Below are 144,179 nucleotides of genomic sequence, written 5' to 3'. Positions count from 1 at the left end.
TACTAGAATATTGTATAGTTTGTACACTGGGTTACTAGTTATTGTGAGCAGTGTTGCAGGGATTTATTTCCGGTCTCTCATTACTGTTCCCCTCATGCCCGTCCCCCTATCCATCTCCCTGTATTTCATCTCTGGCCAGGGACATACGTTCAGGACTAGGACTGCCTGGAGGTGGTATAGTGGTGCCCCATCCGCTTGCAGTCTATACTAAGACATGACTCAGCAGCACCCACACCATGGACTGGCAGTCCCATAGCAAGAAAGCACTTCCCGTGGGGCATAGGGAGGGCGGAGCTCGAGCTCCGGGCGCACGCTCCCCCAATTCCTCCCCTGCCCGCTCCTGCTCTGCCTGGCTTTGCTGAGCCCTGTCTGCCAATAGACGCTTGAGGTCCAGCATCCAATCAGAAGCAGCATTGATGGCGTCTGGACCGCCTGCGCCTATTGGCTAGCAGTCCAGGGCAGACTTAATTGAAAATAGCTGCGAAAAGGGCGGGCAGCTCAGCGGGGCAGAGCAGGGAGCGGGCAGCCGGGGAGGGGGGAGGGAGTCTCCCTTGGCAATGAGCAATAATAGGGTACTTGTGGAGTATCACGGCTCCCACGACCTGCATCGTATGCAGATCGTATGCTAAAAATCGCATCGCATGTGGCATACGATGGCATACGATGCGATGTTTTACCGATTTTGACCATTTTTGCTCAAAAATCGTATGCCATCGCATAACACCGTATGCCATATGTAGTGGCATACGATGCGATACGATGTTTTACCGATTTTTGCGCATTTTAGCTAAAAAATCGTATGCGATCGCATCGGATGCCATAAGATGGCATGCGATGCGATGCAATCGTACCCGATTTTGCACTGAAATGCATCAGAATGCATTGAAATGTGTATTAAACTTGTGAAATGCCCCCAAATGCCATTTTTCATAGTGCACCACCCCCACTATCAACGTCATCCCGAAGCGTGGCGAGCGCAGCGAGCCCGCGAGGGGCGGCGGTATGCGTCCTACGACCTTTTCATACCCCCACTATCCACGTCGGCGTGGAGTTGAGAATAGAATAGTGTGGCGAGCGCAGCGAGCCACCGAGCCCGAAGCGTGGCAAGCGGACACGGATACCTTCACAGCTATACGCGTCCCCTCGCGGGCTTCACAGGTATCCGCGTCCCCTCGCGGGGCTCGCTGCGCTCACCACGCTTCGGGCTCGGTGGCTCGCTGCGCTCGCCGCACTATTCTATTCTCAACTCCACGCCGACGTGGATAGTGGGGGTATGAAAAGGTCGTAGGACGCGTACCGCCGCCCCTCGCGGGCTCGCTGCGCTCGCCACGCTTCGGGTTGACGTTGATAGTGGGGGTGGTGCACTATGAAAAATGGCATTTGGGGGCATTTCACTACTTTAATACACATTTCAATGCATTCTGATGCATTTCAGTGCAAAATCGGGTGCCATCGCATCGCATCGGATGCCATCGTATGGCATCCGATGCGATTGCATACAATTTTTGAGCTAAAATGCTCAAAAATCGGTAAAACATCGTATCGCATCGTATGACATCGTATGCCACTACATATGGCATACGATGCCATGCGATGGCATACGATTTTTGATCAAAAATCGGTAAAGCATCGCATCGTATGCCATCGTATGCCACTACATATGGCATACGATCCCATACGATGGGAGCCGTGATACTCCACAAGTACCAATAATAGTCCCCCTTGGCAACGAGCAATAATAGTCCCCCTTGGCAACGAGCAATAATATTCCCACTTGGCAACAAGCAATAATATTCCCCCTTGGCAACGAGCAATAATAGTCCCCCTTGGCAACGAGCAAGATTAGTCCCCCTTGGAAACAAGCTATTTCAGTCCCCCTTGGCAATGAGCTATTTCAGTCCCCCCTTGGCATTGATCATGAAGCCCCTGGCATCGAGCATGTAGGTAAGTAGCACTTATGTGTCAGATGTGTAATGGGCATTACGGTGTGTTATATAGTATGTAATGGGCATTACGGTGTGTTATATAGTATGTGATGGGCATTACGGTGTGTTATATAATATGTAACGGGCATTACGGTGTGTTATATAGTATGTAATGGGCACTACTGTGTTATATAGTATGTAATGGGCATTACGGTGTGTTATATAGTATGTAATGGGCATTACGGTGTGTTATATAGTATGTGATGGGCATTACGGTGTGTTATATAGTATGTGATGGGCACTACTGTGTTATATAGTATGTAATGGGCATTACGGTGTGTTATATAGTATGTAATGGGCATTACGGTGTGTTATATAGTATGTAATGGGCATTACGGTGTGTTATATAGTATGTAATGGGCACTACTGTGTTATATAGTATGTAATGGGCATTACGGTGTGTTATATAGTATGTAATGGGCATTACGGTGTGTTATATAGTATGTGATGGGCATTACGGTGTGTTATATAGTATGTAATGGGCACTACTGTGTTAAATTGTATGTAATGGGCATTACGGTGTGTTATATAGTATGTAATGGGCACTACTGTGTTATATAGTATGTAATGGGCATTACGGTGTTATATAGTATGTAATGGGCATTACGGTGTGTTATATAGTATGTAATGGGCACTACTGTGTTATATAGTATGTAATGGGCATTACGGTGTGTTATATAGTATGTAATGGGCATTACGGTGTGTTATATAGTATGTCATGGGCATTACGGTGTTATATAGTATGTCATGGGCATTACGGTGTGTTATATAGTATGTGATGGGCATTACGGTGTGTTATATAATATGTAACGGGCATTACGGTGTGTTATATAGTATGTAATGGGCACTACTGTGTTATATAGTATGTAATGGGCATTACGGTGTGTTATATAGTATGTAATGGGCATTACTGTGTGTTATATAGTATGTAATGGGCATTACGGTGTGTTCTATAGTATGTGATGGGCATTACGGTGTTATATAGTATGTAATGGGCACTACTGTGTTATATAGTATGTAATGGGCATTACGGTGTGTTATATAGTATGTAATGGGCATTACTGTGTGTTATATAGTATGTAATGGGCATTACGGTGTGTTCTATAGTATGTGATGGGCACTACTGTGTTATATAGTATGTAATGGGCATTACGGTGTGTTATATAGTATGTAATGGGCACTACTGTGTTATATAGTATGTAATGGGCATTACGGTGTGTTATATAGTATGTAATGGGCATTACTGTGTGTTATATAGTATGTAATGGGCATTACGGTGTGTTCTATAGTATGTGATGGGCATTACGGTGTTATATAGTATGTAATGGGCATTACGGTGTGTTATATAGTATGTAATGGGCACTACTGTGTTATATAGTATGTAATGGGCATTACGGTGTGTTATATAGTATGTAATGGGCACTACTGTGTTATATAGTATGTAATGGGCATTACGGTGTGTTATATAGTATGTAATGGGCACTACTGTGTTATATAGTATGTAATGGGCACTACTGTGTTATATAGTATGTAATGGGCATTACGGTGTGTTATATAGTATGTAATGGGCATTACGGTGTGTTATATAGTATGTAATGGACATTACGGTGTGTTATATAATATGTAATGGGCATTACTGTGTTATATAGTATGTAATGGGCATTACGGTGTGTTATACAGTATGTAATGGGCATTACGGTGTGTTATACAGTATGTAATGGGCACTACTGTGTTATATAGTATGTAATGGGCATTACGGTGTGTTATATAGTATGTAATGGGCACTACTGTGTTATATAGTATGTAATGGGCACTACTGTGTTATATAGTATGTAATGGGCATTACGGTGTGTTATATAGTATGTAATGGGCATTACGGTGTGTTATATAGTATGTAATGGGCACTACTGTGTTATATAGTATGTAATGGGCATTACGGTGTTATATAGTATGTAATGGGCATTACGGTGTGTTATATAGTATGTAATGGGCACTACTGTGTTATATAGTATGTAATGGGCATTACGGTGTGTTATATAGTATGTAATGGGCATTACGGTGTGTTATATAGTATGTCATGGGCATTACGGTGTTATATAGTATGTCATGGGCATTACGGTGTGTTATATAGTATGTGATGGGCATTACGGTGTGTTATATAATATGTAACGGGCATTACGGTGTGTTATATAGTATGTAATGGGCACTACTGTGTTATATAGTATGTAATGGGCATTACGGTGTGTTATATAGTATGTAATGGGCATTACTGTGTGTTATATAGTATGTAATGGGCATTACGGTGTGTTCTATAGTATGTGATGGGCATTACGGTGTTATATAGTATGTAATGGGCACTACTGTGTTATATAGTATGTAATGGGCATTACGGTGTGTTATATAGTATGTAATGGGCATTACTGTGTGTTATATAGTATGTAATGGGCATTACGGTGTGTTCTATAGTATGTGATGGGCACTACTGTGTTATATAGTATGTAATGGGCATTACGGTGTGTTATATAGTATGTAATGGGCTCTACTGTGTTATATAGTATGTAATGGGCATTACGGTGTGTTATATAGTATGTAATGGGCATTACTGTGTGTTATATAGTATGTAATGGGCATTACGGTGTGTTCTATAGTATGTGATGGGCATTACGGTGTTATATAGTATGTAATGGGCATTACGGTGTGTTATATAGTATGTAATGGGCACTACTGTGTTATATAGTATGTAATGGGCATTACGGTGTGTTATATAGTATGTAATGGGCATTACGGTGTGTTATACAGTATGCAATGGGCATTACGGTGTGTTATATAGTATGTAATGGGCACTACTGTGTTATATAGTATGTAATGGGCATTACGGTGTGTTATATAGTATGTAATGGGCATTACGGTGTGTTATATAGTATGTAATGGGCATTACGGTGTGTTATATAGTATGTAATGGGCACTACTGTGTTATATAGTATGTAATGGGCATTACGGTGTGTTATATAGTATGTAATGGGCACTACTGTGTTATATAGTATGTAATGGGCACTACTGTGTTATATAGTATGTAATGGGCATTACGGTGTGTTATATAGTATGTAATGGGCATTACGGTGTGTTATATAGTATGTAATGGACATTACGGTGTGTTATATAATATGTAATGGGCATTACTGTGTTATATAGTATGTAATGGGCATTACGGTGTGTTATACAGTATGTAATGGGCATTATGGTGTGTTATACAGTATGTAATGGGCACTACTGTGTTATATAGTATGTAATGGGCACTACTGTGTTATATAGTATGTAATGGGCACTACTGTGTTATATAGTATGTAATGGGCATTACGGTGTGTTATATAGTATGTAATGGGCATTACAGTGTGTTATATAGTATGTAATGGGCACTACTGTGTTATATAGTATGTAATGGGCACTACTGTGTTATATAGTATGTAATGGGCATTACGGTGTGTTATATAGTATGTAATGGGCACTACTGTGTTATATAGTATGTAATGGGCACTACTGTGTTATATAGTATGTAATGGGCATTACGGTGTGTTATATAGTATGTAATGGGCATTACGGTGTGTTATTGTCACAACATTCAGTTATTGATTGTTTCTTACCTGGTTTGTGGCTTCTCCTGTCTGTTCAGCCTGCTCCATGCTGCAAGGAAAGTCTGTGTGGCCTGAGCTTTGCTAATTACAGCACCTGGAGGAGTCCTTGCTGCTGACAGCTCTGTATAGTTGAACTGTGCTGTAAAGGTGCGTACCCACGGTACGATTCATGTTTCGTCCGATATCGTATGCGATGTCACGGGAACGCACTATAGGCTAAAAACCATCAGATTTGGACTGAAAATAATGTACGATCTGCAAACGATATGGTATACGATCTGACGTCACAGCTACTTGGCTAGATCCTGGAGGATCACAGTGTTTGCATAATGGGCAGGGATTTCAAAAAAATAACAAACCCCTCATTGGCAGGCTGTAGAAGTGGGTGTTTGCAGGGTTGTATAAAGGCTCAGCAGCCATTTTAAAATTATTGCATTTGTGCAGAGTGACTAGTTTGTATTCCCTCATCAGGTTATTGCAGCTAGTGTGCTAATCAACCTTTTCCAAGGTCAATAATGGATACTTTTCATTGCAATATGCTGGCAGCATATGCAGGAGCTGCTGTGATAGCAGAAAGGGAGAGCTCTAATGATGAGAGAGGAAAAGGCCCCAATAGGGCAAGGCGATCCTGCTGGACCAAGCATTGGCTTTTACAGAGGGAAACTCTCTCTCATATGCCACTACTTGTCCAGATTCGTGAAAACAACCCAGTAGACTACCGTAACTACCTGCGGATGGATGACAGTACATTCCAGGAACTGCTGGGACTGGTGAGGCCCTATATCCAAAGACAGGATACCACCATGCGGAGGGCAATACCTGCAGAGGACAGGCTGATCGTCACTCTGCGTTTCCTGGCAACAGGTAGATCCCTAGCGGATCTGAAGTTTGGGTCCTTGATTTCTCCTCAGGCTTTGGGCTGTATAATTCCTGAAACCTGCAGGGCCCTATATGCTGTCCTCAAGCCACAATACTTGAAGGTAAGGACAATTTAAAAGTCACATTAGTTGTAAATATGTATTCACAGCATCCTCCGTAGAGTATATGCTAATGCACATGGTCCCATTGTGTTCCCACTTAATTGCTTTATTTGAAGTGTCCTTTGTTCTCTATGTGTGCTCCCCGCATGCTCTGAAAGCAGCAGCAGACATATACCTAGAGAAATGAGCACACACCAAATACATTGTTTAATGTTGTAAAATCTGAATTAAACCAGACACCGCTTAAGATTGCTGACCACCCCAGCAGCAAGGCTTACGGAGACGAGGAGGGGGAGAGTTGGGGTGGGGTGGCCCGTAACTCTGTGGTGGCTTTTTTATGGGGCAGGAGAAATCTGCCCAGGTTGGTTTGTTGTAACCCAGTAAAACACAACAAGCATGGGCTTAATACAGGCCTGGCCAACCGCTGCCTCTCAAGATGTTGTGCAACTACAAATCACATCATGCCTTGCCACAGTTCAGCAATAAAGAAAGGTAGTGTTTAAACTGTGGCAAGGCATGGTCGCATTTGTAGTTTGGCAACATCTGTCCATCCTTAATATATATCATACATGGTTTGCAAAGTATAATTATGTGTAGAAGTGTGTACTGCCAATCAATTGTCCTCCTTGGGAAGGCTCAATTGTGAGCATCAACAATGAAATATGGTATAAAGTGATGTAAATATAAACCTCAAATGAAAATCATTTTTCTTCAACCTTTTTTTCTAGTTTCCTACTACCCGTGAGGAATGGCAGGGTATTGCGGCCGATTTTGAGACCAGATGGAACTTTCCAAACTGCGGAGGGGCCATCGATGGGAAGCATGTCCGCATTACACAGCCACCCAAATCGGGTTCCTTGTACTATAACTATAAGGGTTTTTTAGTGTAGTACTGCTGGCGATAGTGGACGCCAATTATGAATTTGTTTATGTGGATGTGGGTAAAAATGGCAGGGCATCAGATGGAGGTTCCCTGAAAGACACTCTTTTTTACCAGCACCTTGCCACAAAGCGCCTCAACCTCCCTTCTAGTGATGATTGCCAAAATGGACTAAATTTTGTTTTCCTAGCTGACGAGGCATTCGCACTCCATGAGCACATCATGCGGCCCTATCCTCAGAGAGTGCTTAATCAGGAGCGTCGTATTTTTAATTACAGGCTTTGCAGGGCGCGACGCACTGTGGAAAATGCCTTCGGCATAATGAGCAACAAGTTCAGGATTTTCCACAGTGCAATCAATATGCGCATCGACAAAATCCAATGGATAGTGCTTGCATGTTGTGCGCTGCATAATTTTTTGAGGCGCAAATCAAGACACGAAATACCAGTAGTGTCAGAACCGGAACCAGCACAGCAGTCTCAGGACATCGATGGGTGGACCTCCCTTAATGCAAACCCACTGGCACATGGGTCATCACAGCGTGCAAAGCAGGTCAGAGACCAATACCTGGCCTACTTCAATGGAGAGGGTGCATTGGACTGGCAGCTTCAAGCAATTGCCTGATACTGAACCTGCTATTTGTACATATTTGTTTAAGATACATTACTTTGACTGCAATGTCCAAAAAATTTGCATGTGTTGTATTTTTGGAACAAATGCTATGTTTCAAGTATTAAATAAGTTCATTGTATGTTACCCAAATGTATATTGTTTTTATTGAAAACCCAACTGTGATAGCTGAATGGTAGTGTACACAGATTGTGACGTACTTATCAATACCTTTGGGGAAAGCAGTAATTTATGAGAACAACAAAGTTTTGCAGAAAACAATATTTATTGCCCTTTCCACAAAAAATTGCAACCAGGCAATGTAGATTTTTTCTTTACAAAATAAAATGTGGTCCTTTCCACAAAAAATTGCAACCAGGCAATGTAGATTTTTTCTTTACCAAAAAAAATGAGGTATGATTTGTTTTCGGATCATAAAAACTATACTTCAAAGTAATGTGTTACAAGAACTTTACATCAAGCCACATATCACTACTTCCTAACGGCTCAGCATTAACTTCTAGATATCAGGAACAGAGATATCTTAACTACCCAAAGGGACTGCATATATTATAACATTTACAACTTGAACAGATCAGGCTCACAAAGGAGAGTGGCCTGTGCACCCACCCATACAGAGGGGGTACCACTCGGGCCGGGAGTGGAAGTTTGATATTGGGGCTGTGATGAGGTAGCACTTGGGCTACAATACAAGGGTGGGCTTGTATGTTCAGTAAAACTTGGTGGTGGGTATGATGTGCGAGATGGGTATTGGTTAGGGGGAGGACGTTGGCCTTGCTGCGTTGTATATGATGCTGATGATGCCAGGTTAATATCACGCCTTAATTCGCCACTGCGCCCCCGTATCATCAGATCATATACAATCCTCTTGAAATGGATGCGCTGGTCTGGTACCATTGCCTCCAATTCCTGTGCAACATGTGTACCAAAAGCATTGAATTCATTGGGTAACTTATGCAGAACCTCCTCTGCACTTTGGAGAAACCGCTCGGCACGGTTTGGTGCTGAACTTGAGGAAGCTCTAGACTTGATTGTGGTGAGGGTCCTCTTGGGTCTTGACGGAGGTGTGCTTTCCAACACCACAGCAGTCTGCTCGGCTTCGGTTTGTTGGGTGTTGGGTGGCTCTGTCTCCGCATCCGAAAGAGTGACCTTGAATGTGCACAAAAATAAACTGTCAATAACAAATTACATGAAGCTAAATAACACAGTAAATAATATTATGTATACACTCACCACGTTGCTATTATCTGTTTCCTCCTCTGGCAATAGCCCTGGAGAGACTTCCATCATTGAACACTGTGACTGACTTAGGGGGTCTTGATCCTGTAGGAAATGGAGCTGATCATAGTACCATAAAGATGGTTTTTCAATCTCCTCTACCCCGGCTCCAGAGCGTTTGGAATCCTCATATTTCTTGCGTTCTTTTAAGTATACTGTACGGAAATTTTGAATCTTCTTTTTCACAAACTTTATGTCGGCAGAAGCATTTATGCCTTTGACGTATGTCAGCATTTCCTGCAGTGCCTTGTTGCGTTTCTCCTTATTAGCATAATTTTTGTCCTTGACCCGCCACAGACACTCATTCGCCTCATACATGTCCAGAAATCCTGTCCAAAATTCCTGGTTTGGGGTTGCCATTTCTTAAAAAAAAAAAAATAATAATTTAATATCAACACAACACTGACATCACATATACTGTAATAAAGCACTTTCTTCACGCAGCTCTCCATCCCCTGTGATAATGCAGCCTCACCCTCCATCCCCTGTGATAATGCAGCCTCAGCCTCCATCCCCTGTGATAATGCAGCCTCCCCCTCCATCCCCTGTGATAATGCAGCATCACCAGTGGCGTAACTATAAATTTTGCTCCCCCCTGCTAAAAAATTTGTGGCGCCCCCCCCCCCCCCGCCCCTCCCACACACAAATATATATATATATATATATATATATATATATACATACATATACATATACATATATATATATATATATATATATATATATATATATATATATATATATATATATATATATATATATATATAGCCAGGATGCATGTTCTCACTAAGAGAGTGGAGAGAGACAAAAGGACAACAGAAAGAGAAAAGACATTTGAGAGAGGGAAGCAGAAAGAGCGGAGAGAGAGAAAGAGAGAGGACAGCAGAGAGAGGACAGCGGAGAGAGAGATAAGGACAGCAGAGAGAGAGAGAGAGATAAGGACAGCAGAGAGAGAGAGAGATAAGGACAGCAGAGAGAGAGAGAGATAAGGACAGCAGAGAGAGATAAGGACAGCAGAGAGAGATAAGGACAGCAGAGAGAGATAAGGACAGCAGAGAGAGATATGGACAGCAGAGAGAGATAAAGACAGCAGAGAGAGATAAAGACAGAAGAGAGAGATGAGGACAGCAGAGAGAGAGATGAGGACAGCAGAGAGAGAGATGAGGACATCAGAGAGAGATAAGGACATCAGAGAGAGATAAGGACATCAGAGAGAGATAAGGACAGCAGAGAGAGATAATGACAGCAGAGAGAGATAATGACAGCAGAAAGAGAGATAAGGACAGCAGAGAGAGATAAGGACAGCAGAGAGAGAGAGAGATAAAGACAGCAGAGAGAGATAAAGACAGTAGAGATAGAGATAAGGACAGCAATCATCATTTAGACAATCAGTGTACCGTAGAGGCAGCGGCCATTGTCCCGTGGAGGCTGCAGTGGGAAGCAGGGCATCACATTAGGGAGTGCAGGGCAGCAGCGACGGTGGGTCATGTGGACAGTGGAGGCAGGCATCACGGAGGCTGCAGCGGCAGGTCCAGAGAAGGCTATGGCTGCAGAGCCCGTGGCAGGACTCAGGAACGCTGGGCAGTAGAGCGTCATAACACTGCGGGCGTCCTGTGTTTCATTTCTCGCGCCGGGGCAGTCACCAGAGCGTGACATCAAGCCCCGGCAGACTGGAGGGGGAGGGTCCACACAGGGCTGCTCTGTACCTCACTCAGTACAGTCACCGGGCAGATAAGTGGTAATTGCCGGGGGAAGGGGAGGTTGTTGGGCGTCGGGCCGGCAGCGCAGTGTGCACCGGCGATGCGGGGTGGGCAGCGGCAGGCAAGTATATAGAAAGTGCTGGATGCCGGCGCCCACACAGACAGCGCTGCCACTCGCTCCCCCAAGCGGTGGCGGTGGCTGCCTTAGTGTAGTTACGCCAGTGAGCGTCACCCTCCATCCCCTTCATGCAGCCAGGTCTCCCATCCCCAACCAAGCACCATTTTCATGCAGGCTCCCCCACCTTAATACCCCTTGATGTATGCAGGCGACCCCTCCCAACCAAGCACCATTTTCATGCAGGCTCCCCCACCTACCCCTTGATGTATGCAGGCGACCCCTCCCAACCAAGCACCATTTTCATGCAGGCTCCCCCACCTACCCCTTGATGTATGCAGGCGACCCCTCCCAACCAAGCACCATTTTCATGCAGGCTCCCCCACCTACCCCTTGATGTATGCAGGCGACCCCTCCCAACCAAGCACCATTTTCATGCAGGCTCCCCCACCTACCCCTTGATGTATGCAGGCGACCCCTCCCTACCAAGCACCATTTTCTTGCAGGCTCCCCCACCTACCCCTTGATGTATGCAGGCGACCCCTCCCAACCAAGCACCATTTTCATGCAGGCTCCCCCATCTACCCCTTGATGTATGCAGGCGACCCCTCCCTACCAAGCACCATTTTCTTGCAGGCTCCCCCACCTACCCCTTGATGTATGCAGGCGACCCCTCCCTACCAAGCACCATTTTCTTGCAGGCTCCCCCATCTACCCCTTGATGTATGCAGGCGACCCCTCCCAACCAAGCACCATTTTCATGCAGGCTCCCCCACCTACCCCTTGATGTATGCAGGCGACCCCTCCCAACCAAGCACCATTTTCATGCAGGCTCCCCCACCTACCCCTTGATGTATGCAGGCGACCCCTCCCAACCAAGCACCATTTTCATGCAGGCTCCCCCACCTACCCCTTGATGTATGCAGGCGACCCCTCCCAACCAAGCACCATTTTCATGCAGGCTCCCCCACCTACCCCTTGATGTATGCAGGCGACCCCTCCCAACCAAGCACCATTTTCATGCAGGCACCCCCACCTACCCCTTGATGTATGCAGGCGACCCCTCCCAACCAAGCACCATTTTCATGCAGGCTCCCCCACCTACCCCTTGATGTATGCAGGCGACCCCTCCCAACCAAGCACCATTTTCATGCAGGCTCCCCCACCTACCCCTTGATGTATGCAGGCGACCCCTCCCTACCAAGCACCATTTTCATGCAGGCACCCCCACCTACCCCTTGATGTATGCAGGCGACCCCTCCCAACCAAGCACCATTTTCTTGCAGGCTCCCCCATCTACCCCTTGATGTATGCAGGCGACCCCTCCCAACCAAGCACCATTTTCATGCAGGCTCCCCCACCTACCCCTTGATGTATGCAGGCGACCCCTCCCTACCAAGCACCATTTTCTTGCAGGCTCCCCCATCTACCCCTTGATGTATGCAGGCGACCCCTCCCAACCAAGCACCATTTTCATGCAGGCTCCCCCATCTACCCCTTGATGTATGCAGGCGACCCCTCCCTACCAAGCACCATTTTCATGCAGGCTCCCCCACCTACCCCTTGATGTATGCAGGCGACCCCTCCCAACCAAGCACCATTTTCATGCAGGCTCCCCCACCTACCCCTTGATGTATGCAGGCGACCCCTCCCTACCAAGCACCATTTTCTTGCAGGCTCCCCCACCTACCCCTTGATGTATGCAGGCGACCCCTCCCTACCAAGCACCATTTTCATGCAGGCTCCCCCACCTACCCCTTGATGTATGCAGGCGACCCCTCCCAACCAAGCACCATTTTCATGCAGGCTCCCCCACCTACCCCTTGATGTATGCAGGCGACCCCTCCCTACCAAGCACCATTTTCTTGCAGGCTCCCCCACCTACCCCTTGATGTATGCAGGCGACCCCTCCCTACCAAGCACCATTTTCTTGCAGGCTCCCCCATCTACCCCTTGATGTATGCAGGCGACCCCTCCCAACCAAGCACCATTTTCATGCAGGCTCCCCCACCTACCCCTTGATGTATGCAGGCGACCCCTCCCAACCAAGCACCATTTTCATGCAGGCACCCCCACCTACCCCTTGATGTATGCAGGCGACCCCTCCCAACCAAGCACCATTTTCATGCAGGCTCCCCCATCTACCCCTTGATGTATGCAGGCGACCCCTCCCTACCAAGCACCATTTTCTTGCAGGCTCCCCCACCTACCCCTTGATGTATGCAGGCGACCCCTCCCTACCAAGCACCATTTTCTTGCAGGCTCCCCCATCTACCCCTTGATGTATGCAGGCGACCCCTCCCAACCAAGCACCATTTTCATGCAGGCTCCCCCACCTACCCCTTGATGTATGCAGGCGACCCCTCCCAACCAAGCACCATTTTCATGCAGGCTCCCCCACCTGCCCCTTGATGTATGCAGGCGACCCCTCCCAACCAAGCACCATTTTCATGCAGGCACCCCCACCTACCCCTTGATGTATGCAGGCGACCCCTCCCAACCAAGCACCATTTTCATGCAGGCACCCCCACCTACCCCTTGATGTATGCAGGCGACCCCTCCCTACCAAGCACCATTTTCTTGCAGGCTCCCCCACCTACCCCTTGATGTATGCAGGCGACCCCTCCCAACCAAGCACCATTTTCATGCAGGCACCCCCACCTACCCCTTGATGTATGCAGGCGACCCCTCCCAACCAAGCACCATTTTCATGCACGCACCCCCACCTACCCCTTGATGTATGCAGGCGACCCCTCCCAACCAAGCACCATTTTCATGCAGGCACCCCCACCTACCCCTTGATGTATGCAGGCGACCCCTCCCAACCAAGCACCATTTTCATGCAGGCACCCACACCTACCCCTTGATGTATGCAGGCGACCCCTCCCAACCAAGCACCATTTTCATGCAGGCACCCCCACCTACCCCTTGATGTATGCAGGCGACCCCTCCCTACCAAGCACCATTTTCTTGCAGGCTCCCCCACCTACCCCTTGATGTATGCAGGCGACCCCTCCCAACCAAGCACCATTTTCATGCAGGCACCCCCACCTACCCCTTGATGTATGCAGGCGACCCCTCCCAACCAAGCACCATTTTCATGCACGCACCCCCACCTACCCCTTGATGTATGCAGGCGACCCCTCCCAACCAAGCACCATTTTCATGCAGGCACCCACACCTACCCCTTGATGTATGCAGGCGACCCCTCCCAACCAAGCACCATTTTCATGCAGGCACCCACACCTACCCCTTGATGTATGCAGGCGACCCCTCCCAACCAAGCACCATTTTCATGCAGGCACCCCCACCTACCCCTTGATGTATGCAGGCGACCCCTCCCAACCAAGCACCATTTTCATGCACGCACCCACACCTACCCCTTGATGTATGCAGGCGACCCCTCCCAACCAAGCACCATTTTCATGCAGGCACCCCCACCTACCCCTTGATGTATGCAGGCGACCCCTCCCTACCAAGCACCATTTTCATGCACGCACCCCCACCTGCCCCTTGATGTATGCAGGCGACCCCTCCCTACCAAGCACCATTTTCATGCAGGCACCCCCACCTACCCCTTGATGTATGCAGGCGACCCCTCCCAACCAAGCACCATTTTCATGCACGCACCCACACCTACCCCTTGATGTATGCAGGCGACCCCTCCCAACCAAGCACCATTTTCATGCACGCACCCACACCTACCCCTTGATGTATGCAGGCGACCCCTCCCAACCAAGCACCATTTTCATGCAGGCACCCCCACCTACCCCTTGATGTATGCAGGCGACCCCTCCCAACCAAGCACCATTTTCATGCACGCACCCCCACCTACCCCTTGATGTATGCAGGCGACCCCTCCCAACCAAGCACCATTTTCATGCAGGCTCCCCCACCTACCCCTTGATGTATGCAGGCGACCCCTCCCAACCAAGCACCATTTTCATGCAGGCTCCCCCACCTACCCCTTGATGTATGCAGGCGACCCCTCCCAACCAAGCACCATTTTCATGCAGGCACCCCCACCTACCCCTTGATGTATGCAGGCGACCCCTCCCAACCAAGCACCATTTTCATGCAGGCTCCCCCACCTACCCCTTGATGTATGCAGGCGACCCCTCCCAACCAAGCACCATTTTCATGCAGGCACCCCCACCTACCCCTTGATGTATGCAGGCGACCCCTCCCAACCAAGCACCATTTTCATGCAGGCTCCCCCACCTACCCCTTGATGTATGCAGGCGACCCCTCCCAACCAAGCACCATTTTCATGCAGGCTCCCCCACCTACCCCTTGATGTATGCAGGCGACCCCTCCCAACCAAGCACCATTTTCATGCAGGCTCCCCCATCTACCCCTTGATGTATGCAGGCGACCCCTCCCTACCAAGCACCATTTTCATGCAGGCACCCACACCTACCCCTTGATGTATGCAGGCGACCCCTCCCAACCAAGCACCATTTTCATGCAGGCTCCCCCACCTACCCCTTGATGTATGCAGGCGACCCCTCCCAACCAAGCACCATTTTCATGCAGGCACCCCCACCTACCCCTTGATGTATGCAGGCGACCCCTCCCAACCAAGCACCATTTTCATGCAGGCTCCCCCATCTACCCCTTGATGTATGCAGGCGACCCCTCCCAACCAAGCACCATTTTCATGCAGGCTCCCCCATCTACCCCTTGATGTATGCAGGCGACCCCTCCCTACCAAGCACCATTTTCATGCAGGCTCCCCCACCTACCCCTTGATGTATGCAGGCGACCCCTCCCAACCAAGCACCATTTTCATGCAGGCTCCCCCACCTACCCCTTGATGTATGCAGGCGACCCCTCCCTACCAAGCACCATTTTCTTGCAGGCTCCCCCATCTACCCCTTGATGTATGCAGGCGACCCCTCCCAACCAAGCACCATTTTCATGCAGGCTCCCCCACCTACCCCTTGATGTATGCAGGCGACCCCTCCCAACCAAGCACCATTTTCATGCAGGCACCCCCACCTACCCCTTGATGTATGCAGGCGACCCCTCCCAACCAAGCACCATTTTCATGCAGGCTCCCCCATCTACCCCTTGATGTATGCAGGCGACCCCTCCCTACCAAGCACCATTTTCTTGCAGGCTCCCCCACCTACCCCTTGATGTATGCAGGCGACCCCTCCCTACCAAGCACCATTTTCTTGCAGGCTCCCCCATCTACCCCTTGATGTATGCAGGCGACCCCTCCCAACCAAGCACCATTTTCATGCAGGCTCCCCCACCTACCCCTTGATGTATGCAGGCGACCCCTCCCAACCAAGCACCATTTTCATGCAGGCACCCCCACCTACCCCTTGATGTATGCAGGCGACCCCTCCCAACCAAGCACCATTTTCATGCAGGCTCCCCCACCTGCCCCTTGATGTATGCAGGCGACCCCTCCCTACCAAGCACCATTTTCATGCAGGCACCCCCACCTACCCCTTGATGTATGCAGGCGACCCCTCCCAACCAAGCACCATTTTCATGCAGGCACCCCCACCTACCCCTTGATGTATGCAGGCGACCCCTCCCAACCAAGCACCATTTTCATGCAGGCACCCCCACCTACCCCTTGATGTATGCAGGCGACCCCTCCCTACCAAGCACCATTTTCTTGCAGGCTCCCCCACCTACCCCTTGATGTATGCAGGCGACCCCTCCCAACCAAGCACCATTTTCATGCAGGCACCCCCACCTACCCCTTGATGTATGCAGGCGACCCCTCCCAACCAAGCACCATTTTCATGCACGCACCCCCACCTACCCCTTGATGTATGCAGGCGACCCCTCCCAACCAAGCACCATTTTCATGCAGGCACCCACACCTACCCCTTGATGTATGCAGGCGACCCCTCCCAACCAAGCACCATTTTCATGCAGGCACCCACACCTACCCCTTGATGTATGCAGGCGACCCCTCCCAACCAAGCACCATTTTCATGCAGGCACCCCCACCTACCCCTTGATGTATGCAGGCGACCCCTCCCTACCAAGCACCATTTTCATGCAGGCACCCCCACCTACCCCTTGATGTATGCAGGCGACCCCTCCCAACCAAGCACCATTTTCATGCACGCACCCACACCTACCCCTTGATGTATGCAGGCGACCCCTCCCAACCAAGCACCATTTTCATGCAGGCACCCCCACCTACCCCTTGATGTATGCAGGCGACCCCTCCCTACCAAGCACCATTTTCATGCACGCACCCCCACCTACCCCTTGATGTATGCAGGCGACCCCTCCCTACCAAGCACCATTTTCATGCAGGCACCCCCACCTACCCCTTGATGTATGCAGGCGACCCCTCCCAACCAAGCACCATTTTCATGCACGCACCCACACCTACCCCTTGATGTATGCAGGCGACCCCTCCCAACCAAGCACCATTTTCATGCACGCACCCACACCTACCCCTTGATGTATGCAGGCGACCCCTCCCAACCAAGCACCATTTTCATGCAGGCACCCCCACCTACCCCTTGATGTATGCAGGCGACCCCTCCCAACCAAGCACCATTTTCATGCACGCACCCCCACCTACCCCTTGATGTATGCAGGCGACCCCTCCCTACCAAGCACCATTTTCATGCAGGCACCCCCACCTACCCCTTGATGTATGCAGGCGACCCCTCCCAACCAAGCACCATTTTCATGCACGCACCCACACCTACCCCTTGATGTATGCAGGCGACCCCTCCCAAACGACCACCATTTTCTTGCACGCACCCACACCGCAGCTGAAACACCCATGACAAAATGTACTTGCTTTTTGTGCCTGTCTCCAGCTCCTCGTGCCTCCTCTGGGTGTGTGCGTGCGTCGTGGTTTTTTTCCCTTGCTCCAGCTCCTCGGGCCTCCTCTGGGTGCGTGTGCGCCGCGGAATGGCTGATGGGGAGTGTCTGGGCAGTGTCCAGGAAGTGGCCAGGGCGTGCCGCTGATGACGCGCATTGCTTGCTAGAAAGCATACGATACAGTGTGCCGTACGATATGCACTGTATCTTATGCTTTCTAGCCAAAATTCAGTTGCATGCTCACCCGACCAGCTGCCTCCCAGACGACCGGCGGGAGCGCGCATCGTACGTCGGATAGTGCGTACACACGGTAAGATATAGTGCACTATCTAGCATGCTATTCGAAACCAGCTAGATAGTGTGCTAGATTTTGCACTATATCTTACCGTGGGTACGCACCTTTAGATCTGAGCTCAGCTAATTAGTTACACCTGGGTAACTCTCCTGCAGGAGAGTTCAGTGTAAACTGAGCATGCTCAGCCCATTGATTAGTCCACCTGTGGGTTCCCTGTGCTTCCTATAAAGGGCAGCCTCTGGGAGACAGAAGCTGCCAGAGTATAGGTTCACACCAGCTCCAGCGTTCCAGTGCCTTGTACTATTCCAGACTTCTGATTATTGCATCTGACCTCGGCTTGTTCCTGACCATTCTCCTGCCTGATCCTCGTGTACCGTACCCAGTGTTTACCAGTGTATGATTCCGGCTATTCTCCTGACTATTCTCCTGCCTGCTCCTTGTGTACTACATCCGTGACATCCAGTGTATGACCTTGGCTAGTTCTGTTACCATTCTCCTGCCTGCTCCCTGTGTGCTGCATTCCTTGGTACCGTATCTGCTCATCTGTTACTGATCCGGCTTGACGACCACGCTCCATATTCCACAAGCTACCACCACTCATACGGGGAACCTGACCAGGGGGCCGCGACCGACGTGTCGGGTGCCGCAGAAGCCCATATCCCGCTTGGAGGGGTCACTGGCAGAAAACCCCCGGCACGGTTAGACTCCGCGCCCCTGTGTCAGGTCTAGCCAATCCCCGAGTGGTAGTGCACCCCTAGTTTGTGACAGAATACTCTGGCCCAACTGGAATATGGATGCTGTTAGTGGCATGTCTCATAAAGAACTCCTGGAACACCTGCTGGTCCGGGTTGACAAGCAAGGACAGCACCAAGCTCTGATTATGCAAAGCTTGCAAACTCTGCAGCAGCAATTGGACCTCGCTCTACCCTCTCCAACACCAGTGATTTCTGATCCAGAGTCCATTAGGGTGCCTCGCCTGCTAATACAATAACGTCCTCACCCTTGTCACCAAACTGCTCAGCGAGTCTACTGTGGGCTTGGTGCCTGCAAGACCCTCAGATTCCACTCCGGGTACCCCATTGGCAAATACATCTGTGCCCTTAAAGGACAAGTACGTGAGTCGGCCTCGTCCCCAGTTGTCAGGTGAGGAACGCCAGCGACGCAGGTCCTTAAATTTATGTTTTTATTGTGGAGGCCAGGACCATTTGATTGGGGATTGCTCCCTCCGAGAGGCCAGGAATAAGGTTATTGCTGCTGTGCCCACTCAGGAAGAGTTCATGGTCACAAGCCCCAGGAGGGGAGTCCGAGTATTAAACCCAAAGATGGGGTTCTGTCCAGCCAGCCCCAGAAGGGGGTTCTGTTAGTCCAGCCCAAGGAGGGGCTTCCGAGTATTGTGCTCCAGGAGGAGCTTCCTAGTGTCCTGCCCAAGGAGGGGCTTCCGATTATTGTGCTCCAGGAGGAGCTTCCTAGTGTCTTGCCCAAGGAAGGGCTTCCTAGTGTCTTGCCCGAAGAGGGGCATAAAAGTGTTTCACCCCAAGTGGACTCTCACAGTGTCGAGTTCCGAGAGGGGTCTCAGAATGGCGAGCCCCAAGAAGGGGTACAGAGTCTTTTTCCTCAGAAGGGGTCTCGGAGGGTAATTTCCCAAGAGGGTTCTCAAATTCTCAAGCCGCAGAACAGGGTTCAGAGTGTCGTGCACCAGGAGGGGTCTCAGACTGTCAGACTCCAAGCAGGGTCTCAGAGTACCACACCCCAAACAGGGTCTCTGAGCATTGCGCCCCAGGAGGGTTTCCCGAGCACTGCACCCCAAGAGGGGTCTCTGAAACTGGTACCCCAAAAAGGGCCTCTGAGTACACTACCCCAAGAGGAATCTCCGAGAGTTGCGCCCCTAAAGGATCCTCTGGTAGCCACACCCCAGGAAGGGTCTCTGAGTGTGGCTTCCCAGGTTGGGCCACTGAGCACTTTGCCTCAAGAAGGGACTTACGTCACCCCAAGTGGGGGTTCCGAGTCTGTCACCCCAGAAGGGGGTTCCGAGTCTGTCACCCCAGAAGGGGGTTCCGAGTCTGTCACCCCAGAAGGGGGTTCCGAGTCTGTCACCCCAGAAGGGGGTTCCGAGTCTGTCACCCCAGAAGGGGGTTCCGAGTCTGTCACCCCAGAAGGGGGTTCCGAGTCTGTCACCCCAGAAGGGGGTTCCGAGTCTGTCACCCCAGAAGGGGGTTCCGAGTCTGTCACCCCAGAAGGGGGTTCCGAGTCCGTCACCCCAGAAGGGGGTTCCGAGTCCGTCACCCCAGAAGGGGGTTCCGAGTCCGTCACCCCAGAAGGGGGTTCCGAGTCCGTCACCCCAGAAGGGGGTTCCGAGTCCGTCACCCCAGAAGGGGGTTCCGAGTCCGTCACCCCAGGTGGGGGTTCCGAGCCCGTCACCCCAGGTGGGGGTTCCAGGTCTGTCACTCCTGGTGGAGATCCATCTGCCCTTGCCTCCGGGCATGAGGACCCATCTGCCCTTGCCTCCGGGCATGAGGACCCATCTGCCCTTGCCTCCGGGCATGAGGGGGGTTCCGAGTCCATCACCCCAGAAGGGGGTTCTGAGTCCGTCACCCCAGGTGGGGGTTCCGAGTCCGTCACCCCAGGTGGGGGTTCCGAGTCCGTCACCCCAGGTGGGGGTTCCGAGTCCGTCACCCCAGGTGGGGGTTCCGAGTCCGTCACCCCAGGTGGGGGTTCCGAGTCCGTCACCCCAGGTGGGGGTTCCGAGTCCGTCACCCCAGGTGGGGGTTCCAGGTCTGTCACTCCTGGTGGAGATCCATCTGCCCTTGCCTCCGGGCATGAGGACCCATCTGCCCTTGCCTCCGGGCATGAGGACCCATCTGCCCTTGCCTCCGGGCATGAGGACTTGTGTGTCGTGGCCTCTGGGCCAGTCTCTGTGGCCTCTGGGAAAATCTCCTTGGCCTCCGGGCCTGCCTCCGTGGCCTCCGGGCCAGTCTCCGCGGCCTCCGGGCCAGTCTCCGCGGCCTCCGGGCCAGTCTCCGCGGCCTCCGGGCCAGTCTCCTTGGCCTCCGGGCCTACCTCCGTGGTCTCCAGGTGTGCATCCGTTGCCTCCGGGCCTGTCTCCATTACCTCTGCGGTCTCCAGGTCTGCTTCCATGACCCCTGGGCCTAAACATGTCAGCCAAGAAAAAATTTCTAGAGTACCGATGTCTACTGTACTGGACATCCATAAGGCGTCAGCAGTGCCTCAAGTTCAAGAGACATCCATTGTGTCTAAGGTCCCACCAGGGTTGGCTAGTACACAAAAGCCAGCTGAAGAGTCTTCTGAAGATATTTGTTTTGATGGGAACCTTGCCCATTACCAGGCTTTAGCGGATCACTACTTAGATGCCATGAATCATGATCCATCTTCCAGAGTCAATTTGGCAAATATTGTAAGATTTATGATCTTATCCTTCCGGGGAGAAGCACTAAAATGGGTCAATCCACTTGTTGAAGCCAATGATCCTCGACTGCAAGATCTGATATCATTCTCCAGGGCTGTGATCGAGAAATTTGAATCTAAGACTCCTTCATCCTCCCTGGCTAAAAGTCTGCCTATGCCTCTTCAAAACCATGGGTCATCTAGACGGCATACCGAGAGTACTAGAGCTTCTGAAAAAAATTTTTTGCCAAGATCTGAATCGAAGAACTCAATAGTTAGGGGCATACGTGTCGGCTCTTTAGCACTTCATGGTCTCAAAGAATCATCCGCTAAAAAATCTTTGATTTGCACCCCAGAACTAGACTCCAACTCAGATTATGATTCTGAACACGATGCTGCTCCTTTTTTGGGTGGTCTAGTGTTGGCCAGAGCCCACTTTGAAGAGCCAGAGGCGTCACCAGCCTTGAAGGGATCTAAGTGTTCTTCTAAGAAAAAGAAGAAGCACCACAGGCGACCTTGAAAGTATCCATGTGGGGTGTTCGGAGCCCACCCCTAGAGGGGAGGGTAATGTCACAACATTCAGTTATTGTATTGTTTCTTACCTGGTTTGTGGCTTCTCCTGTCTGTTCAGCCTGCTCCATGCTGCAAGGAAAGTCTGTGTGGCCTGAGCTTTGCTAATTACAGCACCTGGAGGAGTCCTTGCTGCTGACAGCTCTGTATAGTTGAACTGTGCTGTGAGATCTGAGCTCAGCTAATTAGTTACACCTGGGTAACTCTCCTGCAGGAGAGTTCAGTGTAAACTGAGCATGCTCAGCCCATTGATTAGTCCACCTGTGGGTTCCCTGTGCTTCCTATAAAGGGCAGCCTCTGGGAGACAGAAGCTGCCAGAGTATAGGTTCACACCAGCTCCAGCGTTCCAGTGCCTTGTACTATTCCAGACTTCTGATTATTGCATCTGATCTCGGCTTGTTCCTGACCATTCTCCTGCCTGATCCTCGTGTACCGTACCCAGTGTTTACCAGTGTATGATTCCGGCTATTCTCCTGACTATTCTCCTGCCTGCTCCTTGTGTACTACATCCGTGACATCCAGTGTATGACCTTGGCTAGTTCTGTTACCATTCTCCTGCCTGCTCCCTGTGTGCTGCATTCCTTGGTACCGTATCTGCTCATCTGTTACTGATCCGGCTTGACGACCACGCTCCATATTCCACAAGCTACCACCACTCATACGGGGAACCTGACCAGGGGGCCGCGACCGACGTGTCGGGTGCCGCAGAAGCCCATATCCCGCTTGGAGGGGTCACTGGCAGAAAACCCCCGGCACGGTTAGACTCCGCGCCCCTGTGTCAGGTCTAGCCAATCCCCGAGTGGTAGTGCACCCCTAGTTTGTGACAGTTATATAGTATGTAATGGGCATTACGGTGTGTTATATAGTATGTAATGGGCATTACGGTGTGTTATATAGTATGTGATGGGCATTACTGTGTGTTATATAGTATGTAACGGGCATTACGGTGTGTTATATAGTATGTAATGGGCACTACTGTGTTATATAGTATGTAATGGGCATTACGGTGTGTTATATAGTATGTAATGGGCATTACGGTGTGTTATATAGTATGTAATGGGCACTACTGTGTTATATAGTATGTAATGGGCATTACGGTGTGTAATATAGTATGTAATGGGCATTACGGTGTGTTATATAGTATGTAATGGGCATTACGGTGTGTTATATAGTATGTCATGGGCATTACGGTGTTATATAGTATGTCATGGGCATTACGGTGTGTTATATAGTATGTAATGGGCATTACGGTGTGTTATATAGTATGTGATGGGCATTACTGTGTGTTATATTGTATGTGATGGGCATTACGTGTGTTATATAGCATGTAATGGGCATTACGGTGTGTTAAATAGTATGTAATGGGCATTACGGTGTTTTATATACTATGTAATGGGCATTATGGTGTGTTATATAGTATGTAATGGGCATTACGGTGTGTTATATAGTATGTAATGGGCACTACTGTGTTATATAGTATGTAATGGGCATTACGGTGTGTTATATAGTATGTCATGGGCATTACGGTGTGTTATATAGTATGTAATGGGCATGACGGTGTGTTATATAGTATGTCATGGGCATTACGGTGTTATATAGTATGTCATGGGCATTACGGTGTGTTAAATAGTATGTAATGGGCATTACGGTGTGTTATATAGTATGTCATGGGCATTACGGTGTGTTATAGAGTATGTGATGGGCATTACGGTGTGTTATATAGTATGTAATGGGCATTATGGTGTGTTATATAGAATGTGATGGGCATTACGGTGTGTTATATAGTATGTGACGGGCATTACTGTGTGTTATATAGTATGTGACGGGCATTACTGTGTGTTATATAGTATGTAACGGGCATTACGGTGTGTTATATAGTATGTAATGGGCACTACTGTGTTATATAGTATGTAATGGGCATTACGGTGTGTTATATAGTATGTAATGGGCACTACTGTGTTATATAGTATGTAATGGGCATTACGGTGTGTTATATAGTATGTAATGGGCATTATGGTGTGTTATATAGTATGTAATGGGCATTACGGTGTGTTATATAGTATGTGATGGGCATTACGGTGTGTTATATAGTATGTGATGGGCACTACTGTGTTATATAGTATGTAATGGGCATTACGGTGTGATATATAGTATGTAATGGGCACTACTGTGTTATATAGTATGTAATGGGCATTACGGTGTGTTAAATAGTATGTAATGGGCATTACGGTGTGTTATATAGTATGTCATGGGCATTACGGTGTGTTATATAGTATGTCATGGGCATTACGGTGTGTTATAGAGTATGTGATGGGCATTACGGTGTGTTATATAGTATGTAATGGGCATTATGGTGTGTTATATAGAATGTGATGGGCATTACGGTGTGTTATATAGTATGTAATGGGCATTACGGTGTGTTATATAGTATGTAATGGGCACTACTGTGTTATATAGTATGTAATGGGCATTACGGTGTGTTATATAGTATGTAATGGGCATTATGGTGTGTTATATAGTATGTAATGGGCATTACGGTGTGTTATATAGTATGTGATGGGCATTACGGTGTGATATATAGTATGTATTGGGCACTACTGTGTTATATAGTATGTAATGGGCATTACGGTGTGTTATATAGTATGTAATGGGTACTACTGTGTTATATAGTATGTAATGGGCATTACGGTGTGTTATATAGTATGTAATGGGCATTACGGTGTGTTATATAGTATGTGATGGGCATTATGGTGTGTTATATAGTATGTATTGGGCACTACTGTGTTATATAGTATGTAATGGGCATTACGGTGTTTTATATAGTATGTAATGGGCATTATGGTGTGTTATATAGTATGTAATGGGCATTACGGTGTGTTATATAGTATGTAATGGGCACTACTGTGTTATATAGTATGTAATGGGCATTACGGTGTGTTATATAGTATGTCATGGGCATTACGGTGTGTTATATAGTATGTAATGGGCATTACGGTGTGTTATATAGTATGTCATGGGCATTACGGTGTTATATAGTATGTCATGGGCATTACGGTGTGTTAAATAGTATGTAATGGGCATTACGGTGTGTTATATAGTATGTCATGGGCATTACGGTGTGTTATATAGTATGTCATGGGCATTACGGTGTGTTATAGAGTATGTGATGGGCATTACGGTGTGTTATAGAGTATGTGATGGGCATTACGGTGTGTTATATAGTATGTGATGGGCATTATGTTGTGTTATATAGAATGTGATGGGCATTACGGTGTGTTATATAGTATGTGACGGGCATTACTGTGTGTTATATAGTATGTAACGGGCATTACGGTGTGTTATATAGTATGTAATGGGCACTACTGTGTTATATAGTATGTAATGGGCATTACGGTGTGTTATATAGTATGTAATGGGCACTACTGTGTTATATAGTATGTAATGGGCATTACGGTGTGTTATATAGTATGTAATGGGCATTATGGTGTGTTATATAGTATGTAATGGGCATTACGGTGTGTTATATAGTATGTGATGGGCATTACGGTGTGTTATATAGTATGTGATGGGCACTACTGTGTTATATAGTATGTAATGGGCATTACGGTGTGTTATATAGTATGTAATGGGCACTACTGTGTTATATAGTATGTAATGGGCATTACGGTGTGTTATATAGTATGTAATGGGCATTACGGTGTGTTATATAGTATGTGATGGGCATTATGGTGTGTTATATAGTATGTATTGGGCACTACTGTGTTATATAGTATGTAATGGGCATTACGGTGTGTTATATAGTATGTGATGGGCACTACTGTGTTATATAGTATGTAATGGGCATTACGGTGTGTTATATAGTATGTAATGGGCATTACGGTGTGTTATATAGTATGTCATGGGCATTACGGTGTTATATAGTATGTCATGGGCATTACGGTGTGTTATATAGTATGTAATGGGCATTACGGTGTTATATAGTATGTCATGGGCATTACGGTGTGTTATATAGTATGTAATGGGCATTACGGTGTGTTATATAGTATGTGATGGGCATTACGGTGTGTTATATAGTATGTGATGGGCATTACGGTGTGTTATATAGTATGTAATGGGCATTACGGTGTGTTATATAGTATGTGATGGGTATTACAGTGTGTTATATAGTATGTGATGGGCATTACTGTGTGTTATATAGTATGTGATGGGCATTACGGTGTGTTATATAGCATGTAATGGGCATTACGGTGTGTTAAATAGTATGTAATGGGCATTACGGTGTTTTATATAGTATGTAATGGGCATTATGGTGTGTTATATAGTATGTAATGGGCATTATGGTGTGTTATATAGTATGTAATGGGCATTACGGTGTGTTATATAGTATGTAATGGGCATCATGTGTGGCCTTATATGTAATTGGCATTATGGCATTTAGCCTTATGTGTAATGAGTATTACAAAGTTCGCTAAAATGTGCAATGGGCATTACGTGTGTGGTATAATGTTAGGCCGCGCCCCCTTTTCACCGCGCAAGAGTCCTGCCTACTATAAATTGTGGGGAGGGGGGGCGCGAAACATGCCCTTGCTCCGGGCACCGTGGCACCTAGCTACACCTAGCCGGGAGCACATACAATGGGAAGTCCCTGCCAGTCTGATAATATCACCAGCGGCTGCATGTGCAGAGCGGGGGACATCACTGACTGATATCGTGAGCGATACGGCAATATTGTTCTCCCGTGGCACCACCTACAGTATATAGTTAACTATATATAGGCAGTTGTGAGAATCACTAAATGTGTACCCAGTATTACTGCCCAGAGAGAAGATTACCTCAGAACACAATGCACATGAGTTTCCCGAAATAGCAGCCACCACCATCACTGCCAGGTGTAAGCACTCAGTAGCAGTGGCGTAACAATAGAGCCGCAGACCCTGCAATGGCGGGGAGGCGCTGACTAAGTGTGGGCGCCCGGTGCTGGGGGTCTGCGGGGGATATTGCTTTGCTGCCACCGCATCTGCAGTGGCTGGGAGTCGGAAGTGGACTCACAGATTTATTAGCCTGGTCCCGGCGCTTCTCCTGGCTGGCTCCTTATGAAAAATATCCCTTACAAAATGGCCACCCCCTTAAAGCGGACAGTTTTTGAGGAGGCAGCGGCCTTCTCTAGCCTCCTTAAAAACGGTCTGCTGTTAGGGGGCAGCCATTTTGTGAGGGACATTTTTCATACTGCTGAGCCAGGAGGAGCGCCGGGATCAGGCTATTAAATCTGCGGTTCCCGACTCCCGGCCACAGCAGATGTGGCGTCAGGCCAGTGCCACAGACCATTACGAAGGGGTAAGGCATCTTAGCTTGGGGGGGGGGGGGGATTCATAATACCAGCTTGTGTCCCTTACTGAGTCTGGTCACAAAGAGGCATCTACCCATGAGGTCAGCGGGGCCCCCGTCATGCCTCTTGCAATGGTTGAGTAACAAGTTGGGGCCATACATGTAAATAGCACTGCAGAGAGACCAGAAAACGGTGGCACATCTATTTTCCTTATTGCCTCCCTTGGTACAGCAGCCATAATAATAATTAAATCTGACTTATTATAGGGTATATGGTCATTTGGTCGACATGCATTGGGTCAACCACTGAAGGCTGACATGGCTTAGATCGACACAAGTAGGTCAACATTCAAAAGGTTGACATGAGAGTTTCACATAACTTTGGATGGCCAGTATATCTTTTTCAGGGCTCCTTGGAACCTGCTGGACCCTAGGCAGGTGCCTAAATTGCCCTGCACATACAGTACTGTTACAGATGGCAATCTCAGTTCTGGACATACAGTACTGTTACAGATGGCAATCTTAGTGATGCACATACAGTACTGTTACAGATGGCAGTCTCAGTGCTGCACATACAGTACTGTTACAGATGGCAGTGTCAGTGCTGCACATACAGTACTGTTACAGATGGCAGTGTCAGTGCTGCACATACAGTACTGTTACAGGTGGCAGTGTCAGTGCTGCACATACAGTACTGTTACAGGTGGCAGTGTCAGTGCTGCACATACAGTACTGTTACAGGTGGCAGTGTCAGTGCTGCACATACAGTACTGTTACAGGTGGCAGTGTCAGTGCTGCACATACAGTACTGTTACAGGTGGCAGTGTCAGTGCTGCACATACAGTACTGTTACAGGTGGCAGTGTCAGTGCTGCACATACAGTACTGTTACAGGTGTCAGTGTCAGTGCTGCACATGCAATACTGTTACAGGTGGCCATTTTAGTGCTGCACATACAGTACTGTTACAGATGGCAATCTCAGTGATGCACATACAGTACTGTTACAGATGGCAGTCTCAGTGCTGCACATACAGTACTGTTACAGATGGCAGTCTCAGTCCTGCACATACAGTACTGTTACAGATGGCAGTCTCAGTGCTGCACATACAGTACTGTTACAGATGGCAGTCTCAGTCCTGCACATACAGTACTGTTACAGATGGCAGTCTCAGTGCTGCACATACAGTACTGTTACAGGTGGCAGTATCAGTGCTGCACATACAGTACTGTCACAGGTGGCAGTGCTGCACATACAGTACTGTTACAGGTGGCAATCTCAGTGCTGCACATGCAGTACTGTTACAGGTGGCCATTTTAGTGCTGCACATACAGTACTGTTACAGATGGCAATCTCAGTGCTGCACATACAGTACTGATACAGATGGCAATTTTAGTGCTGCACACGGGGGTGGCAACAGAAACCGTGGGGCCCGGAAGTGGATGAATTTTGGATGGCCATGATCTTTTTTTGAGGCCCCTTGGAACCTGCTGGACCCTAGGCAGGTGCCTTAGTTGCCTTGTGGAAAATCTGCCCCCGGGGCCCAGCCCAGCTATATCTGCCTCCCCCTTCAACCCTTTCCCTCAGACCCCCACCCATAGGTGCTTTAAGGGGGCCCGTGTGCAGGCTCAGATTGGGCCCTCTCCTCTCTGGCTGTGAAATGGACTCTGCATGCACAGGTCCCACGGGAACATAAAGGAGAGAGGGCGGCCTGCTGTGCTCCTGCTAGACCGTCCCAATTATCACTCCCCTTGAAATCATACTCTGAGACAAGTTTTGGGATTAAATCATTGGCCACAGTTTTATTCACAATCCTTAACCAACGTTTTGCAGGGTGAGGACAGAGAGCGGTGGGCAAGGTGCAAGAGCCTATCAATGCCGATCATTGATTCGCGCTGGGGCGTGCCACATACCTACCCGGTAGGCCCTCGGCAACGCCCCCTCCCGTTCCTGGGGGCCAGCCCCCGCAGATCACTCTCGCCTGGCGCGCAGCCGATGGCCTGCCGTCGAAAGCTGGAGCCTGGCGTGCGGCCCCCACGCCGAGGGTGAATCTGCCACCTCAGCTGGTTCCCCTTCTCCGCCTGCCTTGCGCACCGCCTCTTCCTGCCCTGCAACATACCTTAATGCAACAACTGTGACATAATACATAACTCATACCAAATATCATTACAATACATCCCTGTAACAGCTTTAAGTCATACAAAATACTGTTACAATACATCACTGCAACTAATGCGACATAGCACATAACACATACAAAATACCGTTACAACAAATCACTGCAACAATTGCGACATAGCACATAACTCGCAAAAAGTACTGTTACCATATCGACTTGACATGTCTAAGCTTCCTCACGCACTTATGCCATACAAAAGGGTGGGTGGGTGTTATTGTGTTCCGATGATGTGTGCTCGGCCTCCACCCTGCCCCAGACTTTTAACCCCTTCCTGGCAGTTCCCTCCCCCTGGTGCTTCATTGGCTGCCCTTGTCCCCCAAGTGTGAAAGGGGGCGGGGATACCATCCCGACACCCCCCCCCCCTTGTTGTGCCGGGTCACCAGTAGCGCGGCCTGCCCCTCCCCCTTATGCCGCGTCGGCGCCATGCCGGCACCTGTGCTCCCTTAAAGGAGAGAGGGCGGCCTGCTGTGCTCCTGCTAGACCGTCCCAATTATCCCTCCCCTTGAAATCATACTCTGAGACAAGTTTTGGGATTAAATCATTGGCCACAGTTTTATTCACAATCCTTAACCAACGTTTTGCAGGGTGAGGACAGAGAGCGGTGGGCAAGGTGCAAGAGCCTATCAATGCCGATCATTGATTCGCGCTGGGGCGTGCCACATACCTACCCGGTAGGCCCTCGGCAACGCCCCCTCCCGTTCCTGGGGGCCAGCCCCCGCAGATCACTCTCGCCTGGCGCGCAGCCGATGGCCCGCCGTCGAAAGCTGGAGCCTGGCGTGCGGCCCCCACGCCGAGGGTAGATCTGCCACCTCAGCTGGTTCCGCTCCTCCGCCTGCCTTGCGCACCGCCTCTTCCCGCCACCGAGGTTTCCGGGTATTGCCCGGGCACCGAAAAACCCCCACCCTGCACAAACGCCCTTCCCTCACACTCCCTGCGCTTCCTGGAGTGCGTTGTTAACCAGTCGATGCCAATGCCCGGCAAATGCACTCCATCCACCTCATACATGCCCTTGATTGTCGGGTTGATATCTGCATGTTGGATAACCCCCCTTCACACGCTTGGCTACTGCCACCTTTACCTTCTTCCTGGTCCTTCCCATGGCTCCTCCTTTCTTTGCCTCGCGCCATACCATCCTGTGGATGCTGTAGTACCCTAACCCTAAGTCGGTGCTGACCGTTCTTACCAGGTCAAGGGATCTGACATCCCCTAACTCATTACCTCCCCGATGACCAACTATCGTGTCCGGCGTGCCGGCCATCCCCTTGCCCAGTGGCAAAGCCTCCCTGGGCCCGTTCCACCTCATCCCCCTCTGCCAGAACCAAAACACTCGTCCTTCGCTCCTTGGCAGCCCTAGCTGCCTGCCGTAAGGCCTGGCCGCAGCCCTGACTTCGGCCCAGTGAACGTAGGAGTGGCCGACAATCCATATTTGTTTTAGGTTCGTATTCCTTGCGGAGGGGAAAGAGTTAATTATCTGTCAGCTTGTTGGCGACCAGCTTGGCATAAATCTTATAACGATCCGCTTTTCACCTGCCCGGCGCTCTGCTCCCAGCACCTATGCGGCCTTCACTAGCCACGGAAGTGGCCGCCCCATACCCATGCTCGCTGTCCTCATACCTACAAAGGCCCTAACCACTGCCACCAGGGCACGTTGCCGGGTCCGTATGACTGTTAAGCTGGGCCCATTTACCCTTGCCCTCCTGATCCGTCTTTGACCTGTGAATCTTGCACAGCGCCGCCTACTTAGTTACTGCCACATTTCTATGCTGCGGGTCCTCTCCTGTTGACAACCTCGTTCCCGCCACTACTAAAAGCCATTGCGAATGCCGCCCTAAACAGGGCTGCTTCCCTATGGCCCTGGCAGACAGTTGTAATCTGGTCCCACAAACTCCACAACCTTTCTATTGTGATGGGTTGCCTTGCGTCCGGCCTCAGCCTCCGTCCTGGCCCAGCCCCTCCTGGTCAGGTGCACTGCGAATGACTTCGCCTTGTCGACTCTGCCACTGAGCTTGTCGAAACAAGATGCCTGCCAGCAAGGCGCCTAGCCGGGATTTTGAGGCCTGCTCCTGCCTGAGCCTGGCCAAGAAAGCCAACAGCTGCTGCTGCGCGCTGAGTCTCTCGGCGACTACCGTAACCTGGCAATCCTTCCAGCAATTCCATGCCACCTTGTATGCTTCCCAAGTCCTTGGTGCCGGTGACCGCTCCGCCCGGTTAGCTAACTCGGCTTGACTATCTGCCAGAGGCATGAAGGGCATGTTAGACCTGATGTGCTCGCGCTTGGCGCTGCTGCCCTGGCAGCTTCCCCGTTCTGCCGCGACAGCGTGTCCGCTATCACGCTCTTTCCCCTGGCACATGCTTTTCCCTGAATGTAATATTGTGGCGACAGCGTGTCCGATATCACGCTCTTTCCCCTGGCACATGCTTTTCCCTGAATGTAATATTGTGGTGCCGGGTCACCAGTAGCGCGGCCTGCCCCTCCCCCTTATGCCGTGTCGGCGCCATGCCGGCACCTGTGCTCCCTTGGGATACGCACCACGTTACCGAGGACACATCTAGTGCACATGCAAGACCCAGTGATTATTTCCACTGTGCTGCCAGACCAACAGAGATGTGTGTATGATTAAATGGGGGCAGGTTGTGCATTGTGTGGCCCTAGAGGCCCACCCATTACAGATACGTCAGTGCCTTCACCCCAAGTGGTAAGGCTGCAGGTGGCTGCCGCTTTCTTTCTATCACAGTGATGTGCCCTATTGGAGGCAGTGTTTCCTGCTGTCTGCTTGGCTCAGGCTGATCGGAGACTGTGGTGGCAATGGCAGTAGGAGACAGGGAGGGGCCATCATGACATCCTCGGGACCAGACCAAATAACTCAAAATGGGGGATATCGATTGGCATATGTTGATTGCGCAGGTGGAGCAGACAGTAGAAAAGAATGAATAGGTGCTGTGGCTACATTTTTTTTGTGGTCATGATCCGATATGGGTGTCCTGTCGCTGGGCCTGTTTGCACATAGATTTGCACTACAGATCTAGGGGCACATTTATTATTCAATATTTGCAGCTAATACCCTAAAACCAATCGTTTTCGCGGGTTAGACGCCAATATTAAGCACCACCAGTATGTATCGCAAAGTGACCGCAGCAGAATTTCTGATATCTGCTGAAATTCCTACTGTCCTGCCCACAGCTGCATCCCCCATAGGTTTCTTCAAGGAGTTGCAATGCTGCCCGATGTACCAATACTGGCTTGTGTAAGACAGACTTTGTGTGTATATGCTGGGCCCCCGGATACAGCAGCCTCAGGCAAGCAGATACAGCCGGGTGCACATGTGGCAAGTGTTGCGGCAGCTGCCACTGTCTTTTTTTCCATCAGGCACTGACAGCGGACCGCCCCTCAGGTTCCAGCGCCCATAGGCAGCTGCCTAATGGAAGCGCCGGCCCTGCAGGTAGCGAATGTTATACGGTACAGTAATCACACCGATCACACAGTGGGTGAGTACATGTATCTGTTACCTGATTACATGAGTAACGCGGCTTAGTCCAGCCGCAAGCAGTTCCCAGGCCTAGTACTGAAGTGATAGTAGGCCGCAGACACCAGGACATTGTTACTATCACATTGATCCCAGCACTTACTGTATAACAACAATACAAACAAACTGAAAAACCAACATATTTCCGGCCATATTACTACTTTCCACACCGTCATAATGCATCAAAGGTTTATTACTAATGCAGTTAGTCAGTAAAAGTGATACACGTCAGTAAATATGGCTTTCCTTATGTCCGTCAGCTACTGGGACTCCATGTTCTTGTACACTAGAGCTGTATTCAGTGTCCCCAGTGCTGCCTCTGTGTCATGGCCGTCTTCCCTAGATGTACCCGAGAAGGGGCGGTTCCTCCTCATACGGAACATAACAGCCCGTGCGCAGTATCGGCTTCCTCCTCCGGCCGCTGAGGTCGGTATCAGAGGGATCCGGAAGTGAAGGCTGTTGGTTGTCGGATGTCCCGGATGCCTGTGGTCCTTCTCTGGGGTTTGGGGGTTGTGGCTTAGTCCAAGCCATGTGTCTGAGCTGCGCGGTGTCCACCAGAGAACTGTAGGAGCTGGAAATGGCGTTGTGCGATGTGAATCTCGCTGCATACTTTGTCAGACGTCTGGTTATTATGGCGTTTGCAATGTCACATACACAAGTCTTCTCCCGTACTTCCGTGTGGATCTCCAGCAGCAGACCGTAGGCATGGGGTCCTTTTAAATTTTTCATCATAAACATCAGTGATGGACAATCTCTATTTCCAGGGCAAGATCTGAAAGCAACGCTCTCAGGTTGGGTGGGCCCCCACTGGATGGGCCCCCTTCTTTTCTCCATGTTCAGTGTCCTCTCAGCTACAAATTCGGATAATTAGTAAAGCTGCTCCTCTCGCACTTCCTATCTGTCCAACAGACAAGAAACTCTGGAACCACAGCAAGGCCTCGTGTTCCATAAGCATTATGATGTCATAGCAGCCTCCAACTGCCACTATGACCACATCAGGCCATGCTGGGCTGTTGCTGTGATATGTGAAAATCAGTTTAAATGTCTACATCCAGTATTAAAGTTGTTTTACAATATAGCGACTTAGCCATAATCACACATCAGTGTTACACATTATCATACACACACAATCATACCTCAGCATTACACATAATCACACATCAGTGTTACACAGTATCACACACACAATCATACCTCAGCATTACACATAATCACACATCAGTGTTACACAGTATCACACACACACAATCATACCTCAGCATTACACATAATCACACACCAGTGTTACACAGTATCACACACACAATCATACCTCAGCATTACACATAATTACACACCAGTGTTACACATTGGGGGTTATTTTGGTTCACTCTTTCTGACAAATACCTTCTTAGATGGACAAAACCATGGCTCTTATTCTAGTTGACTCTTTCGGATGTGCGTTCGTTCGGAAATGACTGAACGCCCCGCACATCGGAACGGCAGAGAACACACGCCTACATGTCGCCCGCATTCGTTCGGACGGACTTCCACAGAAGATGGAGTGTCTTCGGACTGCATCCACACGTCCGTGTGCGGTCGGACCTCAAAGATTTAGCACAGTCTTACTGCGTCCGAAAGGACGGGAAGCTGACCGTACGCACCGAGTTGGCGTTTTTGCGCCCACCTCACAAATCTATTCGGAAATCATGCTTCACCCACATTACACACTTATCCAATTAGGCTAACTCGTACCATATATATTACTTTTGATTTAAATCAATTACTTCCTAATTGAGACATAAACACATTTCTTCCAATTGAACCTGTGGAAAGTGTTTAATTAATCACTAATGACCAGAGGACTGGATTGTATTGTGCTCAGCTGCGAGTATTTAAGGCGCGGGCGTACTAATTGGGCGATCCGAATGCCTAGCGCATGAACCAGTGCCCTCCGAGGAGTAAAAGCTGCTTGTTTTCACTGAAGTTTTCTACTGTGTTGGTTCGCTTGCGTTCGGTGTCTGTTCCGAATGCACGCCTACCACTGCCCGTGCACTCCCATGTATACGCCCAGTTTGAAACCGCGCCCCTTATACACGCCCACATGACACCCATATTTCCCGAGAGTGTTCGGTGGACATTTACAGACTGTATTGTTGAGAACAAGTGCGGAGACACAGTGTTGCACATGTGCATTGCGTTGTTTACTCATGCGACGTTAGCTTAAAGTTGCCTTGCGAAAGATTGCGGAACAGACAGACTCAACCAGAATAAGGCCCCATGTGCACTGCAGGTGAGGCAGATGTTACTTGTGCAGAGAGAATTAGATTTGGGTGGGGTTTCAGTTCAAAGTGAGATCTATATCGCAGTGTAAAAATAAAGCAGTCAGTATTTACCCTGCACAGAAACAAAATAACTCACCCAAATCTAATTCTCTCTGCACATCTAAGAAGGAATTTGTCAGAAAGAATGAATGAGAATAACCACCATTATTATTAATACAGTCATTTCCAATTATTTCCCATCAGTAAAGTATACGAGACATTCTTTATTGGGTAGAACATCATCCACATCACATTACATATATCTTTTTTTTTTTTTATAACCATAAATTTTTATTAGGAAGTATACAAGATTTACACTCATAAGCTGTTGGAATCACAGTAAATAGATTTGACATGTTCATGCAACAATACAGGGTATGGAATGGTAATTTAGAGTTTATACCAGTGAGATAACATAAGAGCAGTCCGTTCTTGAGTTGTCCTTTAGAGAGGTTCCATGTCCTTGGACTTGGTGTGTTGTTTTGAACTGTGATCCTTTATCAATCGTGAACCATAATTTTTTAACTTTAACAAATAAACATTTTTGAACATTAAACAGTATCAAGCCTGACACATCAGCATTGAATTTTATTTGCCCTAAGATTTAGATGTGTGATCGCGCGTATTCTGTAAATTAAGTATTGCTTGTATTTTTTTTTTATTTTTTTTTCAAGTATCTCACACTTAGAGGCGCAGGCTTACTAAAAACACATTTGTATAGATTGCATTAGAAAGAAGGGGAATTGGGTTTAGATTGGGGACTTAGAAATAGAGGGGGAAGAAAGAGGGTTGAAAGAAGAAAAAGGGAAGGGAGGAGGTTGCGCCAGTCTCCGGGGTTTCAGCTTTTTTTTACATCCGAGCGACCATGTTTTGTTAGATCTTCGCTTAACCAGGTTCGGGTTGAGATTTGTATCGTTTGGATCTATGTGTCGTATCTAGCTTTGGGTGTGTGATTTTATGTCATACATATACGCAGTTGTCCTGTTATGTCCAAAGGGAGTGTTTTTATGTAGTTTTCCCATATGCTTAGGGGTTGTTTTTGAGGTTGTCTATTCTGTATGCGTGCCCCTAGCCATTGACATTTTAAAGAAGAAGAAGAGTTTATCTTCAAAGAGTTGCATAGAGGGCGGGAGATGGGATATCCATTGTTGTAAAATAGATTTTCTAGCCACGCCAGCAGCTATAGAGAGGATTTTTTTTTCTCCTAGGTTGTTTTGTGTGTAAAACTTTGTTACCCCCAGGATTGCCCATTCCGGAGTGATGGTGAATTTTATTTTCATAGTTTGATTTATAAAGTTTGTAACTTGTTTCCAGAAATTTTGTATTTTGGGGCATTCCCAGAAGCAATGTAACAGGTTTGCTTGGGGTTGGGTACATTTATGGCAAGAGGGTGAGGGGGCAATGCCAATCTGAGATGCCCATGATGGGGAGATATAACTCCGATAGCAAATTTTATATGTCATCTCTTTGTATGGCATACTTGGCATGTTGTGTAACGATTGCTGTCGCGCTTCTATTATATCTGTGTAAGTGAGGTGTGGAAAAATTTCAATCCACTTGTGTATGCCCGTAGTAATGTTTTGTGAGAATATATGTGTACGGATGGTTGAGTAGAAGAGGGATATTAGCTTAGGTGTATGAGTAGGTAGGAGGAAGCATGCGTCTAGAGGGTTGGAGAGATCTTTTTTTGTTAGGTCCTTGAGGACTGCATGAGTGTAATGTTGTGCTTGGTAAATTGCTAGTGTGTGTGTAGTTGTGAATGGGAATTTGTTCGAGATTTGGGAGATGGTTAGTGGTTTGTGAGTTTCAGTATTCATGATTTGTATTATAGAAGATAGACCCAATTCTGACCATAGTCGGAATGGAAAATTAGATTCCCCCTCCTGAAATGATGGGTTACCCAGCAGTGGGAGGAAAGGAGATTGTTTTTGGTGTAGGTTCCATGATTTACGAATTTTGAACCATACCGCTCTTGTGGTTGTTAGGATTGGGTAATCTTGTATTGATGGGGGTAAGTCTTTTTTTATCCATATGCAGGAGGGCTATGAGGTGTATATTTGGTACTAGTTGTTGTTCTAGTGTGGAATTTGCGTAGCTATTGGTGGAGTTTACACATTCCTTGATGTATCTGCAAATTGCCGCCTGGTTGTATAGTGTCAGGTGTGGGAAGTTTATACCTCCCTCTTTTTTGAAGTCTTTTTAGGCTTAACTTGGGTTTTTTGCCTGACCATATAAACCTGCGGAAGGCACTATTAATTTGGGTTTCGTCTTTATTGGTTAATATGATCGGAGGAAGTTGGAGGGGATAAAGCAGCTTTGGAAATGATATAATTTTTATGAGCTGAGCTCTTCCTAAAAAGGATAATTGTAAGTCTTGCCAGTGGTGTAGTTCCGTGATAACTTTTTCTATAATTGTTGACACATTAAGACTATACAGTAATGTCAGGTTTTTGGGAAGTTGAATTCCCAAATAGGGGATGCTGGTTGTTGCCCATGTTAGTTTGAGCGCTCTTGCCCAGGGAGGGCATGTTTGGTTTGATAATGATAGGGCTATTGATTTTTGTATATTAATAGTGAATCCCGAAATAGCTCCAAATTGTTCTATTTTTGACATTACCATCTGTAGGCTGACCTCAGGGTTTCCAAAAAATAGTAAGAGATCATCTGCAAATGCTAGAATTTTGAGTGATCTATTACCGATACGTATTCCCTGGAAAGAAGCCATGTTATCCAGCAGTCTTATTAGGGGATCTAGGGACAGATTTAACAGGAGGGGGGACAGGGGGCATCCTTGACGGGTACTCCTGAATAATTTAACTGGTTCTCCAATTAGATCATTAACTATTAGTTTTGTGGATGGATTGGTATAGAAAAATCGTATGATGTTGATAAACCTTGTGTCAAACTGCCTATGTTCAAGTATTCCATATAAATGTTCCCAGGTTATTTTATCAAATGCCTTCTCCACGTCAAGGCTTAATAGTATGTTATGTTTTTGTTTGTTGGCTGTCGCGGATGCTATGGCCGTTATTGCAGATCTAACTCCCTGGACTGAGTGTCTTCCCTGAGTGAATCCTAGCTGATGGTGAGTTAGTAAAGATGGCATCATTGTTTGGAGACGAGTGGCTATGATTTTTGCCAGGAGTTTAACCCCTTCCTGACAGAGCCAGTTTTTGCGTTCCTGACAGAGCCCTTTTTTTCAAATCTGACATGTCTCACTTAAGTGGGGATAACTTTTTTTTGCTTTTACTTATCCCAGTGGTTTTGAGATTGTTTTTTCGTGACACATTGTACTTCAAATTAGTGGTAAATTTGGGTCGATACAGTCTGTGTTTTTTTGTGAAAAATACCAAAATATCGTGAAAAAATGGAAAATTTAGCGATTTGCAAAATGTTAAATTTTCTGCTTGTGAGACAAATAATCTTACCACTCAAAATAGTGAATAACTAACATAGACCATATGTCTACTTTATGTTGACATCATTATTTCAACTTCCTTTTAATTTTTTGGGACACTAGGAGGCTTACAATATGAATAGCAAATTCTCAAATTTTCAAGAAAATTTCAAACACTGATTTTTTTAGGGACCAGTTCAGTTCTGATGTGACTTTGAGGGACTTGTATGTGAGACACCCCCATAAATGATGCCATTTCAAAAACTGCACCCCTCACAGTATTCAAAACAGCATTTTGGAAGTTTGTTAACCCTTTAGGTGTTTCACAGGAATTAAAACAAAGTGTAGGTGAAATTTCAAAATTTCTTTTTTTTTGCAGATTTGCAATTTTAATACATTTTTATAAGGAACACAGTACATTTTACTAGAGAAATGTGACTAAAAATTGATTCCCCCAATTCTTTTGTTTTCATAAATATCCTATATGTGGCCCTAGTGTGCACGGTGACCAAACCACAGGCTTCATAATAGAAGGAGCACCTACTTGATTTTGGAGCCTCCTTTTTATGAGATTATTTTTTAGGCACCATGTAGGTTTCAAGGCACCATAAGATGCTAAAAGTTAGGAACCCCCCCACAAGTGACCCCATTTTGCAAACTACACCCCTCAGGGAATTCATCTAGGGGTATAGTGTACATTTCAAACCCCCAGGGGTTTCACCAATTGTGGTACAACTGGGCAGTGAAAATGAAAAATTATTTTTTTTACACAAAAATGCAGTTCTGGCTCCAAATTTGTCATTTTCAGAAGGTATGAAGGAGACAAAGCACCCCAAAATCTGTGCCCCAATTTCTCCCGAGTACGGCAATGCCTCACATGTGACCAAAAAATACCAGTTGGGTGCATGGCAGGACTCAGAAGGGAAGGAGTGATTTTTGGATTTTGCAGCTCAGATTCTGGTGGAATTTTGGTGGGTGCTATGTCGCATTAGCAAGACCCCCCAAGCACCAATACAGTGGAACCCCCCCACAAGTGACCCCATTTTGCAAACTACACCCCTCAGGGAATTCATCTAGGGGTATAGTGTACATTTCAAACCCCCAGGGGTTTCACCAATTTTGATACAAGTGGGCAGTGAAAATGAAAAATTACATTTTTTTACACAAAAATGCAGTTCTGGCTCAAAATTTTTCATTTTCAGAAGGTATGAAGGAGAAAAAGCACCCCAAAATCTGTGCCCCAATTTCTCCCGAGTACGGCAATGCCTCACATGTGACCAAAAAATACCAGTTGGGTGCATGGCAGGACTCAGAAGGGAAGGAGTGATTTTTGGATTTTGCAGCACAGATTCTGGTGGAATGAATGGTGGGTGCTATGTCGCATTAGCAAGACCCCCCAAGCACCAATACAGTGGAACCCCCCCACAAGTCACCCCATTTTGAAAACTACACCCCTCAGGGAATTCATCTAGGGGTATAGTGTACATTTCAAACCCCCAGGGGTTTCACCAATTTTGATACAAGTGGGCAGTGAAAATGAAAAATTACATTTTTTTACACAAAAATGCAGTTCTGGCTCAAAATTTTTCATTTTCAGAAGGTATGAAGGAGAAAAAGCACCCCAAAATCTGTGCCCCAATTTCTCCCGAGTACGGCAATGCCTCACATGTGACCAAAAAATACCAGTTGGGTGCATGGCAGGACTCAGAACGGAAGGAGTGATTTTTGGATTTTGCAGCACAGATTTTGGTGGAATGAATGGTGGGTGCTATGTTGCACCAATACAGTGGAACCCCCCCACAAGTCACCCCATTTTGCAAAGTACACCCCTCAGGGAATTCATCTAGGGGTATAGTGTACATTTCAAACCCCCAGGGGTTTCACCAATTTTGATACAAGTGGGCAGTGAAAATGAAAAATTATTTTTTTTACACAAAAATGCAGTTCTGGCTCCAAATTTGTCATTTTCAGAAGGTATGAAGGAGACAAAGCACCCCAAAATCTGTGCCCCAATTTCTCCCGAGTACGGCAATGCCTCACATGTGACCAAAAAATACCAGTTGGGTGCATGGCAGGACTCAGAAGGGAAGGAGTGATTTTTGGATTTTGCAGCTCAGATTCTGGTGGAATTTTGGTGGGTGCTATGTCGCATTAGCAAGACCCCCCAAGCACCAATACAGTGGAACCCCCCCACAAGTCACCCCATTTTGCAAACTACACCCCTCAGGGAATTCATCTAGGGGTATAGTGTACATTTCAAACCCCCAGGGGTTTCACCAATTTTGATACAAGTGGGCAGTGAAAATGAAAAATTACATTTTTTACACAAAAATGCAGTTCTGGCTCGAAATTTTTCATTTTCAGAAGGTATGAAGGAGAAAAAGCACCCCAAAATCTGTGCCCCAATTTCTCCCGAGTACGGCAATGCCTCACATGTGACCAAAAAATACCAGTTGGGTGCATGGCAGGACTCAGAACGGAAGGAGTGATTTTTGGATTTTGCAGCTCAGATTCTGGTGGAATTTTGGTGGGTGCTATGTCGCATTAGCAAGACCCCCCAAGCACCAATACAGTGGAACCCCCCCACAAGTCACCCCATTTTGAAAACTACACCCCTCAGGGAATTCATCTAGGGGTATAGTGTACATTTCAAACCCCCAGGGGTTTCACCAATTTTGATACAAGTGGGCAGTGAAAATGAAAAATTACATTTTTTTACACAAAAATGCAGTTCTGGCTCAAAATTTTTCATTTTCAGAAGGTATGAAGGAGAAAAAGCACCCCAAAATCTGTGCCCCAATTTCTCCCGAGTACGGCAATGCCTCACATGTGACCAAAAAATACCAGTTGGGTGCATGGCAGGACTCAGAACGGAAGGAGTGATTTTTGGATTTTGCAGCTCAGATTCTGGTGGAATTTTGGTGGGTGCTATGTCGCATTAGCAAGACCCCCCAAGCACCAATACAGTGGAACCCCCCCACAAGTCACCCCATTTTGAAAACTACACCCCTCAGGGAATTCATCTAGGGGTATAGTGTACATTTCAAACCCCCAGGGGTTTCACCAATTTTGATACAAGTGGGCAGTGAAAATGAAAAATTACATTTTTTTACACAAAAATGCAGTTCTGGCTCAAAATTTTTCATTTTCAGAAGGTATGAAGGAGAAAAAGCACCCCAAAATCTGTGCCCCAATTTCTCCCGAGTACGGCAATGCCTCACATGTGACCAAAAAATACCAGTTGGGTGCATGGCAGGACTCAGAACGGAAGGAGTGATTTTTGGATTTTGCAGCACAGATTTTGGTGGAATGAATGGTGGGTGCTATGTTGCACCAATACAGTGGAACCCCCCCACAAGTCACCCCATTTTGCAAAGTACACCCCTCAGGGAATTCATCTAGGGGTATAGTGTACATTTCAAACCCCCAGGGGTTTCACCAATTTTGATACAAGTGGGCAGTGAACATGAAAAATTACATTTTTTTACACAAAAATGCAGTTCTGGCTCAAAATTTTTCATTTTCAGAAGGAATGAAGGAGACAAAGCACCCCAAAATCTGTGCCCCAATTTCTCCCGAGTACGGCAATGCCTCATGTGTGACCAAAAAGTGGCAGGACTCAGAAGGGAAGGAGTGATATTTGGATTTTGCAGCACAAATTCTGGTGGAATGATGGTGGGTGCTATGTCGCATTAGCAAGACCCCCAAAGCACCAATACAGTGGAACCCCCCCACAAGTGACCCCATTTTGCAAACTACACCCCTCAGGGAATTCATCTAGGGGTATAGTGTACATTTCAAACCCCCAGGGGTTTCACCAATTTTGATACAAGTGGGCAGTGAACATGAAAAATTACATTTTTTTACACAAAAATGCAGTTCTGGCTCAAAATTTTTCATTTTCACAAGGAATGAAGGAGACAAAGCACCCCAAAATCTGTGCCCCAATTTCTCCCGAGTACGGCAATGCCTCACATGTGACCAAAAAATACCAGTTGGGTGCATGGCAGGACTCAGAAGGGAAGGAGTGATTTTTGGATTTTGCGGCTCAGATTCTGGTGGAATGAATGGTGGGTGCTATGTGGCATTAGCAAGACCCCCGAAGCACGGTGAAATTATGAACCTAATATTCCATAGATGTGTGGTATATTTTAAAACACTCCTTTATACATAGGCCGGGTTTGTCGGGGCAAGTGTCACACTGGAAAATAGTTTGCTTTCTTATTCCCTTTTTATAGCAAACTTTGCACCTTTTTTGTGTCCTGCCCTTTTTTCCAGTGGAGGGGATTTCATCAGGAAAATGCTGCCCTGGTACAATACGGGGGCCAGTACTAGAAGTACTGGGGCCCTCTGCCTGCTGGTTCCCAAATATTAGGCCCTTTATGACTTCCTCTTGAAAGTGCATAAATGTCCCCCTCTGGCCGGTAGAACGGAATAGCACGTAAGCGTTATACAGTGCCATCTGGATGATATACACGGCCACCTTCTTGTACCAGATTTTTGTTTTCCGCAGGGCACTGTACGGCTTCAGTACCTGATCTGAAAGATCCACTCCGCCCATGTACCTATTGTAATCCAGGATACAATTAGGTTTTGAGGTGTGGGTACTGGTACCTCGTACAGGGACGGAGGTGGTACTGTCTCCGTGAATTGTTGTCAGTATAAGGACATCCCTCTTGTCCTTATATTTGACCAACAACATATTTTCGTTGCATATTCCCCTGCTTTCACCCCTTCTCATTACTTGGGCAATGTGCGTTTTTGGGAGGCCTCTTTGGTTCTTGCGCACAGTACCGCAAGCTGCTGTACCTCTTGAACCAAGGGCCTTAAACAGGGGGATGCTGGTGTAAAAGTTATCCACATAGAGGTGATAACCTTTATCCAGGAAGGGGTGCACTAAATCCCAGACAATTTTCCCACTAACACCTACGAGGGAGGGGGGGCATTCTGGCGGTTCAATTCTTGAATCCTTCCCTTCATAAACCCTAAACCTGTGGGTGTACCCTGAGGTGCTTTCACACAGTTTATACATTTTTATGCCATACCTTGCCCTCTTACTGGGAAGGTACTGGCGGAATTTAACCCTTCCTTTAAAATGTATAAGGGACTCGTCGATACAAATAAATTTTTCAGGGATGTACACCTCTTCAAATTTGGCACTGAAATGATCAATGACCGGCCTGACTTTGAATAGCCGGTCAAAGGTGGGATCATCTCTGGGTGGGCACTGTGCATTATCGGTGTAATGTATAAATTTAAGAATTGTCTCAAATCGAGTCCGGGTCATGGCCATACGGTAAAATGGAGTACTGTACAGAACATCTGTACTCCAATATTGCCTAATTTCTGGCTTTTTTACTATGCCCATATGAAACACCAGACCCCAAAACGTCATCATCTCTACTGCATCTACAGGGGTCCACCTAGCAAATGATGACGTGGGGTTTTGAGCAATAAACTGCTGGGCATATAAATTAGTTTGGTCCACCATTAAATTTATAAAATCATCAGAGAAAAATAATTTGAAAAAGTCAATTTCTCTGAGACCTGTGGAATCAAATTGGATTCCTGGCATGGCCAAAAACTCAGGAACCTGGGGCTCAAAATTGTCTGGTGGTGGGGTCCATACGAGATCAATTATTGGGGGGGGGGTCTCAGCTGCTCTACGGGGGCGTCTTTGAGGGGGTCCCTCATCACCAGAGGAGGAAGAGGAGCTTAAGGCGAATCCTTCAAATTCCCCGCTTGCATCACTGGCTGTGTCAGAGTCAGAAGCAAGCATGGCATATGCCTCCTCCACTGAATACATTCTCCTGGATGACTGGGAGGACATTTGGGAGGACATTTGGGAGGACATTTGGGATGCCATTTTTATTTTTGTGTTACTGGTAGTGAAATGTTTCAACACGTGTATAGTGTAGGGGGGGGTACAAACTTTATTTCAATCCGGGGGGTATGTAGTGTGTAGTGTGTATGTGGTGCAGAAAAAAAAAAATACTTTATACCAATAAAAAAAAAAAAAATGAAGGGGTTAAAAATAAAAAATTTAAGGGGTTAAAAAAAAAAAAAAAGGTCCTGCGCCAAAAATTGATCACAGATGTTGGTCAGTAACGTCTGTCACTGAACAGCGCTCAAAGGCAACAGGAATTTGATCAAAAAAAAAAAAATATAGATCAACCCTGTGCCGAAAAAGATGATCAGTGATGTACGTCACTGATCAGCGCACAGCGGCCACAGGACACCCACAAAATCACAGTGTGTGTAAAAAAAAAATTAAAAAAAGACCCCACAGCACACACACAAAAAAAAAAGGTGATCAGTGATGCGACACTGATTACCAGTGAGGTGCAGCAGGTGCACAACCTTTGGTGCAACTGACAGGTATATATAAAAAAAAAAAAAACCTCTGTACCCCCAAAAAAGTTGCTGATCACCTCAGATATAGTGATCAGCACAAAAGGCGGGGGCAGCAGACACAAAATTTAGCACTCTCTATCACTCTCTGTCACTATCTCTCTCTATCTCTCTATCTCTCACTATCTATCACTCTATGACACTGCAGCAGCAGCACTGACAGGTATATCTATATATAAAAAAAAAACCTGCGCCCCCAAAAAGTTGCTGATCAGTTAATTTATACTGATCAGCACAAAAGGAGGGGGCAGCAGTCAGTTATATCAAAAATATATAGCACAATCTGTCACTATCTCTCTCTATCTCTCTCTCTCTATCTCTCTCTATCTCTCTATAACTATCACACTGCAGCAGCACAAAATATAGCACTCTGTCACTAGGCCTCTCTATCTATCTCTCTCTCTCTATCTATAACTATATCACACTGCAGCAGCACAAAATATAGCACTCTCTGACACTATCTCTCTCTCTATCTCTCTCTCTCTATCTCTCTCTATCTCTCTATAACTATCACACTGCAGCAGCACAAAATATAGCACTCTGTCACTAGGCCTCTCTATCTATCTCTCTCTCTCTATCTCTCTCTCTCTATCTATAACTATATCACACTGCAGCAGCACAAAATATAGCACTCTCTGACACTATCTCTCTCTCTATCTCTCTCTATCTCTCTCTATCTCTCTCTATCTCTCTCTATCTCTCTATCTATCTCTCTCTCTATCTAGCTAGTACACTGCAGCAGCACAATTTCACAGGAAGGCACAAGTAGCAACAGGATCCAGGAAGCAGTGATGAAGCAGCGATCAGGTAAGTATGGAGCAAGTATGGAGCAAGGTTCTGGTCAGTATGGCGGCAGGGAGGTACGGTGACCGCACTGCACGCTATTCCAGACCGGAATGGCGTCTGCAGTGCAGTCACCGTTAGTTTAAATCCCCCTCCTTGGCTGTGATTGGTCCGTCGGTCCGACGAACCAATCACGGCCTTTGGGGGCGGGCGGGGTGAGGTGGGGTGACACCAGTGTCACCCTTACACCCCGCGGTGATTGGTGCTGTACTTTACAGCACCAATCACCTCTGATCCCGTGTCACCGGCGAACGTTATTCGCCGGTGACACAGGAAAACGCTGTAATTGGCTGTTCACACTGAACAGCCAATCACAGCGATCGCCGACGGGGGGGCGGCATCGCAGCCCCCCCTGGGCATGCACGGACATGTCTGCTGTCAGGGACAGCAGACATGTTGAAACTGTCACCGCGTCTATAGACGCGGTGACAGTTTAAATCCATGACGTACATTTACGCCATGTGTCGGGAAGTGCTTCCCGACCATGACGTAAATGTACGTCAAATGTCGGGAAGGGGTTAAAGTCCTGGTTTAGCAGGGTTATTGGGCGATATGAGTCTACTTTTTCAGCATCTTTATTGGGCTTGGGGAGTAGAATAGTATGTGCCTCGTTAAATTCTGGGTATCTTGGGCTCTCTCTATGAAGAAGCCGGAAACAGTTCCAATAGATTTGGTAAAATGTCATGTTTCAGTATTTTATAGTATTCTCCGCTGAACCCATCAGGTCCCGGAGCTTTGTTTAGTTTTGAGATGTTTATTGCTGCACTTAGTTCATCGGCTGATATGTCAGCCTCTAAGATTTTTTTCTGTTCCGTTGAGAGCTTTGGGAGCCCAGCCTCCTCATAGAAAGCATTTGCCTGTAATGTTGGGGGATTTGGCGGGGAGTATAAATTTGAAAAGAAATGTTTTGCAATGTCTGTATGGGTAGTGATGTAGCTTGTTTGGTGTTTTAAGCGTGTGACATATCTTTTCCTCTGCTGCTGGCGGACCATATATGCAAGTAGTTTACCAGATTTACCCCCCCCCCCCAATTAAAGTATTTCTGTTTGCTGTAATCTACTTTTAATTGTGCCTCTTGATTAAAGAATGTTTCCATAAGGGCTTTATGTCTAGAATGTTCCATTTTGTTGTTCTCTGTTGGTCTGTCCACATAGTTTCGGAATGCTTGGTTTAGGTTTGTGGAGAGATTTTGGATTTTATTTCTCCTTTCCTTTCTCCTGCGGGATATATATGCAATGATGTGCCCCCTCATAACAGCCTTGGAAGCAGATCAAAAGAGAACCGGATTTGATTTGTGGCTTTCATTAGTCTCCGAGTATTCCTTCCATTTTAGCTCAAGGAATTTACGAAATTCCTCCTGTTTATAGAGGTATGATGGGAATTTCCAGGTATAATTAGAGTTTATAGGAGTATGAAGTTTTACATTTAGGTGGATAGGGGCATGATCTGAGATCAGTATGTTTTCAATTTTTGCTTCTGTGATTCTTGATTGGAGGGAATCTCGTATTAGAATGTGGTCTATTCTTGTAAATAATTGGTGAACGTGTGAGAAGTAGGTGAATTCCCTGTCATTATGGTGTATTGTTCTCCATGGATCAATTAAATTATGTGAGGACATTAGTATAGTTAGACCGTCTCGTTTCCTGGACATTCGTTGTGGGAGCGAAGGAGATCTATCTATTGGTGAGTCGTAAAGGAGGTTATAATCTCCACCTATTATAAGGTTGTGGGTATCTTTTGACAGTAGTAAGTTAGATATTTTGGTATAATAAGGTGTGTTTGGAAAGTTGGGTGCATATATGTTCATGATCGTAAATATTTCTCCATGTATTTTTATGGACAGTATTATATAGCGTCCCTCTGGGTCAATGTCTGTATGGAGTATCTCACACTGCAGATGTTTATGCAATAAAATTGCCACTCCTCGCTTTTTGCTAGTATATGGCGCTGCTATGCAATCTCCTATCCACGGTCCCACCAATTTGGCGAAGGGCCCTGCAATCCAGTGCGTTTCTTGTAATAGGATAACGTCTGCATTAAGAGATTTGAGGTGTGTTACTACTTTTTTACGTTTAACGGCTGAATTTAGCCCATCTACATTCCATGACAGAATGCGGAAATCTTGCCTGGTTTGTATTGTGGTGGTGTGTGTTGGTGTATTTGGCATATTATCCGATACCTGATTTTAAGCGATGTTTTGAGAGGCCTGATATGTATGATGGAGGAAACAACCGGTCCCAGCAAGCCGGGCGTCTCTGATCCTTCTTCATGTCATTTTGTCTCGGAGGTTCAGCGCAAAGAGTGGAAAAACCCTTTATTTTCTTTTTTTCTCCCCGGTCCTACCCTCTCTGTCCCTCTTCCATTCTCATTTTATATTTCTATTCCTATTACTTACTGCCCTGTAAAATTTTGCAATAAATTTTTATTGTTCAAAAAAAAAAAATATAGAAATATACCAGTCACTATGTAATATGTCATATCTTTATATTTGGCACTGTTTTCTTTTTTATTTATTTAATGTTCGCTAAGAAATGCTTGTATTCCACTGCTTACTATTATTGTGACTGTCTCAATAAACTTTATATTTAATAGAAAATTTAAAAAAAATAGAGATTTCTGCAGCGCTTCTGTTTCCGTTGCTGGACTCCGGAGGCCAAGGAGGTCCTTTAACCCCTTCACGACATTTGACGTATATATACGTCATGGTCGGGAAGTACTTCCCAACACATGACGTATATATACGTCATGACTACTAACTGTCACTGCGTCTAGAGACGCAGTGACAGAGGGACGATGTCTGCTGTCCCCGACAGCAGACATCCCCCCTCGCCGCCCGGGGGGGGCAGGGATGCCTCCCCCGGTCGGCGATCGCTGTGATTGGCTGTTCAAATCTGAACAGCCATTCACAGCGTTTCCTGTGTTACCGGCGGCTAAGCCGCTCGGTAACACAGGGATCGGTGGTGATCGGTGCTGTCAAGTACAGCACCGATCACCACCGATGTGCAGCCCCCCCTCGAACCCGCCGGGCACTCACCCGGCAGCAGCAGCAGCTCCCCCGGCTCCCCCGGAGCGTCTGGAGCGCACGCAGCGCTGCCCTCCTCCCCCCTCCCCCCCGCAGCAGCAGCATCAAGCTGCAGAAAAAGTTAAAAATTATATATATGCACTGAAAAAATATATTTATATATATATATGTACATTTTTTTACACAAAAATGCAGTTCTGGCTCAAAATTTTTCATTTTCACAAGGAATGAAGGAGACAAAGCACCCCAAAATCTGTGCCCCAATTTCTCCCGAGTACGGCAATGCCTCATGTGTGACCAAAAAATACCAGTTGGGTGCATGGCAGGACTCAGAAGGGAAGGAGTGATTTTTAGATTTTGCAGCACAGATTCTGGTTGAATGACCCCCGAAACACCCATACAGTGGAACCCCCCCACAAGTGACCCCATTTTGCAAACTACACCCTTCAGGGAATTCATCAAGGGGTATAGTGTACATTTCAAACCCCCAGGGGTTTCACCAATTTTGATACAACTGAGCTGTGAAAATGAAAAATTAATTTTTTTCATTTTCACTGCCCAGTTGTACCACAATTGGTGAAACCCCTGGGGGTTTGAAATGTACACTATACCCCTAGATGAATTCCCTGAAGGGTGTAGTTTGCAAAATGGGGTCACTTGTGGGGGGGTTCCTAACTTTTAGCATCTTATGGTGCCTAGAATCCTACATGGTGCCTAAAAAATAATCTCATAAAAAGGAGGCTCCAAAATCAAGTAGGTGCTCCTTCTATTATGAAGCCGGTGGTTTGGTCACCGTGCACACTAGGGCCACATATAGGATATTTATGAAAACCAAAGAATTGGGGGAATCAATTTTTAGTCACATTTCTCTAGTAAAATCTACTGTGTTCCTTAGAAAAATGTATTAAAATTGCAAATCTGCAAAAAAAATGAAATTTTGAAATTTCACCTACACTTTCTTTTAATTCCTGTGAAACACCTAAAGGGTTAACAAACTTCCAAAATGCTGTTTTGAATACTGTGAGGGGTGCAGTTTTTGAAATGGCATCATTTATGGGGGTGTCTCACATACAAGTCACTCAAAGTCACATCATAACTGACCTGGTCCCTAAAAAAATCAGTGTTTGAAATTTTCTTGAAAATTTTAGAATTTGCTATTCATATTTGAAGCCTCCTAGTGTCCAAAAAAATGAAAAGGAGGTTGAAATAATGATTGCAACATAAAGTAGACATATGTTCTTTGTTAGTTATTAACTATTTTGAGTGGTATGTTTATTTGTCTCACAAGCAGAAAATGTGACATTTTGCAAATTGCAAAATTTTCCATTTTTTCACGACATTTTGGTATTTTTCACAAAAAAACACAGACTGTATCGACCAAAATTTACCACTAACTTGAAGTACAATGTGTCACGAGAAAACAATCTCAAAATCACTGGGATAAGTAAAAGCAAAAAAAAGTTATCCCCACTTAAGTGAGACATGTCAGATTTGAAAAAAAGGGCTCTGTCATGAAGGCAGAAACTGGCTCTGTCATGAAGGGGTTAAGAGTAAGAGTAGGGGCGAAGGGGGGGGGGGGGTAGCAGAATCCTGACTGTCCCAATCTAAGCTTTGGAATCCCAAAGGTCAAAATACTATACCACTGAAGGCGCACCCGGTCCGAAAAAGTGGAGGGGCTACTGGGTGGGCATGGCTTCGGGAAAGAAGTGTGGTTTAGCTCCACGACCCCCTGTTTTTGTAATTTTCAGGGCATGCTCAGTGCACTACAAGCAGATGGCCGGCCCCTGCTCCCTCCCTGGCCTCCCTCCTAAATTTACTGAAGAGATGCTGTGAGCAGACACATGGCATCTCTTCAGCAATCACTGCTGCTCTGCTCTGGCTAACCCCCATCTGCTCCCCCCCCTCCCACCCGCGGGACACTGCCACCTGGGGGAGGCACAGCGGGACAGTCTCCAAATATCAGGACAGTGGGGAGGTATGAAATACAGAAGGACCCCAGCGGTGAATATTAGGGTTAGATGCTATGGCAGGCTTAGGCTGTGGGAGAGGATGGCTAGGGTTAGGCTGTGGGAGGGGATGGCTATGGTTAGGCTATGGGAGGGGATGGTTAGGGTTAGGCTATGGGAGGGGATGGTTAGGGTTAGGCGGCGGGAGGGGATGGTTAGGGTTAGGCGGCGGGAGGGGATGGTTAGGCGGCGGGAGGGGATGGTTAGGGTTAGGCGGCGGGAGGGGATGGCTAGGGTTAGGCTGTGGGAGGGGATGGCTAGGGTTAGTCTGTGGGAGGGGTTGGCTAGGGTTAGGCTGCGGGAGGTGTGGGCTAGGGTTAGGCTGCGGGAGGGGATGGTTAGGGTGCAGGAGGGGATGTTAGGGTTAGGCTGCGGGAAGGGTGGTCTAGGGTTAGGCTGTGGGAGGGGTGGGCTAGGGTTAGGCTATGGGAGGGGTGGGCTAGGGTTAGGCTATGGGAGGGGATGGTTAGGCTGCGGGAGGGGTGGGCTAGGGTTAGGCTGTGGGAGGGGTGGGCTAGGGTTAGGCTGCGGGAGGGGTGGGCTAGGTTTAGGCTGCGGGAGGGGATGGCTAAGGTTAGGCTATGGGAGGGGATGGCTAGGGTAAGGCTGCGGGAGGGGTGGGCTAGGGTTCAGGTTAGAATAATCACCAAAATCCGTGATTCTGACCAGTTGGACTGCAGTGCGGTACAAAATGCACAAAGGAGAACCACACCAACTGCCACTGACTTTCAACCAGCGATGGCAATGTTTGTAGTGTCAGTTGGTGTGGTTCCCCTATTTGAATTTTGTACTGAACTGCATCCACTGATTCTGACCATCGGGATACTGACCACCAGCCCATTGTCCCCAACCCATATAGGGGACCATAAAGTGACCAATAAGCAATCTCTTCTGAACTCTGGCCCCTATTCTGGTTGGTGCGGTATTATCCGCGTGCGTTCGTGCCGCCGATGTTTTGTGTCTGCGCATGTGCAGAGGCGTCTCTGCGCATGTGCGAGCCGGACGCACGGCCACATTCCGCATGAAATGTGTACACTACGAACAGGGGGTGGAGAGGGGTGTGAAGGGCTGTATGGGCTCATTACCATATGTTTACACCCCGCGTTTCATGGGCGTTCCCATGCAAACGCTGGGCGTACGTATGGTAATGCGGCCGTGACGCACGTGTAGGGGGCAGACATATGACATTGCCGGATGTCAGCTGCCCGCCCAGATCCCTCCTTTTGCACAGAGAAATGCCCGTGTGGTCTGAGGTTGCGGGAGCTGGCGGACCACTCTGCCCTGCATTCGATGTTCTGCGACCATCGAATGATGGGGGAGGTTCCCTGAGATGGAGGAGGTGTATTCGTGAGGAATACACGTGCGGTCCGTTCGGACAGCTTCTTACCGCGTACGGACGGAGTTGGCGATCCGTATGGAAGGCGGGGTTTAGGACGCACGGTGCTGGCCGCATATTCGGATCCGGCCGCACCGATCAGAATAAGGGCCTCTACCCAGTACTATATTTCAGATTGTTTGGTGGTGGTTAAAGTGCTGTTCCATGGTGACAGTAAAGGTGCCCATACACGGTCCAATGGTGCTGAGTGATGCGATGCGCGTTCCTGTGGGCATCCCATCGCGCAGCACATAAAGTCTGTGCAGCCCGTACTTATAGTACTAGATTGCATTGTATCTATTACAAAAAGTATGGTGCTGTAGCACATTGCATAGCATCTAGTAACAAAAAGCAAACAATCTAGTACTAAAAGCACAGAGTTCATCGCACCGTGTATGGGCACCTTAAGCGCTGAAACACTTAAAGAAATTAAAACCGTCCATTAGACGTCAAGTCCTAAACATCCAAACCGCCCAGCTACAGCCGCTTTAGTGAGAGAGACCTGTGGCGTGTAGCTGCAGCTGGGAGAGCGGCGATGTAGAAAAGAGACAGGATCCCTGCCCGCATCCATCTGCCCCCAAGTCTCCAGGCAGGCGACTGCTTCTCACAACACAGGACTCCCCGCTGCAGGTGCTGCATCTGGACATCCTATTGTCAGCCGGAGCCAGTGGCGTCGCAGGTGAGAGATGCGACCACCACATACATCCACTCTCCCTAAGACTCCAGGCAGAGGATTGCAGTTACTTCCTACCCGCGGCGAGTGCTGCTTCCAAACATCCCAGGCGGGTAAGCATCTGGCTGTCATACACACAGGACTCATTACTCATTAGGGGACAGATGCACTAAGCTTCAAAGGTGATAAAATGAAAAGTGATAAACAACCAATCAGCTCCTGCCTGACATTTTTCAAACCCAGTCTGACAGTTAGGAGCTGATTGGCTGGCTGTTTAGCTCTCTCCATTTTATCACTTTTGAAGCTTAGTACATCTGGCGCTTAGTGATTTGCTCCAAAAGCTAAATATAACATTGTTGCAGTGTGTTATTTTATTAAGCTGAAATAACGGACACAATATATTTTGAATTAACATTATAAGACCAATTAGAAGCTTCAATAATGATACAATTTCTATTGCCTGTTTTTTTTATATGTTTCATTAAAGTGACTATTTTATAGAATTTCGGTAGCCACCTAACTAATTGTTACTTTCTAATAGATTTGTATGTTTATAGTTATGACTTGCCTATTGTTGTATATATGCGAAAGCAGCATATGGTGCATATTAAGCCAATTAGCGCAGATTTTTAATTTCTTTAAGTATTTATACTCTTTTTCCTGACCCTGGACTCACAGATTTATGTAGGACAGGTTCGAGGTAATTATTTGATGTCATTTTTACACTGACACATCTAAAATACCTGCAGCTCAGAGTAAACAGTTGTCTTATATATGATTGAATTTCAATATATATATATATATATATATATATATATATATATATATACGGTTTTGCACTAAATTGATTAGTTGATTAGCGCCCGATTTCCTAGTTTTATCTAGCAAGTCCTGGAAGTGCTGAAACACACAGTAAAGGTGCCATTACACGCCGCGATAATTGCGTGCGTTTTGGTCTCTGTCTCATAAAACAAATTCTGGTCCATCTGGGTTGTTTCCAGGTACCAGAACCCCCCCCCCTGGGTGCGCCACTGAAAGCCTCCCCGCCAGGAACTAGAAGCAACCAGGCAGTGTATGCGCCATATACTAGAGGTGCTCAGCACATCCTGGCTTTACAGAAAAAGTGAATTACGCCGGCGCGCACTATTCCCGGGATCCCACCGATCGAATGAGGATACTGAATAGTCATTAGACCAGTGGTTCCCAAACTGTGTGCCGTGGCTCCCTGGGGTGCCTCGGGACACATGCAGGGGTGCCCTGGGTTGGTAGTCCAGGACCAACTCAAATTATTAATGGTTAATTATTTATAAGCAAAAGCAATGCTGGTGGCTGCCATTAATAAAATGTGTACAAACAGAAGCAAATCCTGTCCTTTACCACATACCTGACCCAAAGAATCACATATAAACCCAATCTAATAAATTTATTTTTGGCCTAGGGGTGCCGTGAAAAAATTTTGATACTCTAGGGTGCCGTGATTCAAAAAAGATTGGGAACCCCTGCATTAGACAGTAAATAATACAACTGCAGCTTACACCCAATAGCCCTATACAGATATCACTCTTTATCAGGAGGAAATGGTCCCAGAGAAAGGTGGTAAGGGTGTCGACGATGTCAATTTAAGGTTGACCTGGACATGGTCGACACTCAAAAGATCGACACTGGTTTTACTAATTTTCCTGTTGCCTATGTCGATATATGTGCCACATCCCCTCGCATGGTTTGCTGCGCTCGCCGTTATCCAGTCACAGTATATATATTATACTAGGTGATTCATCGCGCCCTCCGGGCGCTCTTCACACCGTCGTGAGGGGCTACGCCCTATTAGAAGTAGAAATATATGTGAGTGTGAGATCTAGTGCAATTGAGACAGAGATCGCAGAGAGAGTTAGAAAGGGATCGCAGAGAGAGGGGTCGCAGAGAGAGAGAGAGAGGGGTCGCAGAGAGAGGGGTCGCAGAGAGAGATAGAGTGGTATCGCAGAGAGAGATAGAGTGGTATCGCAGAGAGAGATAGAGTGGTATCGCAGAGAGATAGAGAGAGAGGGATCGCAGAGAGAGATAGATCGCAGAGAGAGAATCCCTTTCGCGGGCACTCCTCCCCCCACCAGCGACACACACAAACACCCCAATTACGGGCACCCCACCCGTGACCCCCCCTCCCGAAATTTGCGGGCACCCCTCCCACACAACCCCCAATTCGTGGGCACCCCTACCCGTGACCCCCCCCCATCCCGAAATTCGCAGGCACCCCTCCCCCCACCCGCAACACCCCCCCCCCCAATTCACGGGCACCCCACCCCCCCTTCCGAAATTTGCGGGCACCCCTCCCCCCGCCCTTGACACCCCCCCCCCCCAATTTGCGGGCACCCCTCCCCCCACCGCAACACCCCCCCTCAATTCGCGGACACCCCTCCTGAAATTTCCGGGCACCCCTCCCCCCACCCGTGACACACACAACCCCCCGATTCGCGGGCACCCCTCCCCCCACCCGTGACTCCCCCCTCCCGAAATTGGCGGGCACCCCTCCCCCACCCGCGACAACCCCTCCCGAAATTCGTGGGCACCCCACCCGCGACCCCCCCTCCCGAAATTCGCGGGCACCCCTCCCCCACCCGCGACCCCCCCCCCCATGTGGGGGGTGCCATGACACCTTCAGCCGGGGCTGTACGCTGAGTACAGAAGTACTCACTGTGGATGTCTGGCCAGGGAGGAAGGAGCTGGCAGGAGGAGAGAGTACAGATGAGCCACTGCAGCCTGGTTGCCAAAGTGCACGCTGTCCTCCTGTGTACGGAGCTCCTGGGTCACAGTCAGTGTGCTCGGGTGGAAGGGGTGGTGTTCAGCCGCGGGGCGGGGTTTGGGTGGTATTTGGCCAGACATGGGGAGTGGTGGGAGAGTAAGGGGCAGGAGCTTTGTGTAGGACATAGGATGTGTAGAACTTGTAATGCAGGTTCTGCATTGTGGATAACGGTGGATGGGCCTGTCAATCACCCGTGGAACCCCGCCCACCATTACCTACACTGCTTTTGAGTGACGGATCTGGCTAAATAAATAAGAGATAGAATATTATATTCTCACGTAGATAGAAAGTATGAACCAAGTCGGTCGACACAACACAAACTCAAAAAACTTGTGGTTACCTTTTGAGTGGGCCAGATGTACTAAGCTAGAAAAGCGATAAAATGGAGAGTGATAAACTACCAGCCAATCAGCTCCTACCTGTCATTCCACAGATCATCACATCACTCACACTTGTTATATAAGTTCAAATAAAAAAATGTGCAAAAAAATATATATTTTCTATATAAGGTGAACATTACAGCTCATTGTGATGAATACATGTTAAATGAAAATGTTTGCTTGCCAATTTTTACACCTATTCTGACAAATTCACTTGGCACTCAAAGAGTTAATGCACAGGTTCTCAAACTCGGTCCCTTGGACCTCACACAGTGCTTGTTTTGCAGAATCATAAGTGAAATAATTGGCTCCACCTGTGGATCTTTTAAAATGTGTCAATGAGTAATGAGTGCACCTGTGCACCTGTCGGTGAACTGTGAGTTTGAAGCAGCCCATACACGGTCCGTTTAACGGATCCGTTTGGGACTTCAATGGTACACATCGTATCAGATCGCATCCCTTGTGCATGCACTGCGATCCGTTCCGATGTGTACCTAGTACAAAAAGTATGTGCAGCACATACTTTTTGTACCGTACTATGTGATGCGTGGGAGCGCGCATCGCATAGTACAGAACGGAGCCGTACACAACGGACCGTGTATGGGCTCCATGAGATCCACTGGGTTAATAATATAACAGAAATCCCCCTATATTTGGCATCCCACACATATAACGTCCTGATGTTAGTATATAGCACTCGGTCCCCAGGACCCCACATGTTTTCCAGGTCACCCGACAGGTGCACTCATTATTGACTGACACATTTTAAAAGATCCACAGGTGGAGCTAATTCTTTCATTTGGTTCCGTGAGGGCCTCAAGGGCCTATTATGCGCAATAATAGGGGTTGTGGCCAGAGTCACACGCACACACAATATCTTCCCCAGCACTCCGGTTACCCCCTTAGGGGTGAGTCCATTCTATACGGTCGCAGGAAAGTAGCGGCACACATAAGTTTCCAAATTTATTAAGAAAAGTGCTGGTGCAGTTTATTGCATATATATATATGTATGTATATATATATATATATATATATATATATAATGTAATCTATTACAAATTCCGACACTCACAGGATGCAGGGAGATATATTGCCGGGTGCCCTCCAAAGGTGCACCCGCAGGACGCTGATGTCCTAAGATACTTGTACCTGTATTCCAGTGATAAAAAAAAGTACTGAAAGCCAAAACTTGGTAGACAACATTTCATCGCCTTTTATATGGTCACCTAAGTTTACCACACCATATACCCCTTATACAAATCAGGCAACACAATAGTAACTTCCTTATACTGTACTTGCCTCTTACACATTGTGCCACATGGAATGAGCCAAAATACACACTATACCAAACAGATTGAGACAAAATTCACAATATGCTTCACAAACAGGGACATTGTTCGCCAAAGGCGTGCATTAAAAATTGACACCATAATGCCCATTACATGTTAAGCCACACACCATAATGCCCATTACATGTTAAGCCACACACCATAATGTCCATTACATGTTCAGCCACACACCATAATGTCCATTACATGTTCAGCCACACACCATAATGTCCATTACATGTTCAGCCACACACCATAATGCCCATTACATGTACAGCCACACACCATAATGCCCATTACATGTTCAGCCACACACACCATAATGTCCATTACATGTTCAGCCACACACCATAATGTCCATTACATGTTCAGCCACACACCATAATGCCCATTACATGTTAAGGCCACACACCATAATGTCCATTACATGTTAAGCCACACACCATAATGTCCATTACATGTTCAGCCACACACCATAATGCCCATTACATGTTAAGCCACACACCATAATGCCCATTACATGTACAGCCACACACCATAATGCCCATTACATGTTCAGCCACACACACCATAATGTCCATTACATGTTCAGCCACACACCATTATGTCCATTACATGTTCAGCCACACACCATAATGCCCATTACATGTTAAGGCCACACACCATAATGTCCATTACATGTTCAGCCACACACCATAATGTACATTACATGTTCAGCCACACACCATAATGCCCATTACGTATTATGACACCATAATGCCTATGAAAAATGATGCTACATTAACAATATCTTATTTATGTGAATAATATTTATTTTCCCTTGTAATTACTTTAAGCTAAAAAGTCATATTCATATATACACTTTAGAACACCGCAAACATCAATGATCCTGAGAAACCATAAAAGGCCACAGTTAGCTATATTGAATATACAGGAATAAAGAATGATCTGTAAATCATTCTGCAATGGCTTTTTTTTAAATAAACTTGCCCCTATTAAGACACACCCCCTGAAATTAGGCCACGCCCCATTTTCCCTGCGCGCGGCTTAGCTGGAGTCAGATAGGTTCTATGCAAAATGAACAATTGAATTTGCTGAAATCTATCCGAAGCAGTAGATTCCCGAGGACAAGCAAGTGCTTCACTCCATTCGTCCCCAGACAACCTGCCCACTTCCATTTCCCATTTCTGCTGTAGACTTGGTAAGTCAGTGGTGTGATGATATGTTAGAAGGAAGGAGTACAGGCATGAGAGAGAATGTTTAGAGCCTACTTTTAAAAGGAATGTTTTGAGTGGAGAGTGTCGAATAACTGGTGGACCCTGAGGGAAATGTAAGGACAAGGCTTGGCGAAGCTGTAGGTATCTAAAGAAGTACGTAGATGGAATTCCAAAATCACTAACCAACTGAGTGAAAGATTTTAAAACCTAAAATTAGGTAGTGCCAGGCCACCAGACGCTTTAGATCTAGTAAGTACATCTAACTGGATTCAGTATGAAATCCCGGCGTTCAAAATCCCAATGCCGGAATCCCGACCGCCGTAATCCCGACAAGGGGGGGACGTGGATCGCCCCCCCTTGTGGGCTCGCTGTGCTCGCCATGCAGCGGGCCCGGTGCCTCGCTACGCTCGGCACGCTAATTTATTCTCCCTCCAGGGGTGTCGTGGACACCCACGGAGGGAGAAAGTGTCGGGATTTCGGCGGTCGGGATTCAGAACGCCAGGATCCCGACCACCGGGATTTTAACTGCATCCCATCTAACTGTATACGAGGCCTTTTGACCATCATCAGAGAAGAAATCATGCTATTAAGTTTCTGGAAAATCGAATATATTGATTATCATGTGATAGTCTTATAAAAATTTTTAATTTTTTTTATTTTTTTTTTTCTAGTTTAAGTTGTAGTTTATGTTTGCTTTGTGAAAAAATAATAAAAAATTACTCAATAAAAAAAAAATTATGCTACATAAGTGCTGCTTACCTACATGCTCATTGCCAGGGGTTCCATGCTCATTGCCATGTGGAATTACATGCTCATTGCCAGGGGTTCCATGCTCATTGCCATGTGGGATTACATGCTCATTGCCAAGGGGGAATACATGCTCGCACCAGCCAAGTCCCTGCATTTTCTGGTGTGAAGGGGAGAGACCCCCCCCCCCCCCCTTTAACCAGCTATATCGTTTAACCGGCTATATCTTCGGAGCCAACTGACCCATTTACATGAGACCAGTATCATACTGAAGAACTTTTTAAGTGGGCTTGGAATGATTTTGGTCCCATGAAACTGGACCATTTGAAGGCCCAGTGATTTGGGTTATGGTATCACACTGTAGTGTTGCGGAGTCCATCTGTGCTGTTTTATATAACAGGAATTCCCCTACAGTATATTCTGCGGGATACGGTCATTAGGTCTATACCAACTAGGTCGACAAGCATTGGGTCTACACCACTAGGTCGACAGTCAGCAAGGTCGACATGGGTCTAGGTCGACAGTTCATTATGTCGACATGGGTTAGGTCGTCATGGGGTTTTTCACCGTTTTTTGAGCCGACATGTGCCAACAGCCGGTATTTCATGCCCTGCTACCATCCACTAGGGCAGTGGTTCCCAACCTTTTTTCTTTCGAGTACCCCTTGATTAGGCTTTTCATTTTGGAGTACCCCCTCCTTCCATAAATCCCTCCTCTCCCATCGCTTCGCGCCATAAAAGTTGGTTTTTGTTAGATAGTAATGTTATTAGGTTAGCAAAATACTAACAACGACTCTTTGATGACATTAACAGGGTTGTTCTTAAAATAATGGCACTAAAAATAATGAATACACAAATGGCAAAATTGCTGCAAATCACATATCACACATTTTAATAAAACTAAATCTTTAAATAACACCACTCCAGGAGCCAATTGGCCTACCTGTATATTTTTGATATCTGGGAGGAAACCAGATTAAACTCATGCAAGCACAGGGAAAATATACAAACTCCACACAGCACATTGTGGGAATCTATTCTAGCCCATGATGTCAGTGCTGTGAGGCAGCGATGCTAACCATTACACTGTCCGTGCTGCCACACATTAGCCAGACAAATCTTTAGTACCACCAGTATCATCCTCAATAAACCATAAAGTCCCCTTTTTACACACTTCGCCAGCATAGTCACCCCTCTACACATTGCAGCAGCATAGCCCCCTTTTTAAACACGAAGACACCAGAGCAAAGTAAAGTGACTGTGGTTCCTATTACCACAGCATCCACAAGCTATATAGGTGGTTCACATCATTTGTTTGTCCAGGATCATATTCCCTCCAACACGACCCATTGCGTCCGGTACACCTTGTTCTGTTCCTGGACTCCCCTGGTAATGTATGATTGCTGTCACTTCAGTTGAAACACCCTCCTCGTCAATTTTGTTCCACACAGGTGCTGGCAATCCTACATTAAGAAAGAAGGCCAGGAGCAGAGCATTGTGTATCGAATGGGTCATGTTGGAGGCTATGGGAGAGGACAGAGAACCCACCTGGAAAGTTATGGTGCAAATCCCTGTGTGCTCTCGCACTTTCAAGTGTGGCACTGTGTCATTTTCAAGATAAATACAGGCCCATTATTCAAAGTAAATTAATGGCTGCCTTATATTGAGTGTCACACACAATCCCAGAGTCATGACCCAGTCGTCATTGGGGAAACTTGAGTGTCCAGCAATGCAAGAAAAATGTACCAGACTAGAGGGACAGAAAGCATACTCACCTGGCATCTATCCACACATCCAGCGATTGCGTCGTTCCGTCCAAGCAATCCTGGCGCGGCGGCTTGCTTCCAGGCAGGGCGGTGTCCTTCAGCGCGGCTGCACATGCGCCGGGGTCCGTCCTTACAGGCGCAGCGTCTTCCAGGCGCGGCGGTCTCCTCAAGTGATTGCACATGCGCCGGGGGTCCTCCTTCCAGCCGCAGCGGCGTGACTTGGCGTCCTGCGCATGTGCCGGGTCACGCCGCCTTTAATACCGTACTCGGCCTTGCTGCAGCCGCCATTACCATACTCTGCCTTGCGTACCCCCTAACACAGCGGCGCGTACCCCCGGTGGTACGCGTACCACGGGTTGGGAACCGCTGCACTGGGGCGTGGTGGGAGAATAAAATACGCTTGGGACCCAAAGCATTGCGAGCGATGCAAGGGGACGCGGTGCACAATGTGTCCATGTCAACTGTGTCGACATTCGGGTAAAAAAAACAGTGAAAAGCCCCATGTCGACCTTTTGACTGTCAACCTTGCCCATGTCGACCTAATGCTCGTGTCGACCTAATGTCCTGTCGACCTTGAACCATGTCGACCTGTGTTGACCGAAAGATTGTCGACCAACTTGCTGTAGACCCAATTATCCCAAGCGGTCTCTCTCCTCCCTGAGTGTGTATCAGGCAGTGAGTGTCCTTGTGCTGGTGACACTGGTGTGGGGCGTGGCTGGGCCGGGGGTGTGTGAGCTACGTCACAGCAGGGGGTGTTTATTGTCAGTCGTGGAGGGAGAGGGGGAGTGACCTGTGGGCACAGACATAGCTACAGGCAGCAGCATGGCGGAGGAGGACAGTAGCAGCATCCCCAGGGGCTCCTTCATATCCCGGCTCTCCAAAGCCCTGTCCCACACCCACCTGAACTTACTGGAGCAAGAGGCCATGTCTGCCCCCTCCACCCAGCCCACGGTGCTGACCCCACGCGTGTCCGCCCCACAGAGCAGCCGCAAGAGGAAGCTGTCCAAGAGCCAGAGCATGTCCGGCTCCCTGGAGAGTCTGAGCGGCATAGCCAGCGAGGCCCGGGTCCTGGTCATCAACACCGGGGGCACCATCGGGATGATGTACCAGAATGAAGGTGACTGTCTGCCCTGTGCATGGGGAGGGGGCGGGGGGTCTGTCCTGTGCCCCTGACTGCAGGCTGGTACCTGGGGATGGGGGACTGTCATGTGCCCCTGACTGTACACTGATACCTGGGGGGGTCTGTCCTGTGCCCCTGGGGATGGGGGGTCTGTCCTGTGCCCCTGGGGATGGGGGGTCTGTCCTGTGCCCCTGACTGTACACTGATACCCCCAGGGTCTGTCTTGTGCCCCTGACTGTACACTCACTGGATCTGTCCTGTGCCCCTGGGGATGGGGGGGGGGTCTGTCCTGTGCCCATGGGGGGGGGGGGGGGGGTGTCTGTCCTGTGCCCCTGACTGCAGGCTGGTACCTGGGGATGGGAGGTCTGTCCTGTGCCCATGGGGGGGTCTATCCTGTGCCCATGGGGGGGGGGGTCTGTCCTGTGCCCCTGACTGCAGGCTGGTACCTGGGGATGGGAGGTCTGTCCTGTGCCCATGGGGGGGTCTATCCTGTGCCCATGGGGGGGGGGGGGTCTGTCCTGTGCCCCTGACTGCAGGCTGGTACCTGGGGATGGGAGGTCTGTCCTGTGCCCATGGGGGGGGGGGGGTCTGTCCGTCCTGTGCCCCTGCCTGCATTGCTGGTATCTAGGGATGGGGGTATGTCCTGTACTTGGGAGAGTGGTGTCTGGCTTGTGCCCCTAGTACTTGGGTATGTGTGTGTCTGATACATGCTGGTGGGAAGTCCTTTATCTGCTAGGAAACTGATCTGGTCACTGGGTGCACCACCACTTGTTCTGTGTGATGCAATAATTTGTAACTTCTGTGTCTTGTATCACCTATTCTGTAGTAATAACTGTTTCATGTCAGTGCTGGTCTCACAGAGCTGGTGCATCATGACATTCCCCAAACTCTGCCCAGCGCACAAGTGGTTACTATTGTTTGTTTCTGTTTAAGGTGTGTTATTGTTTTAAATGCAAAAAGCGTCTTCACACAACCCCCATAATTGTGTCACTGTCCAGTGCTGGATTTCAGTAATCTGTGTTTTATTCACATATTCTGTGTATTTGTTTATAATAGAGATTAAGCCTTAAGCACCTTTTTGTTTCGTTTAACTCCGTCAATAGTCTGATAGTGAATGCAAATTATTTGTCTCCAGGGGACAGATCTCCCTAAGCAGTTGTCAGTGGGTGTCCCCAAATTATGTGCATCAGAAGGTATTACCAGAAGGCGCTGGGATGTATTCAATGCGACCAGCGGGGGGGGGGTTTATGGTGAGGATTGCCAAAAACAAGCCATCCTCGCCATTTAACCCCCTCGCAGGCCGTTCACCTTTTATTCTACATTTCGGAAGAATCCTCGCCGTCCTCTCCCCTGAACGGCGAGGTTCATGCATATTACCCTAACCATGGCAGGTATTCAATGCTGTGGGCGAGCGGCGACAGTGAGCAGGACTTCCTGCTCGCTGTCACCACTCACCGTCAGTATTCAACGCACCCCCCTCATACGCCAATTCCCCCTCGCTCCGTTTTTTGAGCGAGGGGGAATTGGCGTATGCGCCTCCAGAAGCAGCGAGACTCGCGGCTTAATACAGCGAGTTTTCTGCATTAGCCGCGGGTCTCGCTGTTTTGGTGAATTCTCGCCATCCTGTGACGTGAGGATTTTCCCAGAACGTTAAATAGAGCGAGCGGCCGGCGCGGGGGTTAAACAGCGAGGATCGCTGGTTTTCTGCAAACTTCGCCGACCGCATTGAATACCTGCCTATTTCGCAGCCCGCACATGCAGTTTCCACCTCGCTTCTTTTGGGAGGTGGAAACGGTGAGTACAGGGGGGGGGGGGGGGCGGCATTTCAATACAGACTTGTGAGCTATCGGCGCTGTTCGCTGTCACAGCTCGCCATAGGGCATTGAACATACGCAACTAACTTGCATGTCATTTATCCTCCCCTGCTAGACGCATCCCCACTGTAATCAGCCCATAGATGGCAGTGATTGTGCGTCATCCAATATATTCTGTGTTTCATACAAAGAGGTGGGTTGGGATCATTTGGTCTACAGCATTATGGTCAATAGTAGTTAGGGCCACACCATTAGGTCGACATGAGTCTAGGTTGACATAGGAAAAGGTCGACATGGTTCTAGGTCGAAAGGTCATTAATTTGACAGGTCGTTAGTTTGACATTGTCTAGGTCGACATTGGGTTTTTCACTGTTGTTTGACCTGAAGGTCAACACAGGCTCCAGGCACGGTGCCTCGCTACGCTCGGCACACTATTTTATTCTCACCCCATGCCCTAGTGGATGGCAGGGCATGAAATACCGCCTGTCAGCACATGTCGGCTCAAAAAACAGTGAAAAACCCCATGTCGACCTAGACAATGTCGAATTAATGACTGTTCGACCTTTTCCCGTGTTGACCTAATTACTGCATCCCAAAGAGGTACAACAAAGACACAAATGTAGCATTTAAAAGCCAAATTAATCCTATAAAACCCTCCCACAGCTTAAAAATGGAGGCAGTCTTTGGGGAGAATTCAGTGCTTGAGGTAAAGCACCCGGCCAGTTGTGGATAAGTGTGTTCCCTTTACATGTGGTACTCTATGTAAAAAATAAGTAAGTCTCTAGCGTGTGAATATTATTATTATTATTATTATTATTATTATTATTATTATTACTCTCTCTAGTGGTCTCCCTTCATCTTTCCACTGGGGAGGGTGTGTGGGGAGGTGTAGTTCTCCCAGCTGCTGTCTTTGGGGGAGGGGGGACAGTCAAACACACAACTCAAACATTCTTGCACACAAATACGGGGCCTACACACGTAGAGTTTTGCTGAGCGATCTGAGCCATGCTGGAACGCTCATCAAAATCGCTCAGCCCATCGATGTCAGTGCTGTGCGCTAAGCGATCTGTCTGGCGCAGTGTTCTTCGGTGAAAACACGCGCCCTGACCGGTGACTAACTAGATTTATCCAGCAAGCTGGATCACAAACGCTGGGCAGTAGCGAAGCGAGGGGCCGCACATCACTGTCACTATCGCCCGTACATACGAAGCGATGTATCATCCAAGTGTCTAGTTAGATCACTTAGATAATGCTTTGAAATTCAGCCATGTGTAGGCTCCAGGGGGGGGGGGAGGAGAATGACTCAAACCTACTTGCACACCCTCAGACACTCCTACACCTCAAGGGTCATACACACCGGGTGATTTTAGCCTGTTTTGTAAGTGATCTGACTGGATCGCTTAGAAATTAAGCAGGGATCCCTCCGTGTGTATGCCCCTGAGCGATACCACGCGTCGCCTGACTAGAGCAATATGGTGATAGTTGAAAAATGTGTCACTAATTGAATAGCACCGTGAGTTGTCTTATCCTGGGCAGACTCTTTCCAGTCCGTTTAGAAAGGAAAAAGTCGAAGTGTCCACATTACTTCTAGTATCTTTCGCGTGAAGCAACTTTCCAGCGGTGGCTGATTAACCAACAGCCTGATTATGCTGCAGCCTAGGGCACCAGCATGGGGTGGGATATGGGGAGGAGGGGGGGCGCCTTGCAGATGGCATCCAAGGAATAAAGTTAAAGCTTAATTTATTCCATGCTTGTTACCCCCCACCCCAGAACAGACCAGGCAGTGGCCAGGTGGTGCTGGATGACTGCCCGACAGTCGGGATTCCAACTGGTGGGATATTCTCCCTTGTGGGGGGTGCACGACCCCCATGGAGGGAGACTAGAACGTGTGGCGAGCGAAGTGAGCTAACGAGCCCGCAAGGGGGCTTCTTTGTGCTCGCCCCCCCTGTCGGAGCACCGGCAGTCCGGATTCTGATGTCAGGATACTAACCGCCGGGATCCCGATTGTCAGACCGTCATACCACACCCGTGGCCAGGGAGAACTCCCCAAACCAGGGTTGCCTACCCTCTTGGAAATCTGATCCGCCTCTTGGAAATCTGATCCGCCTCCTGGTGGAGGGTCCATGGGACAAAATTACATTATTGCACTGTAGCCCCACCCACTGCTGTGCAATGCCTGAAATACCGACATTGGGGAGCATGGCCATGATGACTAAATTGGGCTGACCATGCCCCATTCGGTATGTTTCTCCGTAGCTTAGCCATAGCGACCATCGAAACATGTGGAAGGTGCAGTCATATGAAAGTGACTTTCAATTCATTTACATAGGCGTGCACGCTGGGAAGGAAATGGGCGGCAGCTGACATCCGGTGATGTCATCTCCCCGCCCCCGCGGCTCATTAGCATGAGAACGCCCATGAAACGCTGGGCATTCCCGTATGATAATAGAGCTGCCCCTCTCTACCCGCTGTGTTGTGTGCGTGCACCTGGCGAACAGACTGTTCGGGGATGCAAACGGAAATTGAATAACCCCCACTGTCCCCAGCACTGTATTTCACTTTGGTTGTGGTTACGCTGCTGTTTCCATGGTAACGGTAAGCGCTGAAACACACAGTAACAATGCTGACAGCTGCTCTTCAAGATAACAGATAACGTAACATGTTCCGTATAGATCGCAGACTGCTGGACACAAACAGGAGCGAGCGCCAGTGATGCGACAGGAAATATAAATATTGTCCTGTATCAGATCCTCTTCATCTTCCTCACACCTGGACTCCACATGTAGGAACCGCCTCTGGATTCAGGACATGCGCAGGACCCGCAAGGTGCGCAGACAGACCGCCACAAATACTTCCAAAATCGCTATGTAGTCGGTATCTGGCTGACGCGAAGCCGCTGTTTCTGGGCAGTGACCTGACGTTTTCTGGGTGTGAAAGATAAAACGCCGGCATTTTCTCTGACACAGACTGGAAAGATCTTTTGATGGAACATGAATTGCATCTGCATTTATTGTGAATTGCCACCTGCGAACGATATGGGCGCACACAGTGACCTATGTCATTAACGATTGGTCAGTGATGTCACCGGGATCCTTCTCTGTACATGCATCATTCACTGGATAGTCCACAAGCTGCAGGTAGACACGGCGGGAAGGGGCACATTTAGCTCACACACGTAGTGAGGCGCTGTGCCCGAATCTTTCGAGCGGATGCGGTTCTACGTTTCAGTGTCCATGTCGACTGTGTTGAAATTCGGGATAAACAAAAGTGAAAAATCTCATGTCGACTTTAGTTCTTGTCTATCCTATGATCCGTGCCCATTATCCATATAGTCAGTGAGTACCCAGTATTAGGGGGAGATTTCTCAAATCTTGGAGACTTTTTCATTCACAGGTTATCCCTCTCCCCTCTCTTTATGCAGGGACCGGGAATGCATGCCAGGATATCCCCCCTCACCTGTCTGTATGCAGGGACTGGGAATGCATGCCAGGTTATCCCCCCTCCCCTGTCTGTATGCAGACACTAGGAATGCATGCCAGGTTATCCGCCCTGAGCCCTCCCCTGTCTGTTTGCAGACACCATGAATACATGCCAGGTTATCCCCCTCCCCTGTCTGTTTGCAGACACCAGGAAAACATGCCAGGTTATCCCTCCTCCCCTGTCTGTTTGCAGACACCAGGAATACATGCCAGGTTATCCCCCCTCCCCTGTCTGTTTGCAGACACCAGGAATACATGCCAGGTTATCCGCCCTGAGCCCTCCCCTGTCTGTTTGCAGACACCAGGAATACATGCCAGGTTATCCCCCTCCCCTGTCTGTTTGCAGACACCAGGAAAACATGCCAGGTTATCCCTCCTCCCCTGTCTGTTTGCAGACACCAGGAAAACATGCCAGGTTATCCCCCCTCCCCTGTCTGTTTGCAGACACCAGGAATGCATGCCAGGTTATCCGCCCTGAGCCCTCCCCTGTCTGTATGCAGACACCAGGCATGCATGCCAGGTTATCCCCCCTCCCCTGTCTGTTTGCAGACTCCAGGAATACATGCCAGGTTATCCGCCCTGAGCCCTCCCCTGTCTACCTTTGCACTAATAAGATGAGAGGTAAGTCCCGTCCTCCCCAGTGTCAGCCCACAGCAGCACCAGGACTCTCACTGCCTGTGTCTGGCTGGTCCGGGGGTGTGTGAGCTACGTCACAGCAGGGGGTGTTTATTGTCACTCGTGGAGGGAGAGGGGGAGTGACCTGTGGGCACAGACATAGCTACAGGCAGCAGCATGGCGGAGGAGGACAGTAGCAGCATCCCCAGGGGCTCCTTCATATCCCGGCTCTCCAAAGCCCTGTCCCACACCCACCTGGACTTACTGGAGCAAGAGGCCATGTCTGCCCCCTCCACCCAGCCCACGGTGCTGACCCCACGCGTGTGCGCCCCACAGAGCAGCCGCAAGAGAAAGCTGACCCCAGCCCCCCGATCCTTGCCTGTCTCCCTGAAGCAGAGACGGGCAGGGAAAGCGCTCCCCGCCGCCGTGTTGGCGGGGACGCGCGTGCGTTTAAGATGCTTGCACATCCCCGTCAGATGGAGCACCTCTCCACCAGCGATCACCAGCGCTGGCTGAGAGGCATCTGTATGGGCTTACTGGGCAGCTGCCCTAGGGCCCACAAATCCTAGGGGCCTCCGAGCAGTGGTCTGCTGGGGCCTCTGGAGTTTCCTGTGAGGCCAGTAGAGATTGCTGCCCGGCTGCTTTGATTGGGAATTACACAAAATCAGAGCTGAAAAATCGCTGGAAACAGCATCATACACATTGTGCGAATAAAGTGCTTCCAGCAGATATCAGCACAACAGACATTAACAACAATACCCCCGGCAAAAATATATATACAGCCGATGATTCAAGGGGTACACATTGTGTTTCTGTAAACAATTTATTGTATGTGCCCTATCAAACAACAGCGAGATATAATATACCTGGCTATATTGCAGCAAACTGTCAAAACGCTGGAAATAGCACCACACATATACTTATCACTCGCCCTGTAACCAATTAGAAGGTATCTTAAGAATACCCAACAATCAAAAGCGCTGATCCAATCCTACAGTATCTTTTATTAAGAAATACCACAGACCTGTTGGGGATAGAGGGGACACACTACGCGGGGTCAAATCCCCTTTTATACTTACCCTGTCTTACCTTTATTTTTGTGTTTTTATATGTCGCAGTTCTTAATAAATAAACCAATAAAAGCTATATTTTAGTAAATTCTTTCTCTCAGGTGCGCCGAATTAGTGACAATCTTTTCTTTCCTTCCTATCAAAATCAGAGCTGCCAGGGGTGCTCAAACCTGATCCTCAGGACCCAATATTTCACGTTTTCCAGGTCACCCAGCAGGTGCATTCATTACCCATTGACACATTTTAAAAGTTCACAGGTGGAGCTAATTATTTCACATGTGATTCTGTGAGGGGACCTGCAAAACATGCACCGTGTGGGGTCCTGGGGACCGAGTTTGAGAACCTGTGCTGTAAGCTAATTGCTGGATGGCTAATAGCATTTGGAGAAACGCCGCGGGAAGTTGTTATATAAAAATAATGTTTTAATAAAGTTTTGGACCCAGTGCATTTCTTTGCCTAGGGCCCACAATGCTGTTAAGATGACCCTGCTGTCCTGTGCCCCCTTCCTGCATGCTGGCACTTGTGGATGGGTGGCCTGTCATGTGCCCCCTTCCTGCATGCTAGTAGTGGGGGGGGGTCTGTCCTGTGCCCCATCTGGCACTTGTGGAGGGTTGGCCTGTCCTGTGCCCCCTTCCTGCATGCTGGTACTGGGGAGGGGGTCTGTCCTGTGCCACTGTCTGCACATTGGCACTTGTGGAGGGGTGGCCTGTCCTGTGCCCCCTTCCTGCATGCTGGTACTGGGGGAGGGGGTCTGTCCTGTGCCACTGTCTGCACGTTGGCACTTGTGGAGGGGTGGCCTGTCCTGTGCCCCCTTCCTGCATGCTGGTACTGGGGGAGGGGGTCTGTCCTGTGCCACTGTCTGCACGCTATTATCTGGGGAGGGGGGTCTGTGCCCCTGCCTGCACTGCACACACTGTGATACTTGGGAGAATGGGGTCTGGACTGTGCCTAGGGTAGCCACCTCTCCCGGATTTCTGGGATTCTCCTGTATTTGATGGCAACCCTCCAGGAGACTTTTCCAGTCACCCGGGTTCTGGGATTGTCCTGGAATCCGGATGGCTGAAAAAAGAGAGAGAGTCTGTAGCGGGCGCATTTGGTGAAGATTCACTGCCGCTGCGGAGCTACAGACGCTCACGCGAGATGTCATCTGATTGTGGTTGGTCAGACAGTGAGGACTTGTGACTGCCTGGGGGGGGGGGGGGTGGGTGGGGTGCTGCTGTGCCTGTATGCTGCGCTATATAAGAAACTGTTAATAAATAAATAAATACTCCACCTTATGGTTCTAGTTTCCATAAGGCAGTATTACAGGGGGAGCCGCCTGTGGTGTCCTGTTGTTGTTGTTATTATTATGCAGGGGGAGCAGCCTGTGGTGGTGTCCTGTTATTATACAGGGGGAGCAGCCTGTGGTGGTGCCCTGTTGTTGTTATATAAGGGGAGCAGCCTGTTGTTGTTATATAAGGGGAGCAGGGGGATTTCTCAGCCCTCACCACCTCACCTCTAACGGAGCAAATGTTTTTAAGTTGTTGCTTTTTTGTTTGATTGGGGGGTATAATCATAGCTCCGCCCTCTTACTGATCAGGCTCCGCCCACTACAACTTCTCTGTCTTGTATCAGGCATTCTGTAGTAATAACTGTTGATGATCATGTCAGCGCTGGTCTCACAGAGCTGGTGTCATGGCATAAGCCAAACTCTGCCCAGTGCACAAGTGGTTACTATTGTTTGTTTCTGGTTAGGGTGTTTTTGTTTTAAATGCAAAAAGCGTCTTCACACAACCCCCATAATTGTGTCACTGTCCAGTCCTGGATTTCAGTAATCTGTGTTTTATTCACATATTCTGTGTATTTGTTTATATAAGAGATCACACCTTAAGCACCTTTGTTTTAATTAACTCCGTCAATAGTCTGATAGTGAATGCAAATTAATTGTCTCCAGGGGACAGATCTCCCTGAGCAGGTGTCAGAAGGTATTACCAGAAGGCAGAACATCGCATTCCCTCAAACAAATAACCCCACATAGGACCTCATTCTGGTCCACAAGCAACGCTGCGAAATTCACAGCGCTGCGTGTGGCGCAAACGCTGTCTGCTGTGACCATCGAATGATTTCTCCAGCGCTCGCAGATCGGAGACACCTCTATGGTGTCTCTGATCTGTGAGCGCCCTGTGCGGGAAGCTGACATTCGCTGCCTTGACCCCCGCACCCGTGTTGCCGTAACGCTGGGCATTCCCATGGGCTGTACCCCCCCGCCCACACTGCTAGGTGCATGTGGGGCAGCGAACATGTAGTTCGCCATGCACGCTGCGTCAGTGTAGATGCAAAACATCGGTCCCTCGTGCAAACGCACAGGGGTCTGAACAATTTAGAATAACCCATAGTTCCCAAATTGAAATGACCAAAAAATAACACACACAGCTTTAAACTTGTGGGGGGAATTCAGTTGTGCGTGATGTAAAACACTGCCAGTTTGAATTACTGTGGATAAGTGCGTTCACATTTACATGCGGTATCCAATTTAAATTTTAAAAAAAAAATGGTCATGGGGTTTTCTTCCTCTCTAGTGGTCTCCCTTCATCTTTCCACTGGGGAGGGTGTGTGGGGAGGTGTAGTTCTCCCAGCTGCTGTCTTTGGGGGAGGGGGGACAGTCAAACACACAACTCAAACATTCTTGCACACAAATACGGGGCCTACACACGTAGAGTTTTGCTGAGCGATCTGAGCCATGCTGGAACGCTCATCAAAATCGCTCAGCCCATCGATGTCAGTGCTGTGCGCTAAGCGATCTGTCTGGCGCAGTGTTCTTCGGTGAAAACACGCGCCCTGACCGGTGACTAACTAGATTTATCCAGCAAGCTGGATCACAAACGCTGGGCAGTAGCGAAGCGAGGGGCCGCACATCACTGTCACTATCGCCCGTACATACGAAGCGATGTATCATCCAAGTGTCTAGTTAGATCACTTAGATAATGCTCTGAAATTCAGCCATGTGTAGGCTCCAGGGGGGGGGGGAGGAGAATGACTCAAACCTACTTGCACACCCTCAGACACTCCTACACCTCAAGGGTCATACACACCGGGTGATTTTAGCCTGTTTTGTAAGTGATCTGACTGGATCGCTTAGAAATTAAGCAGGGATCCCTCCGTGTGTATGCCCCTGAGCGATACCACGCGTCGCCTGACTAGAGCAATATGGTGATAGTTGAAAAATGTGTCACTAATTGAATAGCACCGTGAGTTGTCTTATCCTGGGCAGACTCTTTCCAGTCCGTTTAGAAAGGAAAAAGTCGAAGTGTCCACATTACTTCTAGTATCTTTCGCGTGAAGCAACTTTCCAGCGGTGGCTGATTAACCAACAGCCTGATTATGCTGCAGCCTAGGGCACCAGCATGGGGTGGGATATGGGGAGGAGGGGGGGCGCCTTGCAGATGGCATCCAAGGAATAAAGTTAAAGCTTAATTTATTCCATGCTTGTTACCCCCCACCCCAGAACAGACCAGGCAGTGGCCAGGTGGTGCTGGATGACTGCCCGACAGTCGGGATTCCAACTGGTGGGATATTCTCCCTTGTGGGGGGTGCACGACCCCCATGGAGGGAGACTAGAACGTGTGGCGAGCGAAGTGAGCTAACGAGCCCGCAAGGGGGCTTCTTTGTGCTCGCCCCCCCTGTCGGAGCACCGGCAGTCCGGATTCTGATGTCAGGATACTAACCGCCGGGATCCCGATTGTCAGACCGTCATACCACACCCGTGGCCAGGGAGAACTCCCCAAACCAGGGTTGCCTACCCTCTTGGAAATCTGATCCGCCTCTTGGAAATCTGATCCGCCTCCTGGTGGAGGGTCCATGGGACAAAATTACATTATTGCACTGTAGCCCCACCCACTGCTGTGCAATGCCTGAAATACCGACATTGGGGAGCATGGCCATGATGACTAAATTGGGCTGACCATGCCCCATTCGGTATGTTTCTCCGTAGCTTAGCCGTAGCGACCATCGAAACATGTGGAAGGTGCAGTCATATGAAAGTGACTTTCAATTCATTTACATAGGCGTGCACGCTGGGAAGGAAATGGGCGGCAGCTGACATCCGGTGATGTCATCTCCCCGCCCCCGCGGCTCATTAGCATGAGAACGCCCATGAAACGCTGGGCATTCCCGTATGATAATAGAGCTGCCCCTCTCTACCCGCTGTGTTGTGTGCGTGCACCTGGCGAACAGACTGTTCGGGGATGCAAACGGAAATTGAATAACCCCCACTGTCCCCAGCACTGTATTTCACTTTGGTTGTGGTTACGCTGCTGTTTCCATGGTAACGGTAAGCGCTGAAACACACAGTAACAATGCTGACAGCTGCTCTTCAAGATAACAGATAACGTAACATGTTCCGTATAGATCGCAGACTGCTGGACACAAACAGGAGCGAGCGCCAGTGATGCGACAGGAAATATAAATATTGTCCTGTATCAGATCCTCTTCATCTTCCTCACACCTGGACTCCACATGTAGGAACCGCCTCTGGATTCAGGACATGCGCAGGACCCGCAAGGTGCGCAGACAGACCGCCACAAATACTTCCAAAATCGCTATGTAGTCGGTATCTGGCTGACGCGAAGCCGCTGTTTCTGGGCAGTGACCTGACGTTTTCTGGGTGTGAAAGATAAAACGCCGGCATTTTCTCTGACACAGACTGGAAAGATCTTTTGATGGAACATGAATTGCATCTGCATTTATTGTGAATTGCCACCTGCGAACGATATGGGCGCACACAGTGACCTATGTCATTAACGATTGGTCAGTGATGTCACCGGGATCCTTCTCTGTACATGCATCATTCACTGGATAGTCCACAAGCTGCAGGTAGACACGGCGGGAAGGGGCACATTTAGCTCACACACGTAGTGAGGCGCTGTGCCCGAATCTTTCGAGCGGATGCGGTTCTACGTTTCAGTGTCCATGTCGACTGTGTTGAAATTCGGGATAAACAAAAGTGAAAAATCTCATGTCGACTTTAGTTCTTGTCTATCCTATGATCCGTGCCCATTATCCATATAGTCAGTGAGTACCCAGTATTAGGGGGAGATTTCTCAAATCTTGGAGACTTTTTCATTCACAGGTTATCCCTCTCCCCTCTCTTTATGCAGGGACCGGGAATGCATGCCAGGATATCCCCCCTCACCTGTCTGTATGCAGGGACTGGGAATGCATGCCAGGTTATCCCCCCTCCCCTGTCTGTATGCAGACACTAGGAATGCATGCCAGGTTATCCGCCCTGAGCCCTCCCCTGTCTGTTTGCAGACACCATGAATACATGCCAGGTTATCCCCCTCCCCTGTCTGTTTGCAGACACCAGGAAAACATGCCAGGTTATCCCTCCTCCCCTGTCTGTTTGCAGACACCAGGAATACATGCCAGGTTATCCCCCTCCCCTGTCTGTTTGCAGACACCAGGAAAACATGCCAGGTTATCCCCCCTCCCCTGTCTGTTTGCAGACACCAGGAATACATGCCAGGTTATCCGCCCTGAGCCCTCCCCTGTCTGTTTGCAGACACCAGGAATACATGCCAGGTTATCCCCCCTCCCCTGTCTGTTTGCAGACACCAGGAATGCATGCCAGGTTATCCGCCCTGAGCCATCCCCTGTCTGTATGCAGACACCAGGCATGCATGCCAGGTTATCCCCCCTCCCCTGTCTGTTTGCAGACTCCAGGAATACATGCCAGGTTATCCGCCCTGAGCCCTCCCCTGTCTACCTTTGCACTAATAAGATGAGAGGTAAGTCCCGTCCTCCCCAGTGTCAGCCCACAGCAGCACCAGGACTCTCACTGCCTGTGTCTGGCTGGTCCGGGGGTGTGTGAGCTACGTCACAGCAGGGGGTGTTTATTGTCACTCGTGGAGGGAGAGGGGGAGTGACCTGTGGGCACAGACATAGCTACAGGCAGCAGCATGGCGGAGGAGGACAGTAGCAGCATCCCCAGGGGCTCCTTCATATCCCGGCTCTCCAAAGCCCTGTCCCACACCCACCTGGACTTACTGGAGCAAGAGGCCATGTCTGCCCCCTCCACCCAGCCCACGGTGCTGACCCCACGCGTGTGCGCCCCACAGAGCAGCCGCAAGAGAAAGCTGACCCCAGCCCCCCGATCCTTGCCTGTCTCCCTGAAGCAGAGACGGGCAGGGAAAGCGCTCCCCGCCGCCGTGTTGGCGGGGACGCGCGTGCGTTTAAGATGCTTGCACATCCCCGTCAGATGGAGCACCTCTCCACCAGCGATCACCAGCGCTGGCTGAGAGGCATCTGTATGGGCTTACTGGGCAGCTGCCCTAGGGCCCACAAATCCTAGGGGCCTCCGAGCAGTGGTCTGCTGGGGCCTCTGGAGTTTCCTGTGAGGCCAGTAGAGATTGCTGCCCGGCTGCTTTGATTGGGAATTACACAAAATCAGAGCTGAAAAATCGCTGGAAACAGCATCATACACATTGTGCGAATAAAGTGCTTCCAGCAGATATCAGCACAACAGACATTAACAACAATACCCCCGGCAAAAATATATATACAGCCGATGATTCAAGGGGTACACATTGTGTTTCTGTAAACAATTTATTGTATGTGCCCTATCAAACAACAGCGAGATATAATATACCTGGCTATATTGCAGCAAACTGTCAAAACGCTGGAAATAGCACCACACATATACTTATCACTCGCCCTGTAACCAATTAGAAGGTATCTTAAGAATACCCAACAATCAAAAGCGCTGATCCAATCCTACAGTATCTTTTATTAAGAAATACCACAGACCTGTTGGGGATAGAGGGGACACACTACGCGGGGTCAAATCCCCTTTTATACTTACCCTGTCTTACCTTTATTTTTGTGTTTTTATATGTCGCAGTTCTTAATAAATAAACCAATAAAAGCTATATTTTAGTAAATTCTTTCTCTCAGGTGCGCCGAATTAGTGACAATCTTTTCTTTCCTTCCTATCAAAATCAGAGCTGCCAGGGGTGCTCAAACCTGATCCTCAGGACCCAATATTTCACGTTTTCCAGGTCACCCAGCAGGTGCATTCATTACCCATTGACACATTTTAAAAGTTCACAGGTGGAGCTAATTATTTCACATGTGATTCTGTGAGGGGACCTGCAAAACATGCACCGTGTGGGGTCCTGGGGACCGAGTTTGAGAACCTGTGCTGTAAGCTAATTGCTGGATGGCTAATAGCATTTGGAGAAACGCCGCGGGAAGTTGTTATATAAAAATAATGTTTTAATAAAGTTTTGGACCCAGTGCATTTCTTTGCCTAGGGCCCACAATGCTGTTAAGATGACCCTGCTGTCCTGTGCCCCCTTCCTGCATGCTGGCACTTGTGGATGGGTGGCCTGTCATGTGCCCCCTTCCTGCATGCTAGTAGTGGGGGGGGGGTCTGTCCTGTGCCCCATCTGGCACTTGTGGAGGGTTGGCCTGTCCTGTGCCCCCTTCCTGCATGCTGGTACTGGGGAGGGGGTCTGTCCTGTGCCACTGTCTGCACATTGGCACTTGTGGAGGGGTGGCCTGTCCTGTGCCCCCTTCCTGCATGCTGGTACTGGGGGAGGGGGTCTGTCCTGTGCCACTGTCTGCACGTTGGCACTTGTGGAGGGGTGGCCTGTCCTGTGCCCCCTTCCTGCATGCTGGTACTGGGGGAGGGGGTCTGTCCTGTGCCACTGTCTGCACGCTATTATCTGGGGAGGGGGGTCTGTGCCCCTGCCTGCACTGCACACACTGTGATACTTGGGAGAATGGGGTCTGGACTGTGCCTAGGGTAGCCACCTCTCCCGGATTTCTGGGATTCTCCTGTATTTGATGGCAACCCTCCAGGAGACTTTTCCAGTCACCCGGGTTCTGGGATTGTCCTGGAATCCGGATGGCTGAAAAAAGAGAGAGAGTCTGTAGCGGGCGCATTTGGTGAAGATTCACTGCCGCTGCGGAGCTACAGACGCTCACGCGAGATGTCATCTGATTGTGGTTGGTCAGACAGTGAGGACTTGTGACTGCCTGGGGGGGGGGGGTGGGGGGGGTGCTGCTGTGCCTGTATGCTGCGCTATATAAGAAACTGTTAATAAATAAATAAATACTCCACCTTATGGTTCTAGTTTCCATAAGGCAGTATTACAGGGGGAGCCGCCTGTGGTGTCCTGTTGTTGTTGTTATTATTATGCAGGGGGAGCAGCCTGTGGTGGTGTCCTGTTATTATACAGGGGGAGCAGCCTGTGGTGGTGCCCTGTTGTTGTTATATAAGGGGAGCAGCCTGTTGTTGTTATATAAGGGGAGCAGGGGGATTTCTCAGCCCTCACCACCTCACCTCTAACGGAGCAAATGTTTTTAAGTTGTTGCTTTTTTGTTTGATTGGGGGGTATAATCATAGCTCCGCCCTCTTACTGATCAGGCTCCGCCCACTACAACTTCTCTGTCTTGTATCAGGCATTCTGTAGTAATAACTGTTGATGATCATGTCAGCGCTGGTCTCACAGAGCTGGTGTCATGGCATAAGCCAAACTCTGCCCAGTGCACAAGTGGTTACTATTGTTTGTTTCTGGTTAGGGTGTTTTTGTTTTAAATGCAAAAAGCGTCTTCACACAACCCCCATAATTGTGTCACTGTCCAGTCCTGGATTTCAGTAATCTGTGTTTTATTCACATATTCTGTGTATTTGTTTATATAAGAGATCACACCTTAAGCACCTTTGTTTTAATTAACTCCGTCAATAGTCTGATAGTGAATGCAAATTAATTGTCTCCAGGGGACAGATCTCCCTGAGCAGGTGTCAGAAGGTATTACCAGAAGGCAGAACATCGCATTCCCTCAAACAAATAACCCCACATAGGACCTCATTCTGGTCCACAAGCAACGCTGCGAAATTCACAGCGCTGCGTGTGGCGCAAACGCTGTCTGCTGTGACCATCGAATGATTTCTCCAGCGCTCGCAGATCGGAGACACCTCTATGGTGTCTCTGATCTGTGAGCGCCCTGTGCGGGAAGCTGACATTCGCTGCCTTGACCCCCGCACCCGTGTTGCCGTAACGCTGGGCATTCCCATGGGCTGTACCCCCCCGCCCACACTGCTAGGTGCATGTGGGGCAGCGAACATGTAGTTCGCCATGCACGCTGCGTCAGTGTAGATGCAAAACATCGGTCCCTCGTGCAAACGCACAGGGGTCTGAACAATTTAGAATAACCCATAGTTCCCAAATTGAAATGACCAAAAAATAACACACACAGCTTTAAACTTGTGGGGGGAATTCAGTTGTGCGTGATGTAAAACACTGCCAGTTTGAATTACTGTGGATAAGTGCGTTCACATTTACATGCGGTATCCAATTTAAATTTTAAAAAAAAAATGGTCATGGGGTTTTCTTCCTCTCTAGTGGTCTCCCTTCATCTTTCCACTGGGGAGGGTGTGTGGGGAGGTGTAGTTCTCCCAGCTGCTGTCTTTGGGGGAGGGGGGACAGTCAAACACACAACTCAAACATTCTTGCACACAAATACGGGGCCTACACACGTAGAGTTTTGCTGAACGATCTGAGCCATGCTGGAACGCTCATCAAGATCGCTCAGCCCATCGATGTCAGTGCTGTGCGCTCAGCGGTGTAGCTAGGTGCCATGGTGCCCGGAGCAAGGGCATATTTCGCGCCCCCCCCTCCTCCCGGTAATGAATTGGGGGCGTGGCTAACTTGTGTTGGGATGTTACATTTGAAATACTGTATATAAGACACTGTAACGGAATCTGCTGCGCTATATAAGACGCTGTAACGGAATCTGCTGCGCTATATAAGACCCTGTAACGGAATCTGCTGCGCTATATAAGACACTGTAAAGGAATCTGCTGCGCTGTATAAGACACTGTAAAGGAATCTGCTGCGCTGTATAAGACGCTGTAACGGAATCTGCTGCGCTGTATAAGACACTGTAACGGAATCTGCTGCGCTATATAAGACACTGTAACGGAATCTGCTGCGCTGTATAAGACACTGTAACGGAATCTGCTGCGCTATATAAGACACTGTAACGGAATATGCTGCGCTATATAAAACACTGTAACGGAATCTGCTGCGCTATATAAGACACTGTAACGGAATCTGTTACGCTGTATAAGACACTGTAACGGAATCTGCTGCGCTATATAAGACGCTGTAATGTAATCTGCTGCGCTATATAAGACACTGTAACGGAATCTGCTGTGCTGTATACTGCTGCGCTATATAATACACTGTAACGGAATCTGCTGCGCTATATAAGACACTGTAACGGAATCTGCTGCGCTGTATAAGACACTGTAACGGAATCTGCTGCGCTATATAAGACACTGTAACGGAATCTGCTGCGCTGTATAAGACACTGTAACGGAATCTGCTGCGCTATATAAGACACTGTAACGGAATATGCTGCGCTATATAAGACACTGTAACGGAATCTGCTGCGCTATATAAGACACTGTAACGGAATCTGTTGCGCTGTATAAGACACTGTAACGGAATATGCTGCGCTATATAAGACACTGTAACGGAATCTGCTGCGCTATATAAGACACTGTAACGGAATCTGTTGCGCTGTATAAGACACTGTAACGGAATCTGCTGCGCTATATAAGACACTGTAACGGAATCTGCTGCGCTATATAAGACGCAATCTGCTGCGCTATATAATACACTATAAAGGAATCTGCTGCGCAGTATAAGACACTGTAACGGAATCTGCTGCGCTATATAAGACGCTGTAATGTAATCTGCTGCGCTATATAAGACACTGTAACGGAATCTGCTGTGCTGTATACTGCTGCGCTATATAATACACTGTAACGGAATCTGCTGCGCTATATAAGACACTGTAACGGAATCTGCTGCACTATATAAGACGCTGTAACGGAATCTGCTGCACTATATAAGACACTGTAACGTAATCTGCTGCGCTATATAAGACACTGTAACGGAATCTGCTGCGCTATATAAGACGCTGTAACGGAATCTGCTGCGCTATATAAGACACTGTAAGGGAATCTGCTGCGCTATATAAGACGCTGTAACGGAATCTGCTGCACTATATAAGACGCTGTAACGCAATCTGCTGCGCTATATAAGACACTGTAACGGAATCTGCTGCGCTATATAAGACGCTGTAACGGAATCTGCTGCACTATATAAGACGCTGTAACGTAATCTGCTGCGCTATATAAGACACTGTAACGGAATCTGCTGCGCTATATAAGACGCTGTAACGGAATCTGCTGCGCTATATAAGACGCTGTAACGGAATCTGCTGCGCTATATAAGACGCTGTAACGGAATCTGCTGCGCTATATAAGACACTGTAAGGGAATCTGCTGCGCTATATAAGACGCTGTAACGGAATCTGCTGCACTATATAAGACGCTGTAACGCAATCTGCTGCGCTATATAAGACGCTGTAAAGGAATCTGCTGCGCTATATAAGAACCTGTAACGGAATCTGCTGCGCTATATAAGACACTGTAATGGGATATGCTGCGCTATATAAGACACTAACGGAATCTGCTGCGCTATATAAGACGCTGTAACGGAATCTGCTGCGCTATATAAGACACTGTAACGTAATCTGCTGCGCTATATAAGACACTGTAACGGAATCTGCTGCGCTATATAAGACGCTGTAACGGAATCTGCTGCGCTATATAAGACGCTGTAACGGAATCTGCTGCGCTATATAAGACACTGTAAGGGAATCTGCTGCGCTATATAAGACGCTGTAACGGAATCTGCTGCGCTATATAAGACGCTGTAACGGAATCTGCTGCGCTATATAAGACACTGTAATGGAATATGCTGCACTATATAAGACACTGTAACGGAATCTGCTGCACTATATAAGACACTGTAACGGAATCTGCTGCGCTATATAAGACACTGTAAGGGAATCTGCTGCGCTATATAAGACGCTGTAACGGAATCTGCTGCACTATATAAGACACTGTAATGGAATATGCTGCACTATATAAGACACTGTAACGGAATCTGCTGCACTATATAAGACACTGTAACGGAATCTGCTGCGCTATATAAGACACTGTAAGGGAATCTGCTGCGCTATATAAGACGCTGTAACGGAATCTGCTGCACTATATAAGACGCTGTAACGCAATCTGCTGCGCTATATAAGACACTGTAAAGGAATTTGCTGTGCTGTATAAGACACTGGCTCACGCTCATACAATTGCTGATGGACATTTGAAATATGGCGCATTGGAGCAGACGGTCCGGCAGAGATCCGCTAACTGCAGCTTCCGGTGCGTGAGCTCTGATAGGCTGTTCGGCAGGAGCCATATTTCAAATGTCTGTCGGTGCTGGTTTGAGCCATGGCAATGGGCAGTGAGTGGCCATGTGCTGCTCCTCCCCCAGGACCCAGCGCTCTAGGCTGCAGCCTGCCTGATCATCCTAATATTTTATCAGGCCCTGGTCCCCTCCCTGTAGTATAATTATTATACAAGGTATATCAGCCCCCTCCCTGTAGTATAATCAACAGCCCCCACATTGTAGTTGTATTATTAAGAGCCCCCTCCCCCATAGTATTATTAATAACAGCCCCCATGTCCTCTAATTAAAATGTCTGCCACCCCCCACCCCCTTTATATACTTTATATATACATACTCACAGATAGCACCAGGCAGACCATGTCAATTCGCTGCTGTGTTTTCACTGACACAGCAGCCAGTCACCATCAGAAGCAGCTCCAGCACCCAGAGTGATTACAGGTAGTGCGAGTGAAAGGAGGATACAGACCCTCAACCCCGCAGCTGGAGGAGCAGGGAGGATGCAGCATGGGAGCACAGAGCCTGCATATGCCCGCCAACCAGCTCGGACTCATCTCCTAGCATCAGCAGGCGCCAGCACACAGGGCTCCCTTCCTCTGACATGTAACAGTGGGGATCGGGCGGCTCTTAGCAATTTAATCCGCAGCAGCAGCTCCAGATCCCCGTGCGCACCCACGTCAGCATCTGCGGCAATCAGCCTTAGATGCTGTTGTGGGTGCACGTGCACTTTGCATGGGATCTGCTGCCGCGGATTGCTGACAAGGGTGCGCACGGGGATCTGGAGCTGCTGATTGAATTGCTGAGAACCGCCCGATCCCCGCTGTTACATGTCAGGAAGGGAGCCCTGTGTGCTGGCGCCTGCTGATGCTAGGAGACGAGCATCCTTCACCCTGTCAATGGGCTTGGTGCTGCGGATCGGATCCACAACAGAGATCTGATCCGTCACACCTCCTCTGCCCGTACAACATTCCATTCCGCCGCCACGTTTCCGCCTGCGTGCCCCTGCACCCACGCTGCCGAGCTTTAGGTAAAAAAAGTATTTATGGAAATTACAGCAGGCGGTGCAGGCAGCACGAGCCCCATGAACTCCTTGGGCCTCGGTGCACTGCACCGTCTGCACCGGCATTACTAGTTCTGCCCCTGGGGAGGAGTCTGGAGTGTTGCTGCGCTGCCCGGAAGCCGGACCGAGCAGCAGCACCAGCAGGGCAGGAGGCAGGCGCCGGGAAGGGCAGCCGCCGGCACACGCTGCCCCCCGTTAGTGTATGGTGATCAGGCAGGGATCATTTGCGGAGGGGGGGGCGGGCCGGCGGCGCCATTCCACCAATCGGCGCCCGGAGCAGGAGCTCCGGTGGCTCCGCCCTCCCTACGCCTCTGTGTGCGCTAAGTGATCTGTCTGGCGCAGTGTTCTTCGGTGAAAACACGCGCCCTGACCGGTGACTAACTAGATTTATCCAGCAAGCTGGATCACAAGCGCTGGGCGGTAGCGAAGTGCGGGGCCGCACATCACTATCGCCCGTACATGTATTTTCCAAGTGATCTAGTTCGATGCTCTGAAATTCAGTCATTTGTAGGCCCCATTACAGACGCTCATATCCACCTTATGTACTCAGTGGTGCTGGAGAACACACTCGCTCGGATAATTGCCGATGACTTAAGCTAATTGGAAACTTTAAATTGCTTAATTAGTCTTCCTTGGGGTGCCGGAGCAAGTCCCAGTAATTTTAGGACAAAAATTAGACTTGTTCTGGAGAATGGAGAAAATACACTCTGGTTTCTATTGAAATCGCTGCGTCTCATTTTCTCTCCTCTGATTAGGAAAACCGTGCACAACGGGGGTATTTCAGATTTCACCCCAACAATTTCCCAGCTAGGGGGGTATTCAATTACTCGTCTTATGCAAGATAGAATCTTAAGAGTCCATTTGTAATGGAAAAGAATACAGAGTTCTTACTAATAACCCCCTCAATCCCTACAGTGAACAAAGCACGTTCTCCCTCTTGTGTGCTACGTGTTGGCCAATCCTTCTGAACACAGTGGTTTTTGGGTCTGATTCTACTTGGTTTGCAAAGCAAACTCCTTCTTTAAAAGTCAAAACTATGCTGCGCTGCAGGTGGGGCAGATGTTAACTTGCAGAGAGTTAGATTTAGGTGAGTTACTTTGTTTCTGTGCAGGATAAATACTGGCTGCTTTATTTTAACACTGCAATATAGATATCAGTTTGAACACCCCCCCCCCAACCCAAATCTAACTCTTTCTGCACATGTTACATCTGCCCCACCTGCAGTGCAGCATGTTATTGTCCATTTAAGAAGAAGGGGTTTTTTTTTGCAACCAGAATCAGGCCCTTTGCTTGACCCTTCTGTCTTTCACAAAAACAACTGTATTTTCTGTAACCTGGCTGCAACCCCAGCCAAAGTGCAATGCCCTTTATATCTCGGCGACAGATACCCCGCGTGTGATACTGAACCTTTCCTAAAACAACTTCACACTGTCCTTGGCCCCGTCATGTTTGCAGCACGTGCAATAGGTACAGAAGAGAACGGATTTCTGTAAAAGACAGTGTGAAGCACCGTTTACCACATTGGGGGTTATTCTTGTTCCCTAGAAAAGGCACAATCACTCTCTAATGCACAAAACCATGTGCACTGCAGGTGGGGCAGATGTAACATGTGCAGAGAGAGTTAGATTTTGGTGTTTTATTGTTTCTGTGCAGGGTAAATACTGGTTGCTTTATTTTTACACTGCAATATAGAGATCAGTTTGAAGTACAAACCCCACCCAAATCTAACTCTCTCAGCAGTGCACATGTTTTTGTCCATTAGAAAGAGTTTGTGCCTTTGCAAGTAAACCAGAATAAACCCCATTGTGTTAATCAACTGATGACTTAATTACCATCTTATCCTGCTCACACACTTCCTTCCCGTGTTGTTGTGTGTACAGTGACATTAGGCCGGTGGTGTCGCTCTCTGCCTCCTCTGATACGGGATGCGGTCATCTATTAGAATGAACTAAGGTCTACAGTCATTAGGTCGACCCCACTAGGTCGACCTGACTTAAGGTCGACATGGGCCAAGGTCGACATGACTTAAGGTCGAATTTGCATAAAGGTCGACATGAGGAAGGTCGACTGGTCATAAGGTCGACATGGGTTTTTCACTGTTTTTTGAGCCGACATGTGCCGACAGGCGGTATTTCATGCCCTACCATCCACTAGGGCGTGGTGGGAGAATAAAATAGTGTGCCGAGCGCAGCGAGGCACCGTGCCCGAAGCATTGCGAGCGAAGCGAGCGTCCGATTTTCATTGCCAACTGTGTCCATGTCGACTGTGTCGACATTCGGATCAAAAAAACAGTGAAAAACCCATGTCAACCTTATGACCAGTCGACCTTCCTCATGTCGACCTTTATGCAAATTCGACCTTAAGTCATGTCGACCTTGGCCCATGTCGACCTTGGCCCATGTCGACCTTAAGTCAGGTCGACCTTCCTGCCAGTCGACCTAATGACTGTAGACCTAAGTTCATTCTGACAGATGTACCCATTCCTCTGATACATTCCCAGCCCTCCATACACTCTGCACTGCTCTGCTTCTCCTCTGCAGCCAGTTACTGGACACAATGACACCGTGTGACCGTACAGTGACATTAGGTCGGTGCTGTCGCTGTGTGTACAGTGAGATTAGGCCGGTGGTGTCGCTCTCTGCCTCCTCTGATACATTCCCAGCCCTCCATACACTCTGCACTGCTCTGCTTCTCCTCTGCAGCCAGTTACTGGACACAATGACACCGTGTGACCGTACAGTGACATTAGGTCGGTGCTGTCGCTGTGTGTACAGTGAGATTAGGCCGGTGGTGTCGCTCTCTGCCTCCTCTGATACATTCCCAGCCCTCCATACACTCTGCACTGCTCTGCTTCTCCTCCGCAGCCAGTTACTGGACACAATGACACCGTGTGACTGTACAGTTGGTGTTTACTTATCTGTCAGCGAGGAAATGAATGTGGTCACAGTATGCTGTATACATTCTTAGTGTGTCACGTCCTAGTGTAAAATGACACAACTCTGCCAGAACACATTACATCGGTAATAAAAGTAGGACTTTAAAGCCGTAGGACAATCCCTGGTTGCGAGGGGGAGGGGGGTGGAATGGGATATGGTCGCTAGGTCGACATTATGACGGTTGACATCTGGCCCTTTGTCACGCTATTTTGACTCATCGGGTCAATAAATCGTGTGACAGGTGCCATATCGTATGTGTTTTATACGCTGGGCGGTCATGTGCGCACTGGATTGGACCCGGAGATCGCCATGGCTGCCGCGAGGATTTGTCTGAGCCCGTTGCAGTCACTGGCATTGCGTACGGTACATTGGGGCAGATGTATTAATCCTGGTAAAGTGATATAATGGAAGGGGATAACGCGCCAGCCAATCAGCTGTGTTGATGACCGTTGATTGGCTAGTGCGTTATCACCTTCCATTATATCACTTTACCAGGATTAATATATTTGCCCCACTGTATGCAAAAGGAAGGCATGTGATATATCGTATGCGATTCTGCATACGAGGTAGTAGGGGGGGTATCGCATGCGAGGTACGCATGTGATACCTCGCAGTAGTGTATGGGGGCCTTTGGAATGTTTTCAAATATAGAAGGTATCATAGTTTTATCAATGAACAAAAATCTGAATCAAATCCGTGTTTTGTGTGACTGCCCTTTAGCCTCAAAACCACATCAGTGCTTCTAGGTCATACTTGCCGACCCTCCCTGAAAGGCCGGGATGCTCCTGAAATATCAGATCCCCCTCCCGGCCCCCCAGAAAGGTGGGAAATCCTCCCGCAAGCACCTGGAACCTCTGCATCCCCCCTGTCTCCTCCTACCCTTCCCGGCCTGCCGGTTAAGTAACAGCATTCGTGGATGTACACAGAGGGGGTGGGGCTAAATATGCAAATCTCGTCATTCTAGGATGGGGCTTAAAACAGTTTTTGGGGTCCTTTTAAAGACTCCTCCCACTTACTGGCAACACTACGTTTGTTTATCCAGTCACTGTGGGGAAGACAGTGAAGTCTGGGGGACACAGTCTGTGTTGTTGCGTTGTCCGTGTATGTTAGTGTGTCCTATAACTAACCTGTCTCTCTCTGTTCTTTGTTCCAGTCTTGGCTCCTCAGGCGCACGCGTTTGCTAAGGCCTTGAAAAAACTTCCTATCCTACATGATGAGATCTACGCCCAGCAAACAAAACTCTATGACTTCCTGGAATCCCCAGAAAACACCTTGGTGCTCCCGTAAGTATTTTGCCATGTGGCGTACATGCGTGTGTTTGTGTGTGTGTGTGTGTGTGTGTCTTTGTTTGTCTGTGTGTGTGTTTTTATGTTTTTATTTTATTTGTCAAGGAAAGGCAGAAACTGAATTGCTAGTGTGACTTGAATACTAGGGCTTGTGGTAATTGCAAATCTGTGTAATACGTTTTGATACAAGGGGCTGTGGCTCTTCCTACCACCACCTGCGAAATCTGCAACTTTACATGTGTGTTGCAAAGAAATTGGTCCAACCTAAATGTGCAATAAAACAGTGATATCGCTCATTTCATCGCACCGTGTGTTCGATAAATATTGGCGACCCCCACACATATATTGAAGAACAATCCCAGATTTTTTTTTTTTCTATAATCTTGTTGCACCACATTTATTTTAAACAAATACATTGCTTAGCTGTCATCTCTAGGATTAGAGCCTGGGACCTGTTACACTGGGGGCAGACACCGCACTGAGCTATTTCCACCTGCACTGTAATGGGCCCTACACACGGGGCCACATTCAGGCATTTTCTAAATTTGACTAAATCACTAAAATTCTAATACGTTTTATTATTGGCATCGTGCGCAGGATTCTTCATCATTTAATAAGGCTTCTGTAGTGATAGATGCGGAGGAAATGAATTTCACACTTAGACTAATTTCTCCATTATTCATGCAATAAAATATTGTAATTTGCTTACTAAGGGATAGTGGGAAAAGCAGTACTAAATCCTCTGTCTTTAGGGTCTGTCTAATGAGACTGCTTTGCCAAACTTACTGGACCTTTGAGGTTACACGAGGCTTCTCGTTCTTGGATGTCGCAGAAAATGTATTCTGATGAGATACACAATTAATTACAAGCGAATCGTGTAGATCTGTTCAGGTCCACTTGGCTCTCCGTTGATGTGTTGCTCTGTATTGCTGTAATGATTTGCTTGGGGGGATATACAATTAGTGGCATTTCATTATTATATACGTCCTGTTGACGTTTGGTATGAAGTGCACAGTTGGAGAATTGTGTAATAACGAATGCAGTGTTGTACACTTGTTTATCCTTTTTTGTAAACTGTGTAGTGCGGTGGTTCCCGAACGTTTTTGAATCCCAACACTCTCGAGCAGTGGTTCCCAACTTGGGGTACGTGTACCCCTGGGGTTAAGCTACAGACTGGTTGGGGGTACTTGAAAACAAATATTGGTAATGGAGGAAGAAGTCTCCCGTTGCCATGGAGATGAACCCCGTTGCGCCACTTCCGGTTCCGTCTGCAGCGTCATCAGCGTCTCCTTGTGCTTTTGTCCGACCAGCAATCCACTGGGAGCTACCCGTGCTGCCCTCAGACATCAGCGACCATCTGCCCCACACTGATACATGTGGAGGAAGCAGCGGCATTAATCCTACAGGGGTACTTATAAATGAGAAGCCTACTCAAGGGGTACGGGAGAGAAAAAAGGTTGGGAACCGCTGCCGTAGAGTATCAGAATTTTTTCACCGCACCCATAGGCAAAAAGACATTTAGAAAACACAATATAAAATGAGTTAGATTCTGTTTATATGTCATCCTTCGGTTCAGTTATGTGGTGAGGTTGATTTGCTTCTGGTTGACCATATAGATTATGAATGGCAGCTACCACTGAAGTTTTTGGCGTATATGTCAACATGGACACTATATAAGCCAGGCATTTCCAAACTATGGCCCTCCAGCTGTTGTGAAACTACAAGTCCCATCATGCTCTAGGTGTAGTTTCACAACAGCGGGAGAGCCATAGTATATACCATGCCTGGTATAAGTATACCGCATTTCCATTACTTAGACATTGTCAGCCTAGGGACCGGATACCGCCGAGGCACACAGTTTGGAAATCACTGGTACAGTGTGTGGGTGGCGTTTGCTGTAATTATTATAAAATCTGTAATTCAAAAAACCTTAATTAGTTATGAGTGGTTGGCTTACCATCTCCGTTATGAGTTAAAACCCTTGTCTGTGTTGAGTTTGTATGTTCTTCCTGTGTTTGAATGGGCTTACTTTGGATGCTAAATGACTATACGCTTTATCTATGACATAGGGAACTCTTTCCATTGTCACAAACTTTCCCAATTTAGACAAGCTTTCTTAATTATCAAGCACTTAATTACCTGTGAAGATTGGCTACATACATACATTTCTATCATCTTAATTAGCCTACTGCAATACCCCCTACCTTTGTCTCCCAGCAACAGCTGGTGCATAACGCAGTGGGCAGGCTGGTAACCAGATCTGTTCCGCCCCCGTAACGCCCGTTTCACAAACCGCTGAGATTTGCAGGTACTCAGATCATTTGCATGATTTTACCTCCACCTCCTCTGCAGGCCTGAGATTGCCGGTAATTATCTCTTCATCCCGCTCACTTTGCTAGGCTGAAGAGATAATAGATGGAGATGATCTGACTCCTCTTCCAGGAGATGTGGGGGAGTCCCCCCAAAATATTGGGAGCGCAAAGATACACAAAAAGCAAACAAAACCCTATTTCTGCAATTTCTGAATACAATGTTGTTGGAGCAGCTCCGTGATTTCCCCCTTGCACCTATTGTAGTTACGCCCTTGTGTTGAGGGGGGCATAGGTTGAAGTTTTGCCTATGTTGGAAACCCTTCTGAGCCTTGCTGGAATCCTATATGGATACTCTCCTGCTTACAACCAGAAAACAAATACACTTCCGTCTCAGCACTATTTGTTATCTCACTTGATTGGCCATACAAGGTCCTGCAATTTCCTTAGGTTAACATTATTGGGTCTGTCAGTGTTCCTCTCCTGGACTCCCTTAAAGGGACTACAAGCAGATGGGATGCCGGTAGTCATAATACCGACGCCAACCTAATGACTAGTGCCAGAAGGCCGGTGTCTGCATCACGAACGTGGGTGTGCAGGGCTGGTCAGCATTAGGCCGTAGAAGAGTGGATTATGTCTAGGCACTAGTGGGGGACTTATTCTGGCTAAGCTGCAGTGTGTGCATGGGTGAGTGTGGTGGGTGTAATGTGGGGGGTTAGGTTAAGGTGGGGTAGGAGGGTTAGGCCCTAGTGTGGAGGGTTAAGCTGTAGTAAGGAAGGGTTAGAGGAGGGCAGGGAGAAGGTAAGCATACTTACCTGACCCATCTGTATCCCCTGCATCCGGATACCGGCATCTGTATCCTGACTGCCCGCATACCATCTGCCGGTCATCCGTATGTATGCAGTGGGGCCACTAGGAGTATCCCCATGTTCCCATGTGAGCCAGTCTAACCCTGTACAGTGGGCCATTGCTGAACCTTTCAGTGTATTGGACATAGTGGTATAGGATGTTTATGTATCCCCTAACAGAGGAATCGATGACACTTTATCATTTTCATCGAATAGATCTTTTGTTATATAGGTTTTTGATTTATCGCTTTCTTCTTTTGCAGTCTCTCTAAACCAAATAAAAGGGTCGTATATACGATTCTGGAGTATTCGCCACTTCTCGACTCCTGTAATATGACCACGGATGACTGGGCCAAAATCGCCAAGGACATACAGGTAGAGTACATTGCCGGTAGCAATAGCCCTTATATTGCCTTACTTTTATTTTTGTTCTTTTATATTGATTGCAATTAATTTTATAATAATGCCCATTACTGAGCCTCTATATGCTGTATGCAATTATCACTATCCTATATGCCGAACTGTACCTCGCTTCTATTTGTCTTCCCCATTTCCCCAGACATGAAATACAGTTCTTTTGTTCATGAGTCAATAAACCTCTAGTTCCCTACAATATGCTTCTGTACAGTGTATTAATCATGTTCAGGATGTACTGTAATTACTTACTACAGCAAGGTCACTACTACAGATGTTTTTCCAGTGAAACATTGTAACGTACAGCCGCAGACACACAGAATATAGGTGCGCTCTATATTATTTAAATCATCAGGAGCTGCTTGTGCAAAGTTGCAAATAAGACACATTTTAGCTGAAAAGGTTGCACATATTAACAATCAGTGTCACACAGAGCTCATGCGTTCTGTGTACACGACTTGTAGCACAGATGTATTTGGGGACATCTATACGCAGGACCTTGCAATTCTATGCTAGTGTTAATGAGCGTTATCTGCACAGAATTATTTATATTGTACAGAAATATTCTCCTCTATAAGTATTGAAATAACACCTCTGCCTGACCAAAGGATCTCCCTGAAAGGGGAAAACAATTACCTATTTTTGTGACCTTGAGTTCCGCTCGAAGTGCCAATTACTACTAAAAACAAGCAGAACAACATCAGGGTTCCGAAATCATTAACCCAGTGAGTGGCTATAGCCAGATAATATGCGCAATATTACGCCACATGATATAATCTCTCAAAGGCTAAACCTTTCCACCTAGGTCCAACACCACTGGTTCCCCATGGCTGGTTCAAACAATTTTGTAGGACAACGATGCAGAATTCCCAAATCTGTAAATTAGTTCAGGCCCTGGTGGTTTTTATTATTTTGGTTTATGACACTCCTGTTTTTGTTTCATACAATATACTCAGTTTTGTAGCATGTTTATGACTCGGGGTTCTTTTGTAAAGAAATGCTTAACCTATTGATCTCTGAAAGATGTGCAAAAAAAGTTATATATTTCCTATATTACAGGTCATTATAATGAATAAAAATGTTTGCTTGGCAATTTTCACACCTATTTGGACAATTTGGCAACTCAAAGGCTTAAGGCACAGATTGTAAATGTCCGAAAAACATGGAGCAATTCTGCAGAGTGGAAAATCTATAGGCCTATTGCGCTCCCTAATGTGACAACCGGGTGTGGTATAACACACCGGCCGTTGGGATTCCGACAGTCATTAGCCCGATGTCAGAATCCCGACTGCACAGCGAGGGGAGCGCAACGAAGCCCCTTGCGGGCTCGCTATTTTATTCTTCCTCTATGAGGGAGCAGTCAGGATTCCAACGTTGTGGTAATGACTGTCGGAATCCCGACCGTCGGTGAGTCGTCCGGCACCCGTGCCAACCATATGGGTCATCCCATCCCTCCAGTAGAGATAGTGCAGGCATCTGATATTTCTTACAGTTTTTGGTCTTGCTGAAGTAGTTGCGAATACCTCCGAACTTTATCTTGCTCACATGAGAACAGTGGTCAGGGAACAAATGGGGTAAAAATGAAATTCCTGGGGGTAATGTACGATCGCATCGCAGAGAGTTACAGTACTGTAGTGTACAAGGACCTGACGCAGTGCAGGGCATCAGGCCCTTGTGTATAACACCCTTCCCTGCGTGATGGCCTGGGCCCCTCCTCCAAGTCATCCCTCTTCTTCAGTACTCAACAAGCACTCTGGTTTGTTCTGTCTGAAAACGGTTTTGTCCGTGAAAGTTGCAATAACATGTGATTTCAGTATTGGACACTAGAGGGAGCTGTGGTTTCAGAATAGTTTTTTATATGACGCGTGTTTTACTAATATAAAATCTTCTCTGTATCTGTAAAGTACCTCTATATTGGCACCGTCACTAAAATGAGTTTATCTATACCCTGATGTTTTGTTTTCTGTCCAGCTTTTAATAATTAAGAATTGAGATATAATGAGCTATTTTATTTTAGGTTTCTTTTACATTTAAACTTCTGATTATTTGGACACAAACATCATTTTTTTTTTAATGTGCTGACCTGTGTTGTGTATTTTTCATTTTGATACTGTTTATTATTTTAATATAAAGTTGTATTTTTTTTTTGATTGTTTGTTGCTTTACATTTATGTTTGTCAATATCACCAGAGCTTTATTGAAACGTCTTGTTTACCAGAAAAACGAGTACAAGTTGGGGCTCCCGTCGTTTTGCGTTCTGAAACTGCCAATTATATTCCCTGTTTAAACATGCTATATGAGATCATTATTTTCAGCAATATGGGTGTGCCATTTTTTTTTTTTTTTTTTAACTGAATACACAGCAAAAGCCAGATTAAGCAACTTCCTTAAATGAACTCTCATCTGCTAGTGAACTGGAGAAATCCGCCAAACGTATCTATATGTTGTCTACAAATAGCCAGAACTAGTACCGCTGTGTTGTCAGTCTGAAACTCTGCAAAACTGTTAACGCCTAGGGCAGATTTAATTAATTGCACATTATATTTCCGACTATCACAGTAGGTGAAAGCACTTTAAAAAAAAAAAAAATTGTGCTTTGATGTGGATTAAATACCAGGAAATGGAGTGAACACTATTGCATGTATTTTAAAATGCATAGACATTTATCAGATGCTAGAAGATCTCATTTACTGTGTCATAAGGGGCCTACATACGTGGCGATGCTAGCTCGCTCAGATGGCTCCGCGCACAGCGATGTGAAGCTGAACAATCTTTCAGGCTCTGACCCCAGTGATTAACTAGATTTAACCATCGTGCTGGATGTAAATCGCCTGGGCGATAGCGACGCCACACATCGTTATCACTATGCCCCTACACACGGAGCGATGTAGGGACTTTTTCTAAGCGATTTGTTGAGATCGCTTAGAAAATACCCCTTAATCGCTACATGTGTAGGCCCCAATAGACACTATCTTTTTTGTTTTTCCTTTTTGATTTTGTTTGTATGTTTTTTTTTTTTTTTTATATAGAAATATATCCACATACATTGATCCTTAGTGCGCTACAAGCCATGTTACACATAACACATGTGCGCTGTGTGACTCTGCAATGCCGGGCGTCTTTTCATGCAACTTTTTACAGTCAATGGGGCAGATGTATTAAAATGCCCACAACGTTTGAAAAATAACAGGTCCCGCCTTTCCTGCATAACGAGGAGAAGCGGGCACCCATTGCGGGCTGATGTATCAAACTCAACCCCCCCCCTCCCCCAGCCAATAAGGAGAGCCGTTATGTCCAGCACCCACGACTCTCCTTATCAGCACCCCCGGAGTGCTGCACGTGCGCATTAAAAGATATGCACTTAATGCTAGTTGATAGATCTGTCCCAATGTGTCTTATTTGCTAAAGGTAAAACATATACAACCGCAGTTGCACACAGAATGTAGGCATGCTGCATATCATTTTAATCATAGAAGTGCCTTATTGCACTGCTTGATGAAAAAGATGCATGTTAACGGAAATATTGCAGTAAAAGGTGCTCTGTGCTACAGAGTTGCGCCAACACGCAAGGAGGCTAAATGTATGTGGGAACATCTGCATTGCACTAAACCACTAGTAACAACTCCTATGAAACATCCTTCACAGTAACTGTTTATTAATTCCCGTCATTTTGGAATGGTAGTACGATGTTAAGTTACACCGCATGGCCATACGCTGAATCTTCTTCAGGCGTAGGACGTTGCTGTGCGCTCTGACCGCCTGTACTCTGCTCCCTCTAGAAAAATTACGAGCATTATGACGGCTTCGTTATCCTACACGGCACGGACACGATGGCCTACACTGCGTCGGCACTGTCCTTTATGTGTGAGAATTTGGGGAAAACCATTGTACTCACCGGGTCCCAGGTATGTATAAATTGTTATCTAAGATGGTATATTTCAGCGTAATAATGTAAGTACGCCATATAGTAACCCGAGGAACCCTTCTCTCCATACAGCCTCACCTTAATACTTACCGGCAGTTGGTGTTGTGATGCTGAGGGGTAGGGGGGTCATAGAGTCGACGGTATGAAGATCGACAGGGTTTAGGGTGACACATGAAATAGGTCGACAGGGTTGGAAGGTTGACACAAGCATTACGTCGACAATGGGAAAGTTTTCGGGCACACTATTCTACATCCACGCCCTAGGAGATTGTAGGGTATGAAAAATACCGACTTTTATTTTCAAAAACAGAAAGAAACGCATGTCGACCTTTGACTGTCGACCTTCCTATTGTCGACTTAATGGTTGTGTAGACCTTCCAACCTTGTCAACCTTAAATCTGTCGACCTATTTCTTGTGCCAAGCTAAGCCCTTTCGACCTTTAGTGGTTGACGTATTGTATGTCAACCTTCATACTGACGACATAGCAATCATATCACATCAGAATGGAATGCCGAGTACATCCCATTGCATGAATGTCTGCAGCTGCCCGGTGTATCCACAATTACCCCCCTTACATCCTACTGTCACAGCGCTCACTCTCCTCCTTCCTCTGTACTCAGTGGTGCGTCTCATTCTCCCATCACCTAGTCACATAGAACCAGTTACTGTAATGTTCTGCCACCTCCTCCTTGTGCCCGGCGGTGCATGAATGGAGAGGGCATCTGCGGCTATGAGCTGCTAAACTTCTTATTGTCTGAGTTTTGAATGATTAAATATATTTTACTGTGAAAACGAAAACATGTCTGAGCTCTCTTCTTATTTTAGGTGCCTATATACGAGCTGCGGAATGATGGCCGGGATAACCTGCTGGGGGCGCTGCTGATTGCTGGACAGTTTGTCATACCAGAGGTCAGTTGTAATACTCTGAAAATATCCTGTGTATTTAATCTGGGTACACATTAGGCGATGTGTGTACCCAGCAAGCTTGTGGGGGATGGGATCAGGCGGGGAAGCCGGCATGGGCATACATACATACATACATACATACATACATACATACATACATACATACATACATACATACATACATACATACATACATACATACATAGCTGCATGCAGGGACGACGGAGGATGCTGATGAGAATGCGCGGACGCCTGCATTGTTGGCGACATAGCGGGTACACACTAGACCAGGGATGGGGAACCTTTGGCCCTCCAGCTGTGGTTGAACTACACATCCCAGCATGCCCTGCAACAGTTTTGTCATGGTCAAATAGCAAACCCGTAGCAGGGCATGCTGGGATGTGTAGTTCAACAACTACTAGAGGGCTGAAGGTTCTCTGATATATCGGCCGATGCCATTTTTTTACTTGTTCATTACCCCACTATCCACTACGCATGGAGTTGATTTTATATAGTTTGGCAAGCGGACGCGGATTACTGCGCTCGCCACACTGTATAAAATCATCTCCATACGTAGTGGATAGTGGGGTTATGAACAGGTAAAAAATTGCATCGGATCGGCCGAAATCGCATCCGATGTATCGGCCGCTCTGACACTAAACAAGTACCTTTTTATTTATTTTTAAACCTCCTAAAAATTATATTGCTTATTACCCATCTATTATATAAGTGCGCATGGTCCTCTCCCGATTCATCAGTGAGTGGCAGGCGGTCTGCCAAACAGAGGAAGTGTGTGCATGATGACATGGGCCTCTCCATAGATGCAGGTACACTGGGGTATATCTCCGGCAGTATTGTGATAACCATCTAATCTGGGTTGGGATCCCTAGAGGATTGGATCGGTGTGTACTAAGCTTGATAGTTTGTCACCTTTTTTTAAAAACTTTGAAGTTTCTGTTTCCTCCACATCCTTTTATGTTAGTTTTACTTAAGTCTCGCCAACAGTGCATGTTTTCTGGATCTCTTCAATTTGTCCTGTTTTCAGAAACCTATTGACTTAAACCTACCCCCATATTAGTATATAGCACTACATTGTGATCAACTTGAATGAGAGAATTGTTTAATCTTTGCTGGAATAAAAGGCAGCTAAATGTTGCACTTTTATGTTCCCTGTTATTATGTGTACAGTGTTTAAATGGATTAGTAACATAATCCACGTTAAACACTGTACACACTGTTGCGGGGAACAGCGCCACAGACTCTCTTACTCCGTCATTACTCTGCCTTGTATATAAACGCCAACCTCGCTCGACAACACACGTCTCCTACTAATTGTGCGGTTTGTATGCAGCCCAGAAAGCAGCGCACTCACTTCATCCTGATTTGCTGGGATATCCAAGCAGATGGAAGATACAATTATGGTGGTGGGGGCAGAAATGAGGGAAAATAATTAATTCTTCTCTGTAAAGAAACGAAGGCTAAAACTTGAGTTGTTTTTATACAAAAATGTTACTTGCGAAAAGGCGGCCATTTTGTAACCGTATTAGTCTGCTCTTGGTTAGACTGATTTCCATTCCAACCAAATTTCCTGCTACAAATTTTCTTAAGTTCCTAAAAATATACCTTTATATCCAGGGCCATCCTAAAAGCATTGTAGGCCCTGGGCAAAATTAGGGCCCCTACATACCCATTTACAGGAACCAATTAAAAAGAAAAAAAAAATAACCCCCTACTATGGTCCAGCACCATTTCTCTCCCCATATGCTTCCATACAGTGAATAGCTGTCTGCACTCTGATTGGTCGATAGCACCAGCATCCACCAATTGGCATGCCAACAGCCGTACACCGTCTGTGTGCAGGCTAGGAGGTGGTGGTAAAGAATGCTCTCATTGTGTGACCACCACGCGCACCTGCTCAAAGGCCCCTAGAATTGTGGGACCCTTCTCAGCTACCTAAATTAAGATGTCCCTGCTTTTATTAATGTATGTTCAGTGATCATTTCCCAGTAATGCCTCTGATATCATAAGGGGGCGACTGTACGTGTAACACTGGGAGTCCTGTTTGGTAATCGTACATCTGAGGGTTGGTCCGTCGTGTTGTAACACACTCCGTACACAACGTTTCTCCCTCTGCTTGTTTCCCAGGTGTGTCTGTATTTTCATCACAAACTCTACAGGGGAAACCGGGTGACTAAGATGGATGCTGGAAGTTTTAAAGCATTCACCTCTCCCAACTTGCCTCCACTTGCAAATGCTGCAGTTGATATTACAAGTAAGCTTCCCAACCACCTAATCCCTGTCATTTCTGCCACCTGTAGGAGTCTCCGGCTACTTTCAAATCGCAAGTTTGGTGAAGTCATGAAACTGATCTTAGAACAAACAAAAAATGACTTCTTAACGAGGAGATTGTGTTTTGTGGCAGCGCTAAGTAGTCTCCTTCTGTCGCCTCCCAATGCTTTTGTTGTTTCCAACCCAGTGTACTTTGTAATACTTTTCTCTACAACTTCAAGCTTCAATGCATGTCTTACTATTGGTGTCGACCTATTGACGTTGACTAGATACGGTCGGTGAACTACACCCCACCCGTATTTATACAGTGCCCCATTGTATGCTCCGCCTTGCTTTCTATACAGAAAGATGAATCCGCACCGTCTCCAGTTGCATGGTGTTGCGAATAATGCGTTTTCCCCCAATGTTATCACGGGACCACTCACGCCTGGCATCTCCCGCTGAATGGCAATTGGGGCTAAATGTAGGAGGACAACTCTATATATGGTTAGGTTAATTCTAAAGACACAAGAGCGCAAGGCGCACACAATGAAATATGTGCGACCACCGGTATGTTTACAGTGTTAACAAATGTTTTGACTTGTGCCACGCCCCCTTGTGCTGTGATCACGCCCCTTTTTCATGTGTGCAATACACTACCTGGGCTGCCTAGGAGCACCGGTCTATCACTGCCTGTGGGCTAACTGTCAATGGCTGAAACCAACATATTTCTACTTACATCCAACAATTCATAGCCTGTAATTCCATTGCCGCATCCTGACGGAACTTATTCAACGTGAGAGCAGCCATTGCGGCTCTTATTCGCATGTGGTGACTTGTAAATACCTTCCACTCCACATTCGGTACACAGAAATCCTGTCCCTAATACCAGAGACCCATCTAAAACTAGACGGGTCTCTGGAATTTGGGATAGGGCTAGTACATATATTAGTAACTGCTACGAAACCAACTCTATGCAATTCATATGGTCAGCTCTGTATATGGGATAGTGTCCGAATTTCGTTCCTTGCAGGAGTCCTTATATCTGCCTTGTCGTCCCTATGGGTGTCAGTAATTACTGCACAGCAAAATCTCCATATTCAGGAGACCTATTTACTGTATTATTAAAGTTAATTTAAGTTTTTTTCCTAATGTGTCTCCAGACAGTAACTAGAAACATGTTTCAAATTCCGCGCAGCATTTCTGCCCAGTGATTTTTCTCCAGTGTGAACGGCTTTCTGTAGCAGAATGTCATGGAAAGCCACTCAGTGTGCTGGTAAAACCAGTAGACTAACGGCGGCCACCGACGATGATGCGGAGCGTGCTTCAGCGCTCGTCCTCTGCCCGCACACACTGGGCGGCTTTTGAGCTGAAAGCAGCACAAACAACAAAACTGAGCTGCTTTCAGCCCAAAATCACCCAGTGTGTATGGGTCTTTTAGCTTACACCTTGCAGCATGAGGTGCAGAGCTCCTTCCATGTAGATCTGGTTGTGCAGCCTGATTGTCAGGTGGTGTCCATCTGTGCTGCATGTTCTGCTTGCACGACTGGCGTAATGCTGTTATTGAAAAGCTGTCGGTCCAGTTTGATTTCATAACTACAAGTGGATCCGCCACTCCTTAGGGAGTTGTTATATGAAGAGTTTTAAGGTGACCATACACCTACAGATTTATCTTCAGATCTGGCTGGTTGGAAAAAACCTGGTAATAGATGAGAGCAAATGACAGTTGACCATTTGCTTGGAAATGCTGGAAACCTGACAAACTGTCACTCAGATATTACCAAGTGTTTGTTCCAACCAGCCAGATCTGAAGATAAATCTGTAGGTGTATGGCCAGCTTTACTCTGCTGCTTTGTTGTGACAGAGGGGTATCCGATCCGTGAGTCGACACCTATAAATGTTTGACGTACACTAGGTTGACATTGATAGCATGTCAACACAAGCAAATGGTCGACATTAACCCCTTTCCTGGTACTCCTGAGAATTTTCCGGGCAGTGCACAGACTGGCAAACCCTGGAAAATTCTCGGTGGTGCCACTGCCTTCGCTCCCTCCTGCCAGGCAGCAACGATGAGCGCTGAGTTCAGTGCTGAGATCAGCGCTCAGCTTCAGCCGCTGCCCGGCTCCTGCTGTCCGGCCCCACCTCCTTCCCCTGGCTGTGTCCGGCGTGACCTTGCTAACATCACGCCACACACAGCCAGGTTGTCGGGGGCAGGGCCAGGCAGCGGACCCGGGAGTCACAGTGGTGGGCTCCCCACTGGGCAAAAAATTTGCTCAGTGGGGAGCGCTACCTAAAACAAAAAAAAACTTCACAGGAAGGGGTTAACATGGTCAAAACTGAAAATCTTGACAAGTTTTTTGGTGTTTTTTTTTTTTTTTTAGTTTTAGACCGACTTGGTTCATATTTCACCATCCAAGTGGAAAAGAGTCAGATCCGAATAGCGCGCCAAGCGCAGCGGGGCACCGTGCCAGAAGCGTGGTGAACGCAATGGTACGCTGATACAGTGTCCACGATAACTTACATCAAAATTCAGGACTAAAATGTGTAGACTTTTACTGTACAGAATGTTATCTGCAGAGGGGTGTCTGAATGTTAAATTGGGATCTTGTTTTTCCAGTTAACTGGGAGGCCGTCTGGCGAGCCAACACCACGAAGAAGTTCCATGTGCATACGGACATGAACAGAAATGTGGGTCTGCTCCGAATATTTCCTGGAATCACCGCCGCTACTGTAAGTCTACAGCCCTTTGCTTTTCAGTTGTATTTAAAACTCTGAGTGGTGCATCCAAATTACAGGTCAACATACATTGGAAGAAACAGCCATTAGAGGGTGCATGGTCTGGGCCCATTGATAAATCTGCATGTACCACTAGTGCGCAATAATCTACCAATGTAAATAATAACAGCCCTGCACTGTACTAACAGCCCTGCACTATAGTTATGTGCATTATAATGGAACATATGTAGAATTAAAGTGCATAGTCTGGACCCCTGAACCTAGAGGATAGGATGGGCTCTTGGGTAGTGGGGCCCAGGGGCGGATTGGTATCCGGCCCAGTAACGGGACGGGGAGAGAGAGACGCTATGGCCAGGGGGGTGGGGGGTCGCTGCTAACGCTATGGCCCGGGGGGGGGGGGGGGGGGGGGGGGGTGCGGGAGGAAGCTACTCGCCAGGCTTCAGGTTGGTCCACCGCCGCGCTTCCGTCCGCTTGCTGGTGACATCATCAGACCAGGACCAGCGGCCGCAGCCTGGTGACAACTTGCAGCGTAGCCCATAACAAATATGGCCGCCGCATATGTGCATATAATATATGCATATATGCGGCGGCCATATTTGTTTTGGGCTATGCTGCCGTTTGTGACCAGGCTGTGGCCGCTTGCATATATAGGGTGACGCCAGCGGCAGCCCTGGAAGCACGGTCGGCGGCCCAGCCAGAGGGAAATCTGGACTGGCCCACCGGGAAATGGCCCGGTCTCCCGGTGGGCCAATCCGCCACTGGTGGGGCCCACCTGGCGTGTCCCCTATAAACCTGTGGCCAGTCCGGCCCTGTGATGACCTATGTTCTGTGTGTGAGGTATGAGGTCTGTCTGTTATAAGCAGGCAGAGGTGTCCGATGTTGTACAGTATTAGTATGGATTTGTGCTCCTAGCCTGATACGAGTTTGGGGTATAAATAGTTCAAAGAGTGAAAAGCCGGCAAATCAGTATTAGGGAATGTGGTAAATAGTACCCCCCCCCCCCGGGCAAGTTATAGTTGCTCTTTCACCTTGTTTCTTCCAAACATTGTTTGTAAGAGGCACCATAAAATGTGATTGTTACAGAAATGTGCGAGTAGACACACGTCATTCATGCTAAATCCTCTAAAGCAGTGGTTCTCAACCTCGGTTCTCAGTGCCCCCCAACAGTGCACATTTTCCAGGTCACCTGACAGGTGCACTCATTAGTCACTGACACATTTTATAAGGTCCGCAGGTGCAGCTAATTATTTCACCTGTGATTCTGTGTGGAGACCTAGAAAACGTGCACTGAAAACATGCTAATGAGTAATGGGTTCCATTGTAAAACATTTCTTGGTTCCGGTCTATTAGAATTCTTTACCACCAGTGATGACGCTATCTAGAGGACTTCCTCGTCGGTCTGCAGCTAAATAAGGCTTATTCCACACTATCCACCCATTTGGTGTGTCAACTTAAATTTGCATTTTCTAACTTTTTTTTTTTAAAAGGAAAAACCATTTTGGACATTGTATTAACAAAGAACCACGTAAATAGTATTCAACGGGTAATATATGGTCTAAAGATGGCCTATGGTCCAAGGGTTAAAACTGGCTCGCCCATTTAGCCCTACATGATGCTGTCCTGATGTTCTGTGACAAATGGATAAGACCATTTCTGAAGCCGACATTATCCAGTGACATTTCACTAAACTGACAGAAATCACTACAGAACAGTGGTGTTGACTTCAGATATCTAACCCCAAATTAGACCGTCCATAGTGGCTATGGTTCCAAAGTTAAGCTGGCCATGCATCTACAGATTTATTGTCGGATCTGTCTGTTTGGAACAAAAACCTGGTAATGGATGAGTGACCGTTTGTCAGGTTTTTTTTTTCCAGCATTTCGAAGTAAATGTCAACTGTCATTTGCTCTCATCCATTACCAGGTTTTTGTTCCAACCAGCCAGATTGGACAATAAATCTGTAGATGTATGGCCAGCTTTCGTTTTTTGAGCTATTTAAACAAACAGCTAAACTTTTCCTTTTTAAAGAAGGGTCCATTGCAATATATTGTAGGATCTAGTCCTCGAGATCTACCAACAGTCCACAATTTCCCAGATCACCTAGCTGGTGCACCACTGTAGTCATTACTAACTGTCACATTCCCCAGATCACCTAGCTGGGGCACAGCTGTAGTCATTACTAACTGTCACATTCCCGAGATCACCTAGCTGGTGCACGGCTGTAGTCATTACTAACTGTCACATTCCCCAGATCACCTAGCTGGTGCACCACTGTAGTCATTACTAACTGTCACATTCCCCAGATCACCTAGCTGGTGCACAGGTGTAGTCATTACTAACTGTCACATTCCCCAGATCACCTAGCTGGTGCACAGCTGTAGCCATTACTAACTGTCATATTCCCCAGATCACCTAGCTGGTGCACAGGTGTAGTCATTACTAACTGTCACATTCTCCAGATCACCTAGCTGGTGCACAGCTGTAGTCATTACTAACTGTCACATTCCACAGACCACCTAGCTGGTGCACAGCTGTAGTCATTACTAACTGTCACATTCCCCAGATCACCTAGCTGGTGCACAGCTGTAGTCATTACTAACTGTCACATTCCCCAGATCACCTAGCTGGGGCACAGCTGTAGTCATTACTAACTGTCACATTCCCGAGATCACCTAGCTGGTGCACGGCTGTAGTCATTACTAACTGTCACATTCCCCAGATCACCTAGCTGGTGCACCACTGTAGTCATTACTAACTGTCACATTCCCCAGATCACCTAGCTGGTGCACAGGTGTAGTCATTACTAACTGTCACATTCCCCAGATCACCTAGCTGGTGCACAGCTGTAGTCATTACTAACTGTCACATTCCCCAGACCACCTAGCTGGTGCACAGGTGTAGTCATTACTAACTGTCACATTCCCCAGATCACCTAGCTGGTGCACAGCTGTAGTCATTACTAACTGTCACATTCCCCAGATCACCTAGCTGGGGCACAGCTGTAGTCATTACTAACTGTCACATTCCCGAGATCACCTAGCTGGTGCACGGCTGTAGTCATTACTAACTGTCACATTCCCCAGATCACCTAGCTGGTGCACCACTGTAGTCATTACTAACTGTCACATTCCCCAGATCACCTAGCTGGTGCACAGGTGTAGTCATTACTAACTGTCACATTCCCCAGATCACCTAGCTGGTGCACAGCTGTAGTCATTACTAACTGTCACATTCCCCAGACCACCTAGCTGGTGCACAGGTGTAGTCATTACTAACTGTCACATTTTCAAACCTGCTGCATTCATTCCTACTATAGATCCACAGGTTGCCTGAGACACACAAACTGTTGGTAGATCTTGAGGACAGGTTTGGCCACCCCTGTTGTAGACCATAACAAAAGGTAAATTCTTTTTTTTACCAATTAACCTTTCTAACATTGCACAAGTGGGAAAGACTTTTTTTTTACATTCTTTCCATTTTCATTCATACAGATTGTAATTGTATTTATTTTATTTTTTGTAAACAGGTGAAAGCTTTTCTTCAGCCACCAATGGAGGGTATTGTGTTGGAAACCTATGGCTCTGGTAATGCCCCAGATTGCCGGATTGACCTACTGCAGGAGCTGCAGGCTGCTACAGACCGTGGCGTGGCCATAATTAACTGCACTCAGTGTTTACGTGGCTCAGTCACGGTATCCTACGCAACTGGAAAGGTCGGAATCCTGTTTTTTTTTTTTGGGGGCAATGTGCTGGTTTGTTTTTAAGATCTTCCACAAATAGTATTAATATAACCGTATATGTTTTTCTCCAATTTGCTTTCGAGTTCATGCTGTTTTTTTTTTTATTGGCTTTAACCAGGTTTATTAGGCAATTCAGCTCTCAATATTTGTATTTTGCTGTATATGTAAAAGATGCCGTTATTCGCTGGAGTGGGAATTGGCTGCACACCCTTCCTTAATGCAAGGAATGCCCCTAAAAATGTTCGTTCTTCCCTTTGCTAGGATTCTACGGATCATGTGCCTTAGGCCCTTATTCTGGTTCACTCGCAAAGGCAAATTCCTTCTCAGATGGACAAAACCATGTGCACTGCAGGTGGGGCAGATGTAACTTGTACAGAGAGAGTTAGATTTGGGTGGGGTTTTACTTCAATGTGAGATCTATATTGCAGTGTAAAAATAAAGTATTTTCCCTGCACAGAAACAAAATAACGCACCCAAATGTAAATCTCTCTGCACAGGTTACATCTTCCTCCTCTGCAGTGCACATGGTTTTGTCCATTTGCCTTTGCGAGTGAACCAGAATAAGGGCCTTAGTGTGAGATGAGGCAATAATGACCCAGTAGAGGGCCGGTTATCAATGAGAGTGATACTGGGACGATTTGCAATTTCCTTTAGTGTGTATACACAAATGCGCATTCCTGTGGGTCGCATACAACATCCTCAGGTTAGCCGTGTCAATCAGGCAATATTGTATGGTGCACATTGATTAGTGTGTACGGATGACCAGACAACTTGCCTGTCCCATTTGGCCTCTGAACAGGTAACCCAATTAGTAAGTGATAGATATAGCGTGTACCGGAGCAACAATAAATCATATATGAACAAACGATACAATCTGTTTGGAAGATTGTACAGTGTGTATGCTCAATATCTTTTGTTCTGGGCTCAAGAGAAGTTTAATGTGCCTTAGATGTTGATTGGCTGCTTTGAGCCACTCCTCCATGTTATGTCTACAAGGCTTGACACATCTCCCTGTAAAGGTGCATACACACTGGGCTTTTTTGCCCAGCGTGTATGGATAACGATGATGGGAAAAATTTGTCCGAATTTTAGAGATGCGCAAGGAAAAGAAGAACCCAGATTCGTCTCTCTATTTGGAGAAATGGATTTAGCTACATTTCTGCCTGTGATTCATCTATCTTGCCATCATTACACAAGCTTCCCACTGCCTACCTGTGTGACGGAACTGTCATTTAAACATTTTGCTTCATTTTAATTACTGGCTATTTACATTACCCATCTGTGCCCTGCCCAGCGCCTTCTTAAGCACACTCTAATTATGTAATGAGGACACATAAGGCAGAAATCGTTCTGCAAAACCTGTCATTACAAACCCAATTTGCTGATGTAACCGCTGCCTGTAAATGACAGTGTGGGTCATCGCGTTACACAGAACTGGGAATGGTCTACTAGGTATGCATTAATTGTTACTGGTTCATAAATGTCAGATGTGAAGTAAGTAGGGTACAATGTACCACAATGCTGGGCAATGGTTTTCATCAATCAAGCAATTAAAAAATGGGAACTTCACATTCACAAGTGTGTGTGTGCGCGTGTGCTCAAATGTCGCGTCTCACTGTCTTATATACTGCATATAATATTTCTCGAATTGTATGTGCAGTGGAATTCTGTTTTGTGCGTATACGATTTTTCTAAACGGCGACGGTCACTTCCTGGCCCCTCCTCTTCCCGTCAAATTTTTTTAACGAACGCTGCATTCGATAAATCGCATGATCGAATGCACTAAAATGGTAATTTCATGCGATTTTTCGAATGGTGAGCTTCAAGGGAAATCGAATCAAATGCAAATCGCACATATGTATGGGCAGCATTACACTGTACCTGGTGTTACGTTTTGGGTCATCATACATCTGGTGCTTCAGGCTGCTGCTGCAGAAGTTCCTTTCAGTGGAAGTGTTGTAGCCTGGGGGCGGAGGAGGACGTTCTCTGTTTTCTCATCTCATGCCCTGAGGCCTCTTCATGTTTTAATGATAAGCCGCTGACCCTTCTTTGTCCGGCACTAAGGACCGATTCAGACGGATTCGCTGTGAATTCACAGCACAAGCCTCTATCGGATGCCTGCGCATGACCATGGTACGGGCAAGCCGCGCGTATGAAGATGGCTAGCAAATACTGGTTGCTCGCAGGGTGGTTGATAACCTGCGGCCATTTGCGGGTGGTAACCATGCGGTTTCTGGGAGTGCCGCAGAAGACACAGGCATTTCCAGACCGTTGGGTGTTATGGCCGTTGATATCCTCAGCGGCCTCCATCTCCCCACGGCCTTGTTACTCGAGGAGGCGAACAGAGGGGAATACCGTCCGATATTGAGGGATTCTGAATGGTTTTCCCCTCATGTGTACGGCTGCAAACGCGCACATGGGCAGATTTTCACTTGGGTGGGGCGGCATGGGGCAGCCTTTACCTGCTTGCTGGGCTCCGAAAACTCGCAGCCCAGTGAACAGCTCTGAATCGTGTCCTATGACTTTATCACCCAGTGCTTTTGCGCATATTTAGCCCCTTGCTATAGAACAGGGGTAACTCTCACTCTCCGGTGCCTTAGTTTTGCGTGTTCCCTGTACGGGAACAGCGCAGGCAGTTGAGATCCGGTGATGTCAGATGCCCGCCCCTGGCACCCGCGTAACTGCCTAATTTCCATGGGAACACCCATGAAACGCTCTGTGCTCCCATGGGCACGTCCTCTCACCGCTGCCCCACCCCCACACTGGTGGGTGTGAACGGGACAGCGAACTAGCCGTTAGCTGTGCCCGCTCGCACCCGGAAAATGCCCATGTGCAGAAATTCGCATGCACATTAGCAATACATCCGTCCCCAGTGCAAACACGCAGGGGCGCGAATGAACCAGAATAACCGCCATTGTACTAGTGCGGTGGATGGTGCATACATAAGGGTTAGACTGATTCCTAATAGTGGCTATAAATAACATTCATTTATATTCCCTTACGTAACAGATGGAAAAGTGAAACTGTAAAACTTGATTAAAAAATACGTATAACTAGTTACCAGCCTGTCAAAGTGACAGAACAACATACAGTAATGTCAGCTGTAGCAGCTATGTGCGGCTTAACGGCGAAACATTTGAATTGATCCGTTTGGCACCATTAAAACACAACACTGTTAATTCCCCCCAAAGTGGTGAGGAGCAGCATTAGCATTTCATTATATTGGCTACATTGTCACAGATCATTATGTCTTGTGCCTATTGACACAGATAGAAACATAGAAACGTAGAATTTGACGGCAGATAAGAACCACTTGGCCCATCTAGTCTGCCCCTCATGTTACCTCAAACCATATTTGATCCTTATTTTTTTTGTAAGGATATCAATATGCATATCCCAAGCATGTTTACATTGTACTACTGTATTTGCCTCTACCACCTCTGATGGGAGGCTATTCCACTTATCTACTACTCTTTCTGTGAAGTAATTCTTCCTCACATTTCCCCTGAATCTTCCTCCCTCTAGTGTCAGTGCATGTCCTCGTGTTCTGTTGCTCCTCTTCCTGTGAAGAATGTCTCCCACCTGTACCTTCCTCCCTCTAGTGTCAGTGCATGTCCCCGTGTTCTGCTGCTCCTCTTCCTGTGAAGAATGTCTCCCACCTGTACCTTCCTCCCCCCAGTGTCAGTGCATGTCCTCGTGTTCTGCTGCTCCTCTTCCTGTGAAGAATGTCTCCCACCTGTACCTTCCTCCCCCCAGTGTCAGTGCATGTCCTCGTGTTCTGCTGCTCCTCTTCCTGTGAAGAATGTCTCCCACCTGTACCTTCCTCCCCCTAGTGTCAGTGCATGTCTCCGTGTTCTGTTGCTCCTCTTCCTGTGAAGAATGTCTCCCACCTGTACCTTGTTATAACCCCTGATATATGTGAAAGTTTCTATCATGTCCCCCCTTTCCCTTCTCTGCTCTAAAGTATACATATTAAGATTTTTTTAGTCTTTCCTGGTACGTTTTGTGATGTAGGCCATGCACCATTTTAGTTGCCCTTCTTTGTACACTCTCTAATGTATTTATATCCTTCTGGATGGTATTGAACACAATACTCTAGGTGAGGTCGTACCAATGACCTATACAGTGGCATTATTACTTCTTTCTACTGCTGATACTCTCCCTATGCAACCAAGCATCTGACTTGCCTTCTTCAATGCTTTGTTACATTGCCTACCTGCTTTTAAGTCCCCTGAAATAGTGACACCTAGATCCCTCTCTTCCTCAGTAGTTTCCATTATAGTGCCATTTATACTATATTTAGTCTTTGGATTTCTGAGACCCAAGTGCAAGATTTTGCATTTTTTGGCATTAAACTGTAGTTGCCATTCTCTTGACCATTTCTCTAATCTACCTAGATCCTCAATCATTTGTTTTACCCCTCCTGGTGTGTCTACCCTGTTGCATACCTTTGTGTCATCTGCAAAAAGGCACATTTTACCCTCAATTCCATTTGCAATATCACCAATAAAGATATTAAAAAGCACCGGTCCAAGTACAGATCCCTGGGGTACTCCACTTGTAACCTTTCCCTCCTTTGACTGTACTCCGTTTACTACAACTCTCTGTTTTCTGTCCTGCAACCATGCTCTTATCCATTCAACTATCTTAGAATCCAATCCCAAGCTTTCAAGTTTATTTAACAGTCTGCGATGTGGGACAGTGTCAAAAGCTTTACTAAAGTCTAGATAAGCTACATCTACAGCCCCACCTTGATCTATTACTTTAGTCACCCAGTCAAAAAAGTAAATAAGATTTGTTTGACATGATCTTCCCCCAGTAAACCCATGCTGTTTTGGATCCTGTAAATTGCTGCTTTTGAGATATTCTACAACTCTTTGTTTCCATCAATTTCCCTACTACTTATGTAAGGCTCACTGGTCGATAGTTGCTTACCTCTTCCTTGCTTCCACTTTTGTGCAGTGGGACTACATTCGCTGTTTTCCAGTCCTCTGAGATTACTCCAGTAGCTAGTGACTGGTTGAATAATTCTGTTATTGGTTTTACCAGCTCCCCTTTAAGCTCTTTTAGTATCCTTGGATGTATCCCATCTGGCCCCATTGATTTATCCACTTTCAGTTTTGAGAGTTCTGTGAGGACTTTCTCCTCTGTAAATGTACTTGTCTCTCCCTCAGTTATCTGACTATACTTGCAACTTAACTGTGGCCCCTTACCCTCTCTTTCAGCAGTGAATACTGAGCAGAAATAATTATTAATATTATCTGCTATTACATTGTCCCCCTCAAAAAAACGTCAACTCTCTGTCTTCAGTCTAATTATTCCACTTTTTGTTTTTCTCCTTTCACTTATATGCCTAAAAAATGTTTTCCCCCCTTTACGCACTGACTGGGCCATTTTCTCTTCAGCCTGTGCTTTTGCACATCTGATTACCTTCTTAGCCTTCTTCTGTCTAACAAGATACACCTCTTTGTCCTCATTCTTCTGCGTCTGCTTACATTTCTTAAAGGACAACTTTTAGCATTCACAATACTTGCTACTTCTTTTGCAAACCACAATGGCTTTCTTTTTCTTGTGTTATTCCTAACTCTTTTGACCACAGATCACTGTGGTCACCACTATAGCGGTAGTATATAAAAATAAATTGTACTTTGGTTGCAAACCTGAGCACACCTGCAATATCTGTGAATAGAGCGGTACAGTAGGAGGTTTTGCTTGCCTGCTGCATTGTGCAGATGGCCTGGGGTATGTTTACACAATTCTCATTGGAAGCCAGGAGGCGAAAGTGGTACCAGCAACATATCCCGAAGACGGCAGGTTTTGCCAATTGGTGTATACAAAATAGATCTCTTGAAGATCATTCATTTATACAACGCTTGGAATACCAGATGCATTGTTGTCGCCCAGTTGAAGATTCCAAGAAATGTGGAGACTCCTTTTGTTATTTTGTCCTGTTTCGGATTACACTGGTTTACTTCTGTTCTCAAAGTGCAAAGTTTTCCTATTCTATGTGCTCCGTGTAATAAACCAGAACTAGATGTATACCAGCCGGCGATGCCAGATTACATAGAACCTCCCCAACATCTTCTCCATGATGCTGGAGGATCTATGGGACTAGAGGAGAATTGATGCACAGAGGCAGTGTTGCCAACGATGTCCTAATTCTGGGAGAAAGCTCACACCGTGCATGAGCATGTTTTCTGATCTCTTCCCATCACTTCATATTTTATACATTTTAAAAAAAGTCTGAAAAAATTAGATTTTTCTGTTTCATGAGGTTTTGCTGAAAATGGTCCTAATTTTTTTCCCTTTTAGTTGTAACCAGTGGCGGCTCCTACCTCTTTTGGGAAGTTGGGCTACCTCTGGCTGCAGGCACCCCCTCCCCCCTGTCACCGCCGCTGACGCTTGCTCCTTGTTCCCGGCGCCTGTCCTATGATTGCAGGCGCTGCGACTTGCGCACATGCAGTACACACATATGTACTGCGCATAAGGCCAGCTTCTATGGGCTGCATCGGCAACAGCCCATAGAATGAATCTTGGTCCCGGTGCCTGTACAATTGAAGTTACAGGCACCGGGACCAGCGCGTGTGCAGTACACATATAGGTACTGCGCATTTGCCGTGTTTGCCCGGTAGCCCGCAGCAAGGTGTCCCGGGGGGAGGGAATACCTCCCAATGGGACTGCCTTGGTGACTGGCAGGTCGGACGTCCAATGGGAAGTCACTGCCAGTCGCAGTGAAGCAGTGCAGTCTCACAGACCTCATCTGGCTTCACTACAGTGGCGAATTTTACCGCCACTGGTTGTAATTGATTAATATACTGTATACCGTAATTATGAAATAAGATATAAAACATGTAATGTTTCAGGAATCTACTAAGATACGTTTAATCATTGATGATGTCCAATCTCTTTGGGTTTGTATCTTTATTTATTGTCTTATTACTTTAACAAGCAACCTAGGCCATGTTTGTATTTATGGGCGAAAGTGCTGCTAAAGTTGAAAAAACGTATTACCCCGATTTGAGGATCATTCTGGAAATCTGGTGCCAAATGTACTAGGGTGTGAGACTCAAAGTGAGAGATTTTGGGGGAGTTTTCCCATTTTTTTTAAAGTGGCAATCAATTACATGGCAAAATCAGCCTGGGTTTTCAGTGTAAATGATTGCCGCTTTAAAATTTTTTGAAGACTCTCCCAAAATCTTTCACGTTCTGCTTCACACCCTATTACATTTGGATCCTGGTGTTTGGCCTTATAGACTTAATCAAGACTTTGCAAATTGCTTTCCAGCCTTTATTTAAAAAAAAATATATAAAAAATTGGTACTTGTTTCCTAGCACGGCCACAATCGTGGGCATTGTGTACCTTTAAGTTAAGCTACACGATGCCCGCGATGGACCAGATTTCCTTTGAAATCAGGTCCATTTTGCCGGCAAAGGAAAAATCGCGGGCATTGCGTCGGTCGGGACCATTAACATTGGCCCCGACGCGACCGACGCGATGCCCCCGATTTTGCCATAGGCTTCAATGTTAAAATATTTTTTAACATTGAAATCGGGAGCATTGCGTCGGTCTTGTGCCATTCTAATGGCACAAGATGAGATGGACTTGATTAAGTCCATCTCACATAGTAAAAAATGTGAAAAGGGCCAATATGACCCATTTCACATTATATATGGCCCCGTCGTCACCCCACAATTGACGTGAACACGAAGCGTGGCGAGCGGCGGCGGTGCGCGTCCTCTGACCTTTTCATTCCCCTACTATCCACGTCGGCGTGGAGTTGAGAATATATAGTGTAGCGAGCCACCGAGCCCGAAGCGTGGCGAGTGGCCGCGTATACCTGTGAAGTTATACGCGTACGCTCGCCACGCTTCGGGCTCGGTGGCTCGCTGCGCTCGCCACACTTTATATTCTCAACTCTACGCCGACGTGGATAGTAGGAGAATGAAAAGGTCGGAGGACGCGTACCGCTGCGCTCGCCACGCTTCGGGTTCACGTCAATTGTGGGGTGGGGTTTACGGTGTCAAATTTGGGGGTCTAGGGAATATTTTACATTGCATCCAATGTAAAATCGGGTCCCAGGGACCCTATTCACATTCGATTCAATTAAAAAATTGGGTCGGTCGCATCGCATGCGACCAAATCGCATGCGATGCGACCGACGCGATTTTTCAGACACGACCACCCCGATGGAAATCGGTGTGGCCGTGCTAGGAAACAAGTACCATAAAAATTGCTTCTGTCTACAGCTTCCATTTTGGGAACAAGGAGCTGTCACCAAATGTATATGTCAACAAGGGTCCTGGTCCAAATCATTGCATGATACGTCCAAAGTGGTCATCGTAGTGTTGCCACCCATCCCACTCTCAAATAGACCTTTGAGTTGCCAAGAGCATTTGTGTCAAACTGTTACTGTTACCAACATGAATATGCCCGCACCTTCCTGGCCCTTGGGGCAATGTTACACTGTTGGACATGTGGGAAGGTAGGGTTAAGGTGACCGTACACTGCAGCAGTGTAGAGCCAGCTGATTCCCATTGAGTCGCCTGGACGGCTGGATCGCATACAGTCCTTTTTGAATGTTACATATCGCGTGCCATCCCAGCAGGTTCTGACGAAAGCTGTCCGATTCGACAGATCCTACGTGCAGCACTTCTGATTCGAGGGGTTCTGATCCGATAAGCATGGGGGTTGGGCATTGTAGCGGAACGGATCTAAATACCCCTTTTCATATTGCCCTTCACCCAATTTTCTCAGTCCGATCGGTAAAATCAGGCCAAAACGGTAATTAGTGCGGTAAGCAAGGGGGTGCGGGGCTGTCAGGCAAAAGCGGGAGGATTGCCGATCTTCCCTGGTAGCCGGGAGGGAGACCCGATTTTCGGGAGCCTCCCGGCAATTCTGGGCGGGTAGGCAAGCCTGGATCACATCTGATTGCGATTTGAATATGTTGCCATTGAGATGAATGGATTTATCTAGAATAGCTTGATGGCCATGTTGTACACTGACATGGAGCAAGAAGCTTTCAAGATACCTCTGCAACTCAAGTAGAATGGTTATAAACATGCAAATACAATATAATCACATCTGGTGTAATACATTATTACTGTCACCTGTTCATTTAAAAATAAAAACGGAAATCCCAAATTCTAACATCAGCCTTGTTTTGCTAAGTGCAGGCAATTCTGTTACTAGCGGGTTCTGTATAAGGTGGCTAGCTGTAGTGTCTTATAATGGCAGTATTGCTGACAGGAAATCTGCCAGCCTTATATTCTACGCATGGAAGAGCGTGCAGAAAACAATATTAATTTGTTCTAATTAAATGGTTGGTGAAATAAAGTTTGTTGTGGTGAAATATGTCCCTAATTCCCGGTGTTGTGTTCCATTCAGGCTCTCACTGTTGTTGGAGTGATACCAGGGTGTGATCTGACCCCAGAAGCGGCACTGGCGAAACTATCCTATGTCTTGGGTAAAACTCATCTCACACTGGAGCAGAAAAAACAGGTAAAGAACGGAATCGCTGATTTGCACATACAACATTTCTAGTGTGTGTGTGTGTGTGTGTGTGTGTGTGTGTGTATACACGCGCATGTACTTATGGTTGGATCATTATATTTCCTACACCTTTATATTTTTTTCTACCAGTCTTCGATACACAAGAGGCAGCCATTTTATGTGTTTTGACCACTAGTACCTCAAGTTGCCAGTGAGTTATGAAAATTGGTTCAACACACAAAATGGCTCCACCCCCTGCCTTGTGACATCACTTGTGACCCCAGGAGCGCACATTTAAAATGTAGACACTTACCGATGTTGCTGATACTGTGCAGTATATCATTCCGATGTGCTGTGGGACGCTCTATCTCCTGATAAATCAGTGAGTGTTGACCCAGAAGCTGCAGGTAGAGCAAAATGGCTTCTGTCCGCCTCTTAAGTAAATTCAGGATCTGCAATATAAATGATACAATGTTAAGAATTATTATGAGACTATATATGAGACTCCATGTAAATATGAATCCCCCGCTGTGTATAGTCATTAAGCAGGCTGTGCTTATTGCAGATGCTGTTTGAGAATCTCAGGGGAGAGATGACTGTAAGTTCCACTGGGGCCAAGATCTCTCTGAGAGACAGCAAGTTCATTCAGGTGGTGGCCAAGTCTGTTGGTGTAAGCTGCAAGGAGGTACGGTTTCATCAGAAAGTCCAGTTACATGTGTAAGATTCCTTCTACCATACGGTCTGTGATGTTTGTGATCAGATGTAGACTGATCTGCAACCAAATGACTGAAAACCGCTGCAGACCTTAGTGGGTTGTGCTATGATGTATGTGTTTGCTTTATGAACCCGTACCAGATCTACTTCTGTTGAAGACCAAACTAGACGATCTAGGCCAGGCATGTCCAACGTTGGCCCTCCAGATGTTGTGAAACTACACATCCCAGCATGTTTTGCCATTAGAGAATGCTAAAACTATTGCAAAGCATGCTGGGATGTGTAGTTTCACAACATCTGGAGGGCCAACGTTGGACATGCCTGATCTAGGCCTTTGAGTAACGGATCTGTGTAAACTAGGCCACTGGTTCCCAACTGTGCACGTTCTCCAGGTCACACGGCAGGTGCACAGGTGCACCCATTATTCAGACACATTTTAAAAGATCTGCAGGTGGCGATAATTATTTCACCTGTGATTCTGTGTGGAGATCTGGAGAACGTAAACTTTTGGGGGGTACTTGAGGACCGAGGTTAAGAACCACTGAACTAGTCTAATCTATCCCATAATGAGCCCAAAGCTACCAATCTACTTTCAATCTATAACCGTTTTATCCCTAGAGCTCGGAATACACTTACCTGGGATGCGTTCAGCCTCCTGGGGGATGGGATTCTGGCAGTCACTCACACTCACCTACTGCCGGGAGACCGGCACCGAAATACTGCCATCTGTTAGGATTCCAGCGCTGGAATCTTGACTGCTTGCATCCTGAATGTAACAATCTGTTCCAGGCTTACTCGGAAGGGGCCAAATTCAGACCCATTCTGATGGTGGGGGGTCTGCAGGGGAAAGCCCAGCGGTTTTTGGGCTGGGCATTATCGTGATAACGCAGGCGGCCCGATGTCACATGACATCAGCCCGCCCCCTTTTCAGTGGACAGTGGCGGAAATAAAGATAGTTTTCACTGACGTATTTCTGAAGGGGAGAGAAATCATTGGATGGCTGGAATTTACGCTGCTGAGGGGGGGGGGGGGTGGTCGTGGTGGTGATTAGTAGGTTTAGGCACTAGGGAGGGATTTAGGATTAGGCTGCAGGTGGCGCGGGTGGTTTAAGCGATGTGAAGCATTTGGAATAGAGGATTAGGGGAGTCAGGGGGAAGTTGGTATACTTACCTGACCACTGTTGGGATTCCCTCCATTGGGGTGCCGGTGTCAAAATTCTGACCGCCCGCATTTCCACTACCGTCACCCCACTCCCACTTTATCTTATCCTCTAGGAATCCAACCAGTTCAATGATTTTATGAAAATTGTAATTACAATGAAACATAATTTAACCCTCTTTTTCCTTTGTCAGGAATTGGAGGCTGTCCGGGATGCTCTTACACCAGCCCTGGCATGTGCTGCTGCGAAAACGGGGGATGTTAATGCACTGGAAGCCATTCGGGATATGGTAATAATGCAGATTCTTCTCCTGTGCTGTAAATCCTCATACACACTGGGGGTTTTTGCTCAGCGTCTATGTGGAACGATAATGTGAGAACCACTGGATGGAAAGTTGCTCAGGACATACACCCCCATCTCAGCGATATTTACACATTAGGAGACTGTGGAAAGCGATTCAGTGGGTGGGTATAATCAGCCGACGGACAGTGGCGGCCATCGATGATGCGCGACTGCACATCAGCGCTCTTAGCCCGGCCATACACACTGGGCGATTTATGAGTTGAAAGTAGCTCAGAACACTAATGCTGCTTTCACATCGCGAAATGCAGGGTCGCACCGGGAATTTGAATGGTTCAGTCCCGGTGCGACCCTACATTTTGGTCTGTTCCCATTCCCTCAGCGAACCAAATCATTGGGGGCGGGGGAGGAGGCATGTCTTAGAGCGGGAACTGCTCTAAGCACCACCTCCTCCTTTATGTGAACGGGAAATGGGTCGCTCGACCCGATTTAACACGTTCACACCGGAAAGCAACACGGCAACGAACCGGTGAGAACCATTTTAATTTTTTTTACTGGTTCGTATTGCCGTGTTGCAACCTCTCTGCTGGACTCGGTAACCCCTATCACATGGCATATCATTATCTGATGTCCCCTAGGGATCTCTAGTGACATTTGCTGCTTTTGTCTAACTCTGGATACGGTGTTGGTTAGTATGTCAACACATTGGTGCTTAACATCCAATCAAACTGGATCCATTTGGGTTTGCTCGGGTGCGGAGTACATCGAATGATTCCCATTGTGGTACAGTTGTGGTCCATTGTATGACTCAGAAGATCTTGCTGGTCGGTGCCAGAACATTAGTTGATACACACGTGTATATGTGCGAGCGCCACACTAGACCGTAGCCAGTTAGGGGCCAATTAGGCTACAGACCCCTAATTAGTGGCATTCCTGCAGCTGGATAGAGGACCACAGCAGCTGACTGTGTATTACATTTATTCCAATGACATTGAAACGGTTCTGAACAACGTTTCCTAATAGTAAATCCTGTGTTTGTGTTTCCTAGGGAGGTAACCTGAGTAGTGAGGACTATGACTGCAGGACCCCGCTGCATGTCGCCTGCTGTGAGGGGCATTACGGTGTCGTTCAGTACCTGCTAAATAACGGAGCCACCGTCTATGCGAAAGACCGTTACGGGGATACGCCGCTGATGAACGCTGTGAAATTTCGGTAATTATTTTGGAAGGGTTTGAAACCTGGCGTCCACACGACACCTTGATCGTGCAGAGAACGTGTTGTACCTGTAACTGGCGCTGTGTGACACGGTAGGGTGCGCAGTGACAGGAGGCCATGTACGTGTGCGGAGAACGTGTTGTACCTGTAACTGGCGCTGTGTGACACGGTGCGGTGCACAGTGACAGGAGGTCATGTAAGTGTGCAGAGAACGTGTTGTACCTGTAACTGGCGCTGTGTGACACGGTGGGGTGCGCAGTGACGGGAGGCCATGTACGTGTGCAGAGAACGTGTTGTACCTGTAACTGGCGCTGTGTGACACGGTGCGGTGCACAGTGACAGGAGGCCATGTACGTGTGCGGAGAACGTGTGGTACCTGTAACTGCCGCTGTGTGACACGGTGGGGTGCGCAGTGACAGGAGGCCATGTACGTGTGCAGAGAACGTGTTGTACCTGTAACTGCCGCTGTGTGACACGGTGCGGTGCACAGTGACAGGAGGTCATGTAAGTGTGCGGAGAACGTGTTGTACCTGTAACTGGCGCTGTGTGACACGGTGGGGTGCACAGTGACGGGAGGCCATGTACGTGTGCAGAGAACGTGTTGTACCTGTAACTGCCGCTGTGTGACACGGTGGGGTGCGCAGTGACGGGAGGCCATGTACGTGTGCAGAGAACGTGTTGTACCTGTAACTGCCGCTGTGTGACACGGTGGGGTGCGCAGTGACGGGAGGTCATGTACGTGTGCGGAGAACGTGCGGTAACTGGCGCTGTGTGACACAGTGGGATGCGCAGTGACAGGAGGCCATGTACGTGTGCGGAGAACATGTGGTACCTGTAACTGCCGCTGTGTGACACGGTGGGGTGCGCAGTGACGGGAGGCCATGTACGTGTGCGGAGAACGTGTGGTAACTGTAACTGCCGCTGTGTGACACAATGCGGTGCGCAGTGACGGGAGGTCATGTACGTGTGCGGAGAATGTGCGGTACTTGTAACTGGCGCTGTGTGACACGGTGGGGTGCGCAGTGACAGGAGGTCATGTACGTGTGCGGAGAACGTGTTGTACCTGTAACTGCCGCTGTGTGACACGGTGGGGTGTGCAGTGACGGGAGGTCATGTACGTGTGCGGAGAACGTGTTGTACCTGTAACTGCCGCTGTGTGACACGGTGGGGTGCGCAGTGACAGGAGGTCATGTACGTGTGCGAAGAACGTGCGGTACTTGTAACTGGCGCTGTGTGACACGGTGGGGTGCGCAGTGACGGGAGGTCATGTACGTGTGCGGAGAACGTGTTGTACCTGTAACTGCCGCTGTGTGACACGGTGGGGTGCGCAGTGACGGGAGGTCATGTACGTGTGCGGAGAACGTGTTGTACCTGTAGCTGCCGCTGTGTGACACGGTGGGGTGCGCAGTGACGGGAGGCCATGTACGTGTGCGGAGAACGTGTTGTATCTGTAACTGCCGCTGTGTGACGCAGTGACGGGAGGTCATGAACGTGTGCGGAGAACGTGTTGTACCTGTAACTGCCGCTGTGTGACACGGTGGGGTGCGCAGTGACGAGAGGTCATGTACGTGTGCGGAGAACGTGCTGTACTTGTAACTGGCGGTGTGACAAGGTTGGGTGCGCAGTGACGGGAGGCCATGTACGTGTGCGGAGAACGTGTTGTACCTGTAGCTGCCGCTGTGTGACACGGTGGGGTGCGCAGTGACGGGAGGTCATGTACGTGTGCGGAGAACGTGTTGTACCTGTAACTGCCGCTGTGTGACACGGTGGGGTGCGCAGTGACGGGAGGTCATGTACGTGTGCGGAGAACGTGTGGTACCTGTAACTGCCGCTGTGTGACACGATGCGGTGCGCAGTGACGGGAGGTCATGTACGTGTGCGGAGAATGTGCGGTACTTGTAACTGGCGCTGTGTGACACGGTGAGGTGCGCAGTGACGGGAGGTCATGTACGTGTGCGGAGAACGTGCGGTACTTGTAACTGGCGCTGTGTGACACGTGGGGTGTGCAGTGACGGGAGGTCATGTACGTGTGCGGAGAACGTGTTGTACCTGTAACTGCCGGTGTGACACGGTGGGGTGTGCAGTGACAGGAGGTCATGTACGTGTGCGGAGAACGTGCGGTACTTGTAACTGCCGCTGTGTGACACGATGGGGTGTGCAGTGACGGGAGGTCATGTACGTGTGCGGAGAACGTTTTGTACCTGTAACTGCCGCTGTGTGACACGGTGCGGTGCGCAGTGACGGGAGGCCATGTACGTGTGCGGAGAACGTGTTGTATCTGTAACTGCCGCTGTGTGACACGGTGGGGTGCGCAGTGACGGGAGGCCATGTACGTGTGCAGAGAACGTGTTGTACCTGTAACTGCCGCTGTGTGACACGGTGGGGTGCGCAGTGACGGGAGGCCATGTACGTGTGCAGAGAACGTGTTGTACCTGTAACTGCCGCTGTGTGACACGGTGGGGTGCGCAGTGACAGGAGGTCATGTACGTGTGCAGAGAACGTGTTGTACCTGTAACTGCCGCTGTGTGACACGGTGGGGTGCGCAGTGACGGGAGGCCATGTACGTGTGCAGAGAACGTGTTGTACCTGTAACTGGCGCTGTGTGACACGGTGGGGTGCGCAGTGACGGGAGGCCATGTACGTGTGCAGAGAACGTGTTGTACCTGTAACTGGCGCTGTGTGACACGGTGGGGTGCGCAGTGACGGGAGGTCATGTACGTGTGCAGAGAACGTGTTGTACCTGTAACTGCCGCTGTGTGACACGGTGTGGTGCGCAATGACGGGAGGCCATGTAAGTGTGCAGAGAACGTGTTGTACCTGTAACTGGCGCTGTGTGACACGGTGGGGTGCGCAGTGACGGGAGGCCATGTAAGTGTGCAGAGAACGTGTTGTACCTGTAACTGGCGCTGTGTGACACGGTGGGGTGTGCAGTGACGGGAGGTCATGTACGTGTGCGGAGAACGTGTTGTACCTGTAACTGCCGCTGTGTGACACGGTGGGGTGCGCAGTGACAGGAGGTCATGTACGTGTGCGAAGAACGTGCGGTACTTGTAACTGGCGCTGTGTGACACGGTGGGGTGCGCAGTGACGGGAGGTCATGTACGTGTGCGGAGAACGTGTTGTACCTGTAGCTGCCGCTGTGTGACACGGTGGGGTGCGCAGTGACGGGAGGCCATGTACGTGTGCGGAGAACGTGTTGTATCTGTAACTGCCGCTGTGTGACGCAGTGACGGGAGGTCATGAACGTGTGCGGAGAACGTGTTGTACCTGTAACTGCCGCTGTGTGACACGGTGGGGTGCGCAGTGACGAGAGGTCATGTACGTGTGCGGAGAACGTGCTGTACTTGTAACTGGCGGTGTGACACGGTTGGGTGCGCAGTGACGGGAGGCCATGTACGTGTGCGGAGAACGTGTTGTACCTGTAGCTGCCGCTGTGTGACACGGTGGGGTGCGCAGTGACGGGAGGTCATGTACGTGTGCGGAGAACGTGTTGTACCTGTAACTGCCGCTGTGTGACACGGTGGGGTGCGCAGTGACGGGAGGTCATGTACGTGTGCAGAGAACGTGTGGTACCTGTAACTGCCGCTGTGTGACACGGTGTGGTGCGCAATGACGGGAGGCCATGTAAGTGTGCAGAGAACGTGTTGTACCTGTAACTGGCGCTGTGTGACACGGTGGGGTGCGCAGTGACGGGAGGCCATGTAAGTGTGCAGAGAACGTGTTGTACCTGTAACTGGCGCTGTGTGACACGGTGGGGTGCGCAGTGACAGGAGGCCATGTACGTGTGCAGAGAACGTGTTGTACCTGTAACTGCCGCTGTGTGACACGGTGGGGTGCGCAGTGACGGGAGGTCATGTACTTGTTGTACCTGTAACTGGCGCTGTGTGACACGGTGGGGTGCGCAGTGACGGGAGGCCATGTACTTGTGCGGAGAACGTGTGGTACCTGTAACTGCCGCTGTGTGACACGGTGGGGTGCGCAATGACGGGAGGCCATGTACGTGTGCAGAGAACGTGTTGTACCTGTAACTGCCGCTGTGTGACACGGTGGGGTGCGCAGTGACGGGAGGCCAGGTACGTGTGCAGAGAACATGTTGTACCTGTAACTGCCGCTGTGTGACACGGTGGGGTGCGCAATGACGGGAGGCCATGTACGTGTGCGGAGAACGTGTTGTACCTGTAGCTGCCGCTGTGTGACACGATGGGGTGCGCAGTGACGGGAGGCCATGTACGTGTGCGGAGAACGTGTTGTACCTGTAGCTGCTGCTGTGTGACATGGTGGGGGAGGGGTGTGTGCAGTGACAGGAGGCCATGTACGTGTGTGGTACCTGTAACTGCCGCTGTGTGACACGGTGGGGTGCGCAATGACGGGAGGCCATGTACTTGTTGTACCTGTAACTGCCGCTGTGTGACATGGTGGGGGGTGTGGGGGGGTGCAGTGACAGGAGGCCATGTACGTGTGCAGAGAAGAAAGGGGCTTTGTATAACCCAATGCATCACACTATACCACAAAGATCCTTCTCCGTGGCAGGGAGGCACCTCACCAACGCGTTTCCATCTGCTGGTCTTTTTCAAGGTGGTACCTCCATCGTCCCTTGGGCAGGTTTATATAGATCTCAAATAACCCCTCCCCTTCCTCTGAATCCTGATTGGTACATCGCAAAAACATTCTAAATAGACAACAATACAAGTGACAATAGCTCCTTTCTTACACCATATAAATGCCAAAGTACCTCAGACGTTATTATTTTATACATAGCGTTTCCGTGGTTCCTAAATGATGGAAGATACGGCGATGAGCAAGGGAAGTCCTTATAAGGGCTGACACCCGCCCTGTAACATGTATACAACAAACCCGTGTAACGGGCGTCCATTTAGGTGGCTTACTGAATACAGATTCCTAGCGTCTTTTACGTGAGCCCCATTTGGAACGCAGGGTCCTTCTACGTGAGACCGGACTTCCGTTGCTCATCTCTGTATCTTCCATCATTTAGGAACCACTGAAACGCTATGTATAAAATAATATCGTCTCTGAGGTACTTTGTCATTTATATGGTGTGAGAATTATCACATGTCCTAAATGTCGACATGGACACTGTGTGTGTACTGGGTGCGCTCGCTTTGCTTCGGGCACGGTGCCTCGTTGCGCTTGGCACACTATTGTTTCTCCCACCACGCCATAGTGGAGGGTAGGGTTTGAAATCCACCTGACGGCTTGTGTCGACCTTCTTCCACTACAGCGTGGTGGGAGAATATAATAATGTGCCAAGCGAAGCACCGTGCCCAAAGCATGACTAGCGTATCGAGACATGCGAGGGGACGCGGTACACTTAGACGATGTACATGTCAACTATGTCGACATTCGGGACAAAAATGAATGTCAACCATTTGATTGTCGACCTAATACTTGTGTCAACCATAGCGCCCCCCCCTTTTTCAGGAATGTGGCGATGCCTCCCCGGACTTGGCCATACCCCACGGTAAATAGGCCTGGGGTCCCTCTTGACAGCTCCACAGATTTGATGGGGTAAATTTACTAAGACATACCCTCCAACAGTGGCAGTTACAGAGGTTGGACTCCAGCACAGTCCAAAATTCAGGGGGGGGGGGGGGGTTACATCATCTGCCATTGAAGTCCAGGACAGTGATGTTTGAGGTGGCAGGTGATGTGACCACCCCTTTTTTGAATATTGGACAGTGGTGCAGCCCTGCAACTGCCACTGGCAGGGAAGTCCAGGAACAGAGCATTATGGGACAGATGCACTAAGCTTTAAACCACCAGCCAATCAGCTCCTACCTGTCATGTCACAGACTGCGTTTGAAAAATGTCAGGCAGGAGCTGATTGGCTGGTGGTTGATCACTCGTGCATCTGGCCCTTTGTACCTAATGGAATGGGCCATGTTGGAGGGTATGCTAAGATGGTCGATTGGTTGCTATGGGCAACATTCCCTCTTCAATCTATTTGTATCTGTTAACTTCTAGAAGGTGCTAAATAAATAAGAAGTCAACTCTGATTGGTTGCTATGGGCAACACCCCATCTTTAATAGAACTCGCATCTTAGTACATGTGTCCCGATGAGTCTGTTGTGGTTACACATAGAGGAAAACTGCAGTTGATCATTTGTTGATAATAAAGTTCCCTGAGCAGGCGAAGCCCTCGGTGTATCCGTGGGACGGGCGTCCTGCCTGCACTCTGATGTGGTTCACCACATTGTATTTGGCCTTCCCTTCCTGGCACATCCTTATCCCAGAATCGGATGTAATTACTCTACATGGGCCAGATGCACTAAGCGTGAAAAGTGATAAAATGGAGAGCGATAAACAACCAACCAATCAGCTACTACCTGACATTTCTCAAACACAGCCTGTGAGATCACAGGTAGGAGCTGATTGGCTGGCTGTTTATCACTTTTCAAGCTTGGTACATCTGGCCCCATGTCTCACAGCTCTGTTACCAGCTTATGTCCTGCGCTAAAACTACTTATTGCAGCTTTTCTTGGGATTACAGAGCTGTTTGGGTCGATCCACCTAATCCTCCCCCATGTCAACAGCTTTCCAGTCAGCTTTGGCCTCGTTTGGCCACCAGGTGCATTATGTGACGTTGCCGAAGCAAGCTGCTAGTGGGTCCAAGCGAACAGCAGGTGGCACTGTGGGTGCTTACCATATGGTAGCTGGTGATAAAGGCTGCCTGCTGGGGGTCCAAGCAACCATGTAAACCCTTAAGGACAGATGTATACAGCTTAAAAAGTGATCAAACTGAGTGATAAACCACCAGCTCCTAACTGCCATTTCACAAGCTGTGTTGAACAGGTAAAATGACAGGTAGGTAATTGGCTTGTTTATCCCTCTCCATTATATATATTTATATTAGACCATCATTTATGTGCATTTGAAGAACAATCTCGCGCTGTCATGCATTCTCCACAAAATGTAATCTGAAGATGGCGTTTATATCTTCAGTCTTTATTTATTTATTTATTTATTTAGGGTTTGATAGATCTGAAATTTTCACCTGTTTCACAAGGCAGAGGGGTAGATGGGAGCATGATGTGTAATCATTAAAATGACCAGTACTTGTGTAACATACTCGATGTGTGAGCTATCTCCTGCATAGCCTCTTCATAGATACAGGCGACACAAAAAAATGCAGATCGTTTTGGTTTCAGAAGTTTTTTTTTTTTTTTTGTACAAAAATAACTTTATTATTCCCTCATTATATTTTCGCTGTGTGGTAATAAGCGCATTCTACAAGGTTTTGTACTAGTGTTCTTTCACTGCCATTAAAAAGCTGAACTTCTGCTGTTGTGAGAAAATAGACGTCTGTGTGCCTCGCCCAGCAAACGCCTCGGGTACTTCTCATAGATTTCTTCATGAAAGCTATCCGTGCCACTCCTGTTCTGGGGCAGGATGCCGTAGCTGGCTGCTGTCCTTAGCTGCGAGTTGTTGCTACAGGATTGTAGCTTTGTGCTCGCCTGCACAGACTTGTAGCTGTTGTGTTATATAATGTGCGCACAGTAACCTTTTCCCAAAGTGCCAGGGACTGCGTCGTGCAATGTACTGATTCAGATCGGTGCGCTAGGCTAGCGTAAAGGTCAGTACTGCCCGCCACCCCGACGAACACCCGGCCCATGCGAGGGGAGATGTACACATCCCCTCACATCCCCATATTGCGCTGCGCTCCACGGGAAAATAGGCCAATTGGAAGGAGTTAAATACAGTTACAGAAAATAATTACAATCAATTGGTATGTGGTGAAATATAATAATCATCTAATAAACCGTTCTACTGCGGAGGGAAAACAAAATATGTTTGTATCTCCTGACTGTATTTTTATGTAATCGTATTACGTTATTATAAAACACAATTAAGTTCCCAGGATTCTATTATTACAAAGCAGTAGAGCAATATAATTGCCGTTTTTGAAATAAGTTTAATTGGTACTTAATTTGGTTTTAGCGCACAGTCCATTGAGCTGAGAAATTGTTGTGTGATCAGTGTGCCGTCTTTTAGATGTAATAAACCGTAAGCCGCGTACACAGTGATTGTCTGCGCCGAGTTATTCATTGCACCGACTGCTGCACCAAACACATTGTACTGTCACCAGTACGAGATAATGTCATTGTGTTTCTGTGCCTTGCATCTTAAAATGGGTATATACTGTGTAACAAAATGCAAGGAACATAATACTGGTCAGAGCAGGCATGGCCAAACTGTGGCTCTCCAGCTGTTGTGGAACTACACGTCCCAGCGGGATGCAGTTAAAATCAAGGCGGTCGGGATCCCGGCGTTCAGAATCCCGACCGCCGAAATCCCGATACATTCTCCCTCCGTGGGTGTCCACGACACCCCTGGAGGGAGAACAAATTAGTGTGCCGAGCGTAGCGAGGCACCGGGCCCACTGCGTGGCGAGCGCAGCGATCCACGTTCCCCCCTTGTCGGCATTTCGGCTGTCGGGATTCCGGCGTCAGGATTCTGAACGCCGGGATCCCGACCGCCGGGATTCAGTACTGAATCCGTCCCAGCATGCATTGCCATAGTGTAAGCATTCCCTAATAGCAAAACTGTGGCAAGGCATGATGGGACTTGTAGTTTCACATCGTTTGGACATGCCTGGTTTAGAGAATACTTTAATCTGTTGATGTGTAATAGATTTTACATGCAATTTGGGCACTTTCCTTATACGATTGCGGTCGCTGACTGCAGGTCCATGCACTGGAGCCTGGGAGCTGCACCTGCTGCAGAAGCAATCCGCTAGATTGCTTACGAGCCGGTCAGGTTTGGCCGGGGCTACATGCCAAGGTTGGGCAAGTCCCGGTAAAATGGAGGGGTGTGTGGCCACTGGTTGGGGCCTCCGGGAGAGGGCAGGGCCACATAATAAATGAGAGGTAGAGAGGGGACAGGCTGCTGCAGCAGCTATCTTTCCAGCTCAGCACATGGCACTGCGAAGCATGGGGAGAGAGGCTGAGCTGCGGTGGCAGCCTGTCATCTCTCTCCCCACAGCGGGACCCAGGCCCCTCCAGCAGACCCTATTCTGGGTAAAAATTACTGACACACCTGTGCCCAGTCACCTAGTATATGTCGCCTAGTGTATGTCCAGCTTAAGACCCAATATTTAGAAAAGTGCGCTTGGCTCTGTGGTGGAGCGTCTAAGTTACACCCACAGTCTCTCTCCATATGGTGAAAACATGCTGGGTGTAAGAGGACACAACTGTCGCCTCTTTCTTTAATATGGGTTTATCCATGAATTGTCACAATTATTATTGCCCCTCTTCTTCCTCCTCTGGACTAGGGACGAGTCCTCTCTTCTTCCTCGCTCTCTGTGTGAATACAGCTTGTGTTTGCTCTTGTTACTCTCCAGGCATTATGCAATAGAAAGTATCGCAATGCTTCTGTTTTAACAATGAGTGTTTTATGAATGAAGCTTGATCTGTGACTACGGGACCCATTGACAGAGCTCCTGTATGGCTATAGAGTAATGTATGTATTATCTTCCCTTTTCTTTAGGCATCTGGAAGTGATCAAACTGTTGCGCCAGACAGGGGCCCATCTCTCCTGGGAAGAGCTAGAACACAGTGGCACAGAACTCTGCAGGTTAGAGGAACTAACTATGGGGTAATATGGTGTCTGGTTCACACTGGGGTGTTTCTGTTTAGTTTGGGAGAATATTATTATTACCGGTTATATATATAGCGCACACATATTCCGCAGCGCTGTACAGAGAATATTTGCACATTCACATCAGTCCCTGCCCCAGTGGAGCTTACAATCTATATTCCCTACCACATGTACACGCACACACAGACATTCTAGGGTTAATTTTGTTGGGAGCCAATTCACCTAACAGTATATATTTGGATTGTGGGAGGAAACGGGAGTACCTGGAGGAAACCCATGCAAGCACGGGGAGAATATACAAACTCTGCACAGTTAGGGCCATGGTGGGGATAGAACCCATGACCTCAGCGCTGTGAGGCAGTAATGCTAACCATTACACCATCTGTACTGCCCCGTATATATAACACATGGTGGGGATAGAACCCATGACCTCAGCGCTGTGAGGCAGTAATACTAACCATTACACCATCCGTACTGCCCGGTATATATAACACATGGTGGGGATAGAACCCATGACCTCAGCGCTGTGAGGCAGTAATGTAACCATTACACCATCCGTACTGCCCCGTATATATAACACATGGTGGGAATAGAACCCATGACCTCAGCGCTGTGAGGCAGTAATGCTAACCATTACACTGTCCGTACTGCCCCGTATATATATAACACATGGTGGGAATAGAACCCATGACCTCAGTGCTGTGAGGCAGTAATGTAACCATTACACCAGCCGTACTGCCCTGTATATATAACACATGGTGGGGATAGAACCCATGACCTCAGCGCTGTGAGGCAGTAATACTAACCATTACACCATCCGTACTGCCCCGTATATATAACACATGGTGGGGATAGAACCCATGACCTTAGTGCTGTGAGGCAGTAATGTAACCATTACACCATCCGTACTGCCCCGTATATATAACACATGGTGGGGATAGAACCCATGACCTCAGTGCTGTGAGGCAGTAATATAACCATTACACCGTCCGTACTGCCCCGTATATATAACACATGGTGGGGATAGAACCCATGACCTCAGCGCTGTGAGGCAGTAATGTAACCATTACACCATCCGTACTGCCCCGTATATATAACACATGGTGGGGATAGAACCCATGACCTCAGCGCTGTGAGGCAGTAATGTAACCATTACACCGTCCGTACTGCCCCGTATATATAACACATGGTGGGGATAGAACCCATGACCTCAGTGCTGTGAGACAGTAATGTAACCATTACACCATCCGTACTGCCCCGTATATATAACACATGGTGGGGATAGAACCCATGACCTCAGCACTGTGAGGCAGTAATGCTAACCATTACACCGTCCGTACTGCCCCGTATATATAACACATGGTGGGGATAGAACCCATGACCTCAGCGCTGTGAGACAGTAATGTAACCATTACACCAGCCGTACTGCCCCGTATATATAACACATGGTGGGGATAGAACCCATGACCTCAGCGCTGTGAGACAGTAATGTAACCATTACACCAGCCGTACTGCCCCGTATATATAACACATGGTGGGGATAGAACCCATGACCTCAGCGCTGTGAGACAGTAATGTAACCATTACACCAGCCGTACTGCCCCGTATATATAACACATGGTGGGGATAGAACCCATGACCTCAGCGCTGTGAGACAGTAATGTAACCATTACACCAGCCGTACTGCCCCGTATATATAACACATGGTGGGGATAGAACCCATGACCTCAGCGCTGTGAGGCAGTAATGTAACCATTACACCAGCCGTACTGCCCCGTATATATAACACATGGTGGGGATAGAACCCATGACCTCAGCGCTGTGAGACAGTAATGTAACCATTACACCAGCCGTACTGCCCCGTATATATAACACATGGTGGGGATAGAACCCATGACCTCAGCGCTGTGAGACAGTAATGTAACCATTACACCAGCCGTACTGCCCCGTATATATAACACATGGTGGGGATAGAACCCATGACCTCAGCGCTGTGAGGCAGTAATGCTAACCATTACACTGTCCGTACTGCCCCGTATATATAACACATGGTGGGGATAGAACCCATGACCTCAGCGCTGTGAGGCAGTAATGTAACCATTACACCGTCCGTACTGCCCCGTATATATAACACATGGTGGGGATAGAACCCATGACCTCAGCGCTGTGAGACAGTAATGTAACCATTACACCAGCCGTACTGCCCCGTATATATAACACATGGTGGGGATAGAACCCATGACCTCAGCGCTGTGAGACAGTAATGTAACCATTACACCAGCCGTACTGCCCCGTATATATAACACATGGTGGGGATAGAACCCATGACCTCAGTGCTGTGAGGCAGTAATGTAACCATTACACCAGCCGTACTGCCCCGTATATATAACACATGGTGGGGATAGAACCCATGACCTCAGTGCTGTGAGACAGTAATGATAACCATTACACCGTCCGTACTGCCCTGTATATATAACATGGTGGGAATAGAACCCATGACCTCAGTGCTGTGAGGCAGTAATGTAACCATTACACCAGCCGTACTGCCCCGTATATATAACACATGGTGGGGATAGAACCCATGACCTCAGTGCTGTGAGACAGTAATGATAACCATTACACCGTCCGTACTGCCCTGTATATATAACATGGTGGGAATAGAACCCATGACCTCAGCGCTGTGAGACAGTAATGTAACCATTACACCAGCCGTACTGCCCCGTATATATAATACATGGTGGGGATAGAATCCATGACCTCAGCGCTGTGAGGCAGTAATATAACCATTACACCATCCGTACTGCCCCGTATATATAATACATGGTGGGAATAGAACACATGACCTCAGTGCTGTGAGGCAGTAATGTAACCATTACACCAGCCGTACTGCCCCGTATATATAACACATGGTGGGGATAGAACCCATGACCTCAGTGCTGTGAGACAGTAATGATAACCATTACACCGTCCGTACTGCCCCGTATATATAACACATGGTGGGGATAGAACCCATGACCTCAGTGCTGTGAGGCAGTAATGTAACCATTACACCATCCGTACTGCCCCGTATATATAACACATGGTGGGGATAGAATCCATGACCTCAGCGCTGTGAGGCAGTAATATAACCATTACACCATCCGTACTGCCCCGTATATATAATACATGGTGGGAATAGAACACATGACCTCAGTGCTGTGAGGCAGTAATGTAACCATTACACCAGCCGTACTGCCCCGTATATATAACACATGGTGGGGATAGAACCCATGACCTCAGTGCTGTGAGACAGTAATGATAACCATTACACCATCCGTACTGCCCCGTATATATAACACATGGTGGGGATAGAACCCATGACCTCAGTGCTGTGAGACAGTAATGTAACCATTACACCGTCCGTACTGCCCCGTATATATAACACATGGTGGGGATAGAACCCATGACCTCAGTGCTGTGAGACAGTAATGTAACCATTACACCGTCCGTACTGCCCCGTATATATAACACATGGTGGGGATAGAACCCATGACCTCAGTGCTGTGAGGCAGTAATGTAACCATTACACCATCCGTACTGCCCCGTATATATAACACATGGTGGGGATAGAACCCATGACCTCAGTGCTGTGAGACAGTAATGTAACCATTACACCGTCCGTACTGCCCCGTATATATAACACATGGTGGGGATAGAACCCATGACCTCAGTGCTGTGAGGCAGTAATATAACCATTACACCATCCGTACTGCCCCGTATATATAACACATGGTGGGGATAGAACCCATGACCTCAGCGCTGTGAGACAGTAATGCTAACCATTACACCATCCGTACTGCCCTGTATATATAACACATGGTGGGGATAGAACCCATGACCTCAGTGCTGTGAGACAGTAATGTAACCATTACACCGTCCGTACTGCCCCGTATATATAACACATGGTGGGGATAGAACCCATGACCTCAGTGCTGTGAGGCAGTAATGTAACCATTACACCATCCGTACTGCCCCGTATATATAACACATGGTGGGGATAGAACCCATGACCTCAGCGCTGTGAGACAGTAATGTAACCATTACACCGTCCGTACTGCCCCGTATATATAACACATGGTGGGGATAGAACCCATGACCTCAGTGCTGTGAGGCAGTAATATAACCATTACACCATCCGTACTGCCCCGTATATATAACACATGGTGGGGATAGAACCCATGACCTCAGCGCTGTGAGACAGTAATGATAACCATTACACCGTCCGTACTGCCCCGTATATATAACACATGGTGGGGATAGAACCCATGACCTCAGTGCTGTGAGGCAGTAATGTAACCATTACACCATCCGTACTGCCCCGTATATATAACACATGGTGGGGATAGAATCCATGACCTCAGCGCTGTGAGGCAGTAATATAACCATTACACCATCCGTACTGCCCCGTATATATAATACATGGTGGGAATAGAACACATGACCTCAGTGCTGTGAGGCAGTAATGTAACCATTACACCAGCCGTACTGCCCCGTATATATAACACATGGTGGGGATAGAACACATGACCTCAGTGCTGTGAGACAGTAATGATAACCATTACACCATCCGTACTGCCCCGTATATATAACACATGGTGGGGATAGAACCCATGACCTCAGTGCTGTGAGACAGTAATGTAACCATTACACCGTCCGTACTGCCCCGTATATATAACACATGGTGGGGATAGAACCCATGACCTCAGTGCTGTGAGACAGTAATGTAACCATTACACCGTCCGTACTGCCCCGTATATATAACACATGGTGGGGATAGAACCCATGACCTCAGTGCTGTGAGGCAGTAATGTAACCATTACACCATCCGTACTGCCCCGTATATATAACACATGGTGGGGATAGAACCCATGACCTCAGTGCTGTGAGACAGTAATGTAACCATTACACCGTCCGTACTGCCCCGTATATATAACACATGGTGGGGATAGAACCCATGACCTCAGTGCTGTGAGGCAGTAATATAACCATTACACCATCCGTACTGCCCCGTATATATAACACATGGTGGGGATAGAACCCATGACCTCAGCGCTGTGAGACAGTAATGATAACCATTACACCGTCCGTACTGCCCCGTATATATATAACACATGGTGGGGATAGAACCCATGACCTCAGCGCTGTGAGACAGTAATGATAACCATTACACCGTCCGTGCTGCTCATAAATTTACAGTTTATTGATAAGAAAAAAATAAAATAAAAAAAACACCTTTGGGTGACCGTTTATATCAGGCATGTCCAACGTTGGCCCTCCAGATGTTTTGAAACTACACATCCCAGCATGCTTTGCAATAGTTTTAGCATTCTCTATTAGCAAAACTGTGGCAAAGCATGCTGGGATGTGTAGTTTCAAAACATCTGGAGGGCCAACGTTGGACATGCCTGGTTTATATCCAAATAAAGCAGAACTGACAGCGTCTTCTCCAGCCTTTATATCAGCGTGTTGGTCCCCTGAAAGACTGACAGTTGGTGGAGAACGCAGTGCATCTCAGGCCAGTGACACTGCAGAAAGCTGTGATATAAGTCATGTGTACAATGCCTTGCAGTGTCTTTGCTGCTGTGGAGTATGCAGGGAGAGGCTCACAGATGACATTCCTACACACATGCTGCTGCCTTCACATCAGCGTAACCTGTGTAACAGGTTTACCACTAGTCTGATATTTCAGCAATGTAGGAATGTATGTCAGAGTCTCAGGCAGGTGTGCAGTCCAGCCAGCCATAGAGGTCCGCTGTTCTGTGCATGCTGGCTGCCTCTTCCTTACGCTGGGCACATGGGCATTCTGTATGGGCACACGTGTCACAGTTGGCAGTTATCTGTCGCTTTGGCCACCGCCATCCCCAAGAGTGATCTGATCAATGTTACTTCTGGGCATGCAGATTGCTGTAAAGCCTATTTCACTGGTAAACTGTTCGCAGGTTAATATTGACCTTCCTTAAGTCCTTACCTTACCTTTAAGTAGCAACAAGGGGGGGCGGTGACAGTGTTTTCAGGGGGTAGTGTGGGCATGCCTGTGTTAGGGATTGGGCCGCTGCGGCTGCATGACCTCGCCACAGCCTCTGCGACCCTAGACATGGCCGGCCTGTAATTTATTTGCTGCACCTTGAACCACAGTCGAAGACTACATTGAACACTACAAGGACATCCTGTCACTCTGGCCAGTAGCGCTCTGGTGAGACGGTGGACGACTTTTTGCTGATTGCTGGAGCGGTTGTTTCTTGCAGACATCGCGGCTCTGGAGGTTTAGCAATGACACTGTGTTACTGTAGGGCTTTTAGCACCGTTCCGTCACTCTCGCGTTACTCTGGGGATGCAGCTGCAGGAACCGCGTGACTTGGAAATTGCCAAAGAGCTTGAGATAACCTCTAAGCAAAATGTCCTCTACATGTGTGTGTCTGTGGATGGTATGGGTCACATGGTCAACAGTTGACCACTAAAGGTCAACACAGGCCTAGGGTCAGAAGGTCGACAATGGAAAGGTCGAACCTTCATACTGTCCCCATAACCATTAGGGTACATTGGGGACCCCAGGTTTTATCTTAAGTTATTGATTGCCACCCAATACATTTCTGCTGGGGCTGCTATAGTGCCGGTACCTAATGCCACCTTCAGGCCCAATCGCAGCAGATGTCCATCAGACTCCGCCTCCGAACCCAGAAGCACTAATAACCTTCCAACGGTTCTACTGGAGGGGCTCTGACCGGAGCCCGTGTCCTGGCAGAGAAACCTGCTAACGTCTTGTTAAATGACCTGATTAAAAATAGAAATGTAAAAATGTGGTTAGCGATAATTAGGCCTATTCACGTTCTGTGCTGTGGTCTGGCTTCAGGAAGCTAAAACGTCATAAATAATCTAAACCAGGAAAATAAGGGTTAATATCCGGTATAACGAGGGACATGACAAGTTTAGGAACAGTCATAAATACAGGTTCCTCATTGCCTTTGGCCTGTGATACAGAGGGGCTAGGAGCGATAATGTTCTGCTACTAGAAATCTCACCAACTGTAAGCACGAGATAGTCTTAAGGGATGTGCTTTGTACTCCATCCCGATTCGATACGGGATCAAATCGCACGGTGCCGGGTACACATTTGATTTAGACTATATAGTACAAGTGTGTACTACAGTATATAGTCTTGCCTGCACAGTCTATTTCTATTAGATTTCGATGCCACGCATCGGGATCGAATACGATCGATTTATTCCATTTCAATTTTGCTTACATAAGCAAAATCAAACTATGAGAACACCCTTTTAGGGGGTTATTCAATATGTGCCGATATTTCCCGATATGGGGAAATATCGTCAGTCACCTATTCAATTCTGGGGATAACAGCATTGAAGGGTGTCAGATCCAACTCTTTTTTTTTTTTTTTTTTTTTTTTTTAAAGTCTGATCTGTTTTGTCGGAAACGTCCACGTATTGTTGGACTCGCGGACGTTTTTCTGACGATGCGTGGCTGTTTCCGACAATAGACAGTCGGTACATGGAATATCGACTGTCGGTGTACTGTCAGATCTGAACATCCCAACAATCGGAATCTTATTTTTTTTCTGACAGTCGGAATTCTGTATTGAATACCCCTCCCCCCCCCCCCAATAATGCATGAAGGGTACCTGTGTATTAGCAGGGCGCCCAATTTGCCTAAATCGCATCGCATGTGATTTTTTTGCTTGCGATGCGATTTTCCTATGTAATTTATTCACTGCTCTCTGGCCATGTGCGGTGCGATCGCATCTCACGCTAAAATCGCATGCGATTTTATAGGGTGCGATGTCATTTACTTTACTATACACTTCTATGACATGCAATGAGATTTAGGGACCCCCCCACGATCCACGCCACCCCAAAGCGTGGCGAGCCCCGCAGATTACGTTACATGTATTCCACGGAGCTCGCACACTATATAAAATCAACTCCACGCCGAAAAGGTTGAGAGGACGCATTCCGCCGCAGCTCGCCACGCTTCGGGGTAGTGCCTAAATCTCATTGCATGTCATAGAAGTGTATAGTAAAGTCAATGGCATCACACCCTATAAAATCGCATGCGATCGCATCGCACCGCCCCGCGGCCAGAGAGCAGTGAATAAATTACATAGGAAAACGCATTGCATCACACGCAAAAATCGCATGCGATGTGATTTTTTTTTTTTTTATGCAGAATCGGCCACTAAGTACCGTATAAAGTGGAGGCCGTCCTCCCAGCCAGATCTCCGTTGCTATAGGAAAGCGGCACCTCTCTGTATACAAACACTTCTGTTCTGTTTTGCAGCTTAGCTGCCACTGGAGATGTGGACGGACTGACGGCCTGGGAATTGGCAGGAGTGGACATGGATAAAGTTGGTTACGACGGGCAGACTCCTTACCAAGTCGTAAGTGGTTCCTCTACTTGTACAGTAGTTACCATTATTTATATTTAGTGGATTGTTATAAACCTTGGTACTTGTGTATTTTGGTGGCGCCCATCGCATCGCATACCATAAGGCATACGATGGTATGCGATGCGGCGCGATGCTGTACAATGTCATACAATTTTAAAATTGTATGACATTGTACATGGCATACAATGCGATGCAACGCGATTAAACATTGTATAAGCACCCTAATGGGTGCTTACAATGTGAAATGCACCCCCACGCCACCCCCCCCACTATAAACGTGAACCCGAAGCGTGGCGAGAGCAGCGGTACGCGTCCTCCGACCTTTTCATACCCCCACTATCCACGTTGGCGTGGAGTTGAGAATAGAAAGTGTGGCGAGCGCAGCGAGCCCCGCGAGGGGACGCGGATACCTGTGAAGCCCGCGAGAGGACTCCGATACCTGTGAAGGTATCCGCGTCCCCTTGCCACACTTTCTATTCTCAACTCCACGCCGACGTGGATAGTGGGGGTATGAAAAGGTCGGAGCACGCATACCGCTGCGCTCGCCACGCTTCGGGTTCACGTTTATAGTAGTGGGGGGGGGGGGGGGTGTCGTGGGGGTGCATTTCACATTGTAAGCACCTATTAGGGTGCTTAAAAGCACCCTTTATGGTGCTTAGACGATCTTTCATCGCATAGGGGGCAAAAATCGCGTTGCATCGCATGCTACGCGGTGCATGCCATGCGACGCGATATAAACATCGCACAATGCACATCGGGGGCGCCGCTATAATACACAAGTACCTAAACCTTTTGTTGGCGCCGCATATAAAGTTTACTACTTATTAGCGTTCTTATTCCTGATTGTTATTGGTCTGTGGTGTGGTTTTCTCATGTGTGTATTTGCTCCCAGGCGGAAGCTGTTGGCAGTGAGGAGGTCTTGGAGTTTTTTCATCAAAAAAGAGCACAGGTGAGTTGGAAGTTATCATTATGGAATGCGTAACGTTACAGGTATGTCCTCCTAACCACACGTTGCACGAGATGCTCGGCCCTATTAAAATGTGCATTTTGCGTATTATTCGCAGTGCAGACGCAGTGAACCACAACATGTGCCGGAGATCTAGTCGGCAACTTTAACCGCACAGCAATTAGTTTAAAATATGTACAAAGTAGCAGGTGATGTATAACGGAACGTGGCGGGATAAAGAGGCTCCGCCTGGAGCAGAGAATGTTCTAGGGCCTATACTAAGATGTGTGGGTGTGGCCAGTGGCATATGAGCGTGTACACTCCCGACACGATCAGCCCTAGTGTACATGCATATAGAATAATTGTGTCATTTTGGGCCAAAGTCAAAAGGTCGACATGGGGTTTTTGACTGTTTTTTGAGCCGACAGGTGGGGGGGGGGGGGGCTGTTGGGAGTCCCCCCTGTCGGCTGCTAAGCAGCGGGGAATAAAAGGCAGGGGGCTGGGGGCATGGCTAGAGGCTCACAGAGCCTCTCGGTCATGTCCCCCCATGTCCCCAGCTCAGCCAAAATTGGGAGGTATGTGACGGCTGCAGTAGTGCCTTATTTTTTAACTAGATTTAAAGAGGTGAAACCATTCTATAGTTAATCTGACATGATACCGTCTCACCCCCTGCGTTGTCGAGGCATGTTTCACCTAGAGAAGAGAACAACACTCTTCTTTAAAACGCCTATTGTTACTTCTCATTTGATTCATTTTCTATCAAGCTCTTTCCAGAGGGCTTATCAGCAGCAGCCTCCACCCTGGTGACTGTTTTCGTTCTCCTGTAATGTTCTCTTGTTCTCCCTTCATACATTTCTTTACATTTTGTAGATCTGCAGATTTTAGGGTGGTCAATCTCAGGGTTGTGGGCAGTGTTCCCTCTAAGTTGTGCGCATGTGCGCGCGCACACACCTCGACAAGCGTGCGCACAGACATTACAACTGAGCGCACAAAGCAGCAGTGGTCCCTTTTTGCAGTTGTGGACTCAATTAATGTGTGTTTCACCCATTAACTACATTGTGTGCTGTATTTTGAATGATTAAATGTTTAATATCATTTTGAATTAAAGTTAATGCAAATGCTGAACGTCATTTTCCAGTTATATATAAGTGACGCACAAAAATGTAAATGTCATTCCAAAGTTGCACAGCCAAAATCTTTAGCCGCACACAGCCTTCATAAAATTAGAGGGAACATTGGTTGTGGGATCCCAAGATTTGGCCCCAAAATGTCCAGGATTTCAATTACGAGTTTGCGCATGTGCAGCCTAATCCCGAAATTCTGGGATTGGATACTCCAGTCTAATATCAGGCAGTGTCTGAGCACCCGCTCAGGCGCTGCCTGGCTGTTCCCGACCCCAGCGATGCACCTCTGCCGCCCGACCGCTCCCAGCGGCACACAAGCACCTCTGCCGCCTGGTGTCACACCCGCCAACTGCCTCTACCTGGTGGCTCCACCGCACTGCTGCCCCAAGTAAATTAATGTGGGGGGCGGGAGCGTTTTTCTTTGGGTTGGGATCATTTGGTCTACAGCATGATGGTCGACAGTCATTAGGTCGACATGGGAAAAGGTCAACATGGTTCTAGGTTGAAAGGTCATTAGTTCGACATTCAAAAGGTCAACATGGGGTTTTTCACAGTTTTTTACCCGAATGTCAACACAGTCGACATGGACACAGTTTAGAAGTGCACCTCATCCCCTCTGCACACTATTTTATTCTCCCACCATGCCCTAGTGGATGGTAGGGCATGAAATACCACCTGTCGGCTCATGTCAGCTCAAAAAACAATGAAAAACCCCGTCGACCTTGACACTGTCGAACTTATGACCTTTCGACCTAGAACCATCTCCACCTGTGAGCTGTTTAAATGTGCCTGAATAATGAGTGCACCTGCGGGGTGACCTGGAAAATGTGCACTGTTGGGGGTACTTGAGGACCAGGGTTGGGAACCACTGCCCTAGTGGATGGTACGGCATGAAATACCACCTGTCAGCACATGTCGGCTCAAAAAAATAAATAAAAAAACCCATGTTGATCTTTTGACTGTCGACCTTTCAACCATGTTGACCTTAGGCATGTCTACCTATTTCATGTGCTGGACCTAAGCAATGCCAGCCTTCAGTGATTGACTCAATGCATATACCATCTAGCAGATGGAGGTGGGCCCTGCGCCCAGCAACAGGGCCGGTGCAAGGCACTGGAGAGCCCCAGGCGAGTCGTGGTGGGGGCGCCCCGGTGCCGGGGGGGGGGGTACGGTGGTGGAACCTGTGTAAAAAACTTGCGGCGCCGGCGTCCCTGCAGTGCTGGAGCGGGCAGGGGTGTCCGTGCCGCGGGGGTACCTGCGGCGCTGTCATTGTGTATAAAGCTGGTGGCGGCCGGCGGGGTCCCTGCAGTGAATAGAAAATAACTAGTTCGCTAACCCTCCATGCTGGGGGTGAGGGGCGAACTGCCGCCCTCCAGGTGCCGGCACCCTAGGCAAATGCCTAGAGCTGCCTAGTGGTGGCACCGGCCCTGCCCAGCAAACATACGGTCACTGGAGGTAGTTATTCCTTGTCTATCGCAGGGTCACCAGCAGCAATAGCCTCCACCAGAGCCTGGAGATGACAATATGTGTAACGCATACTTGCCTACTTTAGATTTCACCTCTCCGGGAGAAGCCCGGAGAGGCAACACAGCTGGGGCGGGGGCAAGGCTGACATCAATTGGCCCCACCCCCATGTCGGAAAACGCCGTGATTCGCGGGCCACGGAGAGGGGGCGTGGCTTAAATGATGCAAAATGACACGATCACATCATTTAAGCTCCGCCCTCTCACCGCGAACCCGCGATTTACGGTAATTAAACAAGTGTGCAAGGGGGGAGCGGAGGCTATCACCAGAAAGCGGGAGTCTTGCCCACCTTCCCGGGGGGGGGGCGGGTGAAGGACCTGATTTTCGGGAGGCTCCGGGCCATTCCGGGAGGGTAGGCAAGCCTGGTGTAACACTACAAATCTGGTCGGCAGTGGCCGGGTGATGTTGTGCAGGATCCGGCCACACCGTTGTGCAGGACCATCCCCTCTTTGCACAGACCTTTTTTTTTTTTTTTTTTGCAATTGAACAATTTACGATCGGTCAATCTGCACAAAACCAGTGTGTAAAGCACCCGCTTGTTAACCCAGAAACTTTTTTTTTTATATTAAGCACCATTTATTAAAGATATAATAAATGTAAAACCAAATAAAAAAAAGCTACACTATGCTTTGTATAAACGCTATATATGTATTAGGCACTAATATCATTTTTTCTTTTGAAAATATATATAATTCTTGTTCCAGCAGTAATCGCTTTGTAGGAAATTCCCAGCTAATTATAGACTGAATAACGCTGCCTGACCATGGAAACTACGTCCAACTAGAAGTAACCTCAAGCGGCTGCATATCCGCACTCACCAGACCAGTTGTACCGTCCGCGCATTGGCCGACGTGTGCACTGAATATATATATATATAAGTGCACTGTGTGTCTCCTATTTGTGGCACTCCGTATGCGGGGGTGTTGTAAAAGGGGAAGGGTGGGTATTGATGTTTGTTTAAGGGGTCTGAAAGGGGCCTGAGGCAGCTGAGGTTGAAGTTTTTTTTTTTACAGTTTTTTTTTCTTTCTTTTATTATACCACAAAGTATAATAGTAAGCAGCTGCTATGGTGGGTTCAAGATGGCTGACCGGCCATGTCTAGTAAGACCAAAAGTTAGACCTGCATTAGGTAGATGGGTTACGGTCATTGGGTCGCCAACATGATGGTCGACAAGCATTAGGACAACACCATTAGGTCGACATGACTTAAGGTCGACATGGGTTTGGTCAACAGGGTCATTAGGTTGACAGGGTCATTAGACCGTAGCGAGGCACCGTGCCTGAAGCATGGTGAGCACAGTGAGCCATGCCAGGGGACGCGGTGCTACGTTTTATTGTTTATGTTGACATTCCGGTAAAAAAAACGATGTTGACCTAAAGTCATGTCGACCATAATGCTGGTGACCTAATGATCTATACCCAGGTAGACATTAACAAAGTTAGACATTCATTAGACATTGACAAAAGTTGGACATGCATTAGTTAGACCTTAACTTTTGTCAATGTCTAACTAATGCATGACTAACTTTTCTCAATGTCTAATGCATGTCTAACTTTTGTCAGACATGCATTAGTTAGACATTGACAAAAGTTAGACATGCATTAGATATTCACAAGTTAGACATGCATTAGTTAGACATTGACAAAAGTTAATGTCTAACTAGTGCATGTCTATGTCTAATGCATGTCTAACTTTTGTCAATGTCTAACTAATGCATGACTAACTTTTCTCAATGTCTAATGCATGTCTAACTTTTATCAATGTCTGTCTAAATTTTGTCAATGTCTAATGCATATCTAACTTTTGTCAGACATGCATAAGTTGACATTGACAAAAGTTAGACATGCATTAGACATTGACAAAAGTTAGACATGCCAATGCATCCGAATATCACAATAACTGAATCATTAAACAGACTTGTTCATCCTTAACCATCCGAGTGGGCATAGAGAGAGAGAATAGAATAGCGTTCCGAGCACATATTGATTTTCCATGTTGACATTTTACTTGTGTAGTTACCTTTTGTCACTGTCTAACTTTTGGTGTCGACCTATTGCCTGTTGACGAGTCATTGAATATAAACTATACCACACCCCTGTAGTAGTTGTGAGCATTGCACTACTTTTACCTGTATACTAATACAACAAATATTAACTTCAACTTTACACTGGTGTTTACTAGTTTACACTACAAATCTGGTCGGCAGTGGCCGGGTGATGTTGTGCAGGATCCGGCCACACCGTTGTGCAGGACCATCCCCTCTTTGCACAGACCTTTTTTTTTGCAATTGAACAATTTACGATCGGTCAATCTGCACAACACCAGTGTGTAAAGCACCCGCTTGTTAACCCAGAAACTTTTTTTTTTTATATTAAGCACCATTTATTAAAGATATAATAAATGTAAAACCAAATAAAAAAAAGCTACACTATGCTTTGTATAAACGCTATATATGTATTAGGCACTAATATCATTTTTTCTTTTGAAAATATATATAATTCTTGTTCCAGCAGTAAAAGCCTTGTAGGAAATTCCCAGCTAATTATAGACTGAATAACGCTGCCTGACCATGGAAACTACATCCAACTAGAAGTAACCTCAAGCGGCTGCATATCCGCACTCACCAGACCAGTTGTACTGTCCGCGCATTGGCCGACATGTGTGCACTGAATATATATATATAAGTGCGCTGTGTGTCTCTATTTGTGGCACGCCGTATGCGGGGGTGTTGTAAAAGGGGAAGGGTGGGTATTGATGTTTGTTTAAGGGGTCTGGAAGGGGCCTGAGGCAGCTGAGGTTGAAGTTTTTTTGTTTGTTTTTTTACAGTTTTTTTTCTTTCTTTTATTATACCACAAAGTATAATAGTAAGCAGCTGCTATGGTGGGTTCAAGATGGCTAACCGGCCATGTCTAGTAAGACCGGCATTAGGTAGATGGATTACGGTCATTGGGTCACCAACATGATGGTCGACAAGCATTAGGACAACACCATTAGGTCGACATGACTTAAGGTCGACATGGGTTTGGTCAACAGGGTCATTAGGTTGACAGGGTCATTAGACCGTAGCGAGGCACCGTGCCTGAAGCATGGTGAGCACAGTGAGCCATGCCAGGGGACGCGGTGCTACGTTTTAGTGTTTATGTTGACATTCCGGTAAAAAAAACGATGTTGACCTAAAGTCATGTCGACCATAATGCTGGTGACCTAATGATCTATACCCAGGTAGACATTAACAAAGTTAGACATTCATTAGACATTGACAAAAGTTGGACATGCATTAGTTAGACATTGACAAAAGTTAATGTCTAACTAGTGCATGTCTATGTCTAATGCATGTCTAACTTTTGTCAATGTCTGTCTAAATTTTGTCAATGTCTAACTTTTGTCAGACATGCATTAGTTGACATTGACAAAAGTTAGACATTCATTAGACATTGACAAAAGTTGGACATGCATTAGACATTGACAAAAGTTGGACATGCATTAGTTAGACATTGACAAAAGTTAATGTCTAACTAGTGCATGTCTATGTCTAATGCATGACTAACTTTTCTCAATGTCTAATGCATGTCTAACTTTTGTCAGACAAGCATTAGACATTGACAAAAGTTAATGTCTAACTAGTGCATGTCTATGTCTAATGCATGTCTAACTTTTGTCAATGTCTAACTAATGCATGACTAACTTTTCTCAATGTCTTATGCATGTCTAACTTTTGTCAGACAAGCATTAGACATTGACAAAAGTTAATGTCTAACTAGTGCATGTCTATGTCTAATGCATGTCTAACTTTTGTCAATGTCTGTCTAAATTTTGTCAATGTCTAATGCATGTCTAACTTTTGTCAGACATGCATTAGTTGACATTGACAAAAGTTAGACATGCATTAGACATTGACAAAAGTTAGACATGCCAATGCACCGAATATCACAATAACTGAATCATTAAACAGACTTTTTCATCCTTAACCATCCGAGTAGGCATAGAGAGAATAGAATAGCGTTCCGAGCACATATTGATTTTCCATGTTGACATTTTACTTGTGTAGTTACCTTTTGTCACTGTCTAACTTTTGGTGTCGACCTATTGCCTGTTGACGAGTCATTGAATATAAACTATACCACACCCCTGTAGTAGTTGTGAGCATTGCACTACTTTTACCTGTATACTAAAATATTAACTTCAACTTTACACTGGTGTTTACTGGTTCCCTATCACCTGTGAACCTGCCTTTATTTCTGGCACAACTCACACCGGCACCTATACAGTAACTTCATTTTTTGTTGTTTCAGCTTTTCCTCAATGGGAACTCAAGCGACAAAGACAGCTATTTAAGTAGCTGAATAATTCTGCGATGTGTCCTCTAGAAGGATCCCAGGTTATATTGTTCTCAAGCACAAACTTTATAACGTGTGGTATCTTTAAGTGATGATCATCCGTCCTCTTCTCACAAGGACCAGCCTGCCTGGGTTCTCCTTCCCACACATCTTGTGTTCTTGTACGTGTCCTAAGTTTTTCTTTTTTATATTCTATATATTTGTGGTGTTTTTATGTGTTTCAGGTACAAAAACTGACTAATTTGATAGTTTATTTTTTATTTAAAACAAAACTTTAGAATTTGTGATTGCAAGAAAAATACGTGGACAGCAATGTGTGATATTTTACTGTGAATCGTCTCGTAAGCAATACACTTGACAATGTGAATTCTATGATTGTATTTTATTTTGTCTTTGCATTTTAATATTGGAAATGAAATGGTTAATTGTGCACAAACCGGTTGCCTCAGATTCCTTTGCACATATGAAGTATATGTTCTGTTTTGGTTTGTCTCAGGACAGGGAGGTGCACACAGTGTGACGCCTCTGGAAATCGCAGAACTGTATTTGCACACCTTGTTGAATAACATTGCACATCTACAAAGCACAGTATTAAAAAAAAAAAACATTGAATTTTGAATGTCATGAAAATGTGTGGATTACATTTCTAATGTGTCAGATATTAGCAATAAAATGTAATTAATCGTAATGACTCCTTAATTTTTTTTTTTAAGTTTAATTTTAAATTGTATATACTTTTTTGTGTGGAAAAAACCTGCAGTCATTGGCGTATTTATAATGGGTGTAGAGTGCCGAGTGCACATGGGCTTCTGGGTCCCGGGGAGCTGACACTACACACCTTGTTCTTATATTATTACACTTACACCACCCCCCCCCCCCCCACCCCCATTCCTGAGTGCTGCTGCAGATATAAATAAT

The 144,179-nt window shown here is 47.4% G+C and overlaps 2 protein-coding genes across 2 annotated transcripts; one reads left to right on the top strand and one right to left on the bottom strand.

Moving 5' to 3' along the window:
- Positions 1-8,518: 8,518 nt before the first annotated feature.
- Positions 8,519-11,417, bottom strand: LOC146049340 (uncharacterized). Its single transcript, XM_083165832.1, has 3 exons — positions 10,783-11,417; positions 9,341-9,747; positions 8,519-9,256 (listed from the first exon to the last, which is right to left on the bottom strand). Exons 1-3 carry the CDS (start codon positions 11,039-11,041, stop codon positions 8,666-8,668), a joined length of 1,257 nt encoding a protein of 418 aa, XP_083021958.1. The 5' UTR covers positions 11,042-11,417; the 3' UTR covers positions 8,519-8,665.
- Positions 11,418-62,339: 50,922 nt separating this feature from the next.
- On the top strand, positions 62,340-143,949 carry ASPG (asparaginase). Its single transcript, XM_083165831.1, has 16 exons — positions 62,340-62,687; positions 87,120-87,249; positions 90,673-90,784; positions 94,603-94,728; positions 95,575-95,658; positions 97,801-97,927; positions 100,541-100,653; positions 104,186-104,371; positions 113,784-113,897; positions 114,454-114,573; positions 115,955-116,050; positions 117,110-117,273; positions 126,781-126,867; positions 135,222-135,321; positions 136,223-136,279; positions 143,217-143,949. Exons 1-16 carry the CDS (start codon positions 62,393-62,395, stop codon positions 143,265-143,267), a joined length of 1,962 nt encoding a protein of 653 aa, XP_083021957.1. The 5' UTR covers positions 62,340-62,392; the 3' UTR covers positions 143,268-143,949.
- Positions 143,950-144,179: the final 230 nt, after the last annotated feature.

The sequence above is a fragment of the Crinia signifera genome, chromosome 12, assembly GCF_055691185.1.
Source record: "Crinia signifera chromosome 12, ASM5569118v1, whole genome shotgun sequence".
Lineage (NCBI taxonomy): Eukaryota > Metazoa > Chordata > Amphibia > Anura > Myobatrachidae > Crinia > Crinia signifera.
The sequence above is the reverse complement of the archived record's forward strand: the minus strand, read 5'-3'. Positions and strand labels throughout refer to the sequence as shown.

Coding starts and splice junctions, on each gene's coding strand:
- ASPG (XM_083165831.1), top strand. CDS start 62,393: ATGGCGGAGGAGGACAGTAGCAGCATCCCCAGGGGCTCCTTCATATCC. Junction 94,729..95,574: donor TTGTACTCACCGGGTCCCAG/GTATGTATAAAT, acceptor TTCTTATTTTAG/GTGCCTATATACGAGCTGCG. Junction 135,322..136,222: donor GGCAGACTCCTTACCAAGTC/GTAAGTGGTTCC, acceptor ATTTGCTCCCAG/GCGGAAGCTGTTGGCAGTGA.
- LOC146049340 (XM_083165832.1), bottom strand. CDS start 11,041: ATGTCACGCTCTGGTGACTGCCCCGGCGCGAGAAATGAAACACAGGAC. Junction 9,748..10,782: donor CAATGGCCGCTGCCTCTACG/GTACACTGATTG, acceptor TTTTTTTTTAAG/AAATGGCAACCCCAAACCAG. Junction 9,257..9,340: donor AAACAGATAATAGCAACGTG/GTGAGTGTATAC, acceptor TGCACATTCAAG/GTCACTCTTTCGGATGCGGA.